At 41.8% G+C, this 121,896-nt stretch overlaps 6 protein-coding genes across 14 annotated transcripts in view; all 6 read right to left on the reverse strand.

Annotated features, from left to right (window-relative positions):
- Nucleotides 1-13,689, reverse strand: part of LOC311063757 (unconventional myosin-VI-like) — a 182,647-nt gene extending 168,958 nt beyond the window's left edge. For all 6 annotated transcript variants that reach the window (XM_084083349.1, XM_084083348.1, XM_084083347.1 and 3 more), the window contains exon 1: nucleotides 13,563-13,689. The gene's annotated coding sequence lies outside the window, so the exon portion shown is untranslated. The remainder of the gene's footprint in view (nucleotides 1-13,562) is intronic.
- Nucleotides 13,690-18,508: 4,819 nt separating this feature from the next.
- Nucleotides 18,509-22,261, reverse strand: LOC311062830 (transcription initiation factor TFIID subunit 1-like; the record flags this gene model as incomplete). Its single annotated transcript, XM_084082049.1, has 1 exon — nucleotides 18,509-22,261. The coding sequence occupies one exon, from the start codon at nucleotides 22,259-22,261 to the stop codon at nucleotides 18,509-18,511; it is 3,753 nt and encodes a 1,250-aa protein (XP_083938175.1).
- A 13,863-nt stretch (nucleotides 22,262-36,124) lies between these two features.
- Nucleotides 36,125-36,925, reverse strand: LOC311062831 (phosphatidylinositol transfer protein alpha isoform-like; the record flags this gene model as incomplete). Its single annotated transcript, XM_084082050.1, has 1 exon — nucleotides 36,125-36,925. The coding sequence occupies one exon, from the start codon at nucleotides 36,923-36,925 to the stop codon at nucleotides 36,125-36,127; it is 801 nt and encodes a 266-aa protein (XP_083938176.1).
- Nucleotides 36,926-42,731: 5,806 nt separating this feature from the next.
- On the reverse strand, nucleotides 42,732-82,657 carry senp6a (SUMO specific peptidase 6a). Of its 4 annotated transcripts, none has more exons than XM_084083521.1 (25): nucleotides 82,598-82,657; nucleotides 78,494-78,584; nucleotides 77,049-77,109; nucleotides 74,684-74,793; nucleotides 73,576-73,692; nucleotides 71,846-71,863; nucleotides 70,843-70,913; nucleotides 65,896-65,993; nucleotides 63,607-64,135; nucleotides 61,387-61,625; nucleotides 60,403-60,540; nucleotides 60,051-60,084; nucleotides 58,108-58,299; nucleotides 56,765-56,797; nucleotides 56,203-56,396; nucleotides 54,146-54,342; nucleotides 52,966-53,082; nucleotides 52,573-52,695; nucleotides 50,297-50,389; nucleotides 48,651-49,090; nucleotides 48,043-48,131; nucleotides 47,680-47,768; nucleotides 46,141-46,209; nucleotides 45,132-45,282; nucleotides 42,732-44,147 (listed from the first exon to the last, which is right to left on the reverse strand). In XM_084083521.1, exons 1-25 carry the CDS (start codon nucleotides 82,626-82,628, stop codon nucleotides 43,878-43,880), a joined length of 3,594 nt encoding a protein of 1,197 aa, XP_083939647.1. In that variant the 5' UTR covers nucleotides 82,629-82,657; the 3' UTR covers nucleotides 42,732-43,877. The 4 variants fall into 4 exon arrangements, with proteins under 4 accessions (XP_083939647.1, XP_083939646.1, XP_083939648.1 ...); XM_084083520.1 differs by having other exon boundaries at nucleotides 71,846-71,866; XM_084083522.1 differs by lacking the exon at nucleotides 71,846-71,863.
- A 3,290-nt stretch (nucleotides 82,658-85,947) lies between these two features.
- LOC311062832 (proteinase-activated receptor 3-like) lies at nucleotides 85,948-87,379 on the reverse strand (the record flags this gene model as incomplete). The annotated part of the gene is made up of 2 exons (XM_084082051.1): nucleotides 85,948-86,106; nucleotides 86,642-87,379. 2 exons carry the CDS (start codon nucleotides 87,377-87,379, stop codon nucleotides 85,948-85,950), a joined length of 897 nt encoding a protein of 298 aa, XP_083938177.1.
- A 3,615-nt stretch (nucleotides 87,380-90,994) lies between these two features.
- LOC311062833 (uncharacterized protein) lies at nucleotides 90,995-121,164 on the reverse strand (the record flags this gene model as incomplete). Its single annotated transcript, XM_084082052.1, has 13 exons — nucleotides 90,995-91,310; nucleotides 92,078-92,245; nucleotides 95,261-95,388; nucleotides 96,392-96,473; nucleotides 113,926-114,104; nucleotides 114,536-114,653; nucleotides 115,803-115,952; nucleotides 116,178-116,228; nucleotides 116,507-116,540; nucleotides 117,816-117,848; nucleotides 118,172-118,247; nucleotides 120,099-120,276; nucleotides 120,807-121,164. The coding sequence occupies 12 exons, from the start codon at nucleotides 121,162-121,164 to the stop codon at nucleotides 92,079-92,081; spliced, it is 1,554 nt and encodes a 517-aa protein (XP_083938178.1). The 3' UTR covers nucleotides 90,995-91,310; nucleotide 92,078.
- Nucleotides 121,165-121,896: the final 732 nt, after the last annotated feature.

Genomic DNA, 121,896 nt, shown 5'->3' on the forward strand with positions numbered 1-121,896 from the left:
TCTGAAAATGAAAATCATAGGACTGTCAACATATTGTCGCTGTGTCGGGTGGAAGAACACCTTGTGTGTCCAAACTGTTACTTAGTTTTCAGGATACAAATATAAAAGAACCTTACATATACTAGGCGCTCAGGCCTAGGCTAGCCCATTCAATCCGGGAACATCATTTTAGATGTCTTTGGCTATTCAAAAATAGCAGATCTGCAATCGCGTAGCGCGCTACGAGCTTGTAGATCTGCTATTTTTGAAACATCTTGAAAATGTGTGCAAATCTTTGAATGAATATATATATATATATATATATATATATATATATTTCTTAAAGCGAACATTGGTAAAATATTTTGTTCCAGGGACCTCCAGAAGAAAAGATTTGAGTTACAAATGTTGTTTCGAAAAATATGTGTATTCAAAGATTTGCACACATTTTCAAGATTGGCACGTTTATCCAAAAGCACCTTACATATAGAGCGTCGCAGTTCCCGCCCACTTCCCGGTGCAGGAAGTAAATACTCAATGCATTTTTCCCATTGACTTTTACAAAGATATTTATATAAATGAATTTAAGCCTAGAATCAAGCTATCCAGGATCCTGGTGAATCATGACCATAAAACGCAAAACAAAGGGTATTTATTAAATATAGTATATCATATCATTAAATATAAAATTCAAAAAAATCACAGAAAAAAAGGTTTTATGGTCATGATTCACCAGGATCCTGGATAGCTTGATTCTAGGCTTAAATTGATTGATATAAATATTTTTGGAAAAGTCAATGGGAAAAATGCATCGAGTATTTACTTCCGGCACCAGGAAGTGGCGGAACTGCGACGCTCTATACTAGATGCTCAGGCCTCTAGCTAGATTTTTCAAAAATAGCAGATATACAAGCTCCTAGCGCGGCATAGCCAAAGAAATCCAAAATTATAGATGCGTTCCCGGATTGACCGGGCTAGGCGGCCTTCACACCTGGACGTTGAGGCCGTGAAAACGTCTGGACTCGGACCGAAAATAAATGTCACATTGGTGACATTTTTGTCACATTGGTGACATTTGTTCCGTTAACCCATTGAGATCTGGAACTGTGTCATTTTTAGATTTGAGCTAAAAAGCATTATTTTACACTTTGGGCTATTCAAAAATAGCAGATATACAAGCTCATAGCGCGGCACCGAGTGCCGCGCTACGAGCTTGTAGATCTGCTATTTTTGAACATTTGTGAAAATGTGTACAAATCTTTGAATATATATATTTTTAAAGCGAACATTTTTAACTCAAATCTTTGCTTCTGGGGGTCCCTGGAACACAATATTTTGATGGGGGTCCGCGGCCAAATACATATCATTTTTGGGGGTCCTTGACATGAAAAAGATTGAGCACCACTGATATAGAAACATGTTTTTCAGAAAACTGTTGAGATGTAGGAGACATGTAGAATCGGCTTCAGGTCTCAATGGGTTTAACATTGTGTCTGTGACGCCCCAACCATGTATGGAATATTACGTCACACAGAGCTCACGTTTGTGACTTGTTTTTGCACCAATTAACATTGCATCGGTGATGTCTATATATAAATATATACCGTATTCATTTATTTATTTACGCGTCTAACCAAAGCACAAGAGCTCTGCGCTATGAGTGCATTACCTACACAGTACATCAGTGTTTTCTATGGCAGTGGTTCTCAAAGTGGTGTCCTCGGGGGGGAGTACCAGGGGGTCTCCAGCTAAAGTAGTTAATGCAGCATCACAATCATTTTAACCACTTCCATTTATATGTTGGCTATTCAAAAATAGCAGATCTACAAGCTCACAGCGCATCACTTCATGCCATGCAGTGAGCTTGTACATCTGCTATTTTTAAATGTAATGAAAAATATCTAAAATGTTTGGAAAATGTTGATTATTCTAGATTTTTTAATACATTTTGAAAACTACATTTTGAATACCATGCTTTTACTCGTAATATTTCTGCACTGTGGTATTGATACTTGATACATTTACTTAAAGGACGACTTCACCCATTTTCAACCTATCTTCATTTAATAGGTCCTCACTAATGCTCATTATAATATGGCACCATTTTTGTCTAGTCACTGTGTCTCAGAGGAGGGCTGTGGACAGTTCAGAAACCTGCCTACCAGTGACATCATCGATGGGGAATCCAAGCTAATAGAAACTGTAGGCTTTCTTTTCCTGGAAAGTTAGCATACTATAATGGAAGCCATTGTTCTCACGTTAATACAAAAATAAAAATAAAAATGTGAATCTTGTTTGAAAACAAAACCCTGCCTAACGATGATGTCACTGGTAGGCGGGTTTCTAAAGTGTCCACACTACAGCCCTCCTCTGAGACACAGACTGAGTAGAATGTTGTTTTACCATTTTACCATGAGCATTAGTGAGGACCAATTATATGAAGGTAGGTTGAAAATGGGTGAAGTCGTCCTTTAAGTAAATTCCATTGCTGGTAATGACTGTCACTTAGCAGTCTTTGAACTCAACTGTCTCCTGCTCCACCCAGGCTGAACCAAGCGATACAGAGCAGTGAAGAGCCAGCGCTACAGTAGGGTGTGTGTGTGTGTGCGTGTGTGTGTGTTTGTGTGTGTGTGTGCGTGTGCGTGTGCGTGTGCGTGTGCGTGTGTGTGTGTGCCGGAGGACCGGCCCATAAACAGGTGTGTCCTTTCAAACACACCCCGACACACACCCAGTGTTGGAAGAAGTACTCAGATGTTGTTTTTTTTACTTAAGTAAAAATACTCTGCTATAAGTAAGAGTCTTGTATTCAAACTTTTACTTGAGTAAAACTACAGAAGTATTGGCATGAAAATATACTTACAGAAGAACCAAAGTAAAGTACTATTTCTTTTCCAAATAATTCACAACAATATCATTCATTAGGAAATGTAGACTATACACACAAAAACGCTGTAGCTTGTTTCCATTGGGGTCCACCTTGAGACATAGAACAACACACAACATACTGCACAAACAACCACCAAACATAGGAAAAGTAATCCTTATAAATAAGTTGGGAGTAATACATACGGTATAGGACAAGAGGTAGCCGATCTACAAGCTAATAATGCAGTGCAATGTGACAATGAAGTGTTGTAGATCGTCTATTTTCGAATAGCCTAAATATAAAATTGTGCTTAAGTGGTTAATATAAGTTTCGTGATAATAATCTAAATCTGCAAAGTAACTAAAGCGCTCAAATATTTTTTTTGTTGAGTAAAAAGCACAATAATTGCCTCTGAGATATACTGTAGTGGAGTATTTCCATTGAAAAATGGAAATAATCAAGTACAAGCACTTCTTACTTGAGTAAACGTACTTAGTTACTTTCCACCACTGCACACACCCATGAGTGGACATGGAAACACACGCGCGCACACACGCGCACACACACACACACACACACACACACACACACACACACACACACACACACACACACACACACACACACACACACACACACACACACACACACACACACACACACACACACACACACACACACACACACACACACACACACACACACACACACACACACACACACACACACACACACACCTTATTAATCCCAACTTTGTACTTGTACCTACTGAGTCACACACTCCACTAAGGCCTTTAACCATTTTCAACCTGGCGTCCCCATTTTGAGCATGTCATCATTATAGGTGAAAACAGCAGATCTACAAGCTAAGTGAGCGTTTACCTGCAGAAACACACTGCCAGCTCGCTGTATTTTGGCGTTTTCACTGTTTGTTTTGGTAAACGGGGATGTTTTTGGCTAACCAAAACAAACAGGGAAAACACCAAAATACAGCGAGAGTGCAGTGTGTTTCTGCAGGTAAGCACAACCACACTACTCCAGTGGATGATGACTGCTGCTATAGAGGGAAATGATCGGTTAAAATATATATACAGTATATCAGGGGTCTTCAACGTTTTCAGACCAAGGACCCCCTAGCTGAGAGAGAGATGAAGCAGGGACCCCCTCTATATTGTATAAAATTGTTTCAGATAAAACTCGTTTTTTTGTTTTACTTGACCTGCTCTATTTTCCCTCTACACCTATACCTCTTTGCCAAAAATAGCCGATCTACAAGCTCACAACGCCTCGCGGCGCGAGGCGTTGTGAGCTTGTAGATCGGCTATTTTTGGCTAAAGTTCTCCTAAGAATAGGGATTCTATAGGGTTCAAGTCAAGTGGTTAATGTACAAAAAAATATCCTATCACACAAAGATTTGGCGGCCCCCCTGTAGTACCTCTGAGGACCCCCTAGGGGTCCCGGACCCCCTGTTGAAGACCCCTGCAGTATATATATATATATTGTTTTGTTATGTAAACACAGGGCAAAGTTACATACTATACCTTTAATGTACGCAGGACAGGTCAAATTGAAATGTTAAGATTTCAAGTATTACACAAGCCTACATGCACACACACACACAAACACATTAGATGCCAGAGAGATTCAAAGTCTATACATGATAGACACACGTTTAAACTCCACCCCACACAAACACACACACCTGACTCACCCACGCCCTTGTAAAGGACCGAAACGTATTTTTGATGATTTCAGCAGAGAAGCCTTTGATTTCCTCGTCTCAAAAGTGCTGAGCTTGTACAAGCCCTGTGACACAGCTTAAAGATTGACCAGAAACCATCTTGCCGAGGCGAAGTCTAACACCAATAAAATGTTCCCATAAGCAGCTAATAAGTTGTACATTACACAGACAAGAGGATGGCTTTACGGTAAGTCAAGCAATCGAATCAGTCCCAGAGGAATCCATTTAGGTTTCCTGCAGGGGCCTTCTTTGAAAAGAGAAAAAGAAAAAAATCTATTTTGGACCTAAAGAAAGTCCTTTGAAGAGACACTAAGGAACTCAGACTGTCTTGCACTCAGTCCAACACTGTCGAACACAACACAAAGTCCCTTGAGGGTAACAACCAAGTTAGCAAATTAACCACTATCATCATGGTCACCCTAGTGTCCCTATCTTGAGGTGAGTAATTGGTGGAAAAAAGTCATTTTGTGTCCCTTTAAGTGGTTAAAACCAGCATCAAAAGAATATTGGGGGGGGGGGCTCCCGCTGGCCTAGCGGCCCTCCAGCGCATACTATACACCGGTAATCCAGCTTGACAGCGTGTCGCGGGTTCGACTCCCGAGCCCGACGACCTTTGCTGTGTGCCTACTATCCTATCAATAAAGGAAGAAAAGCAACAACAAAAAAATCTTTAAAAAATAACATTGGTACATTTTGTCTTGTGTCGTGACGTGTCTACTCTACCAAGTACACAACCATAGCTTGGTGGTTGCGATCTTTTCCCACATATCAAGCCGCTGTTGTATTTTTCAATCCATTATGCCACTATATGGCCGGTAGGCCCGAAAGGAAATTTAAAAAAGGGGCATGGATCCCTTCCTAGGCTGATTTTGTCATAAAATATTGTTTTACAATTAAAAAGGGAAAAAAATAACTACAGTAGACTTAAAACACGGCAGGCTTGTAAGCCATGCAGTTGCAGCTGATAATAATCATAATAATAACTGGGGTTAGATTTAGGTGTGAGCAGAGCAATGGTTGTGACAATGAGCAAGCATATAGACACGCCGTTTGATTCGCTGTAGAGTGTTACGCAACGCTTACATCAGGTCATAAGGTCAGTCAGCGTTGCATAAGGTCGGTCTATTGCAGCCCCGCCATGTTTTTACCCTGATGCAGTTTTTAACCTGAAATGGAAAACGAACTACAATATCAGCCTGGGCAGGTTTCACCCTCCTTTAACCCATTAAGATTCTTTAAAAAAATCGAAATCCTAACAGTTTTTTGAAAAAAATATAAAAAATGTTTTTTCACGATTTTTCAAAAATAGCAGATCTACAAGCTCATAGCGCGGCACTCGGTGCCGCGCTATGAGCTTGTATATCTGATATTTTTGAATAGCCAAAGATATCTTAAGTGACACAGATGCATTGCAGGTATCAATGGTTTAATCTAAGCATCTGTGTCTTTTTAGAGTTTTGCGTTAGCTATGCAAAAATAGCAGATGCACAAGCTCACAGTGCGTCACTTCGTGCCGCACTGCGAGCTTGTACATCTGCTATTTTTGAACATTTTCGGAAAATCTTGAACGTGTCACAACTACTGATTTTAGAAGGCATTACTAGAACCTCAGGTCTTCTTCCTGTCCTGGCTTCGGGCAGAACAATCTCTTCCTCGCCACAAGTTTGTTCTCTCAAGCAGTCAGTCAGTCAGTCAGAAATCTGTGTCTCATGAGTGTTCACTTCCTCAGAGCGGCCTATCCAACAGGATGGACCCGCAGAGAGACAGACACCAGACATGAGGAGGAGGAGGAATAAGGCAGGAAGTCTCCGTGGCGTCAAGAGACACTGAGATAAGACACTGAGGAGACAATGAGAAACAAAAAGGAATGGAGCCCATTCATTCCCTTAATTCCCCAGGACGAGAAGCATGTGGGCTTGGGCCAGTGGTTCTCAAACTTTTTTCATGTCAAGGACCCCCCAAAATGATATGTATTTGGCCGCGGACCCCCATCTGAAAATGTTTTGTGCCGGGGGACCCCCAGAAGAGAAGATTAGAAAATGTCTAACTTATGCAAAATGTTGTACAAGCTCAGATGTACATTTTTTGTTTGTACAACATGTTGCCTAAGTTAGACATTTTCTATCTCACAGCACGTCACACGCTGTAAGCCTGTAAATCTGCTATTTTTGAACAGCCAAAATTTGCCGGGGACCCCCTGGGAAGAAGCACTGGCCCCCACTTTGAGAAGCACTGGATTCTATTAGCTATATACACAGAGTACACACACGTAGCAGCGCATCAACACATACTGTAGTGTGTCACACGCTCCAGATGAAACTGCTAGTTCTGATCTTGTCACACAAGGATAACAATCAAAGTGCCAATTGGCCAAGACATCAGAGTAGTTAACCAGGAAATGAGCAGCAATGGACATCTACTGCTACGCTGTCAATGGGGCATGACACCAAATTGGTCTCACGAGGGGAAGGTTGTTAGGATATGAAGAAGTCAACGTGGAAAACAAGCTCAAACACGTTTCTTATTTGTCCTTTCTTATTATTATTCTGGAGTCCCAATTATATAAGGGCATGTCATTAAAGGTGGAAAAAAGAACATTTAAAAAAAAATTGAAAATATTTCAAAAATGAAGGAGTAAGATGACCGCAATGTACAATGTACTAGCCTACTGATAGAGTCAAAGTGACAGTGCCTGGCTGATCTATCACTTGAAACGTTTCCTACACAAGTGCCACATGAGGAGACTGGCCATGCGTCCATTACTTCACATGCTTTGCACCCTGAGAGTTTTGTTCATTGTACATCACAAAAGACGTGACCAACACTCGAAATGAATAGAAATGGACAGGTATGCGTGAGCTTGAGCTAGAGTGCTGGATTCAAACATCTGTCAAAGTGTCCCTTGCATATACAGTAGCTGCAGAATGAGCAATGAGATGGGCTTAACCACTTACTGTAAATCCTTTAGTCCCCCAAGGCTCTATACTAGGGTTTGTCCTTTTTTCCCCTCTACACTAAATATCAATTTCAACGTTATTGCCACCCTGTAAAGTGAAATTATTTTTTGTAAAAGCTCCCATCATTTGTAATGTTTGGCAAAGGGGAAGAAGAAGGAATAGAACGAAAGATCTAATATCTTCTCTTAAAAAGCTGATTTACAAGTCAGAATGCAGCGTGTGGTGACTATCAGCATGTAGATCTGCTATTTCTGCTGAATGCTCGCCCCCAGAATAGGGACACTAGGGGTTCGTTCATGTGGTTATATAAGGCAACATCAAAGCAAAGGAAGTCAACACAGACATAAGGCTTTATACAAACATAGCCTAGAACTTCATCACGCTAGAGTCAACAGGGATGTCTCACTGGACTAACAGCTGGAGGCACAGTGACACACTAAATAAATTGACATTCTGTTCTGGGTGACAAGCGTCAGTTAAATGCCTACATTTTTCAAAAATAGTGGAAATAGCTGATCTACAAGCTTGTGACAGCCCTAAATGTGAGGGGTAAAAACTGTCTCATGAACTGTACTGTGTCACTTTTCACAATCCCAATACTACTCCTACCTTTGTTGCCATTTTTGTTTTATCTAATATTCAGGCTGATCAAGAGAGAAAACTAACATGACACGAATATTCATGCTAGACACACCAAGTCATTGTCGGCGAAACGGCTTTCAGCAACAAACACAGGCAGGGCTATTCAAAAATAGCAGATCTACAAGCACGTAGCGCGGCAGTCGGTGATCTGCTATTTTTGAAAAATTGTGAAAATGTTTGCAAATCTTTGAATATATATTTTTAAAGCGAACATTTGTCATTTGTCAAACATTTGAGAAATGTCTTCTAAATCCTAACAGTTTTCTCAAAAACTATTGTTGATATATCAGTGGTGCTCAAACTTTTTCATGTGAAGGACCCCCAAAAGTACATGTATTTGGCGGCGGATATCTGCTATTATTTGATATCCAAAGTATAAAATAATGGTTTAAGTGGTTACACGGATGTGTTCCCGGTTTGAATGGGTTGACCCTACCCAGCTAACAACGGCTAAAACGCCTGGGCTTGTACACATACAGTACAGCGCAGTAGCACGTGCGCGCGGACCAACCGGTGTGAGGGAATTACTGTGGCTGAGGCACTGTCCGCCTGGTACAGTGAGAGAGTGAGCCTAAACTCCATACCAGCAGGCCTTTTGGGTCCAAAGGCCACACAACACGTGATCCTGCACACAGCAGGGACAGGCATCTCTATACTCTGTGTCCGGTAGGGCTAGCTGTCACCATTATGAGATTTTACAGGACGATTGTTAGTGTCACACAATTTGTTTTTGTCGTTGAACACTGGACTATATGAATAGAAATAACGTTTCCGTTTGGATTTTAGGCTTTGAAGTTGCACAGGGCAGACATGACAAATGACCTAAATATGCAAAGAAACGACTGACATGTTTAACCCTTTCAGACCGAGAGCGCATCTGTGTCACTTTACGATTTCTTTGGCTATTCAAAAAATAGCAGATCCACAAGCTCATAGCGCGGCACCGAGTGCCGCGCTATGAGCTTGTAGATCTGCTATTTTTTGAAAAATCGTGAAAATATGTGCACATACATCTATTTTTCCATAGCGAACATTTTTAACTCATTAACAACTTCTGGGCTGGGGGGTCCCTATAACACAATATTTTGAGATGGGGGCCCGCAGCCAAAATTCATATAATTTTGGGGGTCCTTGACATGAAAAAGTTTGAGAACCAGAACCACTGATTAAAGCAACATCTTTTTTTTCTCCAAAAAACTGTTAGGTTTTAGAAGACATTAGTAGAATCCCCCAGAAGCAAAGATTTTAGTTAAAGATGTTTCATATACTGTAGCAGAAATAGCAGATCTACGAGCTTGTAAATCTGCTATTTTTGAATAGCCAAAGAAATCTAAAAAAAGACACAGATTCTTTCCCGGTCTTAATGGGTTAATAACTTCATGTTCATTGTTTCATTGGAAACAATTGTGACGATTATGCTAAATAGTTGCGGTTATCTCAAATCAGTGCGATTAGGCCATTATGTAATAATGTTGACAGGCCTATCTGTGTGTGTGTGTAGTAGGTATGGTTACAGGGCTTGCAAACCAGAACTATGGGTGTGGTCCTTTTGCATGTTTAGCTATGCTGAATCACCTGAAACCACTGGTTCTCAACATAGGGTCCAGGGACCACAGGGAGGTCCAAAGGGACCCTTACGTGTCTATATAACTCTTGTGTACAAATGGAACCCCTGGAGGGGACCGCGGACCAGACTTGAGAAACGGGGGAGAAATCATCCTCTCAGTTTCTTTTGTGTGTGTGTGTGTGTGTGTGTGTGTGTGTGTGTGTGTGTGTGTGTGTGTGTGTGTGTGTGTGTGTGTGTGTGTGTGTGTGTGTGTGTGTGTGTGTGTGTGTGTGTGTGTGTGTGTGTGTGTGTGTGTGTGCTTAAAAGGAGTAGTTCACCCCAAAAATGACATATTTTCTCATTTTCAATTTACACACCCAATGAAGCCTTGACTTCAAGGAGATTTAGTTTAGTTTTTGTCGCATTGACCTGAGCCAGTAATTAGATGACAAAAAAGATCATGGGGTGTATAATTGATAGAAAATATGTTATTTTATGGGCAAACTACTCCTTTAAATAGGAGAAACAATACATAAATGTAATCTGCAGGACAGGTGCCTTGAATTCTAGGCCTTGTGCTAATGTCACTACATTATGTATTCAACAATGTTTTACCAAACAATAAAAAGTGCATAACTTTCCAAATGTTTGACTCCTTCGCAATTGTTCCCGACTTTTTTCACTTCTATTTGATGTGTGCATAGACAAGGCAGGCCTGTGTGACTGTGTGTGTGTGTGTGCGTGTGTGTGTGTGTCCGTGTATATTGTCTCTGTCGAGTGGAAACCTCGTATGTCCAAAACTGTTGCTTTTCAGGACTCAGATGGCAAAAGTAGCAAAAGTAGCAAAAGTAGCACATTCACAAGCTCTTTGTGTGACGCTGTAGTACTGTATGATGAAGTAGGGCATTCATTTACGAAAAAGAGCAATAGGTTAAAACATGGAGATAAGAGGTTTCTGCCCGACGGCAACGCTGTAGAAAGCATCTGGTGTAAAAAGGCTCTGTCACACAGACGGCGTGTGTAAGGTGAAACTCTTCATCACAGTCACCGCGAGACTGCGGTCTGCTCCGCCAGGCATGACTAATTCAGCTCATATTCCACTAATTACAATGGCACATGGGGGGGGGGTGGGGGGACTCAATGGAGGTCCCGGACCCCCCCCCCCCGACTCCCCCCCATCTCCCTGTCTTTACAGTATCTCTCCCCCCCAGTAACAGGATAGGTGAACGCCCCGGCCCTCCCCCTTCCACCGGTGTTAGTGTGGTGGTGATCTCTTTCTGCTAAAGTGAAAGTTCTTCAAACAATATTCTACCGGGGTGTATCTGCATGTGGGCCTCGTTACAACGATTACATAAATCACCTGATGCCAATTATTTGAGATAATCGCGATAGTTTTTTTTAACCCAGTCGACCTGAAGCCGATTCTACAAATGTCTTCTAAATCCCAACAGTTTTCTTTTCTATATCAGTGGGGCTCAATCTTTTACATGTCAAGGACCCCCAAAATTATATGTATTTGGCCGCGGACCCCCATCTCAAAATATTTTGTTCCAGGGACCCCCCAGACGCAATTTAAAGCGAACAAAAATGTTTGCTTTAAAAGAATATATATTCAAAGATTTGCACACATTTTCACGATTTTTCAAAAATAGCAGATCTACAAGCTCGTAGCGCGGCACTCGGTGCCGCGCTATGAGCTTGTATATCTGCTATTTTTTAATAGCCAAAGTGTAAAATAATGCTTTTTAGTTCAAATCAAAAAGTGACATTGATGCGTTCCAGGTCTTAATGGGTTAAGTAACACAGCAAAAACGTGAGCCATGGCTGGACATGAGCTGCTTTTATCAAGAGCATGGATGGACTCATTTCCATAATGTTGCACACGGGTAAACACACTCGCTGGCACCTGATTCAAACGAGGTGGTATAAACGTCTAAGAACCACGGAAAGATACAAGGAGTGGCTAGGTCTTTTAGTATTCAACGCTGACAGCAATAACTCAGTTGTGAACCGGTGTTAAAAGACATTTTCCTGGAAGGACTTTGCTCTCTCTCTCTCTCTCTCTCTCTCTCTCTCTCAAACTTTTACTGCAGGATGTCAGTAAAAACAAGACTCATTTCAGGACAACGAACGTCATGTCGATGTGGCATAACCTTAACTATATCAATTCACTCATAAAACGCCAGTATGTAAATGAGAGGACAAAGGTGACAGACAGTCCTTTCATAAATGGAGACATACTGTAACGTTTTTTTTGTGTAATTATTATTATTTTCAATTCTGACTCAAAGACGATCCTAAAGCCTCTGGGCTTTAGCCTAACAGCTCTTCCAGCAGTAGAAAAAAAAACATTCAGAGAGCGATTACATAATCATCCACCCAAATTCAGCGTCCACTTAGCCATAAAGCTCTCAAAATACATAGTTGGGATTGCATTATGTCACATACACTGCCAGGGGCCTGTTGTAGGGGTTACCGGCCCGGCCAAGGGTCCATTTGGTTACATTTGTACACTCTCAAGAGTTGCAAATGGACACACTTGTAACTCTGAGCATGTTACTGTGGTTAGGGCCTCTCGAGGAGGCCAACCCAGCACTTTGTGTCTCTTTTTTTAATGCACTGCCACTCTGGATTCATCACAAGCACAACAGGCATGTTTGCCTTCCCGATTCAAGGCCTCTATCGTATTGGCTGTAATATGAACAAACAATGGCATATTGACATATATACTGTTGAAAACAGTGCGTGTACAGTATGTATGCATGCACGCATGCATGCATGCATGGGGGGGGTCAACGAATGCACGCACCAGTGCATTCTCTGTGCAGCCGGGTGATGTCTTTCTGTGTTAACTGGACTGGACTGTCCATATCGGTGTGTGTAATGAACCTTGTTGTAGCAATCATGCCAGCAGCAGCAGCATTTCGCTGCTGCTGCTGGCATGATTACTACAACAAGGTTCATTACATGCACCGACCCCCGGTGGGTGGGTGGGTGCTGCCTGCCTGAAATAAGTAAGCCTTGCCAAGCCCTGAGGCCCATAGGGCAGTAAGCCTATCACCTGATTCCTTATCATCCAACCCATGATGCTGAGTGCCAAGCAGGAAGGCACAGGATCCCATTATTATAAGGGTCTTTGGTATGACCCGGCCGGGGATCAAACCCCGACCTCCCAGTCTCAAGGCGGACACTCTAACCACAAGGCCACCGAGTTGGTGCTGCCTGCCTAGCCTGTTGTCGAAAATGAACGCATTGTTTACTAAAGAAAACCCGGCTTATACGTGGTTGTGTAGCTGTTCTGTCTGAATGCGACCGCACAGCCCATATACATGGATCAATACATACATCTCGGGTCGTGGAAACAAAAGTACAAATAGCAAACAGCAGAGTGGCTGCTATTGTTTACGACTTTCTTTTCCTCCCGAACAACAATCAATCGCCTCCTCTCTCTCTCTAGCTCTCCCTCTCCCTCTCCTCGGCTGTTGTGAATGCATGACAGGCTGTGTCGGCTAGCACCACCACCACCAACATCACCATACATTTTGTATTTATTGTTTTCCACTCCCACCACCATACTAATCTCTCAAGAACAGATTCCGAGCTCCGCAAGGAATACATATATATATAATGTGTCTTTCTTTTTCCCCAGATTGTCCCCACACACACACACATACCATGCAGCCCGGTCAGGCTAACTATAACATCATCACAGTGTGTCCTTGCTTGCTTGGAGAGCCAGGCATTCATTCCACACTGTGCGCTTACAATCAGGACGATCATCATTAAAGCCTTGATTATTGTTATTTTTATTGTTGTTGTATGTATCCTTACCCTCGATCGGTGCGTCAACTCGCCTGGATGGGTCCGCCTAACCCCGGATCATTCAGATCTAACACAGAATAAGGAGGCTGCTGCTATAGCTTATTGCACCGGGGGTTGGTTGGTTGGTGGAGATCGGATGAGACGAGAGTCCCCTAGCTGTACAGCAAGCAGCAGGCTGGGCCAGCCTCCTCCCTCCCTCCCTCCTCCTCAGTGGTGTAATGTAACTAAGTATATTTACTCAAGTACTGTACTTATAAGTACAATTTTTAGGTATGTTCTTACTTTACTGGAGTATTTCCGATTTTCAGTTATTTTGCTTCTACTCCACTATACATCTCAGAGGCAAATATTCTACTTTTATTCCACTACAATTATTTGACAACTTTAGTTACTTTGTAGATTTTGATTATTATCACAAAACACACAGTAACCACTTCAGCCCTATGTACGTTTAAGCCATTTGAAAATAGCCGATCTACAAGCTCACAATGCGTCGCGATGCCAGGCATTGTGAGCTTGTAGATCGGCTATTTTCAAAAGATGTTCATACATTTGAAAACTTGTGAAACGGCACATTCTGCATTATGAGTGCTTTTTACTTTTGGTACTTTAAGTACATTTTGATACCAATACTTTTGTACTTTATTCACTCAAGTACATTTTGGACTTAATTCCGGACTTTTACTTGTAACCAAGTATTTCTACATTGCAGTATTAATACTTTTACTTGAGTAAAACATGTGAGTACTTTTTCCACCACTCCTCCCTCACAGGTCCATGGGGGAATTGCAATCGTGACGTCACGCGCACCGTGTAAACCAAAACAATAGCGCGTGTTTCCCACCTGGAGGCGCTGTTGCTCAGGTGGGCGATTTTGGCCAAGCTCTATGCACAGCAGCCATATTGGGAATGAATTGGGCCCCGCCTTCCTTACTTCCTTCACAGGTGTTACCAATAATACTAATTAAGGCTCTGTTCTGTGGCACAGTGGCTGTCTTATTTTCAAGGACCCCCATAACTCTGAGAGTCCATTTGGTTCCATTTGTACACTCAGAGTTACACACCCATCATAGATCGCAGATCTACAAGCTCACAAAGCGTTGCAATGTGAGCTTGTAGATCGGCTATTTTCAAATAGCCTATATATAAAATAGGATAGGACTAAAGTGGTTAATGTATGTTTTTTTTATGTAATAATTTATATTGCAAAGTAAGTAGTAACTTTTTTTTTCAAATAATTGCAGTGCAGTAAAAGTACAGTATTTGCCTCTGAAATGTAGTGGAGTAGAAGTACAAGTATTGGAAATTGGAAATACTCAAGTAAAGTACAAATACCTCAACATTTTACTTAAGTACAGCACTTGGGTATGTACTTAGTAGTTACTTTACACCATTGTGTGTGTGTGTGTGTGTGTGTGTGTGTGTGTGTGTGTGTGTGTGTGTGTGTGTGTGTGTGTGTGTGTGCGCGCGCGCGTGCGTGCGTGTGAGTGACAGTGAGGACCAATTATATGTAGATCCAACAGTCAATTTCTGAATTTACAATGTTGTTCCTCTTACACAATGCTTATATTTTCAATAAAAAACACTGCCATTGCCAAACAGCTAGATACCTATATGTGTGTGTGTGTGTGTGTGTGTGTGTGTGTGTGTGTGTGTGTGTGTGTGTGTGTGTGTGTGTGTGTGTGTGTGTGTGTGTGTGTGTGTGTGTGTGTGTGCGTGCGTGCGTGCGTGCGTGTGCGTGTGCGTGTGTGCGTGTGTGTGTGTCACTTTGATGGCAGATTGATCAGATATCTATCTGTCGATAATAAGGTGTCTTATATGTACTTGTTTTTGCAGAAGTCTGAGGAAGACATCTTTGTCCAGAGGACCTGAAGGTGACCTTTCATACTAGTCACATTGAAATCTTTTTTTTATTTTGTATTATCCCATTAAAGTCCGAAAAGCATCTGTGTGATTTTAGATTTTAGCTATAGCATCATATGTTTTTCAGAAAACTCTTAGGATTTAGGACATTGATTTAGAACAGTGGTTCTCAAAAATAGCAGATAACACAAGCTATCTGCAATCTGAACATTTTTGAAAAATATCGAAAATGTTTGAAAAAATGTTTGAAAAAAATTGGAAATCTTTGAATTTTTATTAACACAAGTCTTCTCTTCTGGGGGTCCCTGGCACAAAACATTTTCAGATGGGGGCTCCACGGCCATATATATAAATCTGGGGGTCCTTGACAAGAACAAGTTTGAGAACTACTAATGTAGAAGGCATTTGTAGAATCGGCCCTCAGGTCTTAAAGGAGTAGTTCACCAAAACAATGACTTATTTTCTATCAATTACACAACCCATGAAGCCATGAATTCATGGATTTTTTTTGTTTGTCGCATTCATGAGACAATAATTACCGGGGAAAGATGCTAATGTATCCGGTAGGAGACACAAAGTAGACTCCTTGTGTCTCCTACCGGAAATACACCCGGTAATCAAATTATTGGTTTAGGAATGCGACAAAAACAAAAACAATCCATTCATTCAAGGCTTCGTGGGGTGTGTAATTGATAGAAAATAAGTAATTTCTTGGACCAAAGCAACAGAAATACATTGAGAGCTTCCAGAAATGTCACAGTTGTGACCAGTGGGATCAAACGGACCAGGAATATTCAGTGTTTTTTCAACTGCATATCCACACTTATCCCTGTCAGCAGGAGGAATGTTGTAAATGTGTCAGTTCAGTTCTTCATTAACAGTTATCTGATGACTGCTGCTGGAGTACATCAAAAAGTCTTATTCCTCCTAAAGCAGCGACTCCCAACCGGTGGGCCAAGAGCCATTGGTGGGCCCCCAAATAATTGGCAAAACACAAAAAAATGAGAAAGAAATGACACGTATATATTTCTTTAAAACCTTGAACAAAGAGTGTTCATTGTGATACCAACAAATAGTATTCTACGTTAGTTCTTTATCCAAGCAGGAACACAATCGATCGATTGGTCATTTAAATAAACATGCTCTGAAAATGCACACGGCCCACCCATCTGACCACTTAACACGACATGCAGCCATGTTAAAGGGATAGTTCACCCAAAAAATGACTTATTTTCTATCAATTACACATCCCATGAAGCATTTAATTCATGGAGATTATTGATCATCAAATGATTGGCTTAGGAATGCGACAAAAACAAATACATCTCGATGAATTAAATGCTTCATGGGGTGTGTAATTGATAGAAAATACGATTTATTTTGGGGTGAACTACTCCTTTGAGTGGTTAGTTTTTTCAAGTGGGGCCTGATCCAGAAAAAGGCTGGGAACCACCGTTCTACAGTAGTTCTAGTGCCATGTAGGGTTGGGATCGATTCCTTAACGATTCCATCATAACGGTCCGATTCCTTAACAGCTCCCTTTAACGATTCCTATGGGGGGGGGGGGGGGTTCCAAATGGACCCTGACAGGTCTGTAACTCAGAGAGTGTACAAATGGAACCAAATGGACCCTTACGGGTCCATTTGGTTCCATTTGTACACTCTCAGAGTTATGGTGGTCCTTGAAATGTTAAAGTTTGAGAACCACCGGTATTGTAATTGCATGGCAGACGTGAAGTCCACGTTACCAGCTCTGAAACGGTTCCAGAAACTATTTCAAATGTGATGGAACCGATTCCGGTTCCTCAATGTTGGACGCGGTTCCTCTGATTCCTCCGGTTCCGAAATACCAACCCTGGTGGTGCCGCGTGCCGTCTCCCATACAGCTGATCGGCATGTGATGATGACAAACTGGGGAGTCAGGATCATGGCTCAGGGTTTGTCCAATGTGTGGTCCGGGGACACCCCAGTGGTCCTGGGAGGGCCTCCAATGAGTAATAATTCAACTTGCAATTATTACGATACAGAATTATGAGTGACTATTTTAACAACGTGCTTCAAAATCACTGTCTATATTGCTATTAATATCACAATGAATCTCACGTACACTTTCTATTTGAGACATTAATCAAAATCATCGTTTCAACTCAGGGTCCCAAAGAAAGAATAATTAATCAGTCATGGGGATCCATGGCCTAATGGGTCAGTTTGGAGTCCCGTGACTTGATATATTTTGAAAAGCACTGACCTAGTATTTAGAGGAGAAAGAACAAGGAAGGTTGAGTGCATGGTAAAACGCCTCCATTCAGTCCAAACATTGCAGTCACGTATCCTGAAAAATACCTAGGTTCTTATACATCATTAACTTTGGATAAGCATATCAGCATTTAACATTAAATGCAAAATAACCATGATTACAATTGGCCATAATCCTTTGCCTCAATGGTACTTTGATTGGATTGATGACTTTGTATCATTTAATATTAAGATACAATTAACTTCTGTATATTTAGTGGGGAAAGTTGCACAAATTCTTGCTGACCAAACCAACCATTTCAACATAAAACAACAGTCTGTGTAATAAGAGATATTTGCAATGCTAGATGACCATTCTAGATGACAGTCCATGTTTTCACCTTGGGAATGGGGCGAGGCAAAACAAAGTTTAAGAATTCTTGAATCTTCCTACATGACTAACTACTCATCTTCTTGGCCTAGCTTTCCACACCAAAACATAATTCAAGAAGCCATGAATGCTTCATTGGGCAGTTATATAAAACTGAAGTCCCCCCCCAACAACAGTCAGTCTATACCAGGCTGTAAGCGGATAGCAGTAGGATGAGTGTTTCATTATTGAATCACCTGGAAGACCTTGTGCCATGCTGCCCAATTCTACAGAACCTAAACTACAACACAAAGTGGGGCATAACATTAATGTATACACCCAGGATTAAAGCTGTACATATTGTTGGAAATGTTAAAGGTGTCAAATGTCAAGAGACATCTTAAAATGTGGGGGAGAGTGTGAGTGTGACACATACAGTATGTAATTGCTTACTTAGATGTGTTATTTTATACTGTGTTGATGCATTTTACTTCTTCTTGAGGCCTGTCCTCCCCTTGACCTTCTTTGGCTTCTTCTCTGGGGGGGCCTTGAATTTGTCTTTCTCCTGTTTCCGTTTCAGCCTACTTGGCTCCTTCGTTCCTCCTTTGTGCCGTCCTTCCTTCCTCGACTCCTCTCTGTGCTGCTCGTCGTTGACGGCTAACTTGCGTATGAACTCGTCATCCTTGGTTTTTCGGATCCTGGTGTAGGCGTCGATGACCGCCGCCTTGTGCACTGTCTCACAGCGCTCGTGCTCCATGCCGTCCTCATCCCTGAAGGTGCGGTAGATCTTCAGCCGGCGCCCAGTGGCGGTGGAGTTCAGGCTGGTGACTGAGGAGGCGTCGTCCTTATGGCAACTGGAGGACAAGCCACTGGAGAATCCTTTGTGGCGCTCCTTGCCCCCCTTGTTATCGTGGTCACTATCCTCACCCATCAGCATCCTATGAAGTTCCTTCCTCTCCTGCTCCTCTCTCTCGTGAGACAGCTGGGAGCTGGTCTTCTTAGTCTGCATCAGGTTCTCAACGTTCTTCCCCAACTCTTCCAAGTCACTGTCCTCTGCCGAGCTGTTGTCTGTGTCTGTGGAGAGCACCTCTGTGGACTCCAACACCTTGTTCTGCAGGTCAAAGATCCTCTGGCACTCTTCCTTGTAGCGTTCCTGGTGTTCAGCCACAGAGAAACGGGATCCTCTGGCGAACCTACTCATAGGTCCCTCGCCCGTACTTGCTTGCTCTGTTGACATGGTTCTTACCACGTCAATCACCTCCCAGCGGGAGAGTAACTTAATCTCTTCTTCTGGAACGCCAAATTTGCGCAGCAGTTGCTTAGCATTCTTAAGTGACAGTCTCCGCAGATCAGCATCTGTACCTGTCACAGTCTTCTTGGCTGGCTGAGGCTCTCTGTCATCCTTCTGTTGAGTGGGCTTGTTGGGCACTTTGACATAGGAGAAGCCCTCTCCACAGCCTGTGGGATCAGCCACACCAGTGACCTCCAACAGACACTTCCCCTTCATGGCAGCAATGAAGGCTCTCGTTGTGTTCCATGGGGCTGTTCGGACCTCATCCTCAATCTTCATCTGGAACTCTTCTTCATTCTCCTCCTCTGGAGCGAATAAAGATTTCTCATCACAATATCCAGCATCCTTGAGCCTTTGTGCAGCCACCAGCATACTGTAGTGAGCGCAGCACTGCTCAGGAGACACCATGGCTCTGATCTCCTCTTCTGTAGGCAGTCTGAAGTCAGGCTTCAGTACCCACCAGTTAGAGTCTTTCTTTATCGTCCTATCGGTTCGCTTGAAGTCGGCACAGAGTTTTAGGCGTTTCCGGATGCTGCTCTCTGAGTGTGACTTAAAGGCCTTCTTTATGTCTTCCATACGAATCCTCCGTGGCCGATCCTTGCTTTTCCAGAACAGACGATAGATGAACACCTGTAGGAAGTTTCTGATGTGGGTGTTCGATCGTTTGGAGTTGGGCCCTGGAACCTCAAACAGGGGACATTCTTGACCAACTACAAAGATGTCCATGACCTCTCTTATGTAGTAGCCCTGATGTGTTCGCAGAACCAGGAAGTCTGTGCCCGGCATCTTGTGTGGGTAGATGGGGGCACGGAAAAGATTGTTCTCAAAAGCTTGCAGCAGTTGTCCATGGTGCAGCGAACCCAGGAAGGGAGACGTATGGCAGTACATCGTCTCACCATACTTGCAGTCCGGCGCTCCAGGATCCTTTCCGGCTTTCCTTTTGTAGTGGTTTTGGATCTTGGTGGCCATGCCAACTTGCATGATGAGCGGAGGGTGTTCCTCGCTGTACTCTGCCAGGATCAGGTCACCATCTTTGCCTGTCAAGTCCTGGGCTGTTCGCATAAAGAACATGTCTCCTCCACCTGAAGCCTGGCGCTCCTGCTCCCTCATCTGGGCCTTTTTCGTTATGTGTTTGAGTAGAGGCTGGGCAGAGTGGGGACCAGGCTGAGCCAACGCTCCAAAAGAATACTTCTTCATGGAGGGTCGGTGGAACAGTTGGAGTTTGGTGGGGGCCATGTGGGTCGGGAAGAATGGCTGTTGGAGCTCCGCGGCTGGGGTGGAGTGCTGAATTATATTGCCAACAAAGCTCCCTCTCGGGCCCTGTTGTTTGGGGTAATAGAACTCATCGTTGGAGAGATTCCAAGGGTCCTTCAACACATCAGGCTGAGACATGATCTGCTGTGGTTCATCCTTTATCACCCCAGTCTTCCCCAACAGGATCCGTGTCTTCTTCATCACCGACTCCTTTTTGTCCTCTTTGGACGGGGAGTTGGACGTTCTCTCCTCCTTCTCGTCAGGAAGTTCAAAAATGATGTTCTCATCATCATTTTCCAGAGTGAGGACGGGTGGCGTGAGCAGACAATCCATTGCCTGGTCATCCCAAATAATGTGGTCCTCCCAACAGCTGTCGCTGGGGAAGATGGAGAAATATGGGGCGTTGTCTTTGTCCTTTGGCATGGCTGGGGGTGTGGGGGGCACATCCTCCCCATCCCAGAGGATGCCATCCTCCCACTGCAGCTGGGTGACCATCAGGAACAGCTCATTCTCAAGGCCCTGTTTTGCCTTCTCACCACTATCCTCTTGAGAAGGCTCTAGTAGTTTGGGGATCTTCTCCTCACTCTGCTCCTCTTTGATTTTGAAGCCGTAGTTAAAGTTGATACCGTCCTCGGGTACATCCAGCATGTCATACCACAGCTGAGCAGGACCATATCGCCACTCCGGCACACTGGGTCGAGACTCTGTGTCCTTGTCCCTGTCGCAGTATGTCTGGGAAATCTTGGATTCTACAGGCGCCATCATGGTTATCTCATCATCGGAGATACACTGTTCTGGTGGTGGAGGGGGAGGGTACTCACAAGTCCAACCAGACTTCTTCTCGAGGGGCTGCTCCATGGGCTCATTCTCCGGAGATGGGGGCTGATGCTCACGATGTTTCCGTTTCTTCTTTCTGCGGGCGTTTCTCCATACCGATGGTATGTTCTTTCCAGGACCAAACAGGCGTAGGAACCTAAGCACCTTCCCGGGCCTAAATTCGGGGAAGAGCTCAGTAGCACTTGGCAAGGCTTTGGCGGCATCCTTCTGCATGATGCCAGCCAGTGGAAGGGTCAGGCTCCCTGGGGGCCCACCTGCCCCAGAGCCCTGACACGTACGGTTAGTCTCTAACTCAGAGTCTGACAATGTGCTGAAGTCCATATCTCCTACTGAGGAGGGAGCAATGATCGAAGGCGGGATGATGCTATCACCCTCTTCCCCAGCACTTGCAGTAGTCTGAGGAGAGGGTTCCTCTTTCTTGCCAGGTGTAGGAAAATTTGGAGGTGGAAGGGGGTGCATGAGATTAGAATCATTATCCTCCGAGTCTGCATCATAATCCTCATCCTCATCAGTTTTCCTTGCTAGCTTCAGACTTCCCATGGCCTGGCAATAATTTGTTGTCTCATCTTCAGCGACTTCACTGATGTCAGAGTAATCAACTGCATCTTCTGTGCTTTTCACCCAACCCTCATCATCCGTGCCACCAGTGTCCCTGTTCTCTTCTTGCTCACCCTCCTCAGTGGCTGTGATCTCTGCAATGAGTGAGCTCAGACCCAGGGAACCCAAACCAGCCAGGTGCTTCTTGGACTCAACGTCTAGAATGCTGTCATCTTCAAGCTGGCCAGCCTCGTTGATGTTTCCAAAGAGGAAGCCAGTTAGAGAGAAGGGGCAGTCCTCGTCGCTGTCCGAGTCTGACATGCTTGTGGTCCTCCGTTGATATTCTGTTGACCTGTGTTTCATCCAGCTTGTTTTTGACAAAAGGTAACAAACCTTAAGAACATGAATTCACAGACGAGATGCTAGAAGAAAGCTTGCTGCCATTGATGACAGGTACCTGAGCTGCCAGCGCTGCTCAAATTAAATAAGAACAAATAACTTGGAAGCCAGTCTATGATGTCAGCCATCTATTGTGTCATCACGATGACGTCATGATGTAGTCATCTCCATATTTGGGCAAATTTTAACCAAAGCCGCCTCTCCATTCGTTCGTTCGTTAGTGTAGGGCTACACAGGCAATTGGGACATCAGCCAAGAAGTGGTATCATCATCCAGTTCACTGAGGCCGCTGACTCCATGTGGTGATTTGAAGATTGGGCATTCATCGATAATATGTTCAACAGTCTGTGGTTTTCCGCATTCACAGAGATCAGTGACAGACACTCCAATCATACGCACGTAGATTTGGGTCTTTGCTACTCCAGACCGAAGTCTGTTGAGGTTGACCCAGGCATTCCGTGGTAGGTCACACCCAGGTGGGTTGGTTGAAGGAGAGTTGATGAACTTCCTCAACGTGGATATTGACTTGGACCATTGCTTGTTCCAGCAGTCAAGGATCCATCCAGGGCGTGGAGGGCTCGTGGTAAGGAGTCTCCTAGCTTCGGTGGAGAAGTGTTTGCGTTTGAGTCTCTGGTGGCCATATTCAGCAGGCGGGGGAATCAGGCTTGTTGGCTCATCTGCACTCTTGCAGGCCAGCTTCAAAGTCAGGAAGTTTCGACGGAGCTCTGGAGGTGGAATGCCAGACAGTATGGGGAGGAACTCGACAGGGGTTGATGGTAAGGCACCACTAAAAGCCTCATGGCGGTGTTCAGCACAACATCAATAGAGGCTGTATGGCTGCTGTGACTCCATGCAGGGGCGGCATACTCAGCCGTAGAGTATGCCAGGGCAATGGTAGAGGTGCGCAGGGTGGTGAAGTTTGCACCCCACCCAGTGCCAGCCAGTCTCTTCAGGAGGTTTACACGGGCAGCGGTCTTGGCAGCAACTTGTTGAATGTGTGGCTTGAAAGTGAGGCTACGGTCAAGTGTGACACTAAGGTATTTGGGGTTGGGGTCATGCCTGACGTTGGTGCCATCGAGTGTAATGTTCAGCATGGCCTCCATTGACATCCGGCAATTAAAAGCTTAGAAAGAAATTATATTAAACATTTCAAAAAGTTACCCATTACCTTCCCCATTACATTTACATTATATTACATTACAGTCATTTAGCAGACGCTTTTATCCAAAGCGACTTACAATAAGTGCAATCAACAAAGGTAGGGAACGAAAGCTACTAATCACCAGAGGTTATAAGTGCATTTTCTGCAATAACAAGCAACCAAGAGCATACCTAGCGCTAAGGTAAAAGTGCAATATATCAGCTACCTATTTCCTTAAACAGATGAGACAAAATAGCTAAATCAAATGAGCAGGAGCTAAAACAAATAATTGTATTGACTAAACAAGATCCAATAAACAATTCAACAATAAAACAAGCATTTGTACAACTAGTTAACAACAAGTAGGCCAGGCAAAGAGGAAGGGTAGTGTTTCCTGAAGAGGTGGGTTTTCAGCCTGCGGCGAAAGATGGGCAGTGACTCTGCTGTCCTGACATCAGTGGGAAGTTCATTCCACCACTGTGGGGCCAGAACAGAAAAAAGTCGTGACCGTGTCGATCGACCAGAAGGACCGTTGAGTGGCGAGGGAGTCAGTCGCCCCGAGGTGGCAGACCGGAGTGGTCGGGCAGGGGTGTGGGCATTGACCAAAACCCGGAGGTAAGAAGGAGCTGTTCCTTTCACTGCCCTATAGCCCAGCCCAGATGTTAACACGACATTGTGGAAAGTTTCAGCCCATTCTGACATGGGGTTTGGGCATGCATAAAATACACAAAATTCAACTAAACTCAATTCAGCTCAGCTCTAATTAAAACCGGGAAAGAATCTGTGTTATTGTCGAGTATATGTTTTACCCCCTGTCCGTCCGTCTGTGTGTCCGTGTGTCCATCTGTCTGTGAGCAGCTAATCTACGGCACCGTTGGCCCGGTCGCTGCGAAACTGTGCACACACACTCCCTGGATGCCAATTCAGAACCTCTGCCCCAAATGTTTTACATGGGCCTGTTATAGCGCCACCAGGAGGCCGATTTGTGCAAAACCCATTTACTCCTACAGATTTTATCCAAACATCACGCAAATCGGTACACAGTATCTCTATAGTCATGTGATCTGTCGGATCTGTCCGATTTTCCATATTCCATCCTCATTGGCTAAGGTTGGCTTCCAAAGTTTGCAGGATTGGTCCGTTTTGAACACAATGCCTCAAATCATGAACGCACATTCCCACTAGGCCGTGGAAGGAATGGCACCCTTTTCACATTGGCCTATTATAGCGCCACCAGCAGTCTAATTTAGCAAAGGACATTTTTGTAACAAAATGCCTCAAATCATGAATGCAGTGTCCGATTGAAAGTGGCACCCTTTTCACATAGTATCTTCCTATTATAGCGCCACCAGGAGCCCACAATAACCTACCTGACCTGGCGGAAACCTGTGCTCCGAGGAGCACTTTTTCTAGTTTTAGATTTTCTGCGTTGGCTATTAAAAAATAGCAGATATACAAGCTCACAGCGCGTCACTTTGTGTGAGTTCGTACACGTGCAATTTGTTCAAGGAGAAGTAAAGAGTTATAGAAAGTTACAGAGTTTCTGTCAGTGACACTCCTTTTTTTCTTTCCACGTCACAAACATACAAGGACAAACACACCTAGCATAACATTTCTCAACTGAGCCTCTAATTGTAAATTGTACTTTTTCAAGTTTAAGACGGAACATCATGTCTACCAGCCAGGTAGATACAGTATAGAAGGGGAGGAAGGGGATTTCCACATAAGCAGAATCCTCCTTCGTGCCAGGAGAGATGAAAATGCAATAACATCTGCCTGGCTGGATTATAAAATGGATGTATCAGCAGGGACCCCGAAGATGGCAATAAGACGACATGGCTTAAACTTTGGGTTAAACTTAAAGGGCCCTATCTTACCCCTTATCCGTAAACGTAATCATATTTTATTATTTTTAAAAACATTTTAGAATAGTTCAGCGAGCCGATCTACAGACACGCACGCACAGAGATTTGCATAACGATGTCATATTGATGACATCAGGGATCTCCATATATGGAGATTTGCTGATCTGACCATATATGGGGATTTGTATTATAGATGTTAAATTGGAGAACTGCCAATCCGACTGACTTCACACTGCACCGCACTCCATTAGCAGTGGTGGACAGTAGCCTAACTAAGTACTGGTACATAACATAGCTCCATATTTAAACTTTTAGTGTTTTTTCGTAAATTAATGCCCTTCTTGATCATACTACAGCGTCACAGAAAAGCATCAAAAGTAGCAGTAGCAAATCTGCTACTTTTGCTATTTTTTTATTTGAATCCTGAAAAGTAACAGTTTTGGACGTTTTTCCACCCGACAGAGACCATTTACATATAATAATAATATTCAACCAGATATAGTTTTTTTTTATTAACATGAGAAAGTAGGTTCCAGTAGTCAGGACAACACATGATATCCTGGGTTGAAGGGTGGTACAATGTATATTATGAATTTATGAACTCAATATTTTCATAATGGTGCTGATGAAAATGTAGAAATGCATGACATTCATTCTGATATGGCATGTTATATATTTGTATTGTATTTTATATATTGTCTAGACAATTCTTAAACCGCAAAACCTTGGGAGCTTAATTTGTAATTCCCTGCAGCTGTCAGAGCCCTGTAGGGACATACAGAAAATGTTAGAGGGGCAGGGGCTGAAATTTCTAAAAGGGCACGAAAATAGCAAAAATAGCTGATCTTCAGGCGCCGTAGAGCGACGCGCTGTGACTATTTTTGGTGTGCGACACCGCACTGAACTAAGTATAATCAAGCCTTTACTGGAGATGCGGCGTACCGCATGGATACAGGGAGCTTTTCGTTCAACATGGTAACATGCTGCATTCCGTCAGTTCTCTTGAATGCTGCCAAGTGAGCAATCCCTGAGCAATTTGGTGATTTTACCAAATTGTACCCAATAACCCCCAAACCACTCCAATATTGAAAGGGGGCATTTGCATTTCTTTCAACAAAGCTGCAATCATGGTCGGTCAGGAGAGGGCACTTGTTTTTATAGGTAAAAGGGCATGGGGCTCAAGCCCCTTTTGATGTCTATCCTGAGCTGGTCAAAATAATGTCCTTTGCTGCCTGTCACTCTCTCTCTCCCCATTTCCTGTCAGTCTACTATACTTCCATAAAGGCAGAAAAAGCCCAAACATATCTTTAATGTTTTAATATTAATAATAATTATCACATTTGCATAATGTACATTGACAAGTGAATAGACACAGTGATTGTGATGTACAGTATGTGTCAGTGATTGTGATGTACAGCATGTGTGCCTTCTGCTTCTTCACTCATTGTTTTGTGTAAAGCACATTGAATAGTGTTGCTGTCGGGTGGAAACCTTGTAAGTCTAAAACCCTTTTTTATTATTTTACTAAAGTGTACTTACTGTGACTGTCCACCACTGCAAGTTTGAATAATTTGACCAGGCTGATAATTCTCATCTATCATATTTGAGATACCTGTCACAGTCTGTCAGTCACAGCAAGGGTTCCGGTTACTTAGAAAATAGGATCACACTTTTTGATTGCCTGCGAGTTTGGCCTTTCTTCCTATTACTGCAGAAACCCTCAGACATCAGATGAAACATGGCTACACCTCTTCTTGACCATATCATCACACAGTTTGATGCCCAATGTACTTCCCTATAAGTCATCTCCTCAACCCTTGGGTGGGCTAGTTCCATCTGTGTAGTGCCAGGAAGGTGTAAGCGCAGGCATCTTCATTGGAAAATAATAACGCTGATGTGCCATCACCAGAGATGACAGGAAGAAAGAAAGGCCAATCTTTCTTAAGAAGTGTGATCTTCTGAGGTGGGAATGTTCACAGGTTTCGCAAGTAGCCGGAATCCTTTCTGTGACCATGACATGGGCTCCAGGCCACCTTTTTGATTAAAACAGTGTGTGTCTGCTCATTTCCAACCCCTAAAGCAGCAGCTTTACCATTGGTGGGCAAGCCATAACTCCTCCTCTGAAAAAAATGAATTTTAATATATAGCCCTTCACCCATCACATTTACAGAAGACCACTTTGACGTTGCCACTCGTTCTTGTGGGATTCTGGGAATATTCTCTGTTTAACAGAGTGAACTTTGAGTCCTTTTGATTTTGATGCTCCAACATGCTGTGCAATGACACAAGAAGCGATGAAGATGAGCGTGAATGTGATTTCTGGGAAGTCTTCTCAAGCTTTGTACGTCTAACAGGGTTCCTCGTCTGTTTTTTGGGTTTGTTAGTGTTCTCTGTTGTAATAAATTGCTACCTCCTGTATTTGGCGTTAAGACGCAGAAATACTGAGCAACCTCAGTACATCATTCTGGCAAATCTAGCGGTATGCGATATATTAATCGCCATTACTCAGTGCATACAACTGCTGCCCAGTGTGCTGCAGGGAAAAACTGTAATATTAAGCAAATGGTGCATAGGTTTTGTACCTATATTTCGCAATTTTATGATAGCGTGTCTGCTGATTTGGACCTTACTGACAGCTGAACGTTACATTTTCATCTGCCATGGAATCCACTACCTCAGGATCATCACGCCTCGTCTCATTCGCTGGGCTTTGGGCGTGATCTGGACCGTAGTTTTGATTTTGAATACTTATCATCAATCGCTCATCTACTGCAAGTTTGACTTTGTTGGCAAGCCCTTGGACACATTGATGTGTGACCCGTTGACGTTGGAGAAACTCACAGAGCTGACTCCTAAAGACATGTGGCTTCTTCGTGTTCCGCCTGGTTGCATCATTCTTTTCTCCGTCATTAGCATCTTCACCTGCAATTTGCTGATCCTTCGAGCGGCGTACAAGGTGTCGATGGCTCTACGTCGAAGCAAATGCAGAGTTGCACGTAACGTGGGCTGCTACCTCGTCATGTTCTTGGTGCAGATGTTGCCGCTGCCCTACTCTATTACCATGTCTTTACTGGATAAAACGTACCCAGAGCTGACCCCTCAAAGCCAACTCCTGCTGTTAATTCTGGTGATGGTCACTCCATCGGCTAACGCAGCCACCGTGATCCATCGCAACACAGAGTTTAAGAAAGAGTTGCGCTCTCTATGCAAACACAAGGTTAGGGGTCCAGAGGATATTGAGATGATGGAGCCAGTGAGACGAGAACAGCGTATGAGAGTGGAGCTCTGTGACTCACACGTATAATAGCTATAATAATTGTTATGATTATTACTAGATTTTTTGTTATTGTTCGTTTCATGCCTTATGTGTTTTAATTCTCTGTGCAGGTTTGTGGATGCTTATATATCGCACGCACGCACGCACGCACGCACGCACGCACGCACGCACGCACGCACGCACGCACACACACACACACACACACACACACACACACACACACACACACACACACACACACACACACACACACACACACACACACACACACACACACACACACACAGCTGATTGGATGACCCTTCATTAATGCAGACCTAATATGCAAGGGATAATGTATGGGGAGGTGGTCATTATTGAAATTTGAAGCCCGACAGGGTGATTATGCACCGAGCCGGAGCCGAGGTGCATAACCACCCTGAAGGGCTTCAAAAACATTCTTGAGAGCAACGTTTAGTTGTAAATGACATTGGTTGTTTGTTTACATGGCTGTCATGTTGGATAAAGCATAAAACCAAGCAGCCAGGTTGGCACAGCAGGGTGCTCTGAGTCTCACAGCGGTCCGTTATAGAGCTCATCGGTCATTATCCAGAAATAATGACCGATGACTGACCAATCAGAATCGAGCATTCAACCAAGCCGTGTAATAAAATAAAATATGACCTAATATTAGGTTCAGCTTGTGTGCTTCACTCAGTCAGTTTTACTTTGTTTGACCCGAGGAGCAGTGTTATTTATTTCTGACTGTGTTATCGTCATGTCCTGTATATTGTGTATGTTTTGAATATATATTGTAATTGTACTTTGCGGCGAATTGTCTATCTGATTGGCTGTGCTGTACCTACTGTAGATTTGTTTCGAACAGTGTTTTGTTTTATGTAATAATAATTTGATCATTGACTGTCTGTTATAATATGTTGATTCTAATAGATGTGTATTTCGTATTTTGGGTTTGTAGACTGCACATAAATCAGCAAAGACCCTGAACATAGCTCCTTTCCTGTGAGTCTTTTACCGGAATCTCTTCTTCATCTATAGTGTACCAGCTGTACTCCAGCAACTGTAGAGGCCCTAGTCCTCTGTTTCAGTTACCCTGCAACTTATGTATATTTGAAATTGAGTCTAGTTATTTATATTCCCTATTCTTATGATTGTTTTTAAACTGCACAACCTTGGGAGCTTGTACAGAATTAGTTTTTGCCTTTCCCTGCAGCTTTCAGAGCACTAAATGAGGACATGACCAAAAGGGGGGGGGACAACTGTAAGAATCCCCCCCCCCCCCAGATATAACCAGATATTTATTAACATGAGCAACAAGGGTCCAGGAGTCAGGAAAACAAAGATATCCTGGGTTGAAGGATGGTACAATGTAGATTATGAACTCAATATTTTCAGCTGATGAAAATGTAGAAATGCATGACATTCATTCTGATATGGCATGTTATATATTTGTATTGTATTTTATGTATTGTCCAGACAATTTTTAAACTGCAAAACCTTGGGAGCTTAATTTGTAATTCCCTGCGGCTGTCAGAGCCCCGCAGGGACATGCAGACAATGTTAGAGGGGCAGGGGCTGAAATTTCTAAAAGGGCACAACAATAGCCGATCTACAAGCGTCGTAGAGCGACGCGCTGTGACTATTTTTGGTGTGCGACACCGCACTCGACTGAGTATAATCAAGCCTTTACTGGAGATGCGGCGTACCGCATGGATACAGGGAGCTCGTTTAACATAGTAACATGCTGCATTCAAATTGAATGGAACGGATATTGAATGATTCAATATCCGTCAGTTCTCTTGAATGCTGCCAAGTGAGCAATCCCTGAGCAATTTGGTGATTTTACCAAATTGTACCCAATAACCCCCAAAACCACTCCAATATTGAAAGGGGTCATTTGCATTTCTTTCAACAAAGCTGCAATCATGGTCGGTCTGGAGAGGGCACTTGTTTTTATAGGTAAAAGGGCATTTGACGCTGGGAACCGGAGTTATGGCTGTTTAAAGCCCAGCCAATAGGAACACAGTGGGGGCGGGGTTTAAGCAAAATGTTTACTTAATTTGATATGGACATCACAATTACATTGGACAAAACCAGATGCATTGTTTACAGTGTATATAGCATGAGTGCTAATTTTCAACACCTGTCCACAGGAAGCTTTTCTAAAATACAATACCAATCTAAAACCCAATCAGGTACACAAAAATACTATATATATATATATATATATATATATATATATATATATATATATATATATATATATATATATATATATATATATACACACACACATATATACACATACATACATATATACATGCACAAATAATTAACATAATCAAAATCAATATTTAGACCCAATATACTAACTAAACAAAAGAAGACAATCATTCAGATAACCAATCAGTAACTATACATGTGTGCACTGTTGATTTGATTTCAACCATGATTTGAGTCCTCTGTTAAACACATTACCATCCGTCTCTAGTTCACCACTGTAAGTTTGAATATTATGACCAGGCTGATAATTCTCACCTGTCAGGCACACGTGGAAGGAATGCAGACACAGAAGGCACTGAAAACAGGTTTTATTCACAAAAACTCGTAGTGTAATGCCACCTTAAGTGTTGAACCATGCACTCTTCATGACCAAGCCAGTGATAGTATTTAGAAGAAAGGGAAAAGCAATGTTTGTTCTCTTGTGTTGGGGCATCATTCAGAATCTTCAACCACATTTCATTCAGCGTCATAAACGTTGCCTTTTTCCATATTTGTTTTGTTTTTAGCTCTGCCTAACTTAAAGATAGTTGCTCATTCAGTGTGCCTTCAAGGGAGTTTGTTTTCATTATTGCAGTTAGACAACAGCTTTCATTTTGTATCTTTGACTAAATATTTATCAGTTTTCCCTTATCCAAGAATTGCATGTCTGTGGTGTATATTCAGTATGTTTGTTTTGTTTTTCCGACCAGAATATAGTTGTCATTATCTATCAATATAGTTGGAATCTGTGTGCAAGACTATGGACATGGTATTGCTGTTTCATGTATTTTAACTGCAGATTGTGAATCCCACAGCCTAATTTCTTATTTATTTCTGAAAACAGAAGAGGCATTTTTCAATAAAACTACTGAAAGTTTAAAAAATGTACATCCAGTGTCGTTTTGTGTGAATTCTAACCATTCGTCCTCATTGTTATAGTTTGCGATAACCGTAGGTGCTCGCAGGGGCGCGAAAATAGCCAATCTTTAAGCTCTCTCAGCTTGTAGATCATCTATTTTTGTTGTGAAACCCCCTGCATGCAACGATTGCTGTCCAGTGTACAGTATGACTCACGGAATGACAAATATGACAGCCACTGCTACATAACCTTGAGTGTACTAAGTGGTTGAATGAAACTATAAAAAAAAACAATGTTTTACAGGGTTTGATTGTCCACAAAGTTATTTGATAAAAAATATAATTTTATCTTTCTTCAATGGAGGCTGAAATATGATTTTGTAATTTGTATTATATTGTGTGTGGTTAGATGTTGTCAAGCTTAACATGCATCTTCTTAACTTTTAACTTGCTAACTGAAGGTCCACCATGTGCTGATTGTGCTCAGTAACAGACACAAATGTCCATCCTGTCAGAAAGCCTTCCATGACAAATGTGGACATACTGGTTTTACATGAAGGAAAAGTGTGTAGTTTGGCAGCAGAGATAATGCAATGTTGTGATGCTGACCCGGACAGATTTGGAAAGACTAATGGTTCTGCACTTTATTGTCCACACAGATCCTGCATGCTACTTTAAGGAGGACAGCGCAATCAGACAACTGGAAGCACCTGCCAATCAATTAACCCTGGCACTGCTCCGAATCACATGCCCACTGCAGTCTTGAGTGAGAGTACACTAAAATGAATGCTAATATCAGTGAAAAAGTGGTCTTGTCACTGTCTTCATATGCCAATGGTCCATGCATAAACATGTTTAACTTCAGATTGATTGGTCACCCCACTAAAGAGAAAAGTGGATGAGGACAGACAGAATGACAGCTGGTTTCCTCATTTTATAGTAGGATCAAACTCAGGAGTCAATCAAGAAAGAAAAGTAGCCAGAAGTGCCTGGAGATGCCAGCCAAACTGAAGATAAAGGAGAGCAGTTAGGCCAATCCTATACAGGACCGTCGTCCTTAGCCTGATAAACCCGAGCTCCCTCCGGAAATCTCATTTCCATTTGATTTCATGGAAATGAGATTTCCGGAGGGAGGGTTTACCAGGCTACGTCGTCCTAGCTGCTCTCCCTAACTAAAAAACACAGACCGCTAAACTAAAAACCAAGTGAATCTAACAGCACTACCAGTCATCTCCAGGCCAACAGCCAGCTGATTCCATGCTGAAGCAAGCACCTTTATAGACATTGGGCAGGTCAGGGTTGCCAGATCTGCTTATTATAATTTGCCTGCAAGATTTTATTTGAAAATAGCCGATCTACAAGCTCACAACGCGTCGCGATTTGCTATTTTCAAATAGCTGATGTACATGTTAAAGTACTCATGTCGCCCATAGTCGCTTATTTTGGGCTGGTTTTCCTAGACCTGGTTGCTTGTTTCTCTCACAGAATCTGGCAACACTGGCAGCCTTATGAGAGAGGACAGCATTAAACCCTTTATGAACTGAACCTGAGTTGTCTCTGTACTTTGACTGCTCCCCCCCCCCTGTGGGGAGGCATACGATAATCCGACATCCCATTTCTCCGACTATGTGGCATCCGCGTGCGACAGTACACCATGTCTCTTCGTCACAAATAACTGATCTACAAGCTCACAATGCTTGTAGATCTGCTATTTTTGGCTAATGTTTCCCCCAGAATGTGGATGGCCTAAATTATACAGAACTTGAAAATAGTTATTACAAACTTGGTGCGTGAAGTGATATTTGTGAGATTAGTTTTGGCTTCATTATTATCATTAACTAGAAGTGGATGAAAACCAGTGGCTCTAAGCACAGTAGCCATATTGGAAAGAAACTGAATATGCTTCCTTGTTTCCTTCACTCAAATAGGTGTTACCAATCATACTGATGAAGGCTCTGTTCCATTTAGTGTAGTTGCACAGTGGTCCTCAAACTTTTTAATTTCAAGGACCTCCATAACTCTGAGAGCGTACAAATGGAATACACACCCGTGAGGGGCCATTTGGAACCCCCTCAAGGAACCATGAGGGTCCCAAGACCCCAATTTGAGACCCACTGGTGAAGCAGAGTCTTTCTAGTGAGCCAACATGACCAGAATGGGACAAAGCCTTCATTGTCCACAATGTCATTCTCATGTTTTTGTGTTACACAAATAACTGATCGGTCGTGTTGTAGATCTGCTATTTTTGGCTAATGTTCCCCTCAGAATATGGCTGCTCGAGGTTCAAGTGGTTAAATGCACAGCCACATAATTACAGATGATGTCATTGGTCTGCATACAGCTCTTGAGTTGTTTATTTTTTGTTGTCGCTTCCTCACACCCTAAGAGAGGGGAGGCCTAAATTATCCATCTTTCGGTTCGAAATGCTACCGGAAATGAATGCTATTGGCTGCAACCGCAGCGAGGGCGGGTCTTCACGCGGTAGAACCAGTAGAAACCCTAGAAACATACCCTAATTTATCATTCATTTTAAAATGAATGGGAACATAATTTACTAAACGCTTATCATATGATTTAAAAAAGACTTTAACCTAGCGATTAAAACGTGTTCATGAAAAGGTTTACTAAGGTAATAACATCAAATATAAAGTCTGCACAAAACCTTGTTCACTTGTATTGAGATTATAATGTATTGCGACCGGTAGAAGGTGAAATAACAACATCTGCTGGGCCATTAATATGAACAGCACTGTGTAAGAGAACCGGAAGAGTGCTTCAATTCCAGCGGCCGATACAGGGCCAATAGTTTAACATTTACATCTGTAAGACCAATCCACAGACCTTATTGTGTCTCCTCTGGTGTGGCAGATGATTTGCCTCACACAGGACTGAGAATTAGACATTTCTAACCCTAAACTACGCAAGAATTATACTTGATCTCATGACACCTAGTGGTGGGACTACTGTTCTGATAAGATGTTCCATTTGATCCGTTGACTGGACTCGCAGTTTACTTACTTAATATGTTCATCTTATTATTCATATTTTTTATTTCTTTGGTTTACTGTTCATTTATTGGCTGGGTATATATTCTGTACATATTGATGCTGGGTTTGCTTTATGTTCAATTCAATATCCTGTTGGATTCACTTGATGTTCGGGGAGTGTTGGTTGGGATTACGTGTTTAGGATCCATTTATGCGCATGACCATATATGGGCACTGCGGTCGGATCTGTGGCTCTGGACAACAGACTCTCCATATGTGCCTATATATGGACGTATCAGGTTTGTTAATGGTTATGTCTTGAGTCATAGTGACATGCCTATATATGGGCGTATCAGGTTTGTTTATGGTTATGTCTAAGTCATTGACGTGGCCGTTGTCCGCCCGCCCTCCCATTAGCCACTTTTAATATGGGATGGTGAAAAGCTCAAAAGGCGTCACAATGTGATACACTGTGAGCTTGTAGATAAGCTATTTTACCTACCATTGATTTTTGAGCGGTGCAACCGCTCCTATAAGAGGGTTCAGGACCCATCCGTGGCGAAAGTTTTTCTTTCCGTCGTGAAAATCTGTCTTTTGCTGTGACGCCATGCTGTGGAAAACACGCCCATAGGCTAAGCTTTGCAGGACGTGCTGTGATTGGTTAGCGAGACACATGATGAAATTAACTTCAAACTTCACAGACGCGCTGTGATTGGCTACTGAGATGCATGATGCAATTAATAACTCATAAATAGCACCGCTCACTTCACACTGGGTGTGATTTTTTTTTCAATTATGTGGCCTACTTTTGAATACTTACGTATTTTAAATGCTAGTTCTCCTGAACTTAACTTTAACTCAAGTACGAATCTGACTGACAACTTTCACTTGAGTAATATTTGACCAGGTAATGGAGCAATTACCTGTGTACTTTGTGTACAATTAGTGGTGTACTTTGTCCACCACTGTCCCTCGGGTCCTCTGCAACACATATACAGCAAGTTTGAAGTTGATTGGTTCTCGAGATATGTGGAGAACAGGTACATTATACTGTATATACACACAACACGCGCAGATTTCGCATATAGTAGAAAGACCAGTCTAGGTTGTGGGACGGTGGGATATTGAGATTATTAATTCTCACAAAACAAATTGAGTTGAGGGATTGAGTTCCTGCTGGCAGCCTGAACAAAGAATTTGATGCTGATCAGTACAGTGGTCTGTGAGAGCCACAGACACACAGGCAGACAGACATACTGTACAGGTGAAAACATAATCTCCCCTCTGGCAGAGACAACAGAAATGGAATACAGTAGCTGCAGATTTTTGACATTTCTGGGCACACACAACTTCTCTCGCAAGAACCACATTGTATAAGCAGGTCAGTTTCATTAGTCACTCCAAAACCATGCCGCTGTATTCGCCTTTCTCCCTCATTTCATCCAGCTGCTTCCGAGTGTCCTCCTCCATACATCGTATATCTTCCATTGACAGGTTGATCCATTTGTCAATCCAGCAAAACAGCAGCCTATTGAAGAGCTTGACCAGGCGCTTGAGTTTGTTGTGTATCAAGTTCTCCACAGTACTTTGCAGACCCCAATACTTGAACTTGACCGTAACCAGCTTATAGGCACACATGCGAGGACAACTGGAGTCACTCGCAAGGCCTTTCTTCCAGTCAGGTCCCAGGGGCCCTCTTCCTGTCTCCTCTGACCTGAAAGTAGAAGGGTCCTCATCAGGCTTGTAGTCTGCTCTCGATACTTCACTTGCAACGTCGATGTGAACAACCTCGGCATTCTTCCATTCCTCTGCGTCTGATCCGTGAACATTGTCCTCCTCACCCATGTCCGGCTTGTGCCACGTGTCAACCTTAACGAAAAAGTTGTCCTCCATGAACAGATGTGTAGTAATTGTCCGACAGTAAGGGTATGCATTCCAGGCCTTCTCGTGGAGATCAAGAGAACCTTTTGGTGCCAGCCAACTGATTATTCTAGGCACGTTACTCGTCATGTGGAAGATCTTGTGTGTGTATTGGCCTTTCACGCCATTTTCCTCGTAGGGCTCATTGACCAACACCTCCACGCCCTGTCCTCCGCCTGTCTCTTTCTTACTAGCCTCTGCGGTCGAATACAGCTGGCCCACCTGGTACTCGTCCACCGAAATGGGCAGGACCACTCGATATTCTTTAGTGATCATTCTGGCTGTTGTATTCTGTCTAGATCACAGTGCGCAGACGGGCGTAAAACCAGTTCTTCAGGCCGGCAGCTGTTCATAGAAGACTCTGGTTGTCTTCTCGTGTCCCTGCCTTAAAGTCTAGCTCGGGGTCTGTATGCGTCTAAAGACATCTTCACCTTATATACTGTAATGCTGACGTCACACACACAACACACCCATATACGGTAACATGTCGTTTCTGACGGGTGGAAACCTTGAATGTCCAAAACCGCTGATAATCAGGAAATGTAAAAGAAACAAAAAAATAAATAACCTGAGTTCCAATAGATCCAGTCATAGTTATTTAGTCACAAGTTCTTAATACTTTTCATAGTTTAAATATTTATACTAGACACACTTACCTATTTTCAATTTCACTTTGAAATTGGCAAGTGGTCCAAAGCTCAGACATTTTTTAGAACCACTGGTTTAAAGGTTCAAATGGTTTGCGTGTCAAATATGGGGTCAATTGGACGCTCAGATCTGCTATTTTCAAATGGCTGCTATATGGTTAGTGGTTAAACGGATCTTGATGCTATATTTGCATATTTAGCCAGGGACCCCCTGGAACCCCCCCAAGGCCCCCTCACTTTGAGAAATACTGGACTACAATGCCTCGTCATGAGTCACTTAAGTCGATTTGTGAGATGGAATATTCCACAATATATGCTCTAATCCTAGAAACCGTGGCATTATTCTAGATCAGGCGATGCTTTTAGATAAGCATGTTAATTATGTGTCCCGTGTTTTTATCACCTTCGTGATATCACCAAACTAAGATCAGTTGTTGTTTCATAATCGGTGTCTTAGATAATAGAGCTAGAAATCATCATCCATGCATTTGTGTCATCACGTCTGGATTACTCGAATTCCTTTTTACCCGTCTCTCTAAATAGCTAGACCGCCTGCAACTGGTCCAGATGCTGCTGCCAGGTTACTAAGTAGCCAGCCTCTTTGCGCTGGCTCCCAGTCATTTATAGAACACACTTTAAGATTCTCGTAATCACACACAGAACCCTCCATGGCCAGGCACCTAAAAACTAAAGGTGATAAGCCTTTGCTAGTTCTGACCCAGGCTGTGGAATGATCTCCCAGGCCTCTGTGTACGTTTTAAAAAAAACTTTTGAAGACTCACCTATATTTTGGTGCAGTCGGTAGCGCTGTCGCCTCACAGCTAGAAGGTCCTGGGTTCAATTCCCGCCGGGGACGCTGTGGGCACTGGGGGCGTGTCTTCTCCTCCGCGTCATCAGCGCCCATACCCTAGGTGGGGTTGGCTTAAGGGCCTACTCTGTGTGGAGTTTGCATGTTCTCCCTGTGTCTCCTAGGGTAGTTAATACCCTCACAAAAACATGCAGTAATCCTGGTCGCTATACCGCCTCCCCCATGACAGCCGGGGCGCCTGATGGAGGGGAAAGGAACTGGTTGGAATAGCGTGTTCTTCCACGCGCTACGTCCAACCAGGGAAACTCCCCCGTCAGGTGACAAGAAGCTCAGTTGGCTCTCATGCATTGAAGGAGGCATGAGCTCGGCTCTGGGCTCCCTAGGCTGGCGGGGGGAGTGTAGCGCCCAGGATCACTTAGATAATTGGCACCGGGTGAAAAAGGGTTACAAATACGTGGCATAAAAAAAAAAGTAAAAAAAGACTCACCTATTCAAACAGGCCTTTACATAGCCCGTTATTACAGATTTTGTGTTGTAATATAATCCTGTATTGATTTCTTGATTTTCACCGGCTAATAGGTTAAATGCCAATCGTTTCATTTTTGTTTTATTGACGTTTTACTTGTATTGTTGCGAAGCACTTTGAGACTTATGGCTTTTGAAAGGTGCTCTACAAATAAAGTTTACTTACAATTCCTTGAATTGCATAAAGAAATGCTATTATGCAGGTCTTCTTCTGGCATTGTGACCGAATGTAATCATTTGGGACAAAAAAGGTAAATTTTCACATTCAGAAAATATTTGTTAGGAAATTTGACATCCTCACACTTTACTTTTATCGTTCTGGACTCCGACTTGGGCTGGGCAATAATAGCAAAACTGAAAATGTAGAAACAATGACAGACTTAATCTTGCTCATGTAGGTTGATTAATCGGGAATAGTTTTTTGTTGTTGGGATAATTACATTTCTTACAGTATATATTAACAAAACAGAAAAAAACACATTTTATAATGGAATAAATCGATTAGTCTGATTAATCACTTATATTACAGTACTAAAATAAAAATAAAATGGCCGATCTACAAATGCATCGTGATGCGTTTTGAGCTTGTAGATAATTCATCTAACTATATAAATGGCGACCAACTTCCGCACCCTCGGTGTCCACACCCCACAGCTCTGTTATCGACTAAACAACGCACCGCCAGACCACATGTCGCCAACTGACTCGCCACGCCGGCCGCGCTGAATTTACGCCTCGCGTAGGGGACATCTCACTGCTCAATACACCTTTTCCATCGCGCAACATAATTAATTCTACTCACCAAATGTCGGACAAAACGGAAGGGGAGGCAGCTTCGTACCGTTTACCGTGCGCACGACCTCATCACCACAACAGCACGCAGCCGCTGCGGGGGTTTTTTCCTTTTTTTCCAAACTTTTTTTTTGGTCACCATTTTCTCCAGGCACCATTTCTGGTGTAACGTCGGGTGTTTCTTTTCACCAGCCAATCACCTTTCACGTTGCCACGTCCGTTGCCACGTCGCGCTGACGTACGCTAAACAAGCGCTGCCGTGCGCACAATGCAAACGAGCCCAAAGGCGCGCCAAAATCAGCCGACCATTGCTTTGACACAAAGTCAGACCTGGCAACGCAGCCTACGCCAATCATGTGTGAGAGATCTACAAGCTATGGGGCAGAGACGCCACCGTATCTTAGCAACAACTACAGCGCTCACTCTCATTGGTCGTGTCACGCTAAGAGCAGTCTCCAGACAATGGCATCGCAGACAGCTTGCTGTTACTGCTGTAGCCATCACAGGCAGTTGCAGCACGACGGACAGGGCGCTGTGATAGCTGCCATGTCGCTAACGCTAACCTGGTTGTCATGCCTGCAGCGGCTGTGCAATCACTTTGTCAACAATGCACGTTCGTGTGGTGAATGTCTATATTGCTGCTCAGTTCGTCCATTGTAGATGGTGTATGTTTGTGTGTGTCTTCTGGAGAACTATGTCGCTCCACAGCAACTACAGTAACTAACGTAATGGCAGGACCGCCCCGTGCAACAGATGTTAGGCTGCATTATGGTCATGTAGTAATTTCAGATAATTTCGCTCCGATTAGAGCAGTGTTTATCAACCCTTTCACGCCGCCCCCCCCCCCCCCCCCCCCAAATACACGTACTTGATCTGGGACCCCCCCATTCTGTTTGACTCCGTTCCACAAGTAAATATTGTGAAAATAGCCCATCTACAAGCTCGAAACGCCTCACGTTCAGAGGCTTTGTAAGCTTGGAGATCGGCTATTTTCTACATGATTGCCTCTTTCTTACATTCTTTGCCAATGTGGCCCATGTTTTCATACCATAGTTTATTGACTACTTCTGTTGCAGAAATGGCCATTTCCTTTACTTTCGGTTTTTTATTGTCTCCGCCAGGCCGAAAGGCATGGCGCAACACTATGTTTCACCCCCTGTCCGTCCGTCTGTGATAGCTAATCTCTCACATCGTTGACTTGATCGCAGCAAAATAACAGCCCGATGTGGAGAGTCAGTGACAGCTGGATAAACGACGTAAAATGTGTCAAAAGGAGTCTGTACGGCTGTCGATAAATGAACACATGACGTTGGTGGGAGAGCAGATATTGTGTCTTTTGGACAAACAGCAGCGTGGTGCTGATGTTTGTTGTGTGAAGCAGCTTAATGTCAGAGTGTTTGTGTTGGAGCGCCTCAGTGCGGCTGCAGAGTTCATGTGCAACCTCTTCCAGAGAGACACAGAGACACTAGAAACTCTGCTGGGGAAACAAAACACTGCTGGGCATTGACTTTCCTATGGACATTGATCTACACACTGCAGGTATATCTGCTACACACACAACATCAAACTACACACTGCAGGTATGATGCAGCGTTTGCATTACAGCCAGCATGCCAGCGTAGTTCCCATATGGTTTCAAGGTGGGCTAAACCATATGGACCCCATGTCAGCAATGTCAGCGGCATCCACTTCAGTCCCAACTGCGATGCCCATGCAGGCTATAAGTAGCTTCTACCTGGCCCTTAGGTGGGCCCCAACTAGCCATGTTTATGTGGGACCAAGGCGGGTCCTAACTGGGTTTGCCCATGCAGCCTTTAACTGGGTTCTACCTGGGCCCTAGGTGTACCCTAACCAACCACAGTGCAGTGCCCATCGCTCCAATTGTTGTGACGTCAGGGCTCTCAATACTGCACATTGGTGGAGGAGGAGGGGCCGCAGGGCGACCGCACACATCGCTGAACCAATGGTAGCCCACGGATGTTTCCTCTGTGGATTTACAATCTGCCCCTCTATGCCACATATCATCCGCACTACAGGGTCTTCACTGACCGAGCCACGGCCCCACTGACCCTCATGACGCTACGCCACTTAAACGTGCGGCAGCATGCGCTGGGTTGCCAGGTTTGCACAGCCTGCGCCAGAAACAAGCAACCACCTTCATGAAAAAAAAAAAAACACCAAAATGGTCCGCAATGTTCCAGGGGTGTCCCCGCGCGTCCCAACACTCCACAGGGGGTCAGTGGACCATCAGGGGTGGACCCCCTGAAACATAACAAATATTATTTCTTCAAATTTTTTCCTTTTTCAAAAATTTGTTCCACAGTTTCACTCCGGCGATTTGGCTCCCCCAATATACACACGGCTGGGCCCCGTGCGCGGCTGGGGTTGAGGGGGGCGTAGCCCCCCGAAACTCTAGTTAATCATAATCAAGGGCAAAATAATTGTGATATTTGATTTCAAGATATATTGCCCAGCCATAACTCTGCTCCCTGGTTGGGGGGACAAAACATTTTATTATGATCCACCCGTGAAATCCTACCTTCTGTGAAGATTTTGCCGACTCACACCTCAACCTTTCAGACACACCATCTCCACCAAAGCACTGAGATGTGTTGGAGCATCTGGTCTCCCAGCCCGATCTCACAGAATGTAGTATACATTGCACAGACCCAGTGCACCTCATTCCGTGCATATGTACGGCGAGTGCCACGGTGGGCGTAACCAGTTGCAACCCGGAAGCAGAGCAGTCTATGCACGGAATGACACCTAAGTCGTGTGAGATCGGGTTGGGTCTCCTATGTGGTTTTATGAGGAAAACCTTGATCAAGTTGAATGACAACTCAGCCAGGATCAGATGGACTGACTTGTTGCCAACTTGTCGGGGCATTAACCTCTTATCTCCATATTCTGACTTTTACATAAATTAACGCCCTATACTTGATCATACCACAGCGTTACACAAAAGTATCAAAAGAAGCGGATCTGCAAGCTCAAAACGCGGAGCGAAGCGACACGTTTTGTACTGTAGATCTGCTACTTTTGCCATTTTGAATCTCTGAAAAGTAACAGTATTGAATATATGAGGTTTCCACCCGACAGACGATATAATATTATTCCACTGTCTAATGTGCCCTTTATTATCGTGCATTGTAATGTAAAGAACTGCATATCAGGATGTTATGCATGTCCCATTAAACACCCCCCTCATTTGTTTTGTCTCTAGGTTTAGTTTCTGTGCATTTACGTGTTGTGGTACCACCTTTTTAATATGAAATCAATAAATACATAAAACAAATGACAGCAAAGTTTCTCTTTTTTTCCTTTTTTTTTCTCAACTGCGCTCTACACCACTCGTTACGCATAAAAGAAAATAAGATGCAAGAGCATGACAGTATATTCTGCACAGATCCTCCTCCAGATAACACATCTATTGAAAACATAAATTAACGGGGAGGGTTGTCACGCCGTGAACGAGTCAGTCAGTCAAAACGGTGAAATTACAAAGGCAGCGAAAAAACTCGAGCATAATGTACAGTTAACGTTTCTTCTTTTTATTTATTAAAAATTGTGTGTGTGTGTGTGTGTGTGTGTGTGTGTGAGTGTGTGTGCATGTGTGCATGTTTGTTGTCTGTGGTTAATGGAAGGAATAACGACAGTTTTAGATATGGAGGGGTGGGAGTGAAAACACCAGCAGCATACAATCAATGATTGGCCCCTCTGTGGTGAAAGCCTTGATGGAGGCTGGGGGGGGGGGGGCCTAGCAAAGTCATGGTCAGGGCTCTGAATTGACAGGACCGCACCGCATAGAGTTTTAACCTAAACCCATTAAGACCTGGAACGCATCTGTGTCATTTTTAGATTCATTTGGCTTTTCCAAAATAGCAGAATATACAAGCTCATAGCGTGGCACAATGCCGCGCTATGAGCTTGTAGATCTGCTATTTTTGAAACATGGAGATTTTTTTTGCAAATCTTTGAAAATATACTTCTTTTTTTTAAGCGAATTTTTTTTTACTCAAATCTTTGCTTCTGGGGGGTCCCTGGAACAACATATTTTGAGATGAGGGTCCGGGGTCAAATATATCATTTTGGGGTCCTTGACATGGAAAGGTTTGAAAACCACTGATATTATCGTAACATTTTTTCCTTAGGATTTTTCTTTTAGAAGACATTTGCAGAATCCCCAGAAGCAAAGATTTGAGTTAAAAATGTTCGCTTTAAAAACATACATATTCAAAGATTTGCAAAAATGTTCCACGATGTTTGATGTTTTGATGTTTTTGATGTTTTGAATAGCCAAAGAAATCTAAAAATGACACAAATGCGTTTCAGGTCTTAAAGGGTTAATAGGAACTCGGCGGTGCCAACCAGAGATGGGGGGGGGAGGGTGAGGAGGAATCGGGGTTTCCGAGTCTTTTTTACTTTAGTTTTTGTTGTTGTTGTTGTTGTCGTCGTTTTAGGGGCTGATGACTAGGTTCTGGGTCAGCAGTGCCGCTGAGCCCGGCCCCGTGAAAGTCTCTTCAATGTCGGGCTCCTCGTCGGGCGAGTCGGGCGCCAGCGGAGGAGAGGAGGAGGAGGAGGCCCGGCCGCTCTCCTTCCTGTCCTGCTCCTGTTGCGTTTGGATCTTGAGGATGAGCTCCCTGATCTCGTCGCGCTTCGTCTTCATCCGCTGCTGCGGGAACCAGTCGGCCAGGTTCACGGGCAGGTGGAAGCTGGGAATGGGGTTCTATAACGTAGGGAAGAGGAAAATAAAGAAAACACCCGCTATTTATTATTTATGTATTTTAGATAGGAAGGTTGCGCACAGAGAGAGAGAGAGAGACAGAGAGAGAGAGAGCATGGGCGTCACGGCCATTCATTGTGCGTACGACGCGACACCCTCACAGATCCGGGATTTCATACCCCCCACTTTTTACAAAAAAAATAAAAATAATAATAATTCATTTTATTTGTTTGATAATAAATCGGTAAAATAAGGCAAAAATAAGAATTAAATAACATAAACTTAACCCCAAAATAAAGTAACCCAAAAACGAAAAAAAAAACAAAAACAAAATCCGCCAAAAAAACTAAAATGTTTGCGAGCGCGCTCCGCTACTTTGAAAATTTAAAACATCATTACAAAACATACATTAACTCATTCAGTGCCCAGCTTTATTTATGGAATTTTGGCTCCGAGTGCCACAGCCAAAATTCAATGTAAAAAAAAAGTGCTTAGGAGCCGAGATACAGCCTTTTTAAGTAAGAAGTTAAACAAAGAGTGAATGGAGCAGCAAATCTTCAAATCATCATATCTTGAGTTCTGAACATGTTTTTCCATTTTTTCATGACGTCATGTGGCGCACGGGGTGTCAGGCCACGTGACGTCTTAGACGTCGTGTGGCACTGAACGAGTTAATATATAGACTTTGGCTATTTGAAAATAGCCGATCTACAAGCTCACAACGCGTCGCGGAGCGCTGTGAGCCTGTGGATCTGCTATTTTCAAAAATGATCGTACACATTTTGAACACATGAAATGGGAAGATTTCTGCATAATTAGTGCATTCTTGCACCAATACTTCCTTACTTTTACTCAGGTACATTCTGAATACCAGACTTGTAACAGAGTATTTCTGCATCGTAGTATTGATACTTTTAGTAAAAAAAATTGAGAACTTCTTCCACCACTGGTGAAGTGGTAATCCCTCGACCCCGGCACCCCCCTAACCTCAAAGAAGCTCTCCACATATTGCAGGATATAAACTCCGCAGTCGCTGAAGTTATCCTGCTGAGGCACACGTGGGCTGGAGCCCTTCATCACTTCTTTCGCAAAGCTCCGCCGCGTCCCTTTACGCACCTCCCACTCCACCTCCAGGTACCTAAAAAAACAATCACATACAAGCCAATCATCAAAAACCGGAAACGGAAATTCAAATTGTATTCGTAATGTTCCAATGAATAAAGCAGTGGTTCTCAAACTTTTTCATGTCAAGGACCCCCAAATTGACACTTATTAGCCCGCGGAGCCCCATTTGAAAAGATAAGCCAGGGACCCCAATAAGAGAAGGTTTTTACGGCTCTCTAGCGGTGATTCTCAACCATTTTCATTTCAAGGACCCCCAGTTTGACATGCATTAGGCTACGGACCCCCATTTAATGGCATTTATACCTGTGGGACCACAATTCACATTGTAAAACCAATGTTAATTTAACTCTGAGAGTTACAGACCCATAAGGGTCCATTTGGTTCCTGTCCATCATTTAGCTGGGGACCCCCTGGAACCCCCTCAAGTACCCCTGGGGGTCCCCGGACCCCACTTTGAGAACCAATGGAATAAAGCACTTGGAATGCAGGAGTTGAGACATTACATTTAGTTTGACTCGGTTCCACAGATAAATATAGTGAAAATAGCAGATCTACAAGCTCACAACGCCTCGCAACGCGAGGCGTTGTGAGCTTGTAGATCTGCTGTTTTCACAATCTTGCCTATTTCTTATGTTATTTGACAATTTGACCAATGTTTGACCAGTTCGTATGGTATAGTTTGTTGATTCATTTTGATGCAGTAATGGTCTTTTTTTCTTGAGGTCTTAAAAGTCCTTAAATTGTCACTTCACTGTCACCTGGGGGCCCCTCCAAAATCATGTGGGGACCCACAGGTTGAGAACCACTGCACTAGGCCATTGGCGCCCCACCACAGCTAGTATTAACAATAATAGCAGCAGTGGATACTTACTCGCGCAAAGTTTTGACCACTGTGGACCTGGTAGGACCACGTAGGGAGTCCATGATGAGAATACAAGGCCTGTGAGGAGCGAAAAAAAAAGATGTATATATATATGAACTTTATCACAATATATACATGAACTTTATTATAGCCGTGTTCACAGGTATCACAAAATAAAACCTCACAATAGCAATATTCAGCCGAAATATCATAATTAGCCAGCCTTGTGTTAACACATTGAGTGCCAAAAACGGTCCGGACCGTTTTTCATAATCCAAACAAGGTGTGCCAAAAACGGTTATGGCCGTTTTTGGGAAAAAATATGATATCTCCTGGTCCTTCACAGCACCAGGAGATATCATTTTACGAAGATTTAGACTCCAATCCACTTCCTGGTTAAGTTATGACTTCAAAAGCCTGTATCTCGGCTCCTGTGTACTTTTTGTTTTTACGATGTATTTTCGACTATTTTCAACTGGCTGCAACTATGGAACGGATTACCGAATGTTTTTAATCTTTTTCCCCGGATTGTACGAGACCTCTATGTGTGTAATGAGGGTATCACCGCGAGGACGGTGATCACTGAAAATGTTTTGTGACTACTTGAAAAAGGTCCAAAAATGGTTAAAATTCCAGGCACTGGAGGTACCCTGTTTTGAAAAACCCCTGGCACTCAATGTGTTACCACATTGAGTGCCAGGGTATTACAATGTGTTGTAATACACTGGAGTAAGCATCAGCAAAACAAAACTGGTTTGGACGTTGGTGGTGGTGGGGTCTGTATCCACAAACCTACACCCACTAAATCTTGCATTACCTACATCATCTCACTCATTCATTCAAATATGTGTAAGCATATTATAAACTAGACCAGAACATTCTTAAATCAAACTTATACGTTGCAGCCATTTTCCTGGCATCCAGAGCAATTGATGGATTTGTATTTCTTTTTACTGTACAATAGCTCCCACTAGTGGTCAAAGTACAGAATGACGTGATTTGTTTTGGAGGCGATGATATGCAATAATGTTTGACTCATTGTTTCAGGCCAAGGACCCCTTGGCTGAGAGAGAGATGAAGCAGGGACCCCCCACTACATATTGTATGAAATTGTGTTGCAGATTAAACTTTTTCATAGATTTCATAGATAGATTCATAGACTTGAATTCATGAGACGTGAATTCATATTATTTCATTAACGTGTATTTTCAGATATTTTAAACCCCCAATGCTTGGTAAACTTGACCTTTGGCTTTGTACTTGGTTCTGCTCTTTTTCCACCCTACACCAAATCTCTTTGCCAAAAATAGCATTTTGGCAAATGTAGGGATGCTGGGGTTCAAACGGTTAATATAAAAAAAAGAAGTTCCTATTATACAAAGATTTGACGGCCCCCCTGTAGCAACTCTGAGGGCCCCCTAGAGGTCCCGGACGCCCTGTTGAAAGCCCCTGTCTCTAGAGGCTGGGGCTTGGAGGGAAAAGGTAGGACAGCGTTTATAACGGCTATGTTCAGGAGGCACACAGTACAGAAGTTGTTGTTTGACTCACTGTTTACAGAGGCTGGGTTTGGAGGCCCAGGCCGAGTTGTCGGGATTCACAGGCTCCTCAGCAAGAGCCCCATCCTCACTGCACTCATCCTGCACATGGAAACACAACGTTTCATTGTGGAATTAGTAGATGAAAGCTTCGACTGACCGATACCCAGGCAACACTGCTCTGAATAACGGCATCACTTCAATGTCTAGTCAAATGTAAATCGCTGCTGTAGGGCAGAAACCTCGTATCTCCATATTTTAACTTTTTTTTTCGTGAATTAATGCTTCATCATACTACAACATCACACAAAATTATATGTGAGGTTTCCACCCGAACAGCGACGAAATGTAAAAGAAAAACCATAGAATTGAGTACCTGACAGGAGCTCTGGTCATCAGAGAAGGTATAGGTGTCATCGTTTCCTTTCCCTGACCCGTAACACACGCTGATTCTGTGCAACTCACCTAAAAAAACAAGAAAAAGAAAATAATAGAATCACTTTCTCATGCAATCATTTCCACAAAGAACACAGCTCAGATATTTGATGATAACAGTTAGGGGTTCCAATAACCCATTGAGACCTGAAGCCGATTCTACATGTCTCCTAAATCTCAACAGTATTCTGAAAAACGTATGTTTCTATATCAGTGGTGCTCAATCTTTTTCATGTCAAGGACCCCCAAAATGATATGTATTTGGCCGCAGACCCCCATCAAAATATGTTGTTCCAGGGACCCCCCAGAAGCAAAGATTTGAGTTAAAAATGTTCGCTATAAAAATATATATATTCAAAGATTTGCACACATTTTCACCAATTTTCAAAAATAGCAGATTTACAAGCTCGTAGCGCGGCACTCGGTGCCGCGCTATGAGCTTGTATATCTGCTATTTTTGAATAGCCCAAAGTGTAAAATAATGCTTTTTAGCTCAAATCTAAGAATGACACAGTTCCAGGTATTAATGGGTTAAATAGAGGAACTCACTTGTGTAATGATGAGGCTCGGCCTCGCCCTGCACACCGTTGACCATGGGCGCTCCTCCCGCGGCGGCACTTGAAGTCTCTTGTGCCCCGTTTGTGCCAAAAGCAGCACAGCCGTCCTTGGCCTGGTGGTGGTCCCCGTTGCGGTTCGCGCCGTCCGCCGCCGCCGCCTCCGCTAGCCCTGCAGGGGACCGGTGCTGCAGCGCAGGGCGCACTACGTCATCTCCTTCCGGGGGGGACAGAGGTCGGCAGTGGTCTGCTGGGTGGTGGTGGTCCTCTGAGGGAGGGACAGAGGAGGAGGAGGAGGAGGAGGAGGAGGGTGGTGGAGCGCTGCTACCAGAGGCTGCTGGGCAACTATTGGGGCCGCCCTGGTACAGGGGATTGGGTTCGTACTCGGGGCCCCGGAGGCCCGGGAAGCAAATGACCGCTAAGTACCAGTGGGCTCTGTTGGAGAACGGAGGAATACAAACGTGAGAGAGTTTGGTGCAATGTTTTGTTTTAACAAAATGAGCCAATCTGCCATTTGATTTTATAATACAACTATTCATACTTCAGCTCAAAATAAAAAAACATAATATGGGGTAGACAGTAGTAACATTGTTGCCAGATTCTGTGAGAGAAACAAGCAACCAGGTCTAGGAAAACCAGCCCAAAACAAGCAACTATGGGCCACATGCGCACTTTAACATATACATCAGCTATTTGAAAATAGCCGATCTACAAGCTCACAACGCGTCGCGATGCGACGCGTTGTGAGCTTGTAGATCTGCTATTTTCAAATAAAATCTTGCGGGGAAATTATAATAAGCAGATCTGGCAACCCTGGACAGTAATTCTGTTCGAATAACTAACATTAAATATACCTATAGTAGTAATTGTTTTTTTCGTCAAATGCGTATTTAGACTAGAACTTTACCATTAATACTATACGGTTTATTGCTTATCTAATAATAAGACCAAATTCAGTTCAATGGCACTTTACCATATTTTTGCACACTATTCTAAGTAAATCCAAAATGATCCATGTTAACTCATTGGCTGCCAGCTTTTTGAATTTTTACCTACAGCTGGCTGCCAGACTTTTTCAATGAGAAAAAAAAAGCACTTAGGAGCCGAGATACAGAATTTTTAAGTTTTCAGTTATAAGGAAGTGTCTGGGAGCAAAACTCTTCGGAAAATCATATCTCCTTGGTCTTTGGGTTTTTTTTTTAAATTAAAAAAAAAAAAAACATTTATTTTGAAAAAAAAATTTTTTTGAAAGAACGCAGATCTGCGTCAATGGCAGCCAACGGGCTTTTGCGCAAATGAACGCAGATCTGCGTCAATGGCAGCCAATGTGTTAAGTGTTAACAAATATAACTCGTCTCTCTGTCCTTCAGATATCCAAAAAAACCATTCATTCGATCGACTTCACACTTGGGTGTATTGCTGAGGAACCAGGGAAGTGCCGTGACAAGTGTGAAATCCATGGCATCAGTGGTTCCCCAGAACAGACTTGGCCTGCTGCAAAGCGAGCATCAGGCTTCACACTTGGTGGGTGTGTTGCTGATCGGATGAGCGGCTCTACAGAACCGGCCTGCCTCCACACCAGGATGTGTGTATGGGCAATGCACCAACATTTATATAAAGCTGAGAGACTGGGACACTCACGACTCATTGATGGGTACGAAGATGAAGTCTTTTTGGAAAAGGTCTACGTGGCGAGTCCACGTCTTCACTCTATTGTGCTTCCTCTTCTGGATTCTAGCGACCACAGGGAGAAAGACAGGACTCTGTTAGCAATCTGAAAGCTGCCGGAGAGAGCTTAAAGTTAAACACATGGAAGGTTTCATTTAATCCAGAAATGGAAAATACTATTTTGGCAATTAGGGTTATTCTAGAGGAGTAAGGAATGGAAATGTATTTTGCACTGGAGGGGGATGGCGAAAAAAACAACAACATTCAGAATTGATCGTTTGGCAAGTTGGTTAGAAAGGCTGCGAGCATAGCAGTCAAGGACTTCATACTGTGTACTTCGTTGCACAACAATGTTGCAATTTTTAGATTGCCACCTGAATACAGTGTTGATGCGTTGCAGTCATGCAAACCAATAATCAATGACCTTTAAAGTCACCCAACATGATTCCCGGTACCACCAAATTCCTTTCTTTTTCCATTAAATTCTTACTGTTTAAGTCAGGGGTCTTCAACGTTTTCAGGCAAAGGACCCGCTAGCTGAGAGAGAGATGAAGCAGGGACCCCCTCTATATTGTATAAAATGGTGTTTCAGATTCAACTTTTTTTGTTTACTTGGTCTGCTCGTTTCCCTCTACACCGATACCTCTTTGCCAAAAATAGCCGATCTACAAGCTCACAGTGAGCTTGTAGATCTGCTATTTTTGGGCTAAAGTTCTCCTCAGAAAATGGATGCTAGGGTTCAAGTGGATAAGGAAAAAACAAATCATATCCCACAAAGATTTGGCGGACCCCCTGTAGTAACACTGAGGACCCCCTAGGGGTCCCGGACCCCCTGTTGACATTATCAGGATTCAAATTCATACTGTATGTAGCAACAGTAGAAGATCGACAAGCTCAAAACGTGTCGCTTTGCGACATGTTTCGAGCTTGTAGATCTGCTACCTCTGATGCTTGTGTGACGCTGTAATATGATCAAGTAGGACACAAAAAGTTAGAATATGGAGATAATAGGTTTCTGCCTGACAACGACGACATGCTAATGCCAGCCCATAATGTACTGTGTTTTAATGCCTTGCTGCAAGCCCAAACTTCTATTTTGTACAGTAACATTTGCAAGAAAAAGATGTAATGGGAAATGTTATTGCATTTGAAGCTGGTGTGCGGGAGTTTTTTCTTTCAGTACGTTGGGGCCCTTGTCTGGTCTTCTTAGTACAGTAACATTTAAAAGGACCATAACGGTAGTCTGCCCATGTTTAGTCAGTCCATTGACTACAACTCAAAATATAGGCTTGAAAAAGATCGAATAGGGAATACTTGCCCTGATGAAGATAAATTTGGTCGAAACATGTTGGCTTTTAATTTTGTAATATACAGTATGAATAAAGTGCATACATGTTACGCTACTCCGTTCATTTTTAGAGCTTGGATCTTTTTCTTCTCTTTTTCAAATCATGGTTCCCGTTGATCCTAGAAGCACCAATCTACCTTTTTTTAACCCTATTTTTATCTCCTTTGAGCACCTGGTTGATCCCCCTTTCTCTTCTCAAAATAAATCGGCCTCGGGTCTTAATGGGTTAAGTAAATACTGTGTTTGCTCTGTATAGAGCGTCGCAGTTCCCGCCCACTTCCAGTTGCCGGAAGTAAATACTCAATGCATTTTTCCCATTGACTTTTCCGAAAATATTTATATAAATTAATTTAAGCCTAGAATCAAGCCATCCAGGATTCTGGTGAATCATGACCATAAAACGTTTGATTCTGTGAAAAAACTTTTTTGAAAACGGCAAAACAAAGGGTATTTATTAAACATAGTATATCATATCATTAAATATAAAATTTAAAAAAATCACAGAAAAAAAGGTTTTATGGTCATGATTCACCAGAATCCTGGATGGCTTGATCCTAGGCTTAAATTCATTGATATAAATATTTTTGGAAAAGTCAATGGGAAAAATGCATTGAGTATTTACTTCCGGCACCCGGATTCTGCGCAACTGCGATGCTCTATTACCATGCTTAACCAATTAAACCCTATATACTTTGTTGAACGGGATCTCCCATGGGTGTATTATTGTCCCCTCCTTTCCCCCCCCCCGATAAAAAGAAATCTCTTCGGTGAAAATAGGCGATCTACAAGCTCGCAATGCGGTCCACAGTAATGTTAAGTGAGTAATCAATGGTCTAAACATGCCAGACCACGGGTATGGTCCTTTGTGTTGAAGTGTGGCGCTGCCGAGGACCACACTCACGGTAGATTGGCTATATCTGGAACATTCCGCCTCTCTCTCTGATTCAGCCTCTTGTAGAAGAAAGAGCTGAACACGTGGCTTCTTTGCGCGTCTTCTTTTTTCAACTTCTCCAAGACTACGTATCTGGAGGACGGAAAACAACAGAGTTATGTTTTGTTTCAGCAATTGTTGAGTGTGGGTAATTAGAATGTTGGAACACAAAGATATACAGTATGTACTTTGAACATAGCCGATCTACAAGCTCACAAGCTGCTATTTTCACTACCTTTATGTGACACTCTTGTATGATGAAGTAGGGTATTCATTTACCAAAAAACATGTCTACCCGACAGCAACGATTTGCATGTGAAAAATACAACAAAAGGAACCACATTTATAAAAAATGAAACTCACTTTAAATAAAAGTCTATGATGACATCATTTAGGAACTCTCCGTCATTAAGGCAATGAAGGTCTTCATTAGTAACAGTTATACCTCCTTTGGCTGGGGGAGGGGGGTACATTATGAGCCTGGAAAATAAAAAACAAACATTACCATGATGACTGTAATAGTGATAATCATTGATTGAATACTTTACCCAGTAAGACCTGGAACGCATCTGTGTCACTTTAGATTTCTTTGGCTGTTCAAAAATAGCAGATATACAAGCTCATAGCGCGGCACTCGGTGCCACGCTATGAGCTTGTAGATCTGCTGTAGATCTAGATCTGTAGATGTAGATCTGCTATTTTTGAAAAATATTGTAAAAAAAATGTTTTAGATTTTTTTCCGAAAACGGTTAGGATTTAGATTTTTTAAAAGAATCGCCTCGAGGTCTTAATGGGTTAACGTGTTTGATAACAGTACGGCAGTACCTACAGTATAAACTTCATTGACCGGGGTCCCTACTTGGTCCCTGCTACACCAAATCGCCGAAAATTGCCGATAAGTTTAAGATTTTAGATCAGCTATTTTTGCAGAAAAGGGACACGCTAGGGTTCATGTGGCTAATGAAACACCTCACATTCATAAATCAGCTCGGTTATATTTAAAGAAAATTCAGATTAAATATATAGTCTCTGTCAGGTGGAAACCTCAAAATTCCAAAACTGTTACTTTTCAGGATTAAAATTCAAAAGTAGCAAAAAATCTGCTACGTTTGAAGCTTTTGTGTGACGCTGTAGTATGAACAAGTAAGGCGTTAATTTACGGGAAAAAAACACAAAATGCTAGAATAATACGATATTTAGTAGTGCCCAGTCAAGGTGTAATGTTAGGACATCTGTAACAGTAACAGTAATCGAAAGTTGACAATGGATATTGAGTGTGGAAAAGTGTAACAACTACATTTATCAGTTTTCCAAATTTGCCCAGATTTTGCAGCCGGTCTCTGTATTCAAACCAGTGCCCTTCAGGTCACAAGCAAGCCTCTCTAACCTGGTCTAGTTTGAGAACTACTTCCGATGGAACTGCGTGAAACTACCAGACCATTCAAGACATTCTCCATCTTTGTACTGACAGAACACAACACCGCCCTAAACATTGCTCTAGAGTAGACGTTCCCGGCAGCACAGAAACGTGGACGCCGCTTACTTGAGGATTGGTCCAGAGAAGGTGGATTGAAGTTCGCCCATGTCCTCTTCGTCTTCCTCGTTCCACGTGCTGGACTGGCGGGTGGTCATCCGTGTTCGCACAGGTGTGGTCACTGGACTCACTTGGGTCACCTGGGCGACCTTGGTGACCGGTGTGACTGGTGTGACCGGGGTGATTTTGTCAGGCATCGGCTTTGACTGCGGAGAGAAAGAATAAAGTATTGTTTGTGAACGAGAGGGTGGTTTATCCAGTCACTCCTAGGTGGTACACATGCCAAAATAAAATTATATTCATGAACTGGAAATACAAGACCAGTCTAAAAGACATGCTAGAGGGCTGCTTCCCCTCTGGTCAATGGCTATTGTTAACCACTTAAAACCAGGAAAGCATCTGTGTCATTTTATACTTTGGCTATTAAAAAATCTGATCTGCTATTTTAGATATCTTCGATATAATCTTTGAATATATCCCTGGAACTAAATATGTTCCAGGCACTCCTTTTCTTGACATGAAAAAGTTTGAGAAACCACTGATCCAGCAACATACGTTTTTCAAAAAATGTTGGATTTAGAATACATTTTTAGAATCGGCCTGAGGTCTTTATGGGTAAAAACAAAACAAAAACAGCTGCGTTAAGTCAAGTGGTGGACAGAAAGACCAAAGCGACATTCCTCACCACTAGTGGGGCAGGAAAATCTCAAGGTTGACCTGATGATGGTGCTACAGAATAGGTGATGTGTTCACCAAATGATGACGACACGTCTTATTAATGGGAGGATAAACGTGCTCTGCACATCTGTCCATTACATTTTGAGATATATTTTTTTGCAAATGGAAATTCTGGCCTAAGGGTGGCGATAGAGGAAAGGCCAGCAAAATAATTGTATTCACAATGATGTGTTTTGACAAGAGGAGGAGTAGTGGCTTTCCCCCAATTTGTTTATTAATGTTAACATCTATTTCTCCTTAATTTAGTTATTACAATTCCCGATTTCTCCCACACTTGTGTGTGTCACTGCTGACCCCTAAGCTCAGTCATGTGGGTTGATGTTAAAGTTTAGAATAGAGCGACCCCATGTGGTTAAAGCCAGTAACAAACAATAGAACTGCACCGGTACTGATATCGGTAACGATACTCAGTTTGCCTAAGTACACATAAGAATACCCTGATACTCTGATCCAACACAAACACCATAACATTTATGCTGAGTGACTCAGTAAACTTTAGCAAAGTAGCCTAGTGAGTAGTGACACAGCCAACAGATATGCCTAAACCCAACCTCAAAACCACAGCAGTTGGCGACACTTTCATAGAAGCTCACAAAGTATAGCAGAATGCAACAGTTTCTTGTGGAGCATTAGCCAAATCCAGGTTCACTAGAACTGCCCATCATAAATCTCCATGAATGTCAGCTGCACTCTCCCAGTGCCGAATAATTTATGCTTCCACATGATACGGCAGTCTCACCCCAAGCATAGCTGATCTACAAGCCCTCAATATGTTGCATCTGCGATGTGTTGTTGTCTTATACATCAGGCTTAATTTATTCCCCGTTGTATGGTGTGTCGCAAGTCGAAAATAGCAGATTACTACCAAGCCGCCACGGCTTGGTGACCCATTGTGAGGACAATAGACTAAGCGTAAGGACAGTATCTTCAAAATCAGATTTTTGGCCAATCCAAATTGGAATCAGATTGGTTTGATCTGAACTGCAAAAAAAAACACATCGATTCTGATTTTTCAGACTGCATAAACCCAATCCGACTCCAATCTGGATAGGAAATCAGATTTGAGCTGGATTGGGGCTGCCAGTCTGGACAAGGCCTTTTAAATGTAATGTCAGCTCACATTCGATTCAACTCAGTCCAAGCTGTCTTCAGTCAGAGACAAATGGAGACAGGCATTAGGGCAGGCCTCTTGGCAGAGATTTGCGCTCTACTGAGTGCACCTTTGTAGTTTTACATTTGTTTAAAAGTAGAAAAAAGGTACACAAATCAATAAGGGACTTCCGCATTAAAAAAGGACAACCTGCAGTCGAATGGAAACCCCTCCTCACCTTCTCCTCCTTCTCCTTGGTGGCCTTGTTGTAGTTGACCAGGCGGACGTTGGCCTCATCAAATGTCAGCTTGGCGGGGAAGTCGGTCAGGTTGTTGGTATTTCCAATCTCCACCAAAATGTCTTCCAGTATCATCTGCTCCTTCATATTCAGTCCGTTCTCGAAGATCAGAACAATGTATTTCTCGTCCGACTCTGGAGAAAAGACAGGAGAAAAACATACACACGGTAATGAACTTTTCAACCAAACCCCTATCAGAGCTGTGTACTACCGCTCTTAGCAAAGGCTCATCGTTTGCGCCTACATCCAACACGAATGACTTTGAGACACACATAGACTTTTAAAAGATTTTTTTCGCACATTGAGACTCAAAGAACTCTTTCATTCCAGTGCAACCGTGTCCCCAGTGACAGTAAATGAACATGACAATCCTAATGTGAATGAAATTGTGAATGAACTAGACGTGGCTCCACCCATTGGATTGTAGGGAAACCCACACCATTCAGAAAAAAAGTCAACCTTCATTCCTCCGAGAAATAGGAATGCCTCTCTCGATACTTACTGCCGTTTGGTTGAGTTTGATGTACGGGCTGCCCTAAAGAGAAAAGGGGAGTATAAAGTGTTTAATGGTGGACTTTAGGCAGGTGGAAAAGACCCCCAAAGGAGGCAACCAGGGGCGCCCGGGTGTCTACATTCACTAACTGATGTGAGCTCTGCCCACTATCCCCTATACACCTGCATTTTGACGCACTGTAAGGTATACCTGACAAAAGGCTGGAGAGGCCAAAATGCTTTATTTTTTGTACAGCTCTGTTAATTAATCATTTTGGCAGCATTAAGGTGGTGTGCGGACGGTTGTAAATTGAGGCGACAGTGGCTCATGGGTAGAGTGGCCGGTAGAGCAGCCGGATGGGAACCACGAGGTTCCCAGTTCGATCCCGGGCTCCCCCAGAGTTACTGTAGTGTCGAAGTGTCCTTGAGCAAGACGCTGAGCACCTAATTGCTCCCAATCAGCAGGTTGGTGCCTTGCATGGTTTCCTCTACCATCGGTGTATGAATGTGTGTGAACGGGTGAATGTAATGCACAATCTATGTAAAGAGCTTTGGATAAAAGCGCTATATAGATGCACCATTTACCTTCTCTTTTTCTTTTCTGGAGAAAAGACAGACAGTCAAGGTAAGCTGTTAAGAATGATGCCTGGTACGTCATACTACCACTCCAATGGAGTGGTAGCATTGAAATTGAAACTTAAAAGAGAACAGACAGCTTGTGTGCGTGTGTGCGTGTGCGTGTGTGCGTGTGTGTGTGTGTGTGTGTGTGTGTCTTTTTTTATATACAGCAGTGGTCCGGGGACCCCTGGGGGGGGGTCAGCAGCTAAATTACTAATAGATACTATAGTAATCAAATGGACCCTTACAGGTCTGTAACTGTGAGAGCATACAAATGGGACAAAACAAATCCATTGGCCCATTTATACACTCTCAAAGTTATGGGGCTCGGTGGGCCCAATGCATACCAAACTTTACGTTGGTGGTTCTCAAAGTGGGGTCCGGGGTCCTTGGGGGTGGTCCCCAGCTAGTTAAAACAGCATCACAATCATTTTAACCGCTTTATCCATTTATATGTTGGCTATTCAAAAAATAGCAGATCGACAAGCTTGCAGCGTGGCATAAAGTGATGTGCTGTGAGCTTGTTGATCTGCTATTTTTGAAAATGTTTGAATTTTTTTGAATATTATCCTGATTAAAAAAACAAAACAAAAACATACATCCTCTCTTCAAAACCTTTTCAGATGGGGGTCTGCGGCCTAATACATTTGGCGAGTTTTGGGGGTCTTTGGCACTGCTTTAATTAAAACGTTTTGAGAAACCACTGACATGCAGCATAGGTTTGTGTGTACTCACGGTCCCCAGCAGAGTCGTACCACTGGCCTCCCTTCTCCCTGGACATGTTGAGCTGTGTGCGGAGGCGGAGGCACTCCTCCGGCGTGGTCTGGAAGAAGAGAACGGGCAGCTTCCGGACGCAGCACCACTCACAGCTGATCAGCTCCGACGCCCGGAGGCTCACCTTCTCCAGCGCGTCCGACTTAGTGTTGGCTGCCAGACAAAACCCACGGAATAAAGCCAAACTAAATCTCATGACCGAAAACCTTTTGTCAGGCCAAGTCCTAATCTGTGATTTGTGAAACAAAACGTGTATTCTTATTGCTAGTTTGGCCACTTCAAATACGCTCCAATTTTAAAAGCTCACAACTAGGCCTGTCAAAATGATTACATAATCGTCTAATCGCAATTATTTCATATAATTGCAATTATTTTTGCATAATCGTCATAATCAATTCCATGTTAAAAAAAATCATATTTTCTAAAAATGACAAAAATAGTGGAAATAGCAGATCTATAAGCTTGATCTGCTATTTCCACTATTAATGTTTATTTTTAAGTATAAAGTAATTAAATATGTGTTATTTGTCATATCTGCACTGTGCAACTTTTGTTTACGAAAACTAAAAGCCAAAACAGATATGTAATTTTTATTCATAATGTTCCATTAATTTTCAACGACAGAAACACAATTAAATCGTTAATCGCAATTATTTGAGTGATAATTAATCGTCAACTTAAATTTGTAATCGTGACAGCCCTACTAAAACACGACACGCTTCCATTGAAGACATGCTGAATTCTATGGAATCCAAATGACTGAAATCATTCGTGGCGACTGAGAACTTTAATCCATGCAAACCACAGACACACATAGTAACCATGGCCATTGATTACTGTTCACAGCGTGGGCTGTAGGATATTTAATTTGAAACTTTGAGTGAAAAGAGGGCATTCACTCACACTTTCGTGAGGATAAACATACAGTAAGAAAACACGGCGCTAATACAGCATTGTTGTCACATTTTGATTTATTGCAGGCCAGCCAGTTGCGTAACGAGGCAACAGTAGGCCCCGACGCGAGGTGGTCACAGCGCGTGCGCGTGCATGTGCGCCCGGACTGCGCGCACACGCGAAAATGTTGCGGTTATTAGTGTTTTTTTATACTTTTTTCGCGGGTTTGTGACGGATTTCGGGTACATAAACAACGGTTCTGTAACCGACCAAACACTATTGAATGAAGGAAAAACACAGAAAACGGCCATAAAAGGCAAACATCTATATAACGGTCATCCCCTCCTCCCATAAAATTAACGTGACAGTCATGGTCCGAATTTGAGATATTATGTTGCGACATAAAATCAACCTTGGTTAACAATTACAATGTTAAGGGGCCCACCCAGGTTTATTTTTTAATTCTTTTTTTTTTTTAATATATAATTTTTTTATTTTTTTTCTGGGTGGGGAGGGGCCCCTAACGTCATGGGCCCCAACGCAACAGCGTTGTCTGCGTGACGGTAGTGACGCCCCGGAGGCCAGCTGATCCAATCAATGCTATGAAGGATATGAAGGATTATTCTGTGCCTCTTTATGTGCAGGACCCTTTTCATTTACTGATCCATTCTAGTAAGGATAAGACTATTTGTTTTTTGAAATAAATCAGTCCCAAGAACAGCAGATTGCTTTGATTTTAGTCAGTCATGCACATCCTTTGTGTCTACCTGAGACAAGAGATCTGAAAACCATGATCTTTTACAATTCATTGCCAAATTTGGCATAGCATCTTTGTGTCTTAGGGCCTTATATTAGAGAGATATTATAAGAGCATAACTGGACACTGCAACAACTTTATGTCGGTTGCTTTTTGTTTCGTCAATATGTTTACGCCTTATGTTTAAGCCAGTCAAACAGTATTATGGGATACAGTATTTCATGACCATCAGATAGAAAGGATTTTCACTTACGTTCAGTTTCAAGCTGGATGTGCTCTATGGAGAACTGAAAAGACAAACAGTTACTTATTGACCAGAGGATCATAAAGAATTCTAGCAGTGTGTGCTATTGGTATACTGTTTTTTTATGATTTATATTTGATTTAGCCTTTTCCTTTTACACAATATATCACACAATAAATCAACAAAAGACCCCTGACGTGAGTCACGTGACGTCATTATGATCCGCTTTCCCACTATAACACTGGTCTGGATCCCTTCAGCATCAGCCCCCTTGTAGTTAGCGAGTAGCGGAGGACCACCCATACACATGCATGTCAGAAATGTTCTTATGAATGCTGTTGGTGTACTGTAAATGACTTACTATGACAGGCTTCGTCACCATCCTGCGAAGCGTCCCGACCCTCACACTCCGACACTCCAGTATGATGCTTCCACACTTGTCAGATGTTTTGGATTTCTTTGTCCTGGGAGAGTCAGCTTCCAAGCTGTAGTTTCCATGCTGCAAGATGGAGATATGCGAAGGGCAATGGGGGGAGGATTGCGTTTAACATCAGAAAGGACAGTGTTTTATTTCTTTCTTTCTCACATTAAAGGCTGCCGTGTACTCCTTGTGGAAACAAAGTTCGGCAAGCCAATAAGAAAATAACTTAATTGTGGCGAAAACAAGTTTTGCCATTTCTTGCGCCTCCAAGATTTTCTAACTAGCCGAATATCACCACAGCAACCCAATGGATCACTGTATGGGATTGATCAGACAATCAATTCACTCGTGATTGATATTGTTTTATTTCTGCAATCTGCCAGCGATGGAACGCGTACAGATTTGAAGAAAGGTTGGCTGAGGAGTTTCGGCGGTACAAACCTCTAATAATCCCTCTGTGAGGAACTACAAAGACAACCAGGTGGTACAAACCTCTATAATCCCTCTGTGAGGGACTAAAAAGACAACCAGGTGGCAATTAATGAATGGGGAGTGATACAGTAGCACACACTATGTCCATCATGTCTGTTACCAGAGTTGGCGAAATCTCCAAGACAAATGATGTCAAAGTGTTTCGGAGGTTCACAGTTCCAGCACGGCATACAGTGGGAAAGGAATAACGTGCCACGAGTATAAAACAATTCCATCCTCCGATAAATTTGTTCTGTTCAGCCAGCCGAAAAACTTTGCGACTTCCTTTTCTAGTATGCTGCCAGCATTTTTTCAATTCATGTGCTTATTTCCATGTGAAATCTAAACCCTAAACATGGCCTGTGAACACACAAAAAAAAACTTTGTTGACAGCCAAAACACAGTGTGAATGGACAGTATTCGTTGTGCAAATGTTTATCAAATTCATCATACCGGATCTTTCATTCGAGACCTCCGGGTTAGCGAGATCTTCATGTCTACGTCTGAGAACATGTCGGAGGTCATGTCCTCCTGCTCCTCGCCGCTCTTCACCGCCGCCTCCACCCTCCCACCTGATGGAGCTGGAGATGAGTGGGCGGAGTCGGCCGGCCGAGGCGAAACGCTATCCAACCGGTTGACACTTCCTGTGCTGGCGTTGTCCACTTCCTCCTCTTCATCGCTGGACAGCACAACTGGGGGAAAACGAAGAGAACGCGTGTTTTACAGCGGGACTTCCTCTTTCATTGGTGTGTCGCCCAGGTTGCGCCTAAAGCCTAACATTTAACTTCACAAAAACGATGCCTAAACCTAAGCTTAACCTCACAAAAACGATGCCTAAACCTAAGCTTAACCTCACAAACACTATGCCTAACCTCACAGAAATGATGCCTAAACCTAACCTCAAAACCCTGTCCACCGGAAAAAGAGACTCTCCCGTTTACAGCAGCACCGTGATTTTGCACGGCCACAACCAGTCAACTACTGTTGGCCACTGATGTGTTACTGGAACTTAAAAAGGGTTTGAATTAAGTCCATTTAAAGTTAAACTTGATATTGTATGTTTCTCAGTCATATTCCCCACCCACACTTTGTTTGATAATTGACCATGACATGGTGGCCATTTTGCTCTTATTTGATACTTTTTTGGAAACCGGTGAATGTAATCTCATACAGTATACACCCAACACTATAAATCAATTTATCATTGTCCAGAGTTTGAATTTGCCAATTCAACTAACAGTTATCAACGGAAGGACCTTCATTCCATTTCATTTTTAAAAAACGTTTTAAAAACTGAAATGAGCAAAAAAAGAAAGAAAGAAAAAAAAAAGGAACACATGGCTTTTTAAAAAAAGCCACATTTCTAGTACAAAAATTCTGGCTATTACTTAATTCAAATTTACTACAACTACAGACTGTACTGAAAATACATGTTGGTAGATAGATCTCACTGAAGGCAGGGACAATCAGCTATATTTAAATGTCACACATTCGTCTCTCTCGTCTCTAACGGCTCTTGCTCCGCAGATGTGAGCGTGTTTCGTTCGTGGCCGACCAGGAGAGACTCAGCAGCAGGTGTCTTGTGGTTTGCGTAGTGTTACGAAACACTTGGCAAGCAGCTGCAGATGCATTTCAAAACCCTCTGATTATACTGAACTACCAGCAGTGAATTAACATTCCATTTAACTTTTTCCACTATTCATTCTCTTATCTAGAGACGCATACAAGTGCATCCGAGGGCTTATCTCCAGTTCCTAGGTCAGCAACCTTGCTTGTGAACAATAGAGCGCAACGGTTGCTGCCATGTTTTTTCACTGGGGCAGGTTCCAGAGAGGTAGAAATCCATAGACGTTTCTGAAAACCCTTATAAGAGTTTGTTTAACCCATTATGCATGTCATTTTTTGATTTGAGCTAAAAAGCATTATTTTACACTTTGGCTATTCAAAAATAGCAGATATACAAGCTCATAGCGCGGCACCGAGTGCCGCGCTATGAGCTTGTAGATCTGCTATTTTTGAAAAATCTTGAAAATGTGTGCAAATCTTTGAATATATATTTTCAAAGCGAACATTTTTAACTCAAAACTTTGCTTCTGGGGGTCCCTGGAACACAATATTTTGAGATGGGGGTCCATGACCAAATACATATCCTTTTGGGGGTCCTTGACATGAAAAAGATAGAGCACCACTGATATAGAAACATACGTTTTTCAGAAAACTGTTGGGATTTAGGAGACGATGTAGAATCGGCTTCAGGTCTTAAAGGGTTAAGCCTGTAAATCAACTACACTCCTGTTGATTCATCCACTATAAAGGTTGTTACACACCGGCGAATATAGCGAATATACGCAAAATTCGGACTCGTTCCGAATAATTAAAAGACGCTTTTTCGCTTCTTCGCTTTTTCGCTCCATGTACGGAGCCATTGACTTTATAAGGTTTTTAAAAAAAACGCATTATTCGCACGAAAAAATCGCCCCGGTGTGTAAGGACCTTAAGGACCATGGCACAAGAGGTGAGAGTAGGCAGAGGTCACACAGTGCATGAGCTTGGCCAGAAGGAAGGGCTGACTTAGAACCAGCGCCTTAGTTCCAACAACTACAGCACCGATTCTTTGGCCTGATTGTGGGATTCCTTTTTTTGTTCCCTCGTACCCCTTGGAGGAGAACTTACTGGGATCGTTATCGAGTTCGTGCTGACGCCTGGACGCCGCCGTCCTCTTTCCTTTGGTGGTCAGAGAGATCCTGGCGCCGCAACAGCTCGGCGCCGTGCCCGCTAGTCCCGCGCCGGGCCTCCCGTTAGTACTGTTACTGTGCGGCGTGGGCAGCAGGCCGCCCCGGACGCTCGTGATTCGCACCGGGAGGATCTCCATGCGCGGCGCCCTCATGGTCGATCCCGGCCCGTAGAAGGCTGGAGGCTTGTTGTTGTTGTGGAGGCTGCTGCCGACGGCGGCCAAGGTGGTGTTGGTGGCGATATTATTGGTGGTGGTGGTGGCTGGTCCGGGGGGGGAGGTGGGGGGCTGCGAGCGGAAGGGGGGCCGGGGGGAGGCCAAAGACGACGGGGGAGGGGCTTGCTGGACGTGCTGGCAGGAAGGGGGCAGGGCCAGGCTGCTGCCACAGTTCTGACACTTGGAGCCGTCGTCCTGGCTCGTCTGCCGTTTGCACTTCCCGCAGACCACTAGGTGCACACTCGGTCGGATAGGCTGCAGATGGATGAGGAGAAGCATATTATAATTATCTCTGCTGTCGGGCAGAAACCAGCAAATGTCCAAAATATTAACTTTTCAGGAAATGAAAAAAACGTTTTTAGAACACAATACTGCGGCATCAACCTGCTGAGAGGTGGGTTCTGCAACTTTGCGTTCTGCAACATGGGTTCTGCAACTTTGTTGAGTTTGTGTATGCTCCAAGCAGCAACACTGCCCCCATGGAAAGATGCCACGTTTGTCCCTTCAGGATAAGGCCCGTGCAATAGGGCAAGTGAAGCTGGTGTTCCGTTACGCAGATTACGCATCATTTGATGTCAGCCCTGGTAGCATTTGCAGGCCGGTGTGTGCCAGTCAAAGGTGTGTGTCTGGACCTGAGCATGGGCCCTGCAACTTTGACATCTGTCTTTGGTACCGTTGTGCAAATCTTGCCTGTAAATCTATGGTTCCTCAGTGAAGCAAGGGGTCTGGGTTGTTGTCTTCCTTGTTGACTTCACCAGTCTCACAGAACTTAATCCTAAATTTGGAAATGGTACCAGGGCTAACACCAAATAATGCTGTCACTCTGCATAACGGAACACCAACTTCACTTGCCCTGTTGCACGGGCCTTATCCTGACAAAAGTGGCATCTTTCCATGGGGGCAGTGTTGCTGCTTGGAGCATACACAAACTCAACAAAGTTGCAGAACCCATGTTCAGGTGCCAGTCACTCACCTGTGAGACCTGTGACTGGCACACACCTGAAGCCCATTGAATGTCATGAATGTCACAACATTGAATGTCAGCAGAAAAGTCTAACAGGCCATTTTGGCACATTTTTGCTCGGCGCTACCCACACGTTTGCTTGTGTTGCTCATTCCATGAATGCCCGATGCTTACAAGCTGTACCTCGTTGTAAAGGTGACTAATCAACGATAAAAATGATATACAACACTTTACTGATTGGTATTAGTAAAGGGGAGATATAATGGCCCAAATTCAAGTTTCCTTACATTTTGTGAGCGGTTTATATTAGTTACTCGTATGTGAAGGGCTGGGCGATATCAATGTCACGATTACTTCAAACTTTTGCCTCGAGAACAGCAGATCTACAAGCTTACAATGCATCAAGATGCGTTTTGAGCTTGTAGATTGGCTATTCTTAGCTTTTTGTGTACGCCACCATTAGACTAGCAAGGTATAATCGACAGGGAGCCAGATATTATTGAGAAATAAACCCTGACGGGGTGATTGGAACCCGAAGCGAAGCAGAGGGGTCTTTATCACCCTGAGGGGTTTATTTCTCAATAATAACCGGTTCCCCGTACATGATTCCTGCTTATTACACGGATACTTAATAACGAAATTAATACATTGACCCAAAAGTAACAACAAAATTATTTGATCGATTTTTTAAGGATTTCATTGATTACCGTAGTCCATAAATTTATGCCAAGTGCACCGCGGTCGGCTCGAAAACACCGGTAGGAAGTGTGGATTACATATAAATCAAAAAGCATGCTTCTCGACTTCTCAGTTCCAGACCAGTCCAACAGAAGTACACTAAAAGTATGAATAATGACTTCAAAGTTTATCTCCTGTGTGTGTGTGTGTGTGTGTGTGTGTGTGTGTGTGTGTGTGTGTGTGTGTGTGTGTGTGTGTGTGTGTGTGTGTGTGTGTGTGTGTGTGTGTGTGTGTGTGTGTGTGTGTGTGTGTGTGTATATACACATACAGTACACACACACATACATACATATTACTGGTGTTATCATCTTACCAGTGTAGGTTTAATAGCAGAGGGGAAACCACTGCAGCCTTCTAGGAGGGGCTTCCTCTTCTGTGGTAGACGCCGCTTTATGTTCAAGTGATCTTCACCTACCAGGGAGGAGGGGTGGGGGGGGGGGACAGAAAGAAAAAAAGCATTGATATCATTACCGTTATGGTGTGTGTGTCAGGTGAGTGAGTACCCAGAAGCAGACAATGAAGCAACTAAGGCAGGTCAAGTCCAGTAATCATTTATTAGACAGAACGACAAAGGTGAGGCTGGCAAACAAGGCCATGACACACACAGCAACAACTAGGAGTTGGCAGAGAACTGAGGAAGTCAACATGTTAAAAGAAATAATAAGTTATTCATGGCATAACCACAGTCATAATGAGGACATAGTTAACAATTCATCCCCCCAATTTTTTTTAAAAGTTCAAAGCGTCAAAAAATCCGATAAGTTCAATTTGTATTACTTTCAGTCAAACAAAAATGCAACGCGCGATTACATAGGCAGGTCTGGGCCAATTTCAACCAATAATATAATGCATTATATTAATATAAAAAGAAGAAGGTGGACGCAGTGTTTACAGACAGCTGCAACCTGAACTTGATTTGACAATGCCTTGTCACAGTGCACGACAAAAGCTGCAGTTTTAATCTCATAGCCCGAGGGGACTGGACAGTCCGCTGAACGGACTGAACACACCGACTGATTCAGTCAGTGAACAACCCGCCCCCACCGCTGTGATTTACTGAGAAGCACACAGCCCGTTTCACTAGGAAATGTCACAATATGGTAGTGAAAAGCCATTTCATTTGGTCTTTCGATACAGAGAAGAGCTGATGAGGGAACAATGATCAGGTGTAACAGTGACTAGACAGACCATGATACAATAAAACATTTAATTACACATTCTCTCTTTCATCCATGTTAATGCATTGAACACACGTGCTTGCTTGCTGCAGCTTGCTTTAAAATAACGCTGAATGCCCTTTGATGTTCAAATTGGCCTTGATGTCTACCACTCAATGACGGTCACAATAAAAAAATACAACAAATGTATGTTGTACTGTATATAGCAACAAGAACCCCAAAAGGGGTTCCCGTCCTGAAAGGTATCGTTACAAATAGGGGTTTCCCGCCCAAAATGGGTTAAAGAAATAATGTTAACGGACAAACAAAAGAAAACCCACATTTAAATATGTTTTATTCAGCAGTAATTTAGTAGCCAAATATACAAAGACGCCAACTTCAAAGAGCTGCCCGTCTGTGAAGGGCCGCCATGGATTAGCCTAAACGCATTGGGTAGTTTGTGTGTGCCCCGAGTTTCTGAAATTCCTTGAAGATGTCACGCCTCATTATCAACTACACTTTTAACCTTGTGCTCCCAACACCTCAAATTCCCCAACAGCATAATGGAAGGGCACACTTCTTTCTCACATCGTATTACTTCCTTGCAATTTCAGCTCCCCTTTCGCTTCCAGTTTGTTTTCAACCATAAAAAGACATAAAAAACTAAAACCAAAGATGTTGAGAGATGATGATTAAATATGGCTGTGGGGAGCTCTGCACCAAGGTCACTTTTTTGTACAGAAATCCTCTAATCATTTCCTGGATTCAGAGACTTGGCAAAGCTATACAGCCTTATTAACCCATTTAGACCGGGAACGCATCTGTGAGCCATTTTTTATTTATATATTTGGGCTATTTTTGGAAAAGAATTGTGAAAATGTGTGCAAATCTTTGAATACATCTATACATTTTTAACTCCAATCTTTGAATCTGGGGGGGGTCGTCCCTGGAACAAAATATTTGGAGATGGGGGTCCGCAGCCAAATACATGGCGTCTTGGGGTTCCTTGACATGAAAACGTTTGAGAACCATTTGATATCATAGCAACATTGTTTCAAAAAACGTGTAAAATCCCCCAGAAGCAAAGATTTCAGTTAAAAATGTTCACTTAAAAATATATATATATATTCAAAAGATTTGCACAAATTTCATGATTATTCAAAAATAGCAGATATACAAGCTCATAGCGCGGCACCGAGTGGCCCAAAGGAATCTAAAAATGACACACAGGTGCGTTCCCGGTCTTAATGGCTTAAGCTCGTCTATGCGAGTGTGTGATGACGAGCTGTCCTCTCTTTTGCTCATCTGATGCTGCTGCCAGAGGGGAAAGGAAGAAGGCACGGAGGAAGGCAAGAAGGGGAGGGGGGGGGGGGGGGGGGGGGGGGGAAGGAGACAGGGACGTAGGGAAGGACAGAGAGAGGCAAAGGATGAAGGTAGAGAGAAAGAGGGAGGAAACGGAAAGAGGGAGGAAACAGAGGCAGGCAGGCAGGCAGACACAGAAGCAGGGAGACGGGTATAGAGATGGGGACGCGGACAAGAGGAAGGGTAGGGAAATAAGAAGAGGCAGACAGGGAGATGGAGAGGGGGGGGGGGGGGGGCAGAGAGGCATGGATGCAGGCAGGCAGGCAGGCAGGCAGGCAGGCAGGCACAGAAGCACTCCTCCTTCCTCTCTCAGGGGGCTTTGTGGATTAATCTGAGAGGGCTCTGATCCCCCCCTCTCTCTGGCAGACAGCAGGCAGGAGGAGACTCTGCCCAGATCTGCAGCCCCCGCAACAAAGCCACAAAATGTGCCCGTCAATGCTACAGAGTACATGCACACACACACACACACACACACACACACAGCAGGGACACACGTACCAACACCACATATACGGTACATACTGTATCTGTTCTGATACACAGTACGTCGTGTGCGCACGCGCACACACACAGATAGACGCACAAACACACGTACAAAACGTGCACGTGCTGCACACGCATTTCCTTCGTCCGTTCCCTCCCACTTGGCCATGGGGGGGAACACAGTGTTCTCCCCGAAACTCTCGTCTATCTGCAAATTGTCAACAATCCTACAAGAGAATTAACCCATTAAGACCTGAAGCCGATTCGTCCTCTAAATCCCAACAGTATTCTGAAAAAATCACACCCTGTGTGAAGGAAGCGGTGCCTTTGGGGCGGGTTTAACTCATTTCAGTTCGTCCCTATTGGTGGTCTGAGTCCACGTACCAAATTGTTACTTGGTAGCATGCTGCAAACTGGAATGATGGCTGTTTACAGCCCAGCCAATGGGCAGACAGAGGGGGCGGGGCTTAAGTAATTACAGTTCGTCCCTATTGGTGGTTTGAGTCCATGTACAACATTTGTACTCCGTAGCATGCTGCGAACTTGAGTTATGGCTGTTTGAAGGCCAGCCAATGGGAAGACAGAGGGGGCGGGGCTTCAGCAATTCATGCTGGTCCCTATTTGTGGTCTAAGTCCACATACCAAATTTGGCCTTGGTGGCATGATGCAAACTGGAGTTATAGCTGTTTAAAATCCCGTGCTCATCCGGACACACGGACGGACCGACGGACGGACATACGGACAAAGTCAAGCTTAGAGCGGTTGGCACCGCTAAAAAGAGTTTGTTTCCATATCAGTGGTGCTTAGGCATGTAACGATTTATCGTATATCGATTTAAATCGATTCAAAGTGGTGACGATTTAAATCGATGCAATAAAATATGACATCGCGATGCAACCAGCAGAGGGTGCAATCGAGTCAGACTCCCTACCTTGTTGTCCGCCTACTATTTTGTCCCCCCAGGGCCACCATAGCTGCCTGCGTTCGTCTCTTCTTCACTCACTGAACAACAACAGGCTATGAACGGCAGAGACGGGTTCACGTCCTCTCAGGCTATGAAATCTAAACAACTAGGCGATCGCACTGTATAAAGAGGGAAATGTGCGTCGCATGTAAACATGTTTATTTGATTGATGAATTGCCCAAACTATACCGTTTACCCCCTCCCCCGTCTGACGACGTTGTTAGCTGTCTGATTTAAACTCTGTAGGAAACATACAACTGATAAGGCTTAATGAAAACGGCTAATTCTGGAGCTCCTCGGTGCGGCTGCAGAGTACAATGAATAATAATCTAATTTAATAATTTAACAATTGTATCAGACCGCTGACAACACCAAACTCCTTTCAACACTGCCTTTCATATATATAGCGAATTTCATTGATATTAATCAATTCATTCTTATCTAATCTCATTTGGAGCAGTTTAAAACAGTTTCCCTTATTACTGTACATAAATGTGTTGTTTTATACAGAATGCTGAGAATGTAGCATAGATAAAAAAATAACTTGTAAATCCCAAGGCTAAGCCTTAGTTTGTTTATTTGAAGGTTTTCTTTATAATTTATTTCATCTGGGATATATGTTTTAAAATTCATTTATTTCATTAGACTTATATATTTAAAGTTATTATTTTACAAATAAAAAAGTATATGTCTTAATGTGACAGTTCATGCATTTACCTTGTGAATAAAAATGCTTTATTTAATTTCATGTATTAAAAAGAGGATAAGAGAAAATATAGTTTTTTTAAAATACATGATTTTTGTAAAATAAATAATCAAGGTTTTCAGTAATTTGTCTGGAAAATAAATGTGCTAAAAAAATCGTAAAAAAATCGTGAAGAATCGTATCGTGAACCTCGAATCGTGATTCGAATCGTATCGTGAGTTGAGTGAATCGTTACATGCCTAGTGGTGCTCAAACCTTTTCATGTCAAGGACCCCCAACATGATATGTATTTGGCCGCCGACCCCCATCTCAAAATATTTTGTTCCAGGGACCCCCAGAAGCAAAGATTTGAGTTAAAAATGTTCGCTTTAAAACAATATATATTCAAAGATTTGTAAACATTTTTTTCAAAACTAGCAGATCTACAAGCTCGTAGCGCGGCACTCGGTGCCGCGCTGTGAGCTTGCAGATCTGCTATTTTTGAAAACCAAAGTGTACAATGCTTGCTTTTTTAGCTCAAATCAAAAAGTGACACAGATGCGTTCCAGGTGTTAATGTTAATTTCTCATGAATGTGGATGCTGCGTACCTGTTATCTCTGGACACGTGAGCACAATGCTGTCCACTTCAACTGCTTGCTGCGTAGGGCAGAAGTTATTTCTGGAAGGGTAAAAAAAACGAGGATATTGGTCAGTACTTATTCAACTGACCTAGTTTCGCAAACTGACGTTACGTTTCCGGGCCTTCATTTCTTGGTTGGTTTTGCGTTTTTTTTCTGGTCAATGTTAAATAGAAAATAGGCCATAACTTTAAATAAAACTGTCAATAGGTGAGTACTGAATATACTCCTAAAGTAAACCCAAATGACGTAAATTAAAACAGGGTCAACATGGGTATAGCTACAGAAATAAAATCCTAAATAAATAGTATAAATCCAAAGAGGCTTCACTATAATGTTAGAGAAATGTAATTCTTGCCCCTCAGAAACAGAATATATGAAGTATATCAAACAACTAGTTCATATGGGTCCAGCAACATGGCAAACTACACAATTTCACGATTAGGGTCAGGCCAAAGGTTGGTTAGAGATGACAGAGATAACATGCACTAAAGGCATCAAGTATTTCACCATAGCATGGTGAACAATAAGAGTGCGTCTGTACTGTTTAAAACTCAGATACAGAATATACTGTAAGGAATACTGGGAACTACCCATAATTTCCAAATCACAAACAGCTGTAATGTTTTTAATCACATGTATGAACATGTCATTACTCAAAATAGTGAACAATAAACTCCAATAAGCTTTGACTGTATATTATTGCAATTCAATCGTAACAATTGAGCAGAGAAAGCAAAATCCCATTCCAGACCCACAGCCAGCCACGAGCACCATCACAAAAAAGGTGGAAGAAATCAGCATGTAGCTGAAAAGGTCAATATACAAAGAGACGCTTAGGACACACACAAAAAATGTGTGTGTGTAATATACATTTTTATTCTTTTTAAGAAAGAGAGTATATCAAAAAGTGCATGCAATGGCTCACATGCCAGTTCTGAGCCAAGCAAGTGGCTCAAGAGTGACTGCTTACCTTTCCTTAAAGTCAAGGCTGCTTAAAAAAACAAAAAAAAAGAAGAAACATGTCTCACTAAAGCATTCAGTTCACCTGCGTTAGTTTATTGTGGTCTACACTTAAAGAAAAGTCTCTTTCCACCTGCGTTTTTGGCAGTTCAAATGTACAGTACTATTACAAACAGTACAAGTAGTCCTATTTTAGTGTCTACTAGTCTGTGGTTGTTTGACAGACATGGGTGTAAATTGAAGATTTCATGAATGAATATATGAATGTAACCTTTAATTTGCTTTTATTGATCCCATGCTCCAATTATATTGACAAAGGCTCAAAACCATCTTAAAATTGCATAGGCATTTTAAAAATGTTCAAAATGTTCACCAGTGTTTCCCCTAGGATGAAGTTGATACAGCGGCGCTGAATAATAATGAAAAAAAAATGTTGCCCTCAAAATAAGAAGTCACGTGTCTTTGAGATTGACAGCTGTCGCGGAGTCACAGTGGCCGTGTACAGCCTCCAGGCAAAACACTGCTTATGGGCAATGCTAAGGCTTCGCTCTTTTTGCATGCAAGTGCAAGAACATTAAGATGGATCTTCTGCATTCCAATCAAATAATTAAGTTTGTTGTAATGTTACGCTGAATTTATACTCCATGGCAACAGTGTTGCTTTCTTGAAAAAATAACTACAAGGTATCCACACACCTTGCATTGAGACGCAATGATGACTAGCAAATCTGTTATTTTTGGGAGGCGCTGCAGTCAGCACTAAGCAGTCCATGTAATGGAGTGAAGTTGCAGGACTTTTTTTTGTCTTCAGTTAATGATAATCCTCCTGATCAGTGATCAAAGTTGGTTTGCTTCAATGGCGACATATACCCCGATGCCTGTTAACTTGACTTAATATGCTGAGATGCTCCGGTAAGCGCCAATATGCACATAATATTCAAACATTTGTTTTGCCGAAACAAACTTGCAGTTGATTTGGAATTTATTTGTGCGTGCTCAGAGATATCATACATATAGGCAGTGGTGGAAAGTAACTAAGTACATTTACTTAAGTACTGTACTTAAGTACAATTTTGAGGTATTTGTACTTTACTTGAGTATTTCCAATTTCCAATGCTTTCACTTATACTCAACTACATCTCAGAGGCAAATAATGTACTTTTACTCCACTACAATTATTTGAAAACTTTAGTTACTAGTTACTTTTCAGATAAAAATTATGACATTATGAAACATACATTAACCACTTTAACTCTATTTTATACCTAGGCTATTTGAAAATAGCAGATCTACAAGCTCACAACGCGTCGCATCGCGACGCGTTGTGAGCTTGTAGATCGGCTATTTTCAAATATTTAGTACTTTTACTTTTGGTACTTTAAGTACATTTTGATGCCAATACTTTTGTACTTTTACTCAAGTACATTTTTTATTCTGGACTTTTACTTGTAACAGAGTATTTTTATATTGCAGTATTGGTACTTTTACTTAAGTAAAGAATTTGAGTACTTTTTCCACCACTGCATATAGGGGAAACACTGAATACTCAAAATATGTGCCACAACCAACATAACCAGATCATGAGACTGCATGGTTTCTGATGCAGTAGCCTATATAGGCAAATAATGTGGATGTGATTTCACTCTAACTTTTAAGTCAGATGCTGATGGCCAATATACATGTACAACCCAAAACACAAACCCACAGATTGAACCCGACTCCGAGTGACCTGCATTTTCACCTTTGGACTGGTTTCCTTATTGTGTGCTGAAAGCTGCGTCCTTGTAGGACTACTGCTGGCGTGTGACTGACGATGCAATAGTTGGTTCTGTTAGGGATAGTTGGTTCTGGGAGATCACTGCAAAAGAGGAACAAATGGTCTGTCAAACACAGCTGATATATTCACAACAGAAAAACATTTCTTTCCATACTTTTGGGACATTTATGTGAAAATGTTCCCTCCCAGACCCATAAACATTTAACCACTCTGTGCTTAGTAAACTTGACCCGAGTTCGCACTGTACTTGATCTGCGCTTTATTTCCCTCTACACCAAATCTCATTACCAAAAATAGGTGACCTGCAAGCTCACAACATGTTGCAACGCGATACACTGAACTTGTAGATCTGCCATGTTTGGCAAATGTTTTCCCCAGAATAAGGATGCTAGGGTTGTTGGAGTGGTTAACTTCTTCATTTTTGAGCACACAAATGAAGTCATGTTGATGCTCATTGACTGCCAACAGGGTCCTCCCTTTCACCATCCTTACACTTGTAGCGATCGGCTACACACTATCTCAAAAAAGAAGAAATGTAAGACGTGTGTGATGCATGGATTAAAGCAAAAATAAAATCTCACGACTGAAACTGTTTGTATGACCAAGTCCTAATGTGCGATTTGTGAAACATTATGAAAGGAGCCCTCCCCCCACACTAGCGCCGATTCCTAAACAATTAACACAATATGGAACATTTATGATGTTTTAGTAATATTGTTACCAGGTGAAGAAATCTGAGGCTGACTGAGGCTTTTATATGAAATATCAGAGACTATTAACATTCTATGGAAGATGCTTCTGAACAGATTGCTAGTTTGACCACTTCAAATGCTCTAATCTTAAAATGATGACCGAAAAACAGCATGTTGCGCAGCGAAAATAGCCGATCTACAAGTTCGAGCTTGTAGATCGGCTATTTTCGCTGCGCAACATGCTTCCATTCCATAATAGACATGCTGGCTTCTATGGAATCCAAATGGCTGAAACCAGTCGTGGCGACTGAGAACAGTAATCCATGATGACGTGTGAACAGCAACAAACACAGGTCTAGGCAATCCTTAGCGTGTCATACCCGAGTCTCTTGCCAGGTGCTAGTTTGTTGAGAGGCCTATTGTGATTGTTTGTCCTGCTTTCATACGTTCTCAAGGGATCCGACGACAAGAAGTGCCTAAGGGATGGAGACTGGCAGAGAGAGAGAGAGAGAGACACAACAGATTATTTACACGGCGGAGGCATCTGCTTGGAAAGGAAGCATTACGGTTAGAGCAGCACATCTGTTTAATATAATATACAGTGTGATAAACTGAGTAAAGCCGTTATTATGCAGGAAACCACATCGTTTCCTGGTATAAGTCTGCGTTCGTGGATTCATCCTGGACCACTGCAGTCGATTCATTTCCCAGTGCCATACAACAGAGCAATCACATTTCTAAATGGCTTCCAAACAACTAGTAGATTTCCTTTGTAAAAAGTGGGACAACTGCAACAGCTCGATCCACACACTTGCACTTGTGCATTTGATATCATATAAAAAAATGTGTTTGTCTTTTGAGGCTTAGAGGATCATAACACTAATGCAGGGGTCTTCAACGTTTTTTTCAGGCTAAGGACCCCTTAGCTGAGAGAGAGATGAAGCAGGGGACCCCAACCACATATTGTATAAAATGGTGTTGCAGATAAAACTTTTTTCATAGTTTTCATTGATAGATTCATAGACTTGTTTGACAGCACTGTCATCAGTGTTGGATTCATGTCAATGTGTATTTTCAGACATTTAACCACTTAAACCCATACTTAGTAAGCTTGACCTTTGGCTCAGTATTTGGTCTTCTTTTTTTCCCCCCCTCTACATCAAACCTCTTTGCCTAAAATAGCCGATCTACAAGCTCACAACGCATTGCAGTGTTGTGAGCTTGAAGATCTGCTATTTTCCCCCCAGAATAGGGAAGCTAGGGTATATGTGGTTTAAGTGGTTCCCATCACACAAATACTTGACGCCCCCCTGCTGTAACTCTGAGGTCCCCCTAGTTTCATGTTGATTTTCATACTGAAATGAATTTAATCCAATGGCTTACGAGAGAGAGAGAGAGAGAGAGAGAGAAAAAAGTAAACGGAAGTATGGGGAAAAATGGTTAGCCATTATGTCAAGTACACCGTGAGTCGCTAGACAAGCCAGACCACCGGTATGGTCCTTTAAAGAAGATTTGACTCTTAAAAGACATTGGGCTGCTATGCTACACTCCTAGCGTAAAATGTAATGAAAACATAAATGGAATACAATGTGATCCCACTCCCAAATTGCCACATGCGCCCCCCCCCCCCCCCCCCCACCTCGTGAACCACAAGGACAACCCCCATAGAGGATGACTCCCCTAGCCAGTGCTACCAGCTGTGCATTGGACCTCCAGGGTGCAATTGCCCCGTGACACCAGATGCCAATGATGCGGTTGGCACAGATTACAATCCATAGAGGAGCGCCCCCCCACCCCCCCACCCCGGGATGTGAGTCATGGAAGAGAGGGGGGGAGGGGGGTGGACAGGTACAGTAGCAGCAGATAGAGAGACTAAGAGGAGAGGAGAATAAACGAGGGGAGAAAGAGGGATAATGGAAGGGTGGATTAAAAACGGCGCAAGGAAGTGAATGAAGAAGACAAGAGCTGTGGTTCTCAACATGTGGGTCGAGACCCCCAGGAGGGGGGTTCCCACATGACAGTGAAGTGGTTAATTTACGGACTTTTAAGACCTTTTTAATACCGCCCCCAAAAAAAAGGGGGGGGGGGGGAAATACCATTACTGCATCAAAAGTATACTGTAAAAACTAGTCAAACATTGGCCAAATTGTCAAATAATGAATAGATTTTGGAAAATAGCCGATTTACAAGCTCACAACGCCTTTTCACAATATTTATCTGTGGAACCGAGTCAAACAAAATGTAACGCCTCAACTCCTACAATTCCAAGTGCTTGTCAGGGTGCGGGGTCCCCAGTTCAAATATGATTATTATGGGGGCCAGTGTTGCCAGATTCTGTGAGAGAAACAAGCAACCAGGTCTAGGAAAACCACCCAAAAGAAGCGACTATGGGCCACATGAGCACTTTAACATATACATCAGCTATTTGAAAATAGCAGATCTACAAGCTTACAACGCATCGCGTTGTGAGCTTGTAGATCGGCTATTTTCAAATAAAATCTTGCGGGGAAATTTTAATAAGCAGATCTGGCAACCCTGGTCACGGCCTGAAAAGGTTGAGAACCCCTGTGGTAGAGAAGAAGACGGCTGGTTGGAGAGAGAAACCAAAGAAACCTTAGCGATGGGTCGAAGGAAAGAATAGGAAAAAGAATAATGACAGCAAGCAGAGAGAAGAGCAGCAGCCAGCCACGAGGCAGAACGTTGAACAGATCTTTGGGGAGAAGAAGAGAAGGAGGTAGCCTGTACCTTCTTCCCCTCAGGGGAGGTCTGCTGTCGCTCCACCTCCTCCATGGTCATCACCGACAAGCTGGAGAGAAGGACAAAGAGGAGAGGAGAGGAAAAGGAAAGATGGGCGGGGGTGCCAATATACTAAATGTGTACATTCTGCATTAACCTTGACCTCACTAGTATGCATCACCATCGTCGTCACATGTATTGTAGGTAGGAAATAGGAATGCCGCAATTCTCGAGTGTATGCGTGATATGGTGAACACAGGCCATGTGTGATAAACTGGTTGGATATTGCGATCGCGACATGAGATGTGGTCAAACTAAATGTTCACTCTTTTGATTATATATCTGCTCTGAGCAAATATGGTCAGTATGAGGGATCTGTGAGTGCTCTGACCAGAGATAATAGGTACGCAGGTACTACTGAATACAAGCCACGGTAGTAGGGATGTAACCATTCACTCAACTCAGCGTTACTGGGTTCACAATATGATTTTCTCACGGTTCTTAAAAAATAAAGAAAAAGAAGATTCCGTACCAGTGCACTGCTACATTCACAAACCTGCTAAAGCCTCATCTATAATCCATACTACGACGTTGCATGCGGTTATCAAGCAAACTCAAAATTAGATTACATACTATATTGCGATTCCTTTTTCAATTCATCGATCGCGCAATTAAATGTCTTGCAAATTTGCTTACATCCCTACAAGGTACTTTCCAAAGACAGACTTATGGCAAAACATCGGCACTGCCATTGAGGTGACATGCAACACAACACTAAGGAGACGTGCATCTGGCACATTTACACTGTTGAACAATTAAAACCAGCAGGCTGAAAATCTGACATGTACTTTGTGTGTGCACAGCCTGAAGCAGAAGAATGTCTGTCAGGCTTGTGAAAAAGGGTCTTGTGCTCTGCTGCCTCAACTTTCCAGCTCCGTGAGCCATTCTGGTATCGCAGCCCTTTGCTTTGTGTTCATGGTGGAAATTCATAGAGCGATGACAATAAAAAAAGAAACCCTAGCATGCACACAGACACACAGCGCACATGATGAATTCTGTACGTGTCTCTCTAGCACAGATCAATTGGACGGTTGAGGGGACAAAATAGGATCCGAGTGAAATGAGGGCATACACATTCAACATCACAGAACAAGTATTTATGGATGCACTGTACGTGGAAAGCAAGTGAATGCACGCTGGGGGGGCGGCGGTGTGACGGTGTGTGTGTGTGTGTGTATACTCCGTGTTATGAGTGAGAGAAAGATCACAGTGGTTGGGTGTGTGTGTGTGTGTGTGTGTGTGTGTGTGTGTGTGTGTGTGTGTGTGTGTGTGTGTGTGTGTGTGTGTGTGTGTGTGTGTGTGTGTGTGTGTGTGTGTGTGTGTGTATGTATATATATATATATATGCGCATTTTAGAGGTTGGTGCAGAAAATAAGGGCTACATAAGTACTTACTCATGTCTGGTCTCCTCGCTGTCATTGGAGAGGGAATAACCCCAGGTGTGCTTGTAGCCTCCACCTCGCCTCCCCTCAGTTCTGTCCAGAGCTTCCATGAGAACAGCATTATGAATGAATAAGGAGAAGAACATACAGGATTAACTCAGGTCAGTTCAAGAGGATCCATGACACAGCAGATGACAATGGGTCATCAGCTCAAATAAAGGTTTTTATACAGTATGTATGATATAATCTAGGACTAATAAATAATAGTTTGAGTTATGCATGTCATGTTAAATATATTGTTTACTCATATAATGAATGTATGCTGTATTATGCCTGAAAACCCCACCACTACTCGTGAGGGGTTTAATTAAGCGTCTATCTATCAAATTAGCAATGCGATCATTAGTACATAGGGAATCACGACTTGGTGTTGTCTGAAACAAAACAAAAAATATATGGCTATTGGCTACTCTAGAAACATGATACAGCATACAACTCATCCAAAGCATTCTACAATGTGCATTACATTCACCCATTCACTGACACACCGATGGCAGAGGCAACCAGGCACGGTATGAACCGTCTCATCGGTAGCAGTTAGGGGTTCAGTGTCTTGCTCAAGGACACTTTGACTCAAAGCCAGGAAGAGCCAGGGATTGAACCAGAAAACTTCTGGCTCCCAGACGGCCGCTATACCTCCTGTGCCAGTGCCGCCCCTTTGGGGTTATTTCCTTGTGACACTATGTTTGGAATGTTCAAACAACCCTGCTTGGCTCTGACTGCAGAACACTGCCAGCTGAATGTGTACAATACGCAGTTTAAAAAACAGCTAGGATGGCTGATAAAGCTGCAATTTCGCATCAACAGCTGTTAGCATTCCAAAATGGCTGGTTCACTTCAAACTAAGCTATATTTTGTGGTCACCATGCCACTCTGGTAGTAATTACGCTCGTGTTGACAATAGCAAAGATTCAGAAATAAAATAAAATAAGTGCTTATATTGAAATGTGGTGCTTGATCCTGTTACTTCAATGGTAAATGGAACACACACACACGTTAATTGGTTTCTCAGATGGTAAAAGGTGAAAGCTTTGTGATAAGCAGCTTCTGCCCAAAATACTTTAAAGAAAAATGTATCAGTTTGTTTCTGTCTTCTATATAATTGTGCAAATAAATTGAAAAAGTTGAATAATGTGGCCAGCCTGTGACATTAATTATCTATGACATCAGTTGTTTATTACATATCTATAACGTATGGCTCCAAATTTTGGCATAGTGTCAGCCAGATCAGAGACTTACGGTACATGATAACATTAAAGTATAGTGTGGCCTACTAGCAATGTGCACAAGAAATATGGTGCTGATCGGTCCAGTGGTTTTCGAGATTCTCCTGCAGAGCCACAATGTGAAAATAGATAACATCTTTTTATATTTACTGCTGGTAATCCCTACAAACATATACTCTGATGATTCTCATTACTTTAAAAGACGTGCTCTGTGTGTGAGACCTACTGCCGCCTTATGTCGTCATTGCAGTTGGCCTCTCATGTTAGCAGGGACCAATGCGAAAGTTGCATTGAAATTAAAGATTTGTCACGTCATGACATTTCATGAGGCCGTTTTCAGAAGTCCAAGAAAACGTTTACAACGCTGCATAGTGCATATCAGATACGAGTCTACATCCAAGACCGGTAAAATAGGCCATGCAATCTATTTGTATCTAGAAGCTAAACTATCCATTGTGGGTCTATTTAATAATTGTCACCGTGTTGTCAGAAACGTAATATAAAACTCGAAGGTATAAACATCAACCAGTCCTGTCCATAGGCCAGCAGTTTAGTCCTCTAGCCCATTTAGACCTGAGGCCGATTGTAACAACGCCTTCTAAATCCTGACCAGATTTGAAATCAAGAATTTCAACCAAAAAAATGTTATATATATATATAGCAACAGCCAATGTGACACAGAGGTGTTCCTGGCTTCAAATGTATAACAACGTATAGTAATCCCTACCCTACATACAGCTATAGCTACTGTTAGATGTCAGTTTTTACTGCATACTTGAAATATTCAGGCCTGCTTCATCTACTCCTTCAGAAGGCACCGACGTCGGTGGAGTTTTATTTTATACAGTGTAAATGTGGCACAGATGCCGCGGATAAATGCACTTTCTAAATGGACTTCTTCAATGGCTACCAGTGTATGTCTATTACCCCATGCCGCTACAGTATGGTGAGGGAGTGCAACTTGTGTAATCAGAGTCGTAGCTGAAAGAGGGCTTTCATACTGTGTATGTTATGGTGGTACAAATCCATAGCACTTACCAACACTGTAACTGCAGCTTTGTTTTATCTACATCATTACCTGCCTTGATCTATGGCTACATTAGGTCAATTCAAACTAGTATTATGCAGTAGAACATGCAGCCAGTATACTATAATCTGATGTAGTAGGCTACGGGGAACCTATCCTGTTCAGAATGGAGTTTGTAGGTACAGACTTCAGCTATGATGGTGTAGACATAGACTGTAGCGAAGGTAATTACTTAAGCCGTAACGTTGTGCATTTATGTCTATTAAAATGACATTTAGGCACTCTTTTTCAAGCTTTGAGGGGCCATGTGTGAAAAGGCTCCTCCTCCTTCTATTTAATGAATATCATGTGAATCACATATTAGTAAGGCATTCTAAACAGTAAAAACTCATCACTCACTATTACTGTATATGGGTGAATGTCTGCAGTTGTAAGCAAGCAATACAATAGTAGCACAGACGACATGCAGTTCTGTCACTGTGCATCCTTGCATTAACATTGGTCTTCGGGCCAGTTATCCATTTGTAACACTGAGACTGAGAGTGTACAAAATTCAACCAAATGGACCCATAACACTATGGATTTTTTAATATAGTTTTGGTTACATATGATATGCGGTGCGTGAAGTTAGCAAACCTATCCATTAGCCAGCCTACGGCACTGAAATGGACTTTAGGACTAATATGGGAACTGTGGATTAGCATTGTATATATGCTTTATATTAAACAAGCTCAGGTTGTAAACTGTGTGTATACACTAGTGGTTCTCAGTGTAGTCTGGGCCCTTTGGGACCCCCAGGGGTCCTTGAGGGGGGTCCCCAGAAAAGATTAGTAACACTTGCCACTTAAGGCATTGTTAAAAATAGCTAAAATAGCCAATCTACAATTAGCTCACAGATCGAGATGCAATGCACTGTGAGCTTGTAGATCTGCCCCCCCCCCCCCCCCCCATGACAATCACAAAATAGGGACGCCATGTTTTACGTGGTCAATTTCACTATAATTTCACCAACTAGAAAGAAGGCAATCCAATGAGAGAATGCACTGTGTAAGAATGACTGTTAGCTTTCTCTCAGCACAACCTACAGTAGACAGTTGTGTGTGGGACTCAGTACTTAATCTAATGACTAGGATCTGATCTCATTGGGGTCTCCAAGTCAATTCAAAAGGGGGGGTCCGCGCTGCGGCCTTAACACGTATCAATTTTCCATGAAAATCTTTGGGGAAAACACTGCTATTACCCTGCTATAATACATGACGTTAGCTTGCATAGAAGCAGAGCTAGGGAGACAGGAAGGCCCTGTGTCTACAGCCAGACAACCAGTTAGCTAACGTCAGCGCTAATGACAGCGAGCACAGCACTTAGCGAGGCCAGTCCTTTTTTTTCACTCAACATTTCACCCTCCTTTTAAATGCCTTGCTCGAAGTGCCTTTGGCCTCCTCCTCCTCCTCCTCCTCCTTCACGCATAACGAGCCTAACATGGCGGTCAAGCCGGCGTCGTTGATAATAATATCGACTGGACCCCGGGGTGGTGAGGAGGAGGAGGAGGAAGGAGCAGTGCATTACGCGTTCAAGTCAACGCTATCTAGGGGGCTAACGCTAGCTTAGCTTAGCTTAGCTTAGCCAACACTCCCGTTTGGACCCAAACACACATTTCTTTTTGTTTGTTGTTGAAGCGAACAGAAAACGTTCAGTTGGTTTGCTGGGTGTTAAAAGAGGGTCGGTGCCGTCGGGTTGCCGTGTGGCCGACCGAGCCTGCCTGCAATGCCTGTCTGTCTGTTGTACTGTCTGTTGCCTTCTTACCTTCAAAGAAAGAGCTTCTATTGTGAGCCATGTTTACTCCATCATCATGTTCCTGTACGACTGAGGAGGTGGAGGGCGATGATCGGGGTTACCAGGTTTTGCGAGAGAAACAAGCAGCCAGGATTTGGTTGATTGATTGATTGATTGAATAATGTATTTAGAAGTTTGCAGAAAAAAAAGCACATGAAAGTACAGTTTAAATACAAGGCCAACTAAATAGCATTAAAAAGCCCATGAAAGCCCAAATAGCTTAAGTTGTTTCAAATGGGATCCTTATATGTACTCAATTCATAGTGACATTAATACAGACAGATATATGCTATTATGCAGAACATCATATAAACAGTTTACAAGCTATTATTATTATTATTATTATTATTATTGTTATTATTATTATTATTTATTATTACAAATTGAAAAATAAGAAAAACAAAAATATGTACAGTAAAAAGTTCAAGAAAAAGAGAGGGGGGGTTGGTTATGACTTTTACAGGGGCCAGTTTCGAATTGCAGCCAACTGTAGGTACTCTTTTAGGGCAGTTTTGAAAGAGAGTATAGGGTTTTAGCCCTAGAATGTATGTGATCTTACATACATTTCATGTATTCCAAATACATTTGGAATACATGAAATGTAAGTAAGATCACATACATTCTAAGGCTAGGTTTTACTCTCCTTCACTGCTTTTGGTAAGGCATTCCACATTTTTGTTGCATGCCCTAGGCCTATGAAAACAAGCCCAAAAGAAGTGACTAGGCTACGGCAATTTGAAAATAGCAGATTCAAAAAAAAAAGAAGGTAATTTGGGGATATTTTTAAACACAAATCTTCTAGGGGGTGCACACGAACAAATACAGTTTTTTGAGAACCACTGGTTTAAACAACGTTTAGGAAACCGCAACCAGCAACTACCAATTTTTACAAGCGACTTTACAGAAAAAGAAGCCCGAAGTCGCTTATAAGAAGCGGACATGGCAACGCTGGTGGTGATGATGATGATGACGACGAGGACGGTGCGCGAGCGCGTGCTGCTCATGGACCGCTCGTGCGTCCTCTCCGGCGCGCACGAGACCTGTAGGGGGGTAACACTTAATTAGAAAACTAATTAATTAATTAATTAATTAGAAAACTAATTAAGAGAAGTTTAGTTGGTGCCACTTTAACCACTTTCAAGAATCAAGAAGGTCTTATTTGACAACTTTAGTTACTAGTTACTTTGTACATTTAGATTATTATTACAAAGCTTACATGAACCATTTCGGCCATTTGAAAATAGCCGATCTACAAGATCACAATGTGACCTTGTAGGTCTGCTATTTTCAAAAGATTTTTAGACTTGAAATGGGACATTCTTCATAATGAGCAGCCTACTTTTGGTACTTTAAGTACATTTTGATACCAATACTTTTGTACTTTTACTTGACAAAATGTTGAATTCCGGACGCCTACTTGTAACAGAGTATTTCTACATTCAATGCAGTATTGATACTTTTACTTATGTATGTTTATAATCGCCTGGCATGCCGTGAGTAATGCTTTTGTATGTTTTGTGGCTCTTTTAAATTGCACGAATAGGCGATCATAATATCAATCGCTAGATGGCGCTGTTCGTCTGATCCAGAGAGGCAACGTGTTTGTTATATATTACTACTACTCTACTCTACTGTATTCTACATTAGTTATGGCCTCCTGTAGTGGTCTCCCAATGTTGCTTCTACAGATAGAACAACTTGGACCTTGATTGTAAGAACAATATGAAATGCTTACACAGTAAAATCACCAGTGTTAAATTAACTGAGACTGAAATGGATAAACAACTAACCATGGAGATTTTGCTGTGTACCAAAAATAGTGTGTGAGTGTGACTGACTATTACTACTAGCACTCATCCCTAGATGAGTTCTAACTCACAACGCGTTGCGATGCAACATGTTGTGAGCTTGTTGATCTGCTATTCAAAAGTTTTGCAAACTAATAACTAAAGATGTCCAATAGTATAGCAGTGGAGTAAAAGGTGCAATATTAGCCTCTGAGATGTAGTGGAGTGTAAGTATAAAGTCTTAAAAATGGAAATAAATACTTAAGTAAACATACTTCACAACTGTACTAAAGTAAAAGTAGCCTACTTGAGTAAGGCAAGGGAAGGGAAAAGTATTGATATATAGCACAATTATACAAGGTAATTCAATGTACTTTACATTGACCAAAAGAAACACATTATAAAAAGATATTTTAATTCAGAAGAAATGAAGAAAGAAAAAATGTAAGAAATTAAAACACCTATATCTCCATAACAATGTATAGGTTAACCGTTAGGAAACACCTATTCAGGATACAGAGCAAAAAACACATTATAAAATAACATTTGAATAAAATAAGTGTCTTTTCTTTTCCTTTTTTCTCTGACTTATTGGTTCTGTATTTTGTTATTACTTCTGTGGAGTAAACATGACACTCTTGTTACATCAGCCTCTGGTTCTGATTATTCTGAGCCTGTACCTGTTTGGGGACCCTTACTTTGTCCAATTACTCCTATAAGTGAGGGCGGCATATAGACACATGCATTTCTAGCTGTGCCACATTTAATTAAAGACAATTATGGCAATTATGGTAAATGTTCTTAGTAGTCACCAGTGGTTGCTAGCAGCCTCAAACTGCACCTGACGACTCATACAGGGGAGGATAATGTCTCTTATGTGTTTCAGCAGGTCTGACCACCTGTCTAATTGAAGAAAATTATGTCAATTATGGTGAATGTTCTTAGTTACTTGCCACCAGTGGTTGCTGACAGCCTCAAACTGCACCTGAGGACTCACAGCGTGGAGGAGTATGGCTCTTTTGTGTTTCAGCAGATCTGACCACCTGAAACGACATGAACTGTTCCACACCAAAGAAAATGTCATCCTCTCTTAAAAAACACCCAAGATGCAGGCAAGGATATGAAGGCTCAGATGGAGGGACACACCACCGGTACAGCACATAGATTTTAATGATATGAAGTTGCTTTTATACACTCTTTAACATGTGGTGGCAGAAAAAAAATGTGCATGTTGTATTTGCTGTTTATGACATCTAATAAATTAAGGCAATGGTTTACATATTTTCTTTAGTATTTCTTTAACAGAGAAAAAAACATTACAACCTATAAAAGTCTACATAGTCTTTACAAGTTCACATTTTCTGTGCAGAAGAGCTAATGCCAATAACTCAGCATCTGTACATTTCTTATTCCTTTAAGAATAAACTTGTTTTCATTCGTTTAATATCTATGACACATTTTGAATGTAATTAACATAGAAAAAACAACATCTACAATCGTTCTTCATGCAGGAGCAATAGGCTCTTCACCAGATTAGTTCTGTGACTCTGGGTTACTTTGGCAACATAGACTACAGCCCCTTGGCAACCTCTCCTTGGACAGATAAAGCAGAGGCTGGATGGTACTGCTGAAGTCCATCAAGCCAAATGCAATATAGTGAATATAGCAACGGAACACATCAGGAGAAAAGTAGTCTCGCGTAGCCAGACCCCACAGAAAATGAAAAACAGCGACCTCTGCTTTTCTGATATTCTGTGGAGTCTGGCAGGAGTATAATGTTAGACTAGAGCGCAGGGAAACACCGGTTTCATGTCTGCCTATAGCGCATCACTTCCGGTTGGTGCGACCATGTTTTCATTCCCACTAACAATATTTCTACACGGAACACTAACACCACTTCTCCCAGAGAACATGGATGGTTTTGGTTATAAGCCCACTTGTTTCTATTATGAAAGAGTAATTTAAAATGTGAATATCTTTCCGTGGTTTTGTCCGCTCCGAGGACGCTATTGTTAAATTAGTTTCGGCTAGTTTCGAGGGGGGGAGGGTGGATCATGGTGGATGGACACGTGAATCCCGCCCACTACATTTGATTGGGTAAAGCGCGGCCCACTTCCTGATCTGAAGGCACGCCCACTTGTAGCTAATGCGCACTGGTTAGGACGAACCGCTCCGACAGATTCCACCGCAGGTCGGAATCTGTTCTTGAGAGATTAGGAGAAAAGTAGTGCTTGAAAGGGAATAGTGCTACAGGTGGAAAGTAGTTAAAGATTATGATAGCCAAAATGATCAGAACCATCTTGAAGGCTCTCTTTTTGACAGGGTGCCTCTCATCCCGCCCGGGCCCCGACTGCCCGAGTGCCCAAAGGATCGCGATGTTACAGAACGCCATGAAGGCAAACGCCGCTAGGATCATGGCAGTGAAGACCCTGTAAGAATTGACAATCGCGTCCGCTCCCTTGGCGACGGAATATGCCAGAGTGACAAGCCATACGACTGAGACTAGGACAGCCCTGTGGTGGTGGTCCTTCTTTAGTCCACTGAAGGTGATGGGGTGGAGCACGGCCATGTAGCGGTCCAGGCAGACGCAGCAAAGAAAAATCGGCGAGGAGTCTTTCACGCCGTAGATGAAGCGCAGGGCGTACCAGGTGCTGCTGGGCGTCAGATAGACTTTGTTGGCGAGCTCCAGAGGAATGGTGAGGCAGAAGAAGATGTCCAGCACCGCCAGGTGGAGGATGAAAATATCCGAGGTGGATGATTCCCCCTTGCTCTTGTGAATGAGCCACAGCACCAGTATGTTAGCTGGAATACCTAGCAACATGTTAATGACCTGCAGAATCAGGTACCACAAAAAGAGAGCTGGCATGTGTTTGCATTTCTCATACTCTGTCGTCTCTCCAAGGCTGTAGTTGATGGGACTTTGAGAGATGAACAGCAAAGAGGAGTTGATGTAAAATACCTCCATGATGGCCGGATTGGTATAAGGTCTCACAGGAGAGCGGCAGCTGGATAACCAATAGTCTGGGCAAAGAATAGACAATCTGATCAGTATTTGGATTCAGCATGAGAGAGATATTCATGTGTGGTCTTATCAGACACAGCAATGTATACTTCCCCTAAAGCAGTCATGTTGGCTATATTCTAATGGAACATATAAATGTAACCCCAAAAGTTGCATACCACTGGAAAAGTTTCACTTTCATCTGTTTTACTCAAAAACCTTTGCCTTCTCTGCCTCTCTCTTGGATTCTGACAGGAACTTTTCTATTTTCTCCATAAAAACACCAACTTTATGTGTTGTCACTTGATGGAGGATTCAATAAATAGACAACCAATAGCAATAATCAAAACGTTTCTTCCCTTGCTCAATATAAACTTATGTAGGTAAACTATCTGACTGCAGCTAAAAATATATCGTACCTGGAGTGGTTTATCATACTGCCGTTCTACCTGTACTTTAATCTAGTATTATGCTTCCAGGGCAATAGCTCTGGAAGCATTGTCATTGAAATCCATTTCCCTCACGTGAGCAAGCACTATCTCCGTATTGAAAGGTGATGTGAATTTACAGCTTAACTTGGCTATAGATCCACTGTCTCCTTCAATGGGTTTACATTACCTCATTGACTTACAGGTGATTGAAAATGATTACTACTCTGTTTTTGCACATACCCAATAAACTGTATAAGCAATATGGCTGTTATGTGGAACAACCCATAAAGCAGATAATAATATAGTGTGCATGTACAGCATATGAACAATATGTTTAAATGCGCAAATAAGGGCACTTACGTATTCAGTAGAATAATGTAGCACAATTGGTTAAGTGACTGATGACGACCCAGCTCCCTACTTCATCCTTGTGACTGCATGCAGTTTACCTCTGTCGCTGTATGAGCAAAAACTGAGCCCTCCACTGACAATGAGATGTGGAAAACACCCCTTCACTCACGATGACCCGAGACATTAGGGATCCTCCTACATCCAATCAGTGTTGAGAGAAGCGCGTGGAACCTGGAACTTCTCCCTCTGGATGTCATGATGTCTTGTTTGGCCCCCACCCGTATACAGTAATCTGCTGCAGCCTGTAGCAGTATGAGGAGTTTGATTTGTTTGTTCAGAGAACATGTCATAGATTGCATCCACTTGTTCTCACCAATTGACAATGATGCAACAGGCCATTGTTGGCTGAAATTCGATGGTAAACAACTGATGCAACCAGGCCCACCGTGTGTCTTTGTCTGTGCCCTGGACGAGATGATCTCCACCCGCCGGTCCCGACCTCGCACAGGCCGGTGACTGGCCATAATGCACACACGATGCATGTTACATTTGCACGTGGCAAAAGAGCTCTCCACTCCCGCATACTAATCTAAATATAGGCTACGGGCAGTGGTTTACTCAAGTACTGTACTTGAGTACAATTTTGAGGTATTTTGACTTTAGTGGAGTATTTCCAATTCTCTATACTTGTACTTCTACTCCACTACATCTCAGAGGCAAATGTTGTACTTTTACTCCACTACAATTATTTGAAAACTTTAGTTGCTAGTTACTTTGCAGATATAAATGATTACATTATAAAACATACAGTACATTAACCACTTAGCCCTATTTTATACCTAGGCTATTTGAAAATAGCTGATCTACAAGCTCACAACGCGTCGCAATGCGACGCGTTGTGAGCTTGTAGATCTGCTATTTTCAAACCGGCTCCACAAGACTTTGTGGAAATGAATATTAGAGACTTGCTATCATTCCCAAATGTAATGATTTGAAGAAGTTTTTCCAAGGAAAATTGATAACTCATTGTTTAAGGATCTGAAGAGGCTCACTCCAGGCCAGATTTACATGGAAAAAATATAGATTTTTTATCGGGACCATAAACAGCCCAACCACGATAGACCAGACCCATATCTAATTATCACACATATTATCAACCAAATTCATTACTGCGTTTAACCATTGGTTTTTCATAACCACCATGGTCAATCTTTCTTTCTTTTGGGGATTTTTCACTGAATTTCAAGCAGCACAAAATCAACGCCATTGAACTCCGTATCCCCCACCCTTCTCCCTTTACCCACCCTTCATCCTCCCATCCCTTCCCAACCCTCCCTCCTTCCACCATCCCTTTAACTAAACAATACACAACACATCCACTGCATCACCGAGTCAGCAGGTCTTTCAGATCTGATATCAGGTTTGTCCACAGTGAGATTAGGCCCTGGTTGGGCATGGTTATGGTCAATCTTTCTAATGTGAATGCATAAAACAGGTTCTGGTTGTGTCATACTCGTGCAGTAGGCTATGTGTTGTAAGAGTACTTGGAGACCAGTCTTTTACATCAGCCATATAGTCAGTAGAATAATGTAGCACAATTTGGTTTAGTGATCGGTGTCCCCACTCCCTGCTTCATTGTGACTCCTGTTAACCTCATTCACTGTATGAACTGAGACCTCCACTCAAAATGAGACGTGGAAAACATCCCTTCACTCATGACCCAAGACTTTAGAGATTCTCCCACGTCCGACCAGTGTTAAGAGAAGGAACTTCTCCCTCTTGATGTCATGATGCCTTGTTTGGTCCCCACCTGCAACACAGATATTTGCTGCAGCATCAGAAAGTAATGATACAAAGTCACACCAAGGCCATTCAAAATATGTATTAAACAATGAAATCTAAATTTCATCTGCGATCTGTTTAGAGAATATGTAGCATAGCCACTGACTGTTCACACAACGATTGACAATGATGCAACGTGCCATTTGCCCTGATGGAAATTTCGTTGTAAACAACTGATGCAACCAGGCCCGCCGCGTGTCTTGCCCGTGCACGGGACATGATGATCTCCAAAGTCACGCCCTTCCCGGTAACAACTATGCACAATTCACTGACTGGCCATAACTCACACACAATGCACGTTCCATTTGATTTGCACATGTCAAAAAACAAATGAATAAATGTTATCTAAAGATTGTCTCATGCGAATTGTTTTAGTCTCTGTTGAGGCCAACGCTGAGTATGCCATTGAGCCATGTTCTGAGGTGCTACAGTATGCGCTACGGTGCCACCACCTAACAACACAAATAATTTGTCGCCAAACAATCCCCAATAACCTCATAATAATAACATTAGTTTTTCTAGCTATTTATTCCAAGATTTATGTAATATCCCCTGACTACTTGGCTGTCATTTGTCCAACTATTGAGCCTGGTTACAGTTTCAGTAGTTGCAGTTTCACAACCTGACCTCTGGGGGCACACACTTTTGAACATTTTACTTCTCATATATTTCTAACCATACTATAAGGAACTATTTATACCAGGTTTAGATCATTTTACTCCCATATGAGCAGTGTGGCACAAACTGTAAGTGCCAAATGTGGCAAACAAATGGGTGTTTGGGTACTGTTACCCCAAATACAGGCATCAGACATTAAAATATGCTCTCAAAAAGTGTTTTATTGGAAAGATTGACCCACAGAACCCAAGAATAGACACCAAATATGTTGGATAACTCCACATAAACCCACCAATATTTAACACCATTTGACCAAGACTGCGCCGCCTTAAAACCTCAAAATGTTGCCTTTGACCTGAAAAGTATGTTCCCCTAAATCCATGAAGCACAACGTTTAATATATGATGTAGGAGGGTATTACGACCAATAAAAACTATATCACAGTACTATTGCAATTTCTTTTGGGTTGGGCTTAGATTGACTGGCCTAATTGTTCAGTAGGACAGCATGGTAGGTTGTTCAGTAGGACAGCATGGTAGGTTGTTCAGTAGGACAGCATGGTAGGTTGTTCAGTAGGACAGCATGGTCGGTTGGTCAGTAGCATGGTTGGTTGTTAGGACAGGAAGCAGGAAATCAAGTGTCTCAGTTTACTTCTGAGGGGGGAAAAAACAACATTGTAAGAAACATTTAATTTTGTATTATTATTATTAATATTATTATTAATTGTTATTGTTATTATTGTCATTATTATTAGGCTATTAGTAGTAGTAGTAGTAGGCCTAGTAGTAGTACCGTAATATCGTAGACATGCAGAGCAGCATTGTCTGACCATCTGACAGGCATCTAAAGCTATATATTCACTCCAAGAATGTATAGCTATAAAACTAATTAATAATACATGTGACAATGTGTCATGTGAAATTGGTGGGATATTTCCAAGTGCACAAGCAATTCAAATTGAGCAATAAAAAATTATATAGCATGTTTACAATGTTAAAAGTTAGATGCTTAATCATTCAGCCATTATTATTATTATTATTTAATTCATGATCCACGTTTTTGTTTGGGATATATCTTTACTTATGGCTAGAATTAAAAAAGATGCATATATATATATATATATATTTATATATATATATATATATATATATATATATATATATATATATATATATATATATGTATTTTTTTTTTCTTCCCCCAGACAGCGTTCTTCTGACATATAGTGACACTTTATAGTTGACTAGACTAGCGCTGTTACGAATGCAGTCGTATTTCTTTTAATTTTCTTATTGGACGTGTCTCTGAATCGAGGCACTCTGTGCTTATCTGCTATTTTTTGAAGAGCCAAATGAATCTTAAAATGACACAGATGCATTCCTGGTCTTTAAAATGTCTTAGTATCATGGTCAAAACGTACTTTAACAGAAGCGCCATTTCTTGTCGCGGTTATAGTTGGAGGTGGTGGCGCACCAGCGCCGTCCATCCCTTCTGCCGTGAGTAGTACAGGCACGGTACTTCCTCCTTCTGAACCGGAAGGGGAAGACGCAGCGCTTTCCATTGGATGTAACTTCATTCACCTTAGCTTCTGCATCAACCAGTAAAAGGAGAGAAAAGAATTAGATAGCCAATTAGATAGATTTTTGCATCCAATGCTGTTAACTAAAATAAGTGGCCATTTTTGAAAACTGTTGCCTATAATTACATGTCCAAAATAGGCATGCCAGGTTGAACATTTTTAAAAATTAGGATCGGCTACATAATTGCTAATTGCGAATACCGAAGTCAAATAATGGCTGATATATCGACCAGACCACTACATAGACCTAGCTCTATAAGGCACAGGAAAAATGTGGGCTGGTAGCAGAAAGGATGTTATAATGTTAAGCAAATTAGGCTGTAGGCCTACTAAAACAGAGATGTGCACAGTGAACCAATACTATGAACATATAACTAAAAGAAACACAGTATAAATTACGACCACAATTACAACATGAAGTAAATAGTAAAAATGTAACTTGAATCCTCTTCGGTACAAACTACTGTACATGATAAGCGTCATGATGTGACATAACCACTGTTATGTGACTGAACTTGTAGTCCCCTGGTAGAAAAGTGATGTAATAGACTCACTGCAAGGGTTGTGACAGCCACAGGTGTGTTTGTGTGTTTAATTTATCATGGGGGTGAAAATATTTGCCCTGAACTGAAACCACGACACAGCCTTGCTCAGATCAGCAACAGAAAATGTGACAAAAACTAACCTAACAGCCAAGACCACATTGATGGGCAACCATAAGTTCACATTAGATGACATCATCTTGATAGCATGTGCCATTCCTACATATGATAGGTGTGTGTGCTGTGTATCTGTGTGTCTAGCTGTGTGTGTGAATCCACAGAGATGATTGGTGGGGTATAGCTTCACATGTTCCTCTTCTCGGACGTATTCCGCTTCTTCATGTCGAAAAAACAGTTGGGGCAAGACTGCGCCACATTTATCAACAGCTGACAAATCTCACGCAATAATTGACAGGGTACACCTATTTGATTAATCCCACGTGGACGTAGGCGTAAGCTAATAGGCTCTATGCACAGCAGCCATATTGGAAGGAAATTGGGCCTCTTCTTACTTCCTTCACAGGTGTTACCAATGATACTAATGAAGGCTCTGTTCCATTAAGTGTAGCACAGTGGTTCTCAAACCTTTTAATTGCAAGGACTCCCATAACTCTGAGAGTGTACAAATGGAACCAAATGGACCCGGTTCCATTTGTACACTCTCAAGGGCCGTTCAAAGTCCCTAGATGGGTCTTTAACGTGCGTCAGGGGGTAAGGGATGTCTTGCGTTCTTTATGGACACATGCAAGGTCGCTCACGTTAAATCCGTTGGAATTATGATGTTGAGGCGTCGTACACCTATTAATCCACTAGATGGCAGTTGCAAGCTATTAAAGGTGTAGTGAAATGAAAAATATGTTTTTCACACTTTTAAAGCATATCCGTGGTCATCATATGGGCATACCTACCAATAGATGCCAAAAAAAAAGCAAAAAACCCATGTTTGTGTATTTTTACATCTAAAAAGCCAATCTTAATTACTTCCTGTAAACGAAAACGTGCTGCGTGATGACATAACGCAGCCTTCATGAATATAAATGAATCTTGATTACATGCACCTGTTTGATTCCCATAGCTGCACGTTCTTCAAACACAGCTGATTTTAATTGCAGAGATACTCCGTTTTGAATCTCATGGAAGATGAGTGTATTACTCATTTTAAACTTCATCTACACACTAAAATATGTATCTGACAACATTATAGGTTAGAAATAAGCCAGGTAGTAGCAAACGTGCTTCACTGGCCGTCTCTCTCTCACTTGTAAACAAACACTAGCCGTGTTGTGCACGGCTGAAGTGATTGAGATCCAACGTCCCATAGCCTGAAGGGATGGGACCTTCTGATTGGTTTAGAGTCGTTGAGCTGACGTTTCAGGCTGAACCTTCAAAATAAAATGACCGAAAATGTCACTTCACTGCGTCTTTAAGTGTTGCCATGTCCGCTTATTAGAAGCGACTTTGGGCTTATTTTTCTGTAAAGTTGCTTGTAAACAAACAAGCATTTTTTTTTTGGTGGTTGCGGTTTTATTTGGGCTTGTTTCTAAAGTGTAGTTGCTTATTTGGGCCAATTATTATTTAAACCTTGATTCTCAAATATATATTGTAGATCTGCTATTTTCATCTGATGTGGCCTAGTCGATTCTTTTGGGCTTGTTTTCATAAACCTGGTTGCTTATTTCTCTCACAAAACCATGGCAACAGCGCTATGAAGCTAGCATTGTAGCATCTAGGCAAAACAACGCAATAAAAGACACAAACTAGTCCACAAACTAGACAAAAATAATGGTTGTCTACAAAACGTGAGTTTCGACCCCTACTGCACTGTGCTATATTATTTGTGTGTGTGTGTGTTTAGGGAATGGCTGGGTTCATTTTGTCACAGACCGTGGATCGACGGGTCGGGTATTGGTCTGAGTAATTAAGTACATTTACTCAAGTGCTTCCACCAACGTGGGTCTTTTTTTGGAGATGGCCCAAGGAAAACCTTTTTTCCGTATACTGCCAACAGGCGCCAAGGGTACTACAGGCAACGTACACATCGGCCTGGCGGTGAATGTTGATCGCACGGAAGGAAATACTGGAGCCGCAGGTGACGGAGGGGGAGACTAAACCAACAACCTAAGGAGCGCCGGCGCTCGTTATGTCTCCTTACGTCCGACTATAAATGATACTTCAGAGTTACACGCCCGCAAGGGGCCATTTGGAACCCCCTCAAGTGTTTCCAGTGAGCCAACATGCACCATAACTCTGTTTGACCAGAATGGAACAGAGCCTTAATTAGTATCATTGGTAACACCTGTGAATGAAGTAAGAAAGAGGCCCAATTTCTTTCCAATATGGCTGCTGTGCATAGAGCCTATTCCTGGGCTAACATCTAAGCTAGTTTGTACGTTCCATTGATAAATGAGGGCCAGTATGTTTTTTATTTAGTCATTTTCCTCTCCTTTTCCTTTGTTACCCCCTGGTGGGCCATGTGACTCACTGCAGTAGAGCTTGTTGACACGGGCGATGTCGTTGGTGTTCATTTCTTTGGCGCCCCCTACTGGCTTCCTGGAGTCTCCTCTACGAATCATGGTGGGGAGCTCACCATTCCGTTTGGAAAATGCATATCTGACAGACACACACGCACGCACGCACGCACGCACGCACGCACGCACGCGCGCGCGCACACACACACACACACACACACACACACACACACACACACACACACACACACACACACACACACACACACACACACACACACACACACACACACACACACACACACACACACACACACACGTTTATATTACTAGACAGCACAATTTTAGAACGGCATCCAAAATAGCTGAAAAAAATACAAAGCTCCTTTTGGGCACGCGCACACGCGCGCACGCACGCACGCACACGCACACGCACACACACACACACACACACACACACACACACACACACACACAATGAAGTCCCCAACACCAGATGTAGCGCCACTAATCACATCCAACCCAGATTTGGCACAAACGAGGGGTTGAATTAGTTCTCCTGCTATGCCACAAAAATGTGGAATGCCCTACCAAAAGCTGTGAAGGAGTGTAAAACCCTACTCTCCTTCAAAACCGCTCTAAAAGAGTACCTACAGGTGGCTGCAATTCAAAACTGGCCCCTGTAAAAGTCAAAACCTAGAGCACTATGTAGCCTGTGCATTTCAGCCATTTGAAAATAGCAGATCTACAAGCTCACAATGCGGCACGATGCGACGCATTGTGAGCTTGTAGATCTGCTATTTTCAAAAGATCATTTATACATTTGAAAACTGGTGAAATGGGGACATTCTGCATAATAAGTACTTTCTACTTTTGGTACTTTGAAGTACATTTTGATACCAATACTTTTGTACTTTTACTCAAGTGAATTTTGAATTCCGTACTTTCTCTTGTAACAGACTATTTCTACATTGCAGTATTGATACAATACCTTTACTTAAGTAAGAAATGTGAGTACTTTTTCCACACTGCCCCGAAAGCACGCACGTATGCACGCACGCACACGCACACACACACACACACACACACACACACACACACACACACACACACACACACACACACACACACACACACACACTAACCTGCCATACTGCATAACAGATGTGAAGTCGTAGCGAGTGCCTAAGTTGTTGGTAGCCACCTTACGGAAGTTGTGCTCCTGTCCTGTAAGAGAAGCAGAGTCGACCAACAAGAAGACAGACAGAGCACATACCACCAGAACCAATCAGACAACAGAGCACATATCATCACATTTCAAACGAACCAATCAGATGATCACATATTATACAAAGTATATAATAGATTTTTATCCACATTAACGCTGACATCCCTATCGTGGGTAAAACTTTTTGTGGTTTTATTTTTTTCTGGATGGCGAGGAGCACTGGTCTGGGTTCACTAACTCGACATACCGTTTTAGTCGCACCACAGCAATTATTTGCAGTCGCATAAATGCTCCCGATTATATTGTTTTGGTCGCACAAATTTACCCATTCAATCCGGGAAAGCATCTGTGCCATTTCATACTTTGGCTATTCAAAAAATATGTTTAAAAAAATGTGAAAAAAATGCAAATCTTTGAATATATGCGTTTTTTAAAGCAAACATTTTTTAACTCAAATATTTGCTTCTGGGGGTTCCCTGGAACAACATATTTTGAGATGAGGGGGTACATATCAATTTTGGGGGTCCTTGACATGAAAAAGTTTGAGCACCACTGATATAGATGATATTTTTAGAATCGGGTCAGGTCTTAATGGGTTGAATCTCAGGTGAACAAAACGGATGCAATTTCCAGCCCTGGTTACAGTGTTGATGTATGATAATTATCGGATTTATATACAATCTTTTTACCCACTTTACGATGAACGATCAATAATTAAAAAAAGGCCCAAATATACGTCAATTTCGCCATATCACAAAAAAGTTTGTGAATTTACTAGATTCCCTTCAGGATCTGGTTTGGCTTTTCAAAATAAGTCATTAAATCAGTAAATCTGACCATGGATCTGTACACCGGTCTCGTCTTTCCAGTCCAGTTCAAGGCTTTTATTTGTCTAAGGTCCAGGAAGTTGCCGGATTCCACACCATATGAGATGCGTTTTTTCCACGTAGGAGTCTCAAACAAGGTTGTTTCTTACAATAAATACGCTATTTTTTGGGTGAAATTACATATTTACACCTGTGATATCTTTTTTTGGCTGTGTAAGATAGTTTTCTTTCAAATGTCATACTTTTAATTCTCCGGTACGATAATTTAAGATTTCCCATCTGGCAACACTGCCTGGTTACCTGATACAATGTTCCGGGAGACGACTTTGATGTACTTGTCTCTATCGGAGCGGTTCTGTTCGTGATGGAAGCCCAGAGCGTGGAGAACCTCGTGTTGGATGGTGCCCTTATAGATACACCCCCTTCTCTGTAGAGAAATCTCCTGACGGCCTCCCTGACGCCCGACCATCGACCAGCACCTACAGTTTATAATGTTACAATGTTACATTATTACAATGTTACATTGCACGACCAGCACCTACAGTTTATTATGTTACAATGTCACAGTATTAAAATGTACAACCAGCACCTACAGCTTATTATGTTATAATGTTACGTTATTACAATGTTACAATGTACGACCAGCACCTACAGTTTATAATGTTACATTATTACAATGTTACATTATTACAGAGTCTCTGTAATAATGTAACATTATCCAGAGTGACTTACAATAAACAAGGTAAACACATACAGTACATATATAGAATGCAGAGAGACAGTGTAGTGTCTCAGTAAACTATAGGATCACAGGTAAACTAAGAGCCTAGCGCCTTTCGGAACCCTGTATACCTTTTTTGTAGTTGGGATGCTGACGGTATCCAGAGAGTAGTACCATTGGGTGAATGAGAGAAGCCATTGACTTTCAAGGAACGCTGGATAGCGTCATCATACCAAATACAAAAAAGGTATAAAGGGTTCTGAAAGGGGCTAGCCAAGAACCTAGCATCAGTCTAAACAATCTACTATCAATGTGTGTGTGCGTGTGCGTGTGTGCGTGTGTGTTTACTAACCCATTCCCAGAGAATATCTCCACATAGTCTCTGTGATTTTTCCTCCACACAAACTGGATGCATGTTGATTTATGGAAGGCGGCCAGCGCGTTGATGATGGTTTTACGCTCCTGTTGGCCTGCAGAGGGAGACAAACTCAACCACTTAGTTCAGTCACTCTTTTTTTTATTATTATTTTAGTTTTTTGTTTTGATGGATTGAATACTTAATTAGTCAGAAATGTAAACAGCATGGAGGTACAGTAAAACATTTAGGCTAAAAGGATAACCCTAACCCTAACACAAACAAGACCTGGGGACCTGTTTCCATTGTGGTTCTATGCATTCAATCTTGAATGATGCTCATATTAACCGTAGGAAGTATTAAGTTGTTTTTTTTATTTTCACATGCGTTCCATACATTCCAAAGGGCTGGACCACACATGGACAAAAGACATCATCAACTTGTGACGGGTGTTGTCCCGCTTGAGTAAAAGATGAATGATTTCTATAATAAGCAAAGTATTTAAGGTGTTATTCATTTTAGTTATGGAGAGTAATAATAATGTATTAAGGCATATAAGGCTTATTAGCCAGGGATCCTTTTAATAATCTTGTTAATAAAGAATTAAATTAATCAATCAATCAATCAATCAATCAATCAACCAACCAACCAACCAACCCACCAATCAGAACGTACTGTAAGAATTAGATCTTATCTTCACAGGGACTATAACTTTGCCCTTTTTGTTTCTGGGCCACCGACATCCTTTCTTTGTGCACGGAGATGCATTCCTCCCGGATGGCATGGCGATGTCACCAAACATGAGGTGAGGGCCACCTCTGGCACTACCTACACACACACACGCACACACACGCACACGCACACGCCAACACATACTGTATGATATATACACAATGATACATTTGTATTATAGGACATGGATTTCATTGCTACGGCTGTTAAAGATGGGGTGCCGTGATTCCCCCCCCTAAAACATAATCATCAGGTATTATGGTTATACTAGGAGGAAGATTTTTTTCAAAAAAGTGAAACAGAAATGGTTAAAATTATGTTTTTATGTGGACACGCCTCCAGTTCATTAAGTATACCTGGTTCTCAAATTAGCACCTCCTCCACCACCTTAGCACCACCCACCTGTCCTAGTCCCCCCTCCTCCTCATGCCCACACCTGTTGTGTTATGATAATGAGGGGGAGGGTATGTTTTTACTATGTCACTAAAGGGCAGTTTTTCTATTGGCACGTTTGACCCTCAAGGTTTCAGCCTCCAGGAAGAAACTCAAAATAGTCAGAGAAGATATAAAACACCATGAAACCACCACCGGGGGACTTAATGAAGTTCTATCAACCTCATAGACACATGAAAAACAGAAAAAGTGCAAAAACATGGCACCAGCTCTCCTCCAGACAGCCATGTTGGCTCCTCTAGGCTCACTCACCCAGGTTGGAGTTTGCTTTCTCAATAATATCACCCACATCCAGATCTTCACCTGGATTCATAGAAACACACAGACACAGTTATAAACATAATGATAGAAACACACAGACACAGTTATAAATATAATGATAGAAACACACAGACACAGTTATAAATATAATGATAGAAACACACAGACACAGTTATAAATATAATGATAGAAACACACAGACACAGTTATAAATATAATGATAGAAACACACAGACACAGTTATAAATATAATGATAGAAACACACAGACACAGTTATAAATATAATGATAGAAACACACAGAAGACAGTTATAAATATAATGTGATGTATTACGAACAGCATCTGACATGTTGATGTTATGATGTTTATAACACGTTATAACGTGGTGATGTTATGATATAACATGATTTTATATCATGATATATTATAAAGATCTTACAGTATACGTTATGATGTTTAGACTCACCAGTAACATCCTCTTCCATGTCTCTAGTAGCTATATCCTGCAAAACAACACACACACACACACACACACACACACACACACACACACACACACACACACACACACACACACACACACACACACACACACACACACACACGTTTAGACCTCAAAATACATTTTTGGTAAAAAAGAAGAAAAGAAAAAAAACCCTAGGGGTCCTCAGAGTTACTACAGGGGGTCCGACAAATCTTAGTGAGATAGGAACAATTTATTCTTCTTTTAAATCAACCACTTGAACCCCAGCATCCCTATTCTGAGGGGAAACATTTGCCAAAAATTGCAAATCTACAAGCTCACAACGCCTCGCGCTGCTACGCATTGTGAGCTTGTAGATCTGTTACCCAAACAGTGGGTCGGCACCGTGTGGGTCGCAGACATAATTTATTTAGTACCAAAGATTAAATATGATCTCATGTTAATGTGTATTTTCAGACATTTAACCACTTAAACCCTCAATACTTGAGGGTAAAACTTTCCCTCTACACCAAATCTGTCAAGAAATCTGTAAAAAATGTGGACAGCTATTTTCTGTGAATGGTTCCTTCAGAATCAAGTGGTTAATGTAATAAAAAGGTTCTTATCATACAAAGATTTAGCGCCCCCCCCCCCTGTAGTAACTCTGAGGACCCCCTAGGGGTCCCAGACCCCCTGTTGAAGACCCCTATAGGTTAGAGAGTTCCAAAACGTCATCGCCACGTACATCACTGTATTCCTCACTGCATTCGTTCTAGGCTTAGACTGTAAAAATGTCATATTTGTACATAATATATACATATCTCTGCTGTCGGGCAGAAACCAACTATGTCCAATATATTAAAGTATCAGGAAATGAAAATGAACACAACACTACCTCATCAATGTCGGTATGGTGACTTTCTACATTGTCAGATACTTGAATGTGTCCTTATATTATTATCACTTTACCCTAATACAGCTCAAGTGGAGTTAGGAGGTTTTTGACCATTAATATGGAGATAGTTGTTTTGTCCTTCATTGATTAAAATGATCAAGTTAGGCGGGAAAAAAAAACGTTTGAGTTAGGAGGTTTAAACGACAGTTCGAGGATCCAATGGAGTTAGGAGGTTTAGTCAGAAGCGACTTTTAATACTTTTCATTGGTTCTATATTTGTAAAACCCACACACGTAAAGGGTGTTCAATTGCACTGATTGATTTATTATATGTTTGCTGTCTGAATAATATCACCCACAGATCCCAGATCTTCACCCATATCTTCAGTGATGAGGTCATCTGGATTCATATAAACACACAGACGCAGTTACAAATATAACATGATGTATTACAGTATGAAGAGCATCTGAAAATGCTGATGTTATGATGTTTATAACACGTTATAACATGGTGATGTTATGATATAACATGATAGCATATCATGATATATTACAAAGAGCATACAGTATAAGTTATGATGTTTAGACTCACCAGCATCAACCTCTGTGTCTATAGTAGCTGGATCCTGCAAAACAACACACACACACACACACACACACACACACACACACACACACACACACACACACACACACACACACACACATTCCACACAATCCCACATTTTCATAGAAAATATCATGTGTAAACAAACAAACAAACATCATTAATTTACACATCACTGATGAAAGTGCTGATACTGTGCACGTGTGCATGTGCGTGTGTGCGAGCGCGTGTGAGTGTGTGTGTGTTCGTACCATAGGCAGTGCATAGATGGTTCCAGTCAGAGACAGGAGTATGAAGACAAGAAGTGAAGTCATGATGATTATAAACCTGAATATAGATAAGATATAGGAGATAAGAGATTATAATAATAATAATATATACTTGAATGTGTCCTTATATCATCATCACTTTAAACTAATACAGCTCAAGTGGAGTTAGGATGTTTTTGACTATTAAGATAGTTGGTTTGTCCTTCATTGATTAAAATGATCAAGTCAGACGGGGAAAAAAACCTAAGTTTGAGTTGAGGATCCAATGGAGTTAGGAGGTTTAGTCAGAAGCGCTTTCTAATACTTTTCATTGGTTCAATATTTGCAAAACCCACACACACAGACGTAAAGGGTGTTCAATAGCACTGATTTATTTTGTTGAAAGTTGAAAAACTGAGATAGTTGGTTTCTGCCTGACAGCGACGATATCCAGTATATAGGCCATCAAGGCCCACCAAAATACACTAAATCAACTGTAGAGTTAGTCAACTAAAACTAGATTAAGACTAAAACATTTCAGATGACTAAAATATGACAAAAACTAAATGTAATATTATTCAAAAGACTAATGACTAAAAACGACATCACAATCTGCTGTCAACATTAAACAAGATTAAAACCGGGAAAGCATTTGTGTGATTTTAGATTTTAGCGTTGGCTATTCACAAATAGCAGATATACAAGCTTGTACATCTGCTATTTTAGATTTGTTTTTGAAAAATCTTAAGTGTGAGAACAACAGATTCAAAAGGCATTTTGTAAAAGGTCTTAAGAGTGGAGGAGAGCAGAGTAAATCTTACCTTGGGACAGGCACAGAGTGATCACCAGGTGCAGAGTAATCAGCAGATGTGTGTGTTATATAGCCTCCTACCAGTGGGGGGAGCTCCTCCTCCCTCTGCAGGGTGTGGAGCCTAAGGACAAGATCCACAAAGGAGACAAACAAACTGAATGAACTCAAAGTTGTGTACACAAAGTTGTGTACACAGCAGGTACACTGTCTGTCTGTCTGTCTTGATGTCATTTGATGCTTGATTGAATTTGTCTGTGAAATATTTCTTTTTTGTATTCGTTAATGATTGAGTACATTTATTTTTGCATTTCTCATAAGTTTCCACATTGAATGGAGTGGGACAATCGATTTTTTATATAGTTTATTATTTTTTAAGATATTGTCAATAAGTGTGGCTGATGAACTAGTTATTCTAGTGGGTCTGTATATTGAGGGTTAAAAAATAAGTAGAATAAAGAACAATACGAATATATACAGTAGAAGACTGGTTACTGTTGAGAAGATTAACATTGCAATCACCTAGTATTACACACTTTTTTACGTTCCTTACAATCATTTCAAGAGTGTGATAAAGGACATCGTTAAAAATTGAAAGATCCGACTCGGGTGTCTGTAAATACACCCAATTATGATGCTTTCACCATCAAAGGGTAAACAATATGGAATTTCCACAAACACTGATTCAACTGAGCTATTACCAAAGAATTGACTTAGCTCCTTTTTTCCCTTGAAATGAAACAGATTTGAAACATAAAGAGAAACACCACCCCCTGTTGAGTTCTTTCTACAAGAATGAATAGCATTATAATTTCCCAAAGGATAGAGACAGACACGTAATGTTATCATGAAGCCACGTTTCTGAAAAGGCCATTACTGAAAATGAGAAATTAAGGATGGGTATTATACAAGAAGGGGTATTCTGTCAATTGATCATCATTTTTTGGTATACTACGAATATTTAGGTGCAAAAAAGAAAAGGTATTAGGGCCTTTTACATGTACAGATTTTCTAAACTGATCATCAGTGTAATATTCACAAGATATTTTTTACATTTTTCAGGTCGTCATGATTTCAATCAGGATTAAAGAACTCTTCATAGATGACAGCCTTGTCTCGTGGGCAACAGTTACAGCAGAGAGTGGTGTGTGCGTGTGTGTGTGACCCAGGCGCACAGCAAGGAAGAGGCAAATGGAAGAGGTTAGACCCAAAAGGGTGAGTTTAACCACGGGTTAACAAGAAGGGGTAGATGAGGGGTGTGGGCTCCGCTGGCTGCCACCTCTCAGCTTGGGAGCCCTGTGTTTGCATTGTGTTCCTTGTTGGTTCGTAAGTGCCCTGTTGACTGTCTTGTCCTGTGTATGTATTCTGTATTACTTGCCTTTTGCCTGTGTCTATTTAAGCCCTGTGTTTACATTGTGTATGTATGTATTCTGTCTGTAGGCTGTGTATTCTGTGCCATAGTTTTGCATTTTGGGAAGATCCTGTGTTTGGTTAATAAGCTTTAAAGTTAATCTGTGTTATATACATTGTATTAATCGATACAAAACCTACAGTAACCACACACAGCTGATCTACAATCTGACGCGTTATGAGCTTGTAGATCTGCTATTTTCTGAACATTTTAGTACTTTTACTTTGGTACTCAAAGTATATTTTGAAGCTAAAATGTTTGTACATTTCAAGCTCCAAACCCCCCCCCCCCCCCCCACACACCCAATACTCCAACGCCACCCCAACTCCCAAACCACATGTCATAGCCCCCCCCCCCCCCCACCTATGTCATACTTTGACTATTCGAAAAAAGCCAATCTACAAAGTGATGCGTTGTGAGCTTGTAGATCTGCTATTTTGAACAAGCTTGATAATCTTTGGAAGATGTGAGTACTTTTACTTTGGTACTTATTTTGATGCCAATACTTTTGTACATTTTTGGCACACTACTAGTCCTACATAGCCTGGGACCAGATGAATCTGCCAGTGCAAAAAAATGAATAATTGCCCTCGAAGTCCTACATGCTTACACCTAGAAACACCATTCAAACTTTAAAATGTTCAACTTACTGTGGAATCGTGTGCTTGTACATGAATTTTTGAAACGTTTTGTCGTATTCAGAAATAGCTCACTTTAAAAGTTCAGATAATTATAATGGAAGTCAATGGAAGATTTTCGTACATCACAACTCCTTCATACTTTCACCTAGAAACTCCATTCACAATTTAAGGAGAACTGTTGCGCCTTTCTTTGTCCTTTTGGTGAGGATTAACTGCAGGTGCGGTGGTCTCGAAAAAACATAAAGGTGAACTGACAAAAGGAGACTCGCTCACTGCATGAGGTATAGGAAAAACTCCTTAGACGAGACTTAAAGAAAAATATTTCTTTATTTTGTGCCCATAGTGTGCTCAGTGAATTAAAAAGCAAAACGTTTTCAGTCCTCCCAGGACCTTCCTCAGTGCTATAATGGTTGGTCACAGACAAATACACTGCTTTTATAAGGTGCTTGATCACCTCAGCTCAGGTGCTGAGGATCACTACTCAAGGTCATCACCATGGCTACCATAGGGCGTGGACAGATCAATTGCAGACAGGAAAAAAACAGGATTACACATTTGTGTTACATTTGAATTATGAAGTTCACTAACAGTTTATGCATCCAGTCCAGTCATGTCAGCATTCTCTTGTTACACATTTTTGAAAAAACATTTGTTAAAACAGTCACATTAGTAACATTTAAGGATTTTTTGAAATAAATTATACAAATTAGTACAAAATACTATATGCAGGGTTCCTATAGGTAGCATTGGAGGGAAAGGTCTTCATTCATGCCACCCGGGTTAACAGATTGCAAGTAAAAAATCCATCTGGATTCAGTTTGTAAGAGTTTGGTGTCTAAATCACCACCTCTTCTGGATTTTTTAACTTGTTCTATCACTGAGAAAGACAGATCTGCTACAGAGTGACCGGCTTCCATAAAGTGTCTGGCAATAGGAGATTTAATGTCCTTGCGTCTGATGGCACTCATGTGTTCTATAATGCGTGTGTGGACTGGTCTGGATGTTTTGCCTACATACAGGAGATTACATTTACAGGAAATCATGTAGACTACATTGGAAGAACTACAGAAGAACTATTTTTCTTTAAGTCTCGTGACGTCTAAGGAGGTTTTCCTATACCTCATGCAGTGAGCGAGTCTCCTTTTGTCAGTTCACGCTTTCTATGGACACATACCTGAACGTTTTACTTTAAAATGTTTTGTTGTTTTTTAGATATTTAAAACCAATTTAATCCAATCAGAAGAGAGAACAGGATAAAGAAATGAAATTGGCAGTGAGGAAACATAAATGAGCTAGAACTACCTCTATGAGGTTCTTTCTCCTGATTGGATGAAATGGGTGACTCACCTGAAAATGTATTTTCTATTTATTAAAGAGCCGGACACCTGAACAAACACTCTATAGCAATGATTACTATTGGAATGCTTTAACGTTTGAACAATAAACATGTAGTTTAAATCAAGTAATCACTTATAGCATGCACGTTTAAGTCAAATCACTGATATTACTGAATAAAGGTAAAAGTAAGAACCTGTTTGAGCAGGAAATAAAACCACTCTGGGCTGTCACCATATATGGCCATTAGAATAAATACATAAAGCCATCAAATTACACAAATGACTCTGTATTTTGCTGTATTTTTGCTGGATGATGTAATTACCTCAACAAAATGCTATAGTATAAAACCTGTTAGGTACCATGGCTGTTTTTGGGGATCTTCTCTTTGACATAGATCTTTATCTCACAATCTTCAAATCTCCAAAATAAGGCCATGGCTTGCACCATACACCATTGCACCATTCATACACGACTACATCAACAAATCCAGTCAATCAGTCAGTCTTCCTTTTAACTGACTGTTGGTACAGTTCCTTATGCAGTTAACAAAGAAAGTCTCACAATATATATATATATAAAAACTACTGTATATAATTCAAGTAATACCAAAAGGAAAGTTAAATAAATAAAAAGTTAAATGCTACTGTATTTAACCACTTTCAACCTCGCATCCCCATTTTGCTCATGTCAATGTAGGTCAACATTTTCAAAAGAGTTTCCAAAACTTTCCAAAAGTAGCTACATTAGCCGATATCATCACATATCATATTTTAAAGAATGGTATAGTATACTACATGCATGTTAAGAGCGGAAACATGACATGAACACATTTGAAACTGGTGATTAGTTTGATTGTGCTGTAGTTTATCTATCCACTATTCACTGAGGGGGGGGAATTATCCCACAAACAGCCTATTGAGTTCTTGACAGGTTTGATCCTATTTTGTTGAGTTGATATCGTCCAACAAAATAATGGTCATGTTTGTGTAAGGCTTTATTGTATTTATTCTAATGCTCATGTGACAGCCCGAATGGTTTTATTTGCACCTGTTCATGCGTATTTCTGTTTCAAGACATAATGTGTTTATATAGGCCAGGGGAAAGGGTTGGGTCGTGTATTTTGAGGTATTATAGCCATAATCTATCGATAAGTCGATACGTACATGTCCCTGGGCTGAGGCACAGTTGCAAATAGCCATTTATGTTCCAGGCTATTTGACTCTCAACGGCTTTTCTAACCACGTTTAAACTTTCTTTGGGTAATTGGCGATCGAAAGAAAGACAAACAGACAGACAGACAGACAGACAGACAGACAGACAGACAGACAGACAGAGACAGACAGACAGACAGACAGACAGACAGACAGACAGACAGACAGACAGACAGACAGACAGACAAACAGACAGACAGACTCTGTATGTTCGGAGGTAGTCCAACATTTTAAACATGTTGCACAAAATTACAGCTATTTCCCAGATAACTAAAACATGGTGGTGGTGATTGGTAGATTGTGAGGATGCCTTCAAGGAACAGTGTCAAGAAATGTCCGGCAAGTTTACACCAACTGCTGGTTGCACACGCCTTCTGCAGAGCTTCATCAAGAAGCATGTAAAATCCACGCAGCTTTTGCTTGCTATGGAGAGCTGTGCATATTTAGTGGCCGAAGACATGACCAGCGCCGCAATGACATGTAGAAATTCAAACCAGAGACCTTATCCAGGAAGAAAGTTGAGCCCAAGGGCAAAGGCATGTGTTCAATGCTTAAGATGGCCTGGTGGGAGATCGTGCCATACTCTTTGGAGGAGGTCACACAGGTGATGATGACCTGTAAATCTTAGTCTTCAGTCCTAGTCTAAAAATGTTATGCAAGCTAGGAGTTATTCAGTACGGTCTGGCACAGTCTGAACGATTTTTACTATAGGGCAGTGAAAGGAACAGCTCCTTCTTACCTCCAGGCTATGGTCAAGGCTTACACCCCTGCCCGTCGTGCCCGACCACTTCGGTCTGCCGCCTCGGGGCGACTGGTATCCCCGTCGCTCAGTGGTCCTTCTGGCCGATCGACACGGTCACAGATTTTTTCTAATCTGGCCCCACAGTGGTGGAATGAACTCCCCACTGATCAGTGGTCAGGATAGCAGAGTCACTGCGCATCTTTCGCCGCAGGCTGAAAACCCACCTCTTCAAGAAACACTACCCTGACCCTTCCTCTTAGCCTTTTCTACTTGTTGTCAATTATTTTTACAAGCTCTTGTTTTATTGGATCTTGTTTATTTGATACACTTATTTGATTTTCCTATTTGTCTCATCTGTTTAAGAAAGTAGGTAGCTGATATATTGCACTTTACTCTTAGTTGCTTGTTTTAGAAGAGAATGCACTTAAGACTTCTGGTGATTAGTAGTTTTCTTGCCTACCTATGTTGAATGCACTTATTGTAAGTCGCTTAGGATAAAAGCGTCTGCTAAATGACTGTAATGTAATGTAATGTAATGTAATGTTACTCCAAATACAGGCATCAGACATTAAAATATGCTCTCAAAAAGTGTTTTATTGGAAAGATTGACCCACAAAACCCAAGAATAGACACCAAATATGTTGGATAACTCCACATAAACCCTCCAAGGAGGGCATTAGGACTAATACATATTATATCACATTACTATTGCAATTTCTTTTGGGTTGGGCCTTTTTTTGGCTTATATTGACTGGCCTAATTGTTCAGTAGGACAGCATTGATTGATTGATTGATTGATTGATTGATTGATTGATTGATTGATTGATTGATTGATTGATTGAATACTTTATTTAGATGTTTGCAGAGAAAAAGCACATGGAAGTACAGTTCCCAATACAAGGTCAACTAAATATTGAAAAGCCCAGAAGCCATTGGCTTGTTTCAAATGGGGTCCTTGTGTACTCAATTCATGGAGTATAATATGAGTATATATGAGTATGTATGAGGATAAGTATATAGCATGGTAGGTTGTTCAGTAGAGACAGCATGGTAGGTTGTTCAGTAGGACAGCATGGTAGGTTGGTCAGTAGCATGGTTGGTTGTTAAGACAGGAAGCAGGAAATCAAGTGTCTCAGTTAAGTTCTGAGGGGGGAAAAAACAACATCATAAGAAACACTTAATTTTATATTATTATTATCATTATTATTAATATGTATTATTAATATTATTATTAATTGTTAATTGTTATTATTATTGTTATTGTTATTGTTATTGTTATCATAGTCATTATCATTATTATTAGGCTATTAGTAGTAGTAGTAGTAGTAGTAGTAGTAGTAGTAGTAGTAGTAGTAGCAGTAGTAATAGTGGCCCTCAGTAATAGTGGCCCTCACTGACATATAATGATACTTTATAGTTGACTAGACTAGCGCTGTTACGATTCCGAATGCAGCCGTATTTTTTTTTCTTTTCTTATTGGACGTGTCTGTGAATCTACAAGATCTACAGATCTACAAGCTCGTAGCGAGGCACTCTGTGCTTGTATATCTGCTATTATTTGAATAGCCAAAGAAATCTTAAAATGACACAGATGCATTCCTGGTCTTTAAAAAGTCTTAGTATCATGGTCAAAACGTACTTTGACCATGATACGAGGTCCCATTTCCTGTCCTGGTCATAGTTGTTTGTGGTGGCGCACCACAGCTTTCCATCAGTTCTGCCGTCAGTGGTACAGGCAGAGTACTGCTTCCTATCGAACAGGAAGGGGAAGACGCAGGCCTTTCCATTGGTTGCCTCTGCATCAACCAGTAAAAAGAGGGAAAAGAATTAGATAGATGGCAGATTTTTGCATCCAATGCTGTCAACTAAAATAAGTGTCTATCTTTTGCCTATGGTATATTTGCTTGTATGCCAGGTTGAAAATTGTTACAAAGTTTGATCGGCTACATAATCGCTAATTGCGAATACCGAAGTCAAATAATGGCTGATATATCGACCAGACCACAACATAGATCTAGCTCTATAAGGCACAGGCAAAATGTGGGCTGGTAGCAGAAAGGATGTTATAATGTTAAGCAAATTAGGCTGTACTAAAACAGAGATGTGCAGAGTGAACCAATACTATGAACAATATAACTAAAAGAAACACCTTATAAATTACGACCACAATTACAACATGAAGTAAATAGTAAAAATGTAACATGAATCCTCTTCAGTATAAACTACTGTACATGATAAGCCTCATGTGACATAACCACTGTTGCACGGACTGAACTTGTAGTCCCCTAGTAGAAAAGTGATGTAATAGCATGTGCCACTATGATAGGTGTGTGTGCTGTGTATCTCTGTGTGTAGCTGTGTGTGAATCCACAGAGATGATTGGTGGGGTATAGCTTCCCACTGAGCATTTTTTGGTCTATTAGACGTCTAAAATACGTCTAAGGGGTAGGCTAAAACAGGACGTTGAAATGACGTCTATAATATAGACGGTCTATAAATAGACGTTTAAAAAACAGCTAATCAACGTCTAGGCTAAGCCTAGACCGCTAAAAAACTTTCACCAGTAGACCAATTATAACCCTGTTTTAGACGGACGTCTAATAGACGACTATTGCTCAGAGGGTTCACATGTTGGAGAAGTTACTCTTCTCGGCCGTACTCCGCTTCTTCATGTCGAAAAACAGTTGGGGCAAGTGTACACCTATTTGATTAATCCCACGTGGACGTAGGCGTAAGCTAATTCCTGGGCTCAAATAAGTATAAATATAAATATTAAGCTGGTTTGTACGTTCCATTGATAAATGAGGGCCAGTATGTTTTTTATTTTGTCATTTTCCTCTCCTTTTCCCTTGGCACCCCCTGGTGGCCCATGTGACTCAGTGCAGTAGAGCTTGTTGACACGGGTGATGTCGTTGGTGCCCATGCCTTTGGCGCCCCCTACTGGCAGCGAGGGGTCTGCTTTACGAATGATGGTGGGGAGCTGACTTGATATGGAAAATCCATATCTGACACACACACACACACACACACACACACACACACACACACACACACACACACACACACACACACACACACACACACACACACACACACACACACACACACACACACACACACACACACACACACACACACACACACACACAAATATTCATTTATGTCCACATAATAAGAAGTACAGGATGTACAAAGGACATAAACACTGCCAGTGCAGTCAGATGAAGGGAAAACAGTTAGTTACAAAGCGCATGTAAAGCAGAGCAATGTTACATACAAAACAAAAGATGGCATACTTGTCGAACACAGCGGACAACAATCATGGGTAAAGGAAGCAACGCCTCCTCCAAATTGAGCGGCTTCCTATAATACAGTAGCTGATATTGAGCAGTACTTTGCTAATTGTTTAGCCCTCCTTTTGGAGAGGCCGGCCATTTGCAGGCCCCACACCACCAACTTGTGCACGTGTCCTAGACTACCAAAGATAAAAAACAAAAGTTTACATCTGTAGCCTAGCTGAGAGATGGTCTGCTCTAGCTGCTGATATTTTAGCACTTTGGTTAGGATTAGGAAGGCTTCCTCTAAGCTGTAATCAAAAGTACAGCCGACCTCGAGAATGAACACCTCCCTATGGTTTTCATTAACAACAATGACATCAGGGATGTTAGCTGAAATGTTAGAGAACACAGAATCATCATTACACAGGTTAAACATGCTCGGCTTCACAGTAGAATGCTTATACAGCATGATGGAGGACCTGAAAATAGAAGTGATATCTTTAGATATCAAATCCACTATTCTGTCATGCCTACTTATGTAGAGTCCCCTGTATACATGGCACCCATTTAAGATACTATACAACACAATTTTAGAACAGCATCCAAAATAGCTGACAAATAGCCAAAATATTGCAGATCTATAAAGCTCCTTTTGAGCACACACACACACACACACACACACACACACACACACACACACACACACACACACACACACACACACACACACACACACACACACACACACACACACACACACACACACACACACACGAAGTCCCCAACACCAAGTTCCACTAATCACGTCCAACCCAGGTTTGGCACAAACAAGGGGTTGAATTAGTTCTCCTGCTATGCCACAAAAATGTGGAATGCCCTACCAAAAGCCGTGAAAGAGTGTAAAACCCTAATCTCCTTCAAAACCGCTCTAAAAGAGTACCTACAGGTGGCTGCAATTCAAAACTGGCCCCTGTAAAAGTCAAAACCTAGAACCTAGAGCACTAGCCACGATGCGGCGCGATGCAACGCATTGTGAACTTGTAGATCTGCTATTTTCAAAACATCTTTTATACAGTTGAAAACTGGTGAAATGGGGACATTCTGCATAATAAGTACTTTCTACTTTTGCTACTTTGAAGTACATTTTGATACCAATACTTTTGTACTTTTACTCAACTGAATTTCGAATTCCGGACTTTTTCTTGTAACAGTATTTCTACATTGCAGTATTGATACAATACTTTTACTTAAGTAAGAAATGTGAGTACTTTTTCCACACTCCCCCGCGCACACACACACACACACACACACACACACACACACACACACACACACACACACACACACACACACACACACACACACACACACACACACACACACACACACACACACACACACACACACACACACACACACACTCACCCGCCGTAGTGCATAACAGAGGTGAAGTCGTAGGGCGTGCCTAAGTTGTTGGTAGCCACTTTACGGAAGTTGTGCTCCTGTCCTGTAAGAGAAGCAGAGTCGACCAATCAGAAGACAGAGCAATACCACCAGAACCAATCAGACAACAGAGCACATATCATCACATTATAAACAAACCAATCAGATGATCACATATTATACAAAGTATATAATAGATTTTTATCCACATTAACACTTGACATCCCCATCGTGGGCAAAACGTCAAAATGTTTAAAAGCATTTTCATTTTTTTGTGATTTTCATTTACAATTCACTATGTGTTTTCTTCTGGATGGCGAGGAGCACTGGTTTGGGTTCACTAACTGGACATACTGTTTTAATCGCATCACAGCAATTATTTGCAGCCGCATAAATGCTCCCAATTATATTGTTTTGGTCGCACAAATTAACCCATTCAATCCGGGAAAGCATCTGTGCCATTTCATACTTTAGCTATTCCATTTCTTTTTTTGAAAAATCGTGAAAAATGTTGCAAATCTTTGAATATATATATTTTTTTAAAGTAAACATTTTTTAACTCAAATCTTTGCTTTTTGGGGTTCCCTGGAACAACATATTTTGAGATGAGGGGGTACATATCAATTTTGGGGGTCCTTGACATGATATAGATCATATTGATGATATTCTTTGACAGAATTGAATTTACTAGGTTCCTTGGCTGCAGGATCTGATTTGGCTTTTCAAAATAAGTCATTAAATCAGTAAATCTGACCAGTCCTTCAAGGCTTTTATTTGTGTAAGGTCCAGGAAGTTGCCTGATTCCACACCATATGAGATGCGTTTTTGCCACGTAGGAACAAACAAACAAGGTTGTTTCTTACAATAAATACGCAATTTTTTGGGTGAAATTACATATTATTTACGCCTTTGCTATATATTTTTGGCTGTGTACCATAGTTTTCTTTCAAATGTCATAATTTTAAGCCTCCGGTACGATAATTTAAGATTTCTCATCTGGCAACACTGCCTGGTTACCTGATTTAATGTTCTTGGTGACGATGGTGACGTAGTTGTCTCTATCGGAGCGGTTCTGTTCGTGTGCGAAGCCCAGAGCGTGGAGAACCTCGTGTTGGATGGTTTTCTGATAGATACACCCCCTTCTCTGTAGAGAAATCCTCTGACGGCCTCCCTGACGCCCGATCATCGACCAGCACCTACAGTTTATAATGTTACAATGTTACATTATTACAATGTTACGATGGACGACCAGCACCTACAGCCTATTATGTTACATTATTACAATGTTGCGATGTACAACCAGCACCTACAGTTTATAATGTTACAATGTTACGTTATTACAATGTTATAGTGTACGACCAACGCCTACAGTTTACAATGGTGACCAGCGGAACCCTGTACACCTTCTTTGTATAGTTGGTATGCTGACGGTATCCAGGACCAGAGAGTGGTACCAGTGGGTGAATGAGAGAAGCCATTGACTTTCAAGGAACCCTGGATAGTGTCATCATCCCAAATGCAAAAAAAGGTATAAAGGGTTCTGAAAGGGGCTAACCAAGAACCTAGCATCAGTCTAAACAATCTACTATCAATATGTGTGCGTGCGTGCGTGCGTGTGTTTACTAACCCATTCCCAGGGTATATCTCCACATAGTCTGCGTGATTTTCCCTCCACACAAACTGGATGCATGTGGATTTATGGAAGGTGACCAGCCCTTTGATGATGGTTTTACGCTCCTCACTGCCTGCGGAGGGAGAAAAACTCAACCACTTAGTTCAGTCACTCTTTTTGTATTATTGTCTCCGCCAGGCCGAAAGGCATGGCGAGAGAGTATGTTTTACCCCCTGTCCGTCCGTCCGTCCGTGTGTGTGTCCTGTCTGTGTGTTAGCAGCTAATCTCCGGCACCGTTGGCCCGCTCGCTGCGAAACTGTGCATACACACTCCCTGGATGCCAATTCAGAACCTCTGCCCAAAATGTTTCACATGGGCCTGTTATAAGCGCCACCAGGAGGCCGATTTGTGCAAAACACATTTTTTGACTCCTACAGATTTTATCCAAACGTCATGCAAATTGGTACACAGTATCTCTATAGTCATGTAATCAAGCCGGATCTGTCCGATATCCCATATTCCATCCTGATTGGCTAAGGTTGGCATCCAAAGTTTGCAGGATTGGTCCATTTTGAACAAAATGCCTCAAATCATGAATGCAGCTTGCAATTCCTGTGAAATGTCACACGCACATTCCCATTAGGCCAAAGAAGAAATGGCACCCTTTTCACATTGGCCTATTATAGCGCCACCAGGAGGCCACAATAACGTACCTGACCTGGTGGAGACCTGTGCTCCGAGGAGCACTTTTTCTAGTTATTTTAGTTTTTTGTTTTGATGGATTGAATACTTTATTAGTCAGAAATGTAAACAGCATGGAGGTACAGTAAAACATTTAGGCTAAAAGGATAACCCTAACCCTAACACAAACAAGACCTGGGGACCTGTTTCCATTGTGGTCCTATGCATTCAATCTTGAATGATGCTCATATTAACCGTAGGAAGTATTAAGTTGTTTTTTTGTTTTTACACAAGTTCCATACATTCCAAAGGGCTGGACCACACATGGACAAAAGACATCATCAACTTGCCACAGGCGTTGTCCCGCTTGAGTAAAAGATGAATTATTTCTATAATAAGCAAAGTATTTAAGGTGTTATTAATTTTAGTTATAGAGGGTAATTATAATGTATTAAGGCATATAAGGCTTATTAGCCAGGGATCCTTTTAATAATATTGTTAATGAAGAAATCAATCAATCAATCAATCAATCAATCAATCAATCAATCAATCAATCAATCAATTTATCAATCAACCAACCAACCAACCAATCAGAACGTACTGTAAGCATTAGAGATGGTCACAGGGATTTCAACTTGGCCGTTTTGGTTTCTGGGCCACAGACATCCTGTTTGTGTGCACGGATGTGCGTTCCTCCCGGTTGGCATGGCGATGTCACCAAACATGAGGTAAGGGCCACCTCTGGCACGACCTAGACACACACACACACACACGCACACGCCAACACATATGATATACACACAATAATACATTTTTTATTTTTTATTATACTTGTGAGGACCTTTTTAGAGTGGCAATTTTATCAATGCTTTTAATAGGACATGGATTTCATTGCTACGGCTGCCTGTTAGCTCTCCTTCAGGCAGCCATATTGTCTCCTCCAGACAGCCATGTTGTCTCCTCTAGGCTCACTCACCCAGGTTGGTGTTTGCTTTCTCAATAATATCACCCACATCCAGATCTTCACCTGGATTCATAGAAACACAGACACAGTTATAAATATAATGATAGAAACACACAGACACAGTTATAAATATAATGATAGAAACACACAGACACAGTTATAAATATAATAATATAAACACACAGAAGACAGCTATAAATATAATGTGAATTATTACAAACAGCATCTGACATGCTGATGTTATGATGATTATAAAATGGTGATGTTATGATTTAACATGATTTTATATCATGACATATTATAAAGATCTATTCAGTATAAGTTATGATGTTTAGACTCACCAGCATCAATATGCCCTCCTCTAGTAGCTATATCCTGCAAAACAACACCACACACGCACGCGCACACGCACACACACACACACACACACACACACACACACACACACACACACACACACACACACACACACACACACACACACACACACACACACACACACACACACACACACACACATCAATGCATGCATGTACATTATATTTTTTGATAAAAAGAAGAAAAAGAAAAAATCCCTAGGGGTCCTCAGAGTTACTACAGGGGTTCAGACAAATCTTAATGTGATAGGAGCAATTTATTCTTCTTTTAAATCAACCACTTGAACCCCAGCATCCCTATTCTGAGGGTAATTTGCCAATATTGCAGATCTACAAGCTCACAACGCCTCGCGCTGCTACGCATTGTGAGCTTGTAGTTCTGTTACCCAAACAGTGGGTCGACACCGGTTTGTGGGTTGCAGACATTTTTTTTTACATAAAAAGTGCCACAGATTAAATACGATCTCATGTTTGTGTATTTTCAGACATTTAACCACTTAATACTTGAGGGTAAAACTTTCCCTCTACACCAAATCTGTTAAGAAATCTGTAAAAAATCTTCAGAATCAAGTGGTTAATGTAATAAAAAGGCTCTTATCATACAAAGATTTAGCGGCCCCACCTGTAGTAACTCTGAGGACCCCCTAGGGGTCCCGGACCCCCCGTTGAAGACCCCTATAGGTTAGAGAGTTCCAAAACATCATCTCTACGTACATCACTGTATTCCTCACTGCATTCGTTCTAGGTTTAGACTGTAAAAATGTCATATTTGTACATAATGTATTTATACATTTCTTTGCTGTCGGGCAGAAACCAACTATGTCCAATATATTAACTTATCAGGAAATGAAGAAAAAAAATCACTATGTTTTTAAAACAACACAATACTGTCTCATCAAAGTCGGTATGGTGACTTACTACATTGTCAGATACTTGAATGTGTCCTTATATTATCATCACTTTACCCTAACACAGCTCAAGTGGAGTTAGGAGGTTTTGGACCATTAACATGGAGATAGTTGTTTTGTCTTTCATTGATTAAAATGATCAAGTCAGACGGGGGAAAAAAAGCTAAGTTTGAGTCAGGAGGTTTAAATGACAGTTTGAGGATCCAATGGAGTTAGGAGGTTTAGTCAGAAGCGGGTTTTAATACTTTTCATTGGTTCAATATTTGTAAAACCCACAAACAGACGTAAATGTAAACGTAGATGTATTTATTATTTTTAGCAAATATATAGCAAATATAGTTTGCTGTCTGAATAATATCACCTACATCCAGATCTTCAGTGATGATGTCACCTGGATCCTGCAAAACAACAGACGCACGCACGCACGCACGCACGCACGCACGCACACACACACACACACACACACACACACACACACATTACAACATATTCCACATTCCACATAATCCAACATATTAATAGAAAAGATCATGTGTAAACAAACAGACATCATTCATTTACACAACACTGATGAAACTGCTGATGCTGGGCACGTGTGTATGTGTCTGTGTGCGTGCGTGTGTGCGTGCGTGCGTGCGTGCGTGTATGTGTGTGTGTGTGTGTGTGTGTGTGTGTGTGTGTGTGTGTGTGTGTGTGTGTGTGTGTGTGTGTGTGTTCGTACCAGAGGCAGTGCATAGATGGTTCCAGTCAGAGACAGGAGTATGAAGACAAGAAGTGAAGTCATGATGATTATAAACCTAAATATAGATAAGATATAGGAGATAAGAGATTATAATGATATTAATAATAATAAGAATAGATAATAATTTGTATTGCACTTGTCTTGACTGTGTTACAAAGTGCTTATACAGATAAAAACAACAATAATGAATTATGTCACAAACAGACAAACAACAAGGCAATGAAACAGTAACAATGACATAAATCGAACAACTCTTTCTTTATACCCAACGCTAAAATCTAAAATGACACAGATGCTTTCCCGGTTTTAATGGGTTAAAAATTGATTTGGAAAAGAGGGGAAGTCCGCACACCGTTTAAGCTCCCAGTAGAAAAGTTGTATTTATTGTTAGGTTGAAAATACATTTAAAACTGGTTAATGGGGTACTATTAGTTCACTGTTACCCAAACAATCAACCTCAATACTTAGTAAACTTTCCCTCTACACCAAATCTGTTAAGAAATATGTCAAATGTGGACAGCTATTTTTGGTGAATGGTTCCCTCAGAATATGGATGATAAGGTTCAAGTGGTAATGAAACGTTTCTTATCATACAAAGATTTAGCGGCCCCCCTGTAGTAACTCTGAGGAGCCCCTAGGGGTCCCGGACCCCCTGTTGAAGACCCCTATTAGGTTAGAGAGTTCCAAAACGTCATCGCCACGTACATGACTGTATTCCTCACTGCATTCGTTCTAGGCTTAGACTGTAAAAATGTCATATATTTGTACATAATATATTTATACATATCTTTGCTGTCAGGCAGAACTATGTCCAATATATTAACTTATCAGGAAATGAAAAATAAAACTACCTCATCAATGTCGGTATGGTGACTTTCTACATTGTCAGATACTTGAATGTGTCCTTATATTATCATCACTTTACCCTAATACAGCTCAAGTGGAGTTTTTGACCATTAATATGGAGATAGTTGTTTTGTCCTTCATTGATTAAAATGATCAAGTCAGACAGGGAAAAAAACCTAAGTTTGAGTTAGGAGGTTTAAACGACAGTTTGAGGATCCAATGGAGTTAGGAGGTTTAGTCAGAAACTATTTTTAATACTTTTCATTAGTTCAATATTTGTAAGGGCTGAAAACCCACCTCTTCAGGAAACACTACCCTGACCCTTCCTCTTAGCCTTGCCTACTTGTTTTATTGGATCTTGTTTATTTGATACACTTATTTGTTTTAACTGTTGCTCATTTGATTTTCCTATGCGTCTCATCTGTTTAAGAAAGTCGGTAGCTGATATATTGCACTTTTACCTTGGCGCTAGGTATACTCTTAATTGCTTGTTTTAGAAGAGAATGCACTTATGACTTCTGTTGATTAGTGGTTTCCTTGCCTAATGCACTTATTGTAAGTCGATTTGTATAAAAGCGCCTGCTAAATGACTGTAATGTAATGTAATGTAAAACCCAAACACAGACGTAAAGGGTGTTCAATAGCACTGATTTATTTTGTTAAAAGTTGAAAAACTGAGATAGTTGGTATCTGCCTGACAGCGACGATATCCAGTATAAAGGCCATCAAGGCCCACCAAAACACACTAAATCAACTGTAGAGTTAGTCAACTAAAACTAGATTAAGATTAAAACATTTGAGATGACTAAAATATGACTAAAACTAAACGGAATTTTATTCAAAAGACTAATGACAAAAAACTACATCAAAATCTGCTGTCAACATTAAACAACATTAAAACCAGGGAAAGCATCTGTGTGATTTTAGATTTTAGCGTTGGCTATTCAAAAATAGCAGATATACAAGCTTGTACATCTGCTATTTTAGATTTTCTTTTTTGAAAAATCTTTAAGTGTGAGAACAACAGATTTAGAGTGGAGGAAAGCAGAGTAAATCTTACCTTGGGACAGGTGCAGAGTGATCAGCAGGTGCAGAGTGATCAGCAGGTGCAGAGTGATCAGCAGGTGCAGAGTGATTAGCAGGTGCAGAGTGATCAACAGATGTGTGTGAGGGTGTTATATACCCTCCTACCAGCGGGGGGAGCTCCTCCTCCCTCTGCAGGGTGTGGAGCCTAATGGCTCAACACCTGTCAGAAGACAAGACAAGATCCACAAAGGAGACAAACAAACTGAAATAACTCAAAGTTGTGTACACAAAGTTGTGTACACACAAGGTATACTGTCTGCATGTCCGTCTGTCTGTCAGTGACCACAATAACTATTATCTAACTATTATCTCAATTGCAACACGATCCACAGGGCCACGTCATGCATAGTAGGCTACACACACGATACCAACACCATATTAAAGGGATATTTGCCTTTCAAACATGTTTGGGCTCATTTTAACGTCTACTCAGTGTTTCACCTCAGACAGTTTTTAAGTTGCTTGATTCAGTATTTAGATATTTGATGTTCATTTTATCAGACACACACCCTTTCTATACAAATCCATTTTAACCATGATAGATTCATTGAAAACAACCGTCCTTGGTTCTGGTGACTTGCCCTTCTAATGTGTGAGGGGGCCGTGTTTTTCAATTACTTTATTTATTTATTCATTTGTTTGCGGTTTCCAAAGCGAACAATGATGGCGGGTTGGGCTTTACGATCCTTCCTAGGGAGAGTGTGACAGGCGACGATATTCTGGGCATCCAGGTAGATGTCTTTGCTCTTAAAAAACTGTATTACTTGCTCTTCAATTGTTTGTTGGTCCTCCGACGGTAGATCATCTGCGCCGCTTCTATCTGTAGCCACAGCCCTTGCATAGGACCGTGGCTTGACACTCAGGCCGCTGATTATCACATCCTCGATTCTTGTGTACTGCTCCAGTTCATCAACACTCCCTTCATGTCCTTCGATTTTGGCATCTTTCTCTTTAACCAGTGACCTGAACTGCTTAACTTCTTCCATCAGGTCCGGCAGCATGGTTACCTGTTTAGCAACCATGCTCAGCTCACCCGACATGAAGTTCAGAGATTTTTGGATCTCCTCCAGCTCTTTGTCAACTTTATCTTTGTCATTTTTGCTTCTTCTTTCGCTTCGTTTCTCAATTTCCAAACTTTTGGTTCTCTAGTTTGTGACATTACCTGTCATTCTTTGTCCTTTTTTGTTATTGTTTGCGTTCAGAGCGTGAGCGCGAGCGAGCGTCCACACCCGTCCGCCACCAGAGCTCTCTTTTCTCTTGTGACTTACGACAAATAAAATGGCTTACAGTAGGCGAGGGGGGTACCCAAATTATTATTATTTATTGATTTTTGGGGGGGCTTCTCAGATGATTTACTCAACAGTAAACAAACAAACATACAGTATACGTGTATACAGGATATCTGACAATTTCATGACTTTTACGATATTTTTAATACCTCTAAAGTATTTTTTTAAAATATGACCATTACTCTATCAAAACTAAGTAATCAACAAACTATACTATAAAAAAAGTGTCAAACATTGACCAAATTGTCAAATATTACCTAAGCAAAAAAAAAGCTTGAAAATAGCAGATCTACAAGCTCACAACACCTCGCAACGCACTTGTCTTTCGCATTGATTGTAATGGACCATTTTTTAGAGAGGGATATGGTGAGGACACTGTAACCTTGTGTTGTAGTTTTTTTCTGCATAGTGCTGGACAGTTGTTTAGGTGCATACTATTGTATAGTTATATATGTATATATGTATAGTTATATATCTAGTTGT

This window comes from Gymnoscopelus microlampas, assembly GCF_963454915.1.
Source record: "Gymnoscopelus microlampas genome assembly, chromosome: 16".
NCBI classification, from domain to species: Eukaryota; Metazoa; Chordata; class Actinopteri; order Myctophiformes; family Myctophidae; genus Gymnoscopelus; species Gymnoscopelus microlampas.

What these genes read in the sequence shown, in the direction of transcription:
- senp6a (XM_084083520.1), bottom strand. Translation starts at nt 82,628, where the DNA reads ATGGCTCACAATAGAAGCTCTTTCTTTGAAG. An exon ending in ATAAGGAAACCAGTCCAAAG is followed by an intron (nt 71,867 to 73,575) that starts GTGAAAATGCAG and finishes TGTTTTTTTAAG; the next exon opens with CAGCCTTGACTTTAAGGAAA. An exon ending in ATGACCAGAGCTCCTGTCAG is followed by an intron (nt 47,769 to 48,042) that starts GTACTCAATTCT and finishes TTCCATGTGCAG; the next exon opens with GATGAGTGCAGTGAGGATGG.